This window comes from Pleurodeles waltl, chromosome 8 (genome assembly GCF_031143425.1).
Source record: "Pleurodeles waltl isolate 20211129_DDA chromosome 8, aPleWal1.hap1.20221129, whole genome shotgun sequence".
Taxonomy (NCBI): domain Eukaryota; kingdom Metazoa; phylum Chordata; class Amphibia; order Caudata; family Salamandridae; genus Pleurodeles; species Pleurodeles waltl.
The window spans coordinates 324514973-324659151 of NC_090447.1; positions in this window are offsets into that span (position 1 = coordinate 324514973).

The following is a 144179-nucleotide window of genomic DNA, read 5'->3' on the forward strand; positions in this document are numbered from 1 at the left end:
GAAAAAAGAGGATTCTATGACTTCAGTGAAGTCAGTGAGGTAGCTGCAACCTCATGATAAGCAGCACTTTGGAGAAATATTTTTAGTTTAACCCGATCAGCAAAAGATTTTTGCACTGCCCTGGTGAGTTATTTTGCATAAGCAAGGATGAAGAATCCCATATTCAAATGTCTCATGTGGATCTTCAAATCAAGGAAACCCTTTCATCTGGCATTGATTACATTAGAGATATCTTGAGATATAAACAAATGATATCCTGACCAGACAATTCTCCTTTTATCTTTAGCTGTTTTCACAATACTAGGGTCCGTGGATTCTAGAAACAGCATAATAATGCCCAGAGGTTTCGATGAGTGAGAATTTAGGCTCATATTTAGGAGGGCCTATCGCCATTCTAATGCCACATTAGTGTAAGTGTTTTTTACGCTAATGTGGTGTAAAAAGGCCAGAAACGCTGCACCATATTTACAAAGTGGCACAAGGCATTCATTGCGCCACTTTGTAACCCTTTGTGTTACATTATGCCTGCGCCAGACCAAATGTATGCAAAAGGGGACATTCTCTCGTTAGGGGGGGGCAAACAAATAGTGCAAAGAAATCTAGGAGATGCTCGGAGCAAGTGTTAAAAAGAGGCACACCATTGTTAACAATATGCCTCAATGAGCTTTGCAGGATTAGCACCAAACCTTTTGACGGTAATCCTGCAAAGCTCTGAAATAGCGCCAAAGATTTTGACCTAACTACTGCCATGGTGTGCGCATCTTAGATGCGCGCACTCATCTGTGCAGGATTATTTTTGACGCGCCCAAGGTACTTTCTCACGCTGACAGCATTAGTGTGTGTTTGAAACTACTTAAAGACTCTTTTTGCTTTTTTATTGATAAATTGACTTTTGTACTGTAGATTTTTGTTGTGTTGGTCTTGTTTTGTTTAGATAAATAATTCCTATTTTTCTAAACTGGTGTTGTGTCATTTTGTAGTGTTTCCATTAAGTTACTATGTGTGTTGGTAAAAATACTTTACACCTAGCACTCTGAAGCTAAGCCTACTGCTCTGCCAAGCTACCAAGGGGGTAAGCAGGGGTAAGCTGAGGGTGATTCTCTTTTACCCTGACTAGAGTGAGGGCCCTTGCTTGAACAGGGGGTAACCTGACTGTCAACCAAAGACCCCATTTCTAACACTCACATTCCATTACAGGCACCCTAAGCTAATCCTGATGGTTATGTCAATGACATAAAACATCCAGCAGCGGGGCGTGGCTAAGGCGTCAAGATGGTGGTCGCACTTTTGTAGTGCTCCGGACCCCTCCGTCATCCGCCTTCAGCCATGTTTGCAATACGTCTTCATCAGCGGCACCTTCCTGCTCTGGGGGCTCCACCGCTCCCCCTCTGACAAATTGTGTGCGGCGTTAAATGCGTGTGGCTGCCCGCACTTAAGATGGCGGACAGCGGGTGAGCGTCACAATACTGGCCGTGGCGAAGGCCCTAGGATGACACAGTGGCGGATTTCGTTTTAGTGCCGTGCTGCAGCCAGAACAGCACAGCGGAGAGTTGCGGGCTGCACCGCAGGTGAACTCGCCTGCAGCAGAGGCCAGCCGGGAGTTGGACCGAAATGCCAAACATCGGGAGCTGCGGCAGGACCGGGGCCCGGGACTCGGGTGAGCTGAGGGGGATAGGGCGGGGTAGTGAATAGGTGGGCTGCGTTGGCAACAAGGAGGAAGGCCCCCCTTTCTTCCCTCCCCCCTCATTTGGCTGGGACACCTGGTCCTCCCTGGAAGGCTGCGGAGGGAAAAGCGCAGCGGCGAGCGGCGGCGAGTTGAGGACAGCTTTCTGGGGTGCTTCTTTTGTCCCCCTGGGGGCCTCACCCCTGTCTCTCCCCTCTCCCTCCCGGGGTTGTGGAACCAGTGAGCAGGCGGCCTGATGAGTGCGAAGATTGGGGGGTCACAAATGCAGCAACATTGAAAAGACACGACCTGGACAGTATGTGGGGCCCTTGGATGATCTCTGAAGGTGGTCAGCTGCGTACAGCGAGGAGTATGGTCAGCGGGTGACTATAAACCCCTGGATTCTGGAGGCTAGCCTACTGCTCTGCGGAGTGCGGGAGCGCGCAGCAGTCCTGAGCCGTGGAGGAAGGCGTTGACGCCCCTGAACCCGCTTGTGGCAACTTAGCTGGACTTCACTAGTAGATTCTGCCATGGAGTCATATATTGTGCTAAAGCTGGGGAAGTAACAATGGGCAAGGACAAGTCGGCATGGCAGTCATCAGCGCAAACGCACACAGATCAATTCACCACAGGCACAGGTGGGACTCAGGCGGAGGATCGTGCCTCAGATGGAGGTGGAGATCCACCAGCGATATGCAGCGACCTGGCAAAGATCCTCCAAGCTATCCAAGCATCCCAAACAGCTGTGGAGTCTAAGATTGGGGAAGTTAGAGTGGATGTGGCCCTGGTCCGGCAAGACCTCAGCAACGCCACAGCTCGAATCTCGGAGGCGGAATCGAGGATATCCACAGTGGAAGATGACGTTACTGCTCTGAAGGCGCAAGTCTCCGCACTGACATCTCGCACGCCGGAGCTCTACTGGAGGGCCGAAGATGCGGAGAATAGGTCCAGGCGCAACAACCTTCATATGGTGGGCCTTCCAGAGACCACAGCAGCGCCATCTTTGGTCACATTCTTAGAGGAGTGGTTCCGCTCTTGGATGCCGGCGGACTGTCCTACTCCATGGTTCGTGATCGAGCAAGCTCACAGGGCTTTACAGTCGAAGCCCCCGCCAGGCTCCCTGCCCAGGCCAGTGATACTCTGTCTCTTCAACTTCAAAGACAGAGACGCTGTGCTGCAGGAAGCGCGCTCCAAAGGAGACCTCTTTTGCAATGGGGTGAAGGTCCTCCTTTTTCCTGACTACACTAAGGACGTGCAACAACAACGTCGCTCATTTATTGAAGTAAAGCAGAAACTGAGGGCAATGGACATCTCATATTATCTCCTGTTTCCAGCAAAACTCCGCGTAGTACATGGAAACAAAACTCACTTCTTTGAACAGCCGGCTGTGGCGTGGACGTGGCTGACGGAGGAGGTTCCACTTGGTCCACACAGCGAGCGACAAAGACTGACACGAGACGGAGCAATGCCAAACCGTCAGCAGAAGCGCCCGTCTGCCCAACGCCATTGCACGTGCTCGAGGAGGCGCAGGACACACCGCAGCTCCCGCTCGAATTACCCCCTGGAAGTCCCACGCAAGGATCCACAGGGACAGCGATCGCTGGTGGGTCTTGAGGGTGCCAAGAGAAGTCTAGATCCACAGGGATCGCCACGGGCCGGGTCGGGGTCACTGGACAACTCGGATCTATCCCGCAGTCTGGCACTGTAACTTTATAAGAGGATGTCTTAGTCTGGGGAAGGTGCTAATTGCTTTGATGAAGAACAGTGCTACTTACGACTAATCACAATTTACTGTGTTTCCTTTATTTGACCCAACGTCATGGAGGGTCCACCACTGCTCAATCAGTTAATGTTCTACCTCACTAGGTTTGAGAGTGAGATGATCTATAAGGGCGACAGATGCTTCTGGGGGGAAGTATGGGGTGGGATGGGAGTTGGGGGGCAGGGGAGTTCAGGCCTTGTTTTAAGGTATTTGTTATTGTTTCTTATCATGTCAATACGTTTGTGTTTGTTTGTCAGTGCACAAGATAGGAGGTTCAGTGAGCCAATTGGCAAAGTAATAGCACTCATTCCGCTGCAAAGGGGGCAAAATAAGGTGGGCACCCCAGGCCAAGAAATAGCACACTCCAGTAACAGCTCTTTAGCACCTAATAACAACCACTCCTGCAGTATTTACCTTCATATACCGATATTGACCTGATGTGCTCCTGCTGCAGGAGACACACCTCTCGGGCGATCACTGCCCCTTTTTAGCTTGTAGGGGTTTTGATAGAGTGTACCATGCAGGGTTTGCATGTGGATCGCGAGGGGTGGCGATACTACTGCACTTTTCATTTCCCATAATGACAATCCAGGTATGGAAAGTCCGGCAGGGACGCTACGTGGCCATTACTAGGAAGGTAGAGGGTGTCACAGTTAACGTGGTCAGTGTCTACGCCCACCCACGGTGGTGCGTGGGACCCTTAAGGACCTAACCAAATTGCTCCTAGACCTACCACCGGGACTCACTATGCTGGGAGGAGACTTTAACGCGGCCCCAGACCCTACCTTGGATGTGGCCGGTCCGCTCTCGACTTACAGGCATACATTGGCGGCAGGACTCATGGGGTGGCTCTCTGCTGCGGGACTCTGCGATGCTTGGTGGGTGTGGCATCCGAGAGGGCGGCAGTTTACCCATATCTCGGTGGCCCGCGGTTTGCAATCTAGAATTCACTTGGTGCTATTGCCAAGCACAGATTGCAATTGCCTCTCCCATATTTAAATTTTAGCTCGAGGAATTTCCGATCACGTGCCCCTTCGATTCACCGTGGGTCTCGCTCAATCACTGACTTGACCTCTGTGGCGACTGAATGCTTGGTATCTACAGGACAAGACTTATGTTGAGCAGCTGCGGCAGGCACAGTGTGAATACTTTATTCTTAATAAGGGGTCCGTGGCTTCTCTGGGAACCCTGTGGGCGGCAAGTAACGTAGTCCTGCGAGGTTTGGTTTGAGGCCATATACGAGATCAGGAGTGCTCGCGAACTCAAAGTATTGAGCAGCTGGAAATACAAGCGATGTATCTAGAGAACGAACAAGAAGCGAGACCCAGTGAAGGGGTGACACGACAGCCTCTATTAATCCGCCAGGAAATCAGAGATCATTCTCTAGAGGCTGCAAAGCACCTGTGGTGACTACTGCAAGGATTTACAGCTGGGGGTACAAAACTGGAAAGTTGCTGTGCTGGTTGGTGTCCCACCACCGGTCTTCTAGGATCATTCCTGAAATTTATGATGTGGAAGGGCTCTGCGTCGCAGGACACCAAGAAATAGCTGATGCTTATGCCCGGTACTACCAGACACTGTATTGGGTGTCGGCATTGATCGAACCAGACCATGCCCGCCAGCTGCTGGAGGATGTCCCCCTTCCGCGGTTGCCCATGACGGAGGTACAGATTCTAGACGACCCTCTCAATGCGGAGGAAGTCAGGGTGGCTATTTCTGCATTGGGAATGGGGAAAACTCCGGGTCCTGAAGGTTTCCCTTCAGAGTATTATAAAGCATTTAAGGAAGATTTAGTGGCGCACCTATTAACACTCTTTATGGAAGTGGAACAAAAAGGGTCCTTCCTGGGAGGCTAGGTGCCGCCACCATTGTGGTGCTTCCTAAAACCCAGCCCCCCTCGCTACAATGTGCAGAATATAGGTCAATATTGTTGATTAATAGTGAGGTTAAAATCTATGCCACTATCTTCGCTACTCATCTCAGGAGGGTTCTACCGCAGCTAATACACCCCGACCAGTGCGGGTTTATGGCAACTCATAGCAATCGACATTGCATCCACCAATTGCATGTGGCTCTGGCCGAATGCCGCCGACTGCCCTGAGACCTTGCTCTTCTATTTATAGACTTTGAAAAGGCCTTTGATTTGGTGGACTGGGGGTTTCTCTTTTTAGTGCTTCAGCAGGCAGTTTTTGGACCGAGGTTTCGCCGCCTGGTCCGAGCATTGTATTCCAACCCACAGCCAGCATGCAGGTCAGTGAGGCTCTGTCATCGGTTTTTGAAGTCCGTCGGGTCACACGGCAGGGATGCCCCTTGTCCACCTTCTATTTACCCTGGCTATTGAGCCACTAGCCCAGATGGTCAGGACAGACCCAATATATCGTGGCTGGAGACGGGGCGCTCTCTGGAAGACAGGATAGCTTTGTACGCTGATGACGTCCTGTTGTATATGGAAGAGCCCAGTATATCAGGCCCGCAAAGTCTCCACCTTTTACAATGCTATGAACAAGCGTCAGGACTTAAAATGAACCCTACCAAGTCGGTGTTGGTCCCCCTGGCAAGTTTGCGGGACTGTTTTGATTGGCAGGACATGATACCCTTACTGAGGGTCAGCTTTAAATATCTAGGTATTTGGGTGACCCTTCTGCCTGAGTTGACATGGGCCAGGAATCTGACCCCACTCTTGGCACACATCAAGACGGACTTGCAGAGGTGGCAAGCATTACCTTTAAATGTGATGGGCTGCGTGGCCCTGTACAAGATGATGGTCTTGCCAATGACTTTTATATGTTTTTCAGAACTTTCCCCTCCCGAACCCACACTCCTGGTTTAGAGCTTTAGAGAGTGCCACCACGTTGTTCCTTTGGAAGGGGGCCAGACATCGAGTGGCGGCACAACACTGCCAGAGAGTAATATATGACATGGGCTTGGGTGCCTCAGATCCTTATCTATATTACCTGGTGACCCAGCTACTGGTGATTCATGATTGGTTCACTGGGCAGTGGGCAGAGCCGGCCTATCAGGTGGAGTTGGAGATTCTGGGTTTCCGACGTATCCTCGATATGCTGTATGGCGCACCCCTCCCTCGGGACATGGAAGCGATAACAAAGGTGGTTTTCTTGGCATGGCGTGCTGCGTTAAGACATACCCGTTGGAATGCTATTGTCACTCATCAGACTCCACTGTGGAGGGGGAAGTGGTGGAGTGCTACGGCAGCATTGGAGGGGTTCGTGAAGTGGGACCTGTTGGGTATTTCATTGGTAGGGGATGTGTGGAAGGGTGATGTGTTGAAATCATTTCAGGAACTGCAGGCAGACTTTCAACTATCTCAGACACAGTTCTTTAGATACCTCCAGCTTCGGCACGCTCTGGGAGAGCATTTGCCGGCCGCAGGCCCTCTGCCGGAGTTCAGCCCACTCGAGGCCAAGCTACTCATGGGTAATCTGGGAGGAAAGGGTGTTTCCCAGGTCCATAAAATGTTAGTTAACAATGCTCTGGGAGATTTAGGCGGTCATTCTGACCGCGGCGGGCGGCGGGCGGCGGTCGCCGCCCGCCATGCGGTCACCACCGAATCACCACACTGCGGTCAAAAGACCGCGGCGACCATTCTGGCTTTCCCGCTGGGCCGGCGGGCGACCGCCAGAAGGCCGCCCGCTGGCCCAGCGGGAAACCCCCCTCAACAATGAAGCCGGCTCCGAATGGAGCCGGCGGAGTTGTAGGGGTGCGACGGGTGCAGTGGCACCCGTCGCGATTTTCAGTGTCTGCAAAGCAGACACTGAAAATCATTATGGGGCCCTGTTAGGGGGCCCCTGCATTGCCCATGCCAGTGGCATGGGCAGTGCAGGGGCCCCCAGGGGCCCCACGACACCCGTTCCCGCCATCCTGTTCCTGGCGGTAAAAACCGCCAGGAACAGGATGGCGGGAAGGGGGTCGGAATCCCCATGAGGATTCCCTGGGCCAGGGGTAAACTGGTGGGAAACCGCCGGTTGCCCTTTTCTGACCGCGGCTTTACCGCTGCGGTCAGAATGGCCCAGGAAGCACCGCCAGCCTGTTGGCGGTGCTTCCGCGGTCCCCGGCCCTGGCGGTCATGGACCGCCAGGGTCGGAATGACCCCCTTAGACTCAACTAGGACTAAGCGGGAATCATGGGTGGGGGCTTATGAAGAAGCAGAATGGATGGAGGCATTGATGGCTCCTAGGGTGCTGGCAGTGTCAGTGCAATATTACTATTTACACCGAGCATATCTAACACCTATCAGGCTACGCCGGGCTAGACTTTGCCCTACTGCTCAATGTCCATGATGTGCAAGGGAGCCTGCGGATTTGTTCCATATGGTGTGGTACTGTCCAGTATTACAGATATATTGGGGTAAAGTAGTTCGTGAACTGAGTATAGTGCTGGAGCAGGAGCAGCAAATGTCCGCAAAACAAGTCTTGTTGGGTGTGATGGAGGAAATGGGAGGATCGCGAGCGCCCCGTGCCCTTGCGGTTACGGCCCTGCTGGTCGCAAAGAGAGACATTGCTGCCGCCTGGAACTCTTCTGCAGGTCCGTCCTTCCAAAGGTGGAAAAGGGGGGGTAGGCTGGTGTACAAGCCAGGAAAAACTGGTGTACGAATTTAGGGGTTGCCCCCGGAAACATGAGAAGATATGGGGAAGGTAGCTGGGGTTACTGCTATAGGCCAGGCCTGGGTTATGACCCTCAGTATTGTGTCAAGAAATGAAGCAAAGTTTGTCCCCTGGAATGCCTTATTGTCAATTGTCAATTATGTTTTGGAGTTGGATCTCAATGTGCTATTTGTGCTAATTGGCTTCTACTTCTTCTTTAAAAACAATAATACATTTGGTTATAAAAAAAAACATCCAGCATCAATGTGTAGCTGATCTGCAGAGGTAATATGCTATTGACCAGTGCCAAATGATGGACACTAGGATTCTGCTCAAAAGCTACCTGCACATTTTCAAGACCTGTAGGTCAAGCACCTACCTAAATCTTACCCCACCATGACAGAATTCCATTATTCACCAATAACAACAACCTAACCCAAACCTGGTTCAACATTATGAACCCAGTCAAAAGTCACTCTGATTCACCCTGAACATCGACCTCACCCTCAAGGAGCACATGACCAAGGTAGTTCTCTCTACGGAAGGGAAACTATTCCCCCAGAAAACAACTTTAGAATTTCTCTTCAGGCCCTCGTAGTTTTGCATCAGAATGTAGCAACTCTATGCTTCACAGGTGGTATAATGATCCCTCTAAAGGACATCCTACATTCCACTGCATGCATCATCAAGAGCCTGAATAAATTGGCCACATCAGGCCACACTATCTTTCAAAGCAATTCTATCAACTACAAAGCACACCTCCAGCCAGCTGTTCTTGACACATCTGCAGCCAGGATACCTTTCAGACTTTTCGACGAAGAACTGCATAATAGGAAAAGACAAGACTAAAGGCCTTCTCCATTTTTTTGCACTCAGGTAATGGAAAGACATCTCTTCATTCACCAGGATTACTGAAACATTGCTCCAATTTAAGAAAGATCTGAAGAAACAACTCTTTAATTTACAGTACAGCACAACCAGTAACAATCCACTCCCACTTTCACAGCCTACCTTCTCCTTCAAGTACTCATTGACTGTTTCTTTGTCTTTGACCCTGTGCAGTGCTCTGCTCTCTTTAGCTACATTGTCCTAAACAATATCACACATACAGAAACATAAATTTAGATACCAAGGTCCCTATTATGAGTTTGGCGGATGGGAAAGCCCATCCGCCAAACTCCCGCCGGAGTTATTAAGAGGTTCCTGCTTGGTCGGCAGGCGGAATCTGGAGTTTCTGCCCGCTGGCCTAGCGGGAAACAGGCTGCAGCATTGTCTCCAGCTCGCAGAAAGCAGACAGTGAACAGTATGACGGTGCTGGCCAGGAGGGCCCCTGCACTGCCAATGCCGTTCTCTGCCAGCTTTTTCATGGCAGTGGTACGCCCTTGAAACCCCTGGTGGAGAAGGGGGTAGTAATCCCCAGGACAGCGCTGCTTACAGCACTACCCTGGTGGATTAGGACTGCCTATACTATACTGTTCCATGCCATTGAAACCTGTACTGCTCTGACCAATGTTTGTGTGGCTATGGACACATCATTTATATCCATTTATTGACAGTGATGTTTGATTAACTTTTGATATCTTTTGGTGCTAGTGCTGCAATAGGCAGGTGCTCTTTGATTGTTCCTGGGTTTACTGACCTCAGGTTAGTGGCTGGTTTCACTTAGAAGTGTTTCTTACAGAAAATGAGCTGTTCTTTTCTCTTTGCTTTTTCCATTTGTCCAGTGTAATGTCACTTGCTTAAGATGTGTGGGTGCCATAAATGTTTAACACACTTTGTAGTGATATTGAAACTTCTGATATGCCTGATATGTCAGCAAGTCAGTAAAACTTTAGTATTAAAAGTATCTTTTGTGTCAGCAATGAAATGCAGCGAGTTATTTTTTGTCTGCAATAAGGGTATGTGAATAGATTTTCAGCGCTGCAGAATTGAATCTTTATTTAGCACTTTTGAAAATACTATTGCTAGCTTACCCTTATGACTTCTAACCACTCTCCTTCCTTCTTTTATTTAGTGACTCTCCTTGCACAGCTGCTTCTCACTCCCTTATTTGCTAAACCAACACTTTATACCATACAACTACCCTTTTCGCTCTGCTTAGGACCTATTTCCAGTTTCTTTTCCTTTTCTTTCTTGCACAATAATTATCCCCTATTTCTTCCTCCTATTTTTTCCTCCTTCCTCTCCTTGTCATTCTATTATTCTACTCAGCTTCTCTTGCTATTCTTTTCTTCCATGTTATTCCTACATTTGATCCTCTTCCTATTTCCTACTTCTCTTCTTATGACCTCTGATTTTGAAAACGCTTTATAGTCTTAGGCCCTCATTACAACCCTGGTGGTCGGTGTTAAAGCGGCGGTAATACCACCAGCAGGCCAGCGGGAAAAAAATTGGATTTTTACCATGGCGGTTACCGCCATGCAAAACCACCACTTTCACACTCTGACCGCCAGGGTGGTCACAACCGCCTGGTGGCCGTCACTAGACCGCCGGCGGTATCAGGGCCCCGCATACCGCCATGGATTTTGTGGGGTTTTGTACCGCCACGAAATCCATGGCTGTAGGCACTATCAGTGTCATGGAATTCGTTCCCTGGCACTCATTGCGGTTTTTCCCCCACCACTCCCCCTCCCCTGAGTCCTCCCCCAACACCCACGACCCACCTACCGCCCCCCAAAGGTGGTAGGACCACCTCCCCACCCCCCCACACCCACAGAAACCCCCACACACACCCCACACCCCCTACATGCACGCTCACACCACTCACAAACATACATGCACACATACATGCACACATGCACACATATACATACACGCCACATTTCCCATACACACATTATACCCCCCACATGCATACACGCACTCACACAACCCCTATACACACTCACACGCATACCCCCATGCACGCACACACCACACAACACCCCCCACCCCCTCCCATAACGGACGATCACCTTACCTGTTCCAGTGAACCTCCGGGAGGGAACGGGATCCATGGGGGCTGCTCTGCCGCCCCTCGTCACTAGAACACCGCCACACCGAATACTGGGACGTAATTCAGTGGGCGGTGTTCTGATGATGTGGCGGTGACGGTGGAGCAGCCTCCACTTCACCGCCGACCGCCAGTATGGCTGCTGGTGGCTCTCCATCAGAAAAAGGGCAGAGGGCTGCCAGCAGTCATGATATGGTTGGTGGAAGACCGCCACCACTGGCGGTCTTCAGCCCGGCGGAACCTCAGCGGTCTTGGAAAAAGACCGCAGAGGTTGAAATGAGGGCCTTAGTTTCTTTAATTTTTCTCTCTCCTCTTTTCCTTTACTGCCGTTATTATCACAAATTCTTCTTATACACCCCTCTGCTTCTGCTAATCCTTCCAGATTCTCATCCCCTCTTCATTTTGCTTTTTCCCTAAATATTTTCCTTTCTTTTGTCTTGTGTAAATTATACCTCTTTACTTCACTCACCTTCATTACCGTTTTGCAATCTGCTTTTTCCTTAAGCTTTTCCTTACTTTATCCACTCATTAATGGATCCTGGTATTCTCTTCTTTTCTTCACAGAATGTTTCCTTGACCCAGAGCTGCTGCCAACTTTCTTAACTTTAGATGTGAGGCAATTGTTTTATTAGCTTTGTTGTTTCGTTTTTACCTTTGTGATTTTTTCTTACAGCCACAGAGAAAATTATGGCCCTCATTACCACCATGGCGGTGGGTGATAAAGTGGCAGTGATACCTCCCCTAGACAGCTAATGTACCACACCAACCGCCAGGGCAGAAACAAAAGCCACAACAGCGGTAGCCGCCAACAGCCAGGCGGGAGACAAAGTAATGCCCACTATATGAAGACACCTCTACCTTTTCTGGGGCGGTACCAACGCCAACAAAAGCCTGGCGGAAATAAAGCTCAGAAGTGAAAGGACTCACCATTGGAGACAAAGGGAAGAACCACACCGCCATGGAACCCAAACTGCATGTTTCCCGATGATCTTCTACGTTATGCTCCACCTGGAACACCAACACCGACGAAGATGATGACGTTAAGTACAGCCGCCTAGCACACAAGGGAGGGTGGAAGGAAAAGGATAATGGCACACACACATGCACAACACACACCCAACACACACACACACCATACAGACAACCAGCTGCACACAAAAAACAATTTGTCCCTGAAAAATGGCAGAATAATGCAAGGACAAAAGGAATTGACGAAAGTGATTGTAATCAGATCAACATCAAAATTAATAATTCAATTTGTCAATGAAACAGATATGTACACATGTGCACAAAGGGACACTGCCCAGTCCAATGTTAAAATTGCCCACATGGCCACAAGGCACAGTCTAAGGCCCAACTCGAGTCCTGACCACATCTGGATAGTACACTGCAGGGGCATCAGTTTACAAATAGGCAGGTACCTCAGGGGAAGAGGAGGGCACCTCAGCCGGATGTGGGAACAAACCCACTGGTTCTGGAGGGAGCAACATGCCCATTGTTTTGTCCTGGGGAGTGCAAGGCCACAGTCTCTCGAGTGGGTGTCTTTCCCACTGGTTCTGGAGGGGGCAACATGCACATTGCTTTGTCCTGGGGAGTGCAAGGCCACAGTCTCTCGAGTGGGTGCCTTTCACACTGGTTCTGGAAGGGACAACATGTCCATTGCTTTGTCCTCTGGAGTGCAAGGCCACAGTCTCTCAAATGGGTGTCTTTCTCACTGGTCCTGGAGGGGGGAACATGCCCATTGCTTTGTCCTGGGGAGTGCAAGGCTACAGTCTCTCCAGTGGGTGACTAGCCCACGTGTTCTGGAGGGCGCAGCCCACACAGCAGCCCATGGAAGGCGGCCTACATGATGTCCACCTTTCAGTGATGGCTGCACTGTGGTGGTGGTTGGAGGAGGCTCCTGGGCAGTCCCTGCACTCACTGATAGCTGCATGGTGGTGGTTGTTGGAGGAGGCACCTGGGCAGCCCCTGCACTTACTGATGGCTGCACATCCACAGCTGGCAGTGGGGGCCCTGTGACAGCTGGTGGTGGTGGGAGTGTTTGCCTGAAAGCTTCCACTGGTGCAGAGTACCCCGTCTCCTCTTATTCATGGGTCGGGAAATCCCTTACCCTTCCTGGCAGGGGTAGATGGGCTCTTCCCCTCTCTGCCTGGTGGTGCAGGTTCCTTCCCCTTCCTCACAGCTGGTGCAGGCTCCTTCCCCTTCCTCACAGCTGGTGCTGGCTCCTTCCCCTTCTTCACAGCTGGTGCAGGCCCCTTACCCTTCCTCACAGCTGGTGCAGGACTCTTCCCTTAATCGCTGGTGGTGCTGGCTCCTCCCCCCTTCAGTGTCGTAGGTCTGGTATCCTTACCAGCACAAGTAGGTGGACCTACCACTGTCCCCGTGGACTGTTTGGCTGAGGTGCTGGGCTGTGTCCTTGGAACGCTGCCCATACATACAGGACGGGGGAGGGAGGGGAAGGGAAGAGGTCAAGTTGGGCAAGGAAAAGTTTTTAAGGGACACTGGGGCGGAAGGAGGGAGGAGTAATGGGAGTGGAGGATGAGGGAGTGGTTGTTGGAGGTGTATGTCTGCTAGATTTGGGTGCAGGAGCATGGGCTGTATGCTGATGTGAGGTGGATGGCTGTTGGGTGTCTGAATGGGAGGGACAGACACGGTGGGACAGGACACAAGCGACGCGTGCATGGATGTTGTGGAGGTGTCTGCCAGCGTGGTGTGTGTTCTGTTTGGTGTGGTGATGCTTATAGTGAATGTAGATGTAGTGAATGCAGGTGTGAGTGTGTACGTAACTGGGAGGGAGGTGGAGGAGGAGGGGGTGACAGTGGAGGCTGTGGATGTTGTTGTGTCTACAACGGTATGTTGTTTGTGTGAGTGCCTGTGGGATGAATTGTGGTGCTTGTGTCTGCCTGTGCCACTCTTGGGTGTTGCCTTGTGTGCATGCTCATCTATCTGTGTGCTTGGGATGGGTTGGGATTGAGGAGAATGGGACTGGGAAGTGGAAGTTGGAGAGGGGTCGGTAGAAACAGAGACAATGGCTGCCATCAGAGAGGAGGCCAGAGCCTGAATCGATCTCTGTTGGGCTGCCAAACCACCATGAATTCCCTTCAGGAATGCATTGCATTGCTGCATCTGGGATGCCAGTCCCTGGATGGCATTCACAATGGTTGACTGCCCTACAGAGATGGATCTCAGGAGGTCAATAGCCTCCTCACTCAGGGCAGCAGGGCTCACTGGGGCAGGGCCTGAGGTGCCTGGGGCGAAGGAGTTGCCCACCCTCCTGGGTGAGAGGGCACGGGCACCTTGGTGAGGGGCTACTGGTAGGGTGGTGCTGGTACAGGGGTGGCAGCTGTACCTGCAGCTGGGGTGGTCACAGAAGTGTCAGCCACCACCAGGGAGCTCCCATCGGAGGAGGTATCAGATTCTGTTTTGTCCCCTCCAGTCTCTGCTGTGGAGCTCCCCTCGCCCTCCGTCCCACTTGTTCCCTCGGCGTCTGTGGACTCTGCCTCCAGTGTCCTGTGGGATGCAGCTCCCTCTGTCGCCGGTGCCTCTGCTCCTCCGTCAGATGATGCTAATGCACACAAGGACAGGATCACCAAACAAGAAAGGGGGGAGAGAGACAAAGGATACACTGGGTCAATGACTGTACCAACACCACCGTTGGCGTACACAGCACCCTCACACACAGGGAACAGGCCTACGCACTATGCATTGCGCTACCAGTGAAATGGCTAGTCACCAAGGCATGAGGAGGAGCACACACCGCCAACTGAAGCACACCTGGGACACACGCAGCCCTGCCTAGAAGCGAATACTAACAAGCTAGGTTACCTGGATTTGCCATGCAACCATTACCCTACTGAGGTCCTACGCTGCAATGTCTGGCCTAAGCTGTAATGATACCCACTGTACTCACCCCCTTGTGGCTGCTGTGATTTCCTCAAGCGTCCATCCAGCTCAGGGTACACCAACGCCAGTATGCGGGCCAACAGGGGGGCCAGGGTCGGACGGGCACCCCTTCCTTATTGGGAGGCCATCCACAGCTGGACCTCTGCAGTCTTCTGTGCCCAGCGTCTCAGGTCCTCCCACATTTTCTGACAGAGGGTGCTCTGCCTTCCATAGACCCCCAGGATCTGCACGTCATTGGCGATGGCACGCCATAATCCCTTCTTTGATGGGCGCTGACCTGCAGAGGTAATCCATACAGGCGAACTCCATTAAACAAACAGTCCAGCCTGTCACAAACATGGCCCACCATACCCAATCCATCACCACTGCAACACACATAGGCCATCTCACAACATGTACACCGCCAACAGACATTCCTCCACCCTCCCACCCTTACCCAAATCCTCCACACACATATCCATGCATTCATGCCACATGCACCGTGCCCACAGTGTACTCACATGTTGGTCTGGAGGCCCATATAGCAGTCCGTACTGGGGTAGGACGCCATCCACCAGTAGCTCCATCTCCCCTGAAGTGAAGGCTGGGGCCCTTACCCCGGTCACACAGGCCATGGTAGGTTCCAGACACAGGTCACAGCAGCACATGCAGTGTAGGTCTTCTCCTGTGGAAGGCCAGGAATCAAGTGAGACTTGAGATAGAAAATGGTGGTCACGTCCACGGCGGTGTACACCATCACCGCAGGCTTAGATCCCCATTGGCCACTGTACTCCATAGGGCCCAATATAATCCAATGAGTAATTGCACGGTAATTCACGACCGCCTACTGCCACGGAGCACAACGTCAGCGGAATGACCTCACTTCCACCTGTCCCTCCACACAGGACAGGTGGTCGCCATTTCAGGGGGGGTGAACAGACCTAGTGATAATTTCTGCATCACAGGATAAATAGGCTCATACTTTTACATTACACTGTCCCAAAACATGATTGCACGATGTGGACTGCTGTTGTGGTTTTGTTGTTCAAATTGTGACAGCCTACTCACTCTTGTGTTCCTGAGATTCTTACTGTTGTGAATGAACAGGAGATGGAGACAAACCCCCATGTACAGACTCCTGGTTGACTTAGATACACTGGAGGACAGGCACATTATACTCACCTATAGAATGGACAGGGCCACAATCACAGAGCTGTTAGCCCAGCTGGAGCCTGACCTCAGCTATTTGTCATCCCACTGGAATCCCCCCTCTTGTGCAGGTTCTATCAGTGCTCCATTTCCTGGCAACAGGTTCTTTCCAAGTGACAGTGGGCTTGGCAGCAGGAATGCCACAGCCAATGTTCTCAATCGTGCTGGCAAGAGTGTTGTCTGCCCTGGTTTAACACATGTGCAGCAACATTTCTCCCCCCCAGGTGGAAGATTTGGCCACTGTGAAGGCCGAATTTTGTGCAATGGGACTTAACCCAACATTATTGGGACGATTGACGTCCACATATTGCGTTTGTCCCCTCCCCGGCAGAATGAACAGGTGTACAGGAATCGTAAGAGTTTCTACTCCATGAATGTGCAGATGGTGTGCCTGGCGGACCAGTACATCTCCCACGTCAATGCCTATGCTCTTAGCGAAATAGGATAGCGTGTGGCTAAGTGTAGCCCCTCAATACTTGCAGGTGACTCTGGCTCTCCAAACCTATCATGGCTGTTGACACCTGTGTGGAATGCCAGGACAAGTGCTGAAGAACAGTATTAAGAGGCACATGGGTGAACCAGAAGGATAATTGAGAGGACCCTTGGCCTCCTGAAGGCCAGGTTCAGGTGCCTCCACCTGACAGGTGGATCCCTGTGCTACTCACCCGAGAAGGTCTGCCAGATAGTAGTGGCATGCTGCATGTTGCACAACCTGGCCCTCAGACGCCATGTACCTTTTCTGCAGGAGGAGAATGGAGATGCCCCTGTGGCAGCAGTGGACCCTGAGGACAGTGAGGATGAGAAGGCAGAAGATGAGGATGTGGACAACAGAACATTAGTGATCCGTAAGTACTTCCAATGACACACAGGTGAGACAGTGCAACTTCACATTTCTGGGACTATTGTATTCTGTGTGGCGTTGGCATGCTGGCAATACCCACTTGTTTCCTCTACTTACTGTCACCTATGGATTATCATTTTATAGATGATGATGATATTACAACAATGTTGTGATGTGATCGCAACAGCCAGCAACAGGTCATTCATTCTGTGCTCTCATTATGTACAGTTCATTTGCAATGGATGTAGCTGTTTCAATCAATACACATTTCCAATACATGAAATACTGGTAGTCAAGTTTTATCCAAGGGTTTAGGAAAGTACCATCTTCCTTGGCATGTTACCCCCATTTTTCACAGGTATGTCAGTATGTTTTTGCCTGTCTCGCTGGGATCCTGCTGGTCAGGACCCCAGTGCTCATAGTTTGTGGCCTAATGTGTATGCCTGTGTAGTGCCTAACTGCGTCACTGAGGCTCAGCTAATCAGAACCTCGGTGCTTGTGCTCTCTCTGCTTTTAAATTTGTCACTGTAGGCCAGTGACTTCATTTACCAATTTCAATTGGCATACTGGACCCCCTTTTAAGTCTCTAGTATTTGGTACCTAGGTACCCAGAGCATTGGGGTTCCAGGAGATCCATATGGGCTGCATCATTTCTTTTGCCACCTATAGGGAGCTCAGACAAACCCTTACACAGGACTGCCACTGCAGCCTGCGTGAAATAGTGCACACACTATTTCACAGCCATTTTCACTGCACTTAAGTAACTTATAAGTCACCTATGTGTCTAGCCTTCACTTGTTGAAGGTTAGGTGCAAAGTTACTAAATGTGAGGGCGGCCTTGCATTATCAAAGGTGTCCCCACATAGTTCAGGGCCATTTCCCCAGACTTTGTGAGTGCAGGGACACCGGCACACGCGTGCACTACATATAGGTCAATACCTATATGTAGCTTCACAATGGTAACTCCGAATATGGCCATGTAACATGTCTAAAATCATGGAATTGCCCCCCCATTCCAAATCTGGTATTGGGGAGCCAATTCCATGCATCCTGGGGGCTCCACCATGGACCTCCAGTACTGCCAAACCAGCTCTCTGAGGCTTGCACTGCAGCTACAGCTGCTGCCACCTTACAGACAGGGTTCTGCCCTCCTGGGGTCTGGGCAGCCCAGTCCCAGGAAGGCAGAACAAAGCATTTCCTCTGAGAGCAGGGTGTTACACCCTCTCCCTTTGGAAATAAATGTTACAGGCTGGGGAGGGATAGCCTCCCCCAGCCTCTGAAAATGCTTTGAAGGGCACAGATGGTGCCCTCCTTGCATAAACCAGTCTACACCGGTTCAGGGACCCCTTCTCCCCTGCTCTGGCAGAAAACTGGACAAAGGAAAGGGGAATGACCACCCCCCTGTCCATCACCACCCCAGGGGTGGTGCCCAGAGCTCCTCCAGTGTGTCCCAGACTTCAGCCATCTTGCTTTGCAAGGTGTGTGGGCATTCTGGAGGGATCTGAGTGGCCAGTGCCAGCAGGTGGTGTCAGAGACCCTTCCTGATAGGTCCATACCTGATAAGGTAGCCAATCCCCCGCTCAGGGCTATTTAGGGTCTCTCCTGCAGGTTCTCTTCAGATTCTGCTTGCAGGTTTCCTTCAGGAATCCTCTGCAACAACTTCAGCATCCTCTGACCTGCTCCAAGAAATGCTGTAACTGCTACAAAGTGTCTACAAGAGACACTTTTCTTCAGCAACCTCAGCTCCAAGTCAGCAACTGCAACAGTTTCCATGGTGTGCACGCTCTGGGGGATCCCTGTCTTCATCCTGCACCAGAAGAACCAAAGAAATCTCCAGTGGAGTGACGGAATCACTCCCCTGCTCCAAGCAGGCACCAACCAAGGTGACGACAGGTACCCTGGGACTCGCCTCACGGCAATGAGCGTGCTTCAACATAGACTGTCCTGAGATCCTGCTGATGCAATTTGTAGGAGGTAAGACCTTGCCTTCCCTGAGAACAATGGTACCCCTGTGATTTGTTTCTTTTTCATGTCCTGAGGCCTCTGTGCACTCTTTGCAAAATTCCTTTGTGCACAGCCTGGCCCAGGTCCCCAGCACTCCACCCTGTGACGCTCAACTCGCTAAGTTATTCTCCAGTGGTGTGGGACCTTCTTTTGTTGTGCTGCATCAACTGTGTTTTGCACCTCCTTTGAACCTGGATCCTGCAGCTTCTGGGGGTTCTGGCTGGCATCCTGAGGGCTCTATAAAGTGCTGAGAGCCCCCTCTTCCCCCTCACACAGAGCTGAGGCCCCCAGGTCCCTCAGGGGTCCATCCAGTGCCATTTTGACAAAAAATGCACTTTTGCCATAGCCAAGGCTTGTTGGTGCCATCCAACATGAAATCAAATCTGCAACAATCTTCATGCTGTGAGACATCTTTTGCATCATTCAGGAACTGGCTGGCATCTTCCTAGGGTGCATTTCCACAGTCTTCTACTAACCAGGGACTCTTCTTTTGCACCCTCTTCTGGGTTGGCAGGGGCTCCTGTCCTTCCTGGAACTTCTTTCGACTTCTGGACTTGGTCCCCTTCTTTTGCAGGTATTCAGGTCCAATAATCCAGCAGTTGTTCTTTGCAGATATGGTTAGCTGCTGCAATATCCCAAAAATGTTACAGGCTGGGGAGGGATAGCCTCCCCCAGCCTCTGAAAATGCTTTGAAGGGCACAGATGGTGCCCTCCTTGCATAAACCAGTCTACACCGGTTCAGGGACCCCTTCTCCCCTGCTCTGGCAGAAAACTGGACAAAGGAAAGGGGAATGACCACCCCCCTGTCCATCACCACCCCAGGGGTGGTGCCCAGAGCTCCTCCAGTGTGTCCCAGACTTCAGCCATCTTGCTTTGCAAGGTGTGTGGGCATTCTGGAGGGATCTGAGTGGCCAGTGCCAGCAGGTGGTGTCAGAGACCCTTCCTGATAGGTCCATACCTGATAAGGTAGCCAATCCCCCGCTCAGGGCTATTTAGGGTCTCTCCTGCAGGTTCTCTTCAGATTCTGCTTGCAGGTTTCCTTCAGGAATCCTCTGCAACAACTTCAGCATCCTCTGACCTGCTCCAAGAAATGCTGTAACTGCTACAAAGTGTCTACAAGAGACACTTTTCTTCAGCAACCTCAGCTCCAAGTCAGCAACTGCAACAGTTTCCATGGTGTGCACGCTCTGGGGGATCCCTGTCTTCATCCTGCACCAGAAGAACCAAAGAAATCTCCAGTGGAGTGACGGAATCACTCCCCTGCTCCAAGCAGGCACCAACCAAGGTGACGACAGGTACCCTGGGACTCGCCTCACGGCAATGAGCGTGCTTCAACATAGACTGTCCTGAGATCCTGCTGATGCAATTTGTAGGAGGTAAGACCTTGCCTTCCCTGAGAACAATGGTACCCCTGTGATTTGTTTCTTTTTCATGTCCTGAGGCCTCTGTGCACTCTTTGCAAAATTCCTTTGTGCACAGCCTGGCCCAGGTCCCCAGCACTCCACCCTGTGACGCTCAACTCGCTAAGTTATTCTCCAGTGGTGTGGGACCTTCTTTTGTTGTGCTGCATCAACTGTGTTTTGCACCTCCTTTGAACCTGGATCCTGCAGCTTCTGGGGGTTCTGGCTGGCATCCTGAGGGCTCTATAAAGTGCTGAGAGCCCCCTCTTCCCCCTCACACAGAGCTGAGGCCCCCAGGTCCCTCAGGGGTCCATCCAGTGCCATTTTGACAAAAAATGCACTTTTGCCATAGCCAAGGCTTGTTGGTGCCATCCAACATGAAATCAAATCTGCAACAATCTTCATGCTGTGAGACATCTTTTGCATCATTCAGGAACTGGCTGGCATCTTCCTAGGGTGCATTTCCACAGTCTTCTACTAACCAGGGACTCTTCTTTTGCACCCTCTTCTGGGTTGGCAGGGGCTCCTGTCCTTCCTGGAACTTCTTTCGACTTCTGGACTTGGTCCCCTTCTTTTGCAGGTATTCAGGTCCAATAATCCAGCAGTTGTTCTTTGCAGATATGGTTAGCTGCTGCAATATCCCAAAAACTAGGTGTAGTGTGTCCTAAGGAAACTTGCAGTACTTTAGTCCTGCTTTAATGGGCTCTGGAGTGGGGTAATTTACTTACCTTTACTGTATTCTTACTCTCCCAGCAATTCTGCACACACTACATTTGTCTAGGGGGGGATTCATGATTCACATTCCACTTTTTTAGTATATAGTTTGTGTTGTCCCTAGACCTATTTTCTCCCATTGCATTCAATGGGATATCCTACTGTTTGCATTGTTCTATGACTATTTACTTGTCTAATTTTGGTGTCTAGTGTATCTATTGTGTATAATACTTACCTCCAGAAGGAGTATTGTCTCTAAGATATTTTTAGTACTGTGTCACCCAAATAAATACCTTTATTTTTGGTAACACTGAGTATTGTCTTTACTTGTGTAAAAGTACTGTGTAACTATAAGTGGTATTGCATGAGCTTTGCATGTCTCCTAGTTCAGCCTAAGCTGCTCTGCTATAGCTACCTCTATCAGCATAAGCTGCTAGAACCCTACTACATTCACTAACAAGGGATAACTGGATCTGGTGTAAGGTATAAGTACCCAAGGTACCCACTACAAACCAGGCCAGCCTCCTACATTGGTGGTGCAGTGGTGGGATAAGTATTTGCAATTACTTTACCACTTTGTTACCTGTGCTTTTCACAAGAAAAGCTTGTTCCAATACTTAGAGCATATATAATATAGAAACAATTGTCTAACTTTCTTAAAAGTTCTGTTTAACTTTGCAAATGTTTTTCAAAGTTCTGAAAAGTTTTCTTCTTTTCTCTAAAAAGTTTGCTCTGTTATTCTACTAACTTTTTACTCACTTTCCCAAAACTTTTTTCTTTCAGTATGTCTTCTGTAGATGCTACCCCTAGAGTTGTGAAGTGTGTGTGTCATAACATGGTGAACGAATGTCTGCCACTGCGGCGGTAAGTTGGCGGGCGTCAGTGAGGTGGTAAGCGGGATTTGCTGCCAGTGTCATAATGAGGGCCTATTTGTTTTGTATGGCAATTATTTAGCAGACAACAAAATCTGAGTAAGTTTGACTTGACGTTACTTGACTTGGGAGAGTTTGCTTAATGTGTCCAGGGCATTAGATGGATATTCCATGGGTCTCATCATCTTCTCTGACCTGTTGAACGCCACTTTTCTTTACTCCTCGCACTTGCAAGAGTGTGCTCCCAGTTGGCAAACTGAAGGAAATCTTGGTCCCGTGGTCACTTGAGAAATGGTGCCAATCAAAGGAGACATAGACACCTCTTGTTCCCTTATTACAGTATTTCAGTGGCATAGCCAATTCCACAACAGGGTATGGTGAAGAAGACCAATGCACACAAAAGGTGTGGCGAGCTAGTTGATATGAGTACACTCAGGTGGGTCTTGACCCTAACACCATAAATAGTTCCATGGGAGAGCTGATGTGTTGGTATAACTACAGGGATTCCTCCTTTACAGAAGAGGTGGTCTCACACGCGTAAATGTGTCATGTTTCATCATAGACCACCTCTCCCCACCCTAGTAGGGCAATGCCACCCATGCGGCCTCAACCTCTTGGTTTGGACATGCCAGAGGGAGTTTTTAGATAAAGCTTACTAGATAATACTAGGATCCAGATCGGTAAAAATGCCTAATGAATTACTGGTAGTTTTTATCTTTAATAAAGGTATCCGTTAGTATGATTAAAACAAAGGACAACATTTGGCATGAGTATAATGGCTTGGCCCGTAATATCATCTGCTAACATTTTTCTGCCCTCACACTGAGCCTGTACAAGTCGGGCATTTATCAGGGCTTTGGATTCCTAGGTATAAGGAAAACTGGAACCTGTCTCTATTAGACGGTTGCAAAACCAGGATAGACACACTCAGATCCTACCTGAGTGGAAAGTCAACATTAAAAATACCTAATAGGGAAAAATTACATATTTAAACATGTGCAGACAGATTATGTCACCGTACACAATAAAACTATATGGTGAGCATGCAAGGTGGAACATTGCAAACTACTGCACACATTAGTGTGTTAATTAGTGTTTAAGACACTGCTAACCACTGCACACAATAGTACTTGTACTGGTGAAACACATTAACATGTGCTTCCCTATATTCCTTAGATTAGATGCTGTTCCTGACACTACTTGGTTCTTTCAGTGCTTCCTAATCTTGTACAGTATAACTTATGCAACTTTGTGCTAAAAACACATCCTGAAAAGTCCTTACCCTATAATGAGGTTGTAACAGCCACTGGTCTGGAAAGGGGACAAAGTCCCTTGTAGTCACACACTGTTAGGGAATCAATGTAAAAAAAACTACTATATTGAAGTGTAATGCATGTGCATCATGAGGTGGTAGGTGGAAGAACATATCTAGTCCCTCCCTAATTTGTTTGTGAAGGCACACATGGGGCCTCCGATATTTAGAAAGGTATAACTCGATATGTAATTAGTATGGGGAGATACCGTGAGGAATATAGAGGAGGCTTAACAAGTATTAATTCAAAAACTATTGAGACTCTCATTTTAAATTATATCAAATTGGAAAAAGAGTAGTAGTCTGTACCTGATAATTATTATGTGCTATTGTTTAAGTAAAACAGAATTCTTGTTCAATGTATAAGGCGCATAGCCAATGAAGGTCGAAGGGCCCAGTGGTGGGTGTTTTTGCAATATGCCAACAAACGGGCCCTTGTTTGCCTAGGCCTTCTCAATCCACCATGCATCTGAGCCAATCAGCTAGCGGGGTGGTAAAATATCCAAATGAAATGTTTTGCCCTTCTTGGTGGGGCCATCAATATGATGTGGTTGCGAAGTCATGCGGGCAGGGAAGAGATCTACCTGTTCCGCTGAGCCCCCCCAGTGTCTGTGCCCCCCAGGCATCCGTCACTGGGTCTCATAATGCTCACTCCATCAAAGGGAACCTCATGCGAGTGTATCTGATGACCGCCTCTCCCAGCGACGGCTGGCAGCTTGGTCGCTCCATGTTAAGGCCCTGAATGAGGGAACACGTCGAAACGGCGTTCAAGCATCACACCTCTGCTACATCAAAGGTAGCGACTCCCACTCCTTAAGTGGTGATGGGAATTGTAGGCGGACCAGAATCACCTCTGTGTTGCTAAATAATAGATCTTATGTTTTGCAAATAAGTGTTGTACCGCTTCTCCCAATCGATGGTGGGAGTCGTAGGCGGATAAGAATAGCCTTTTTTGTTTTGCTAGAAAAAAATCCTGTGTTTTGCCGAGTGTACGGGGCCCACCATTAGTATCATTGTGTGCCCATCAATGGTGGGTCATTCCTTGCCAATGTGCTCCTGAAAATCAGTGTTCCTAGAAAATAGGAGGATAATTTTTACTCAGTGGTTGAGGAAATGCTACAGCACAAAACATGTTTGTTTAAATACCGTACAGCCAATGTAAAGGATATTAGAGTATTAATGAAATATACCCTAAGCTCCCTTTGTCCCCAACAACCCCCACAATACTAAGACCTGGTATAGGAATATGAGAATACCTTGCTTCACATGTTAAAGGTCAAGATGTTTGCGCGCTGAATCATATTAGTACAATATCCAAATGGGGCAGTTATAACTTTCTCTGTAGTGAGGATGACAGAATCTCATCATTAAGTCCATCTTTGTTAGTATGCAGTCTCCATACCCATCTCTGTTTGTACCACAAAATAATTTATGTCATATCTGATCTTGTTTGTTTTAATTTCTCTATCACAAATCATTCCACATTGTCTGCATTATGTTTGTTTAAGATAAAGTGGTTAGTAAGTCTGGTGGAGTCACGTTTGCAACGGATCATGCTCCTATGTTCACATAGACTTGTACCTACTCTCCTAGTGGTCATCCCAATGTATTTCAAACCACAGGCACAAGTGATCAGATATACTACATTTCTGCTATTGTAGTTCGAACACATGTAGGTGAGGCGTGAGTTGTGGAGCATCTTGAATATGTGTATGAAGTGAATTTAAATTGAATGTGTTTGTGTATGGGAAGCCACTGCTGTTCCCTGAGGTATGGTGTGATGTAAATTCTGTGTGGGACATTGCGAATTAGTCTGGCTACCAAGTTCTGGATGTTTTGTAGTCTTCCAGTGAGTTGCTTGGAGATCCTGGCATAGAGAGTGTTCCTATCATTCACTTTTCTGGTGACTAAGGCATGAGTGACATTTTTTCCAGTGCTGCTTGGGAGCCATTTAAAAATCTACCTCAGCACATTCAGGGTTCGGAAGCAGGATTCAGTGACAGTGTTGACTTGTGCTGTCATGTTCAGTTTGCTATCTATGATTATTCGGAGGTTTCTGGCATAGGTACTATGTGAGGATCTTAGCTCAACTGGCCACCAATTGGAGTCCCCAAATAGGGTGGTTTTGCCAAGATCACTATTCCTGTCTTGTAGGTGTTGGGCTTAAGACAGATGGCTTTCATCTAGTTAGCAACTTTGGGCATGCAGGTGGTGAAATTGTTTCTTGTGTTGAGGGTCTTGTCCAAACTGGAGGGCATGAGCTGTTTGTCATCAGCACAGGTGAGGATGTTGCATGGATGACATTGTCCAGAGGGAAGATGTAATGTATGCGCTGAAGAAGGTTGGGCTGAGTGAAAGACCTTGAGGCACTCAGCACATGAGTTTGCAGGCTTCTGAGGAATAAAGTGCCAGGCTTATGTCTTGTGTTCTATCAATTAAGAAGAAGCAGATCCAGAGGGGAGAGAGTACTTGTATATTGATCTTGTGCAAGTGCCAGCTGAGGATGGAGAAATACCATGCCAAATGCTGCAGAGAGGTCCAGGAGAATGAGGGCTAAAGTGTCTCCTCTGTCATGGATCATGCGGTTGTCAGCTGTGGCAGCGATGAATGCTGTTTCTGTATTGTGTTTGGGCCTGCATCCAGATTACGTGCTGTCACATGCTGGTGGTTGCTTAGGTGGTTGATGAGTCATTGGTTGATTAGTTTCTCTAGGACCTCTGATTAGTATTTTAGGAGGGGAATGTGTCTGTATTTGGAAAGCATGGCTGGGACAAATGGTTTCTTGAGGAGGGGCAGGGTGGGTGCATGTTTCCAGGTGTCTGGGTATGTGGCTGAGTTGATGGAAGCATTGAGGATTGGTGTTAGTGGTTTGCTGATCAGTAGAAGTCCTTTGGTGAAGGTGTGTGGGGGCAAGGGTTAGATGGTGCCCCCAACTGGATGGTCTTCATGATGGCGACAGCAGGCCATGAGGTCAGGATTCATTCATCAACTATGTGGGGAAGTTGAATTGCGATGGTGATGTGGTCTGGTTGAGAGTCTGAGTTGCTGCATATGGAGGCGATTTTTTACAGAAGAATTCCAAGAGGTTGTTGCACAAATCTTGTGAGGTATTGATGTCGCAGGAGGAAGCACTGTGAAATCTTTGATGATGGCGAAGATTTTCTTGCTGTTGTTAGTTCTGGTGTTGATGCAATCTACAAATGCTGTGTACTTTGTATTCCATTTGTGCTGGTGGGAGCGTCCTAGGGCTGATTTGAAAATGTCTTTATCTGTGGTGTCGTCATTTTCTCTATTTGAGCCCCAGTTGCTTGTAGTGGGGTGTCATCAGCATGAGCTCCTCTGTGTCCCAGCTGGCCTCTGGTGGGCCTCTTGCCATTGGATTGTTCGTAACAGGAGCCAGGTTGTTGCCGCATGTGGTGATCCAACTGTTGCGGTTTTTGATGGCTTTCATCAAGTCGCTGGTGTGCTTGGGCTGGTGCTCATATAGGGTGGAGTCCCAGTACTCTTTTGAGATACTTTCCTACTGTGGCAGGCTCTTTGGTTGGTGGTAGACTGTGATTGCGCAGAATGGCTATTGTGAAAATGATTAAGGCGTGGTTTCTTGAGGTCATAGTTGCTGGCTTGTCGACTGTGATATTGCTCATTGAGTAGAAAATTGGGTCCAATCGGTGTCCAGCAGTGTGGGTGAGTTCAGTAACATGCTGAGCAAGGCTAAGGTTTCCAAACTTTTCTAGAAGGGCCAAAGAGTTGGGTCAGTGCAGTCTTCTAGGTGAATGTTAATGTGTCTGAGGAGACTGAAGGTGCTGGTGTTGATAATGAGGTGTGCAACAAAATCCATGATGTCTCAAGGAAAATTGGTGCAGTATCCAGGTGGTCTGAAACAAGGGTTCTGCCCGGGGAGAGGTTGACTGTGATGCATATCTTGAATGTGGGGTGTTCCATGTAGCTGGTGGGGATGTATGTGCAGGTGGACATGTGTGATAGTATCTTTGAATATGATGTCAACTCCAGACTTCGGCTGATGGTCTCACCTAATGATATTGTAGCAGACGGGGATGGTTGTAGCAATGTCCAGTGATAAGCTTCACTCTATCCATGTTTCCATGAGAAACAGCAGGTCTGGAGTGTCTTGGTGCAGTAGGTCAAATATCTTAGTGGCTTGTTTGGTGAGCGAGTGGTTGTTGAGGAGGGTGTATGCGAGCATGGTTTGTTGTTTGGGTGGTGTTTGGTCCGTATGAGTTCAAATGAGTGGCTGGTTTGTAAGAGTAAGAGCGAGTTGGGTGCTGGGCGTTGTTTGTGCTGTAGAGGTGAGGAGGCACTTATGAACACTCTTTCTGTGTTGTGTGGAGTAGACTGGCAGTGGTACAGTCTGTGGCAGCCGAGATTAGAAGCATGGAGGAGCACAGCAGGGTTATGAGTGAGTATGGGAGAAACCAGGGTTCTTGGTGTGGTCCAAGTGCAGAGAGACACATATGGAATTGCCTTTGGCACGCCAGCGGTGCACCAGCTACATGTGTCCACTGCACATTCATATTGCAGCTGCCATTAAATCGGTTCTGAAGAGCACAGGATACCATGATGTCACTTCCTGTGCAGAGGGATGATTGGAATTCCAGTGATGTCACTTCCTGTGCGGATGGGCAACAGTAAATGAAGTCCTCTTACTTGGCTTCTTCTTTTAAAGATGATTTTGGTGGGAAATACAGTGATGCCATTTCCTATGCAGAAGGATGATGGTGAATACAGTGATTTAACTTCCTTTGCAGATGGGTGTAAAGTTCAGTATCAGCTGAACTTTACAATATTTGAGGTTTTATGAATTCATGGGGATTCCTCCTTGATATAGTCCACTAACTGATGCAGAGTAAAACTACCAAAGGGTTAGAAATTGGGTGATTGGTTGAGGGGGTGGATGTCCCACTCAAGCAACAACCAGAGTCCTTGTCAGGGAGAACCACAAAAGTCACTAAATAAACCTGTGCTTAACCCTCTTGCGGCTTAGTACGAAAGGAGTAGACACACTGTGTAAAGTATTTATGTAACACATAAACAGTAATAAAGTGAAAACACAGCACAAGAAAATCCCACACCAATTTAGATAAATAGGGTAAAATGTAAGAAAACAAATTACACCAAATTGAACAAAATCCAATCAGTAGAACCAAAGGTGTGAATTTTGAAACTTTTTAGTGAAATCTAGTGCCTAAAAAATCAATGCACCAATTGCGGGTATCTGGGTCATGTAAAACTAGGGCAACGTCAAAAGTTAAGGCCAACCGTGATGGAGCTGGGTCGGATACACAACATGGTTTGGCCTGGTCTTTGCTTACCTTTGGACTTAAAAGAAATTTTGAAGAAAAGCCCAAGATAAGATAGAGTTCAGGTGGGCAAGGCAGCGTTCTGTGCCCTAGGAGGAATTGTCGTTGCCAGGGAATACTGGATGAGGTCTCAGTGAAGCTGTCGACAATGGCCATTAAAAATCTCCAAGCAGGACAAGCCTGATTTACAGACTGAGAGGTTGTAGTCATTGATGGAGAGTCTGTCGTCCTCAAGCCCATTGAAGAGTTTTACCTTCGGACCTAGACAACTTTTTGGAAACTGAAATCCTACAGCAGGACAAGCTGTAGTCAAAGAGGCTCTACGAGGCTGGATATCAGTGTTCGGAAGTCCCACTGAGCAGGATTTGCTGCTGCAGAGAAGAACATAGTGGGAGGTACCGAAAAATCAGCCCACTGGCGACGCATGTTGGGTTGATCGACTGACAGGTAGGTCCCAATCTTCTGTCGGTCCTGCTGGCATTTTTTGGGAAATTTTAGGTTTAGGCAGGAGAAGCACCTCTAAAGCCAACTTCCAAGGATCCAAGCCCTGGGGGCACCTCTTTGGTGGGTTAGGAGTCACTCCAGCAGAGGCCAGGTACAGGGTTCATGATTTCTGAAGCTTTTTATGTCTCTGTAGTGTTTGGACAAAATACTGAGTTCAAAATATCAGAACACATAAATATTGAGAAAACAATATTGTGATGCACAACGTTTGTGGTAGAGAATATATTTGTCAAGAACATTGGCTGCTTTTTGATAAGTAAAATCGTTTTTGAGAACATTATTGTTCTTAATATTGTTTTCAGTAATATGCTTGAAAAATATCATTTTTAATTATAGTAATGTGTTTTAGGTAATATATTAGTTTTAGGTGATAATATTGTTGGTATAATGGTCATTCGTTTTATAAAATGTCATTTTTTTTGTGATTTTGTTTTAATGTTATTAATTATTGAGAGTGTTGAAGAGAGTTGTTGTGTTTGTCAGGAGACTTTGTGTGAAGTTATTTAAATTAGAAATATGTTTCATTTATTATTAACTTTTTTGTTATTAAAAATTACTTTTTTATTGATTATTAATTATATACCGTTTTTTAAAGTGCTCTATTTTGAATTTTTTATTTTTTTATTTTTTTAGTGTTATTATTAGTAATAGTAAGTTATATTTTACTACCGAGTTATTGGTTGTGTAGGGGTATAGAGTGGGAACTGAAGTTATAAAAAACAAAAAGTATTGGTTTTTAATTTTGAATTGTTAATAAATTATTTAGTTGATTGGTAAGCAACTGAATACTTTATTACTAATATATTTAAATTATGAATGAATAGTGGATTTTTGGGTTTGAAGTTGTATAGGGTAGAAAGTTAATTAAGTTATAACATATTATAAAATACTGTTGTTTTTTTTAGTTCATTATTTAGTTGATTGTAAATTATTTATTTCTGATTTATTTAAGTTATATTTTAGTTGTAGATTGCTGAGTTTTAGAGGAAAAGGCTAGCAAGTTGAAAGAAATTCAATGTTTTTTAATGTAATACCGTTTTTGTTTTAAATGTATACTTGATTATTAATTATTTGTATTACTTAATTTATTAATTATTGTTTTATTGATTTAATTTTTCTATACTATAATACTATATTACAATCTTTACATGTTTATTAAAATATATATTGTTATACAGTTTTATGGTTTTAGATGAGTAGGTTGCTAATTAATAAAAGTGTATTATATTGTTTAAGTTAATTGATATGTATATGGTATGTATATGTAATTTATGAATTGGTAATTAATTATGCATGATGTTTTCATATTTATTTGTTTTTAATTTAATTTATTTAATGGTAAGTGTTTGTGAAATGTTGTTTCTGAGAGGATATTTGTTACTTAAATTTAATTTGTTTTTTTTATGTATTAACCAAAAGTAAATAAATAAATATTTTTTAATAATTGTGTTTTTTGTAGTTAGTGAAAATTTATTCAATATATGTAAAAAAATCTTTCTTCTCTTTTAACATATATTTTACAGTTTTTTATAATTATATATGTATTTCTATATTCCGTAACTTAATAACATTTCGTAGTAAGTGTTCATAAATGTTTATTAAATTAATAGGATTTGTATTCATGTATGTAATATTCTTAAAGTCAAACACTTTCTGTACTGTTGCTAAGACAGGAGTGAGAATAGTAAATGTATCCCCCCTGAATTCATACACTATCCCCTTTGTTGCATGCACAGAAGTAGGAATAGTAAATCTAACCCGTCCAAAGACCAACACCTTCCTTATTGTTGCTTAGAGTGGAGTGGGAGCAGTAAATCTTGAGTATCTAAAGTCCAACTCTTTCCCTACTGTTGCTTATACAGGAGTAGAAATACATAACCTCTCTGAAGTCCAACAGGTTCCCTACTGTTGAGCAGACTGGAGAAGGAATTGTAAAACTAACCTCTCGAAAGTCCAATGTTTTCCCTACTGTTGTTTAGACTGGGGTGAGAAAAGTAAGTCCAACTCTGTCAGAGTTCAACCCTTTCCCTACTGTGGTTTAGACTATAGTGGGTATAGTAGATTTAAAGCCTCCAGACTCCAAAACTTTCCCTATTGTTGTTTAGATTGGAGTGGGAATAATAAATATAACCCCTCACTTTCCCTCCGGTTCTATAAAATAGAGTGGGCACAACACTTCCTAATATTAGTTAAATAGATCTCAAAGATCCTATAGATATTATTTGTTCATTTGTTATACTTTATGGTATCTTATTTTAATATTTTTTAATATTCATAGAATGTTTAGTAAATGTGTTTTTGCTGGTTTATAATTTTTTTTATATTTTATATATTGGATAGATAATTAATATATATTTTGTTATTTAATTGTTTATAGTTTTCATTTCTTTCTTGTGTATGTATTTTGTTTATATATATAATCAATATAATATCAAATAAATACATTTGATAAATATATATATATGTATATATCCTGAATCGCGGATTTACACCAAATTTGGCAGAAAGCTCGAACTTGGTCCAGAAAGATCTCTGTGTAAACCCCTTTCAGTAGTTTTAGAGTTATTAATGAAAAAATATTTATACATATGTAAGGACGCAGAGGGCCTCATTATGACCCTGGCGGTACAGAACCGCCAGGGTCAACGGGGGCGGGAGCACCGCCGACAGGCCGGCGGTGCTCCCTTGGGCATTACCGCCGCGGTCGGACCGGGACAACTGGCGGTCTCCCGCCAGTTTCCCGCTGCCCAAATGAATCCTCCAAGGCGGCGCAGCATGCTGCGCCGCCTTGGGGATTCTGACACCCCCTACCGCCATCCTGTTCCTGGCGGTTCGCCCGCCAGGAACAGGATGGCGGTAGGGGGTGTCGCGGGGCCCCTGTGGGCCCCTGCAGTGCCCATGCCCATGGCATGGGCACTGCAGGGGCCCCCGTAAGAGGGCCCGCTAGTATTTCACTGTCTGCATAGCAGACAGTGAAATACGCGACGGGTGCAGTAGCACCCGTCGCACCTTCCCACTCCGCCGGCTCGATTACGAGCCGGCTTCATCGTGGGAAGGTTGTTTTCCCCTGGGCTGGCGGGCGGCCTTTTGGCGGCCGCCCGCCAGCCCAGGGGAAAACTTGGAATACCCTCCGCGGTCTCTGGACCGCGGAGCGGTATTTTGGAGGGGGGAAGTCTGACTTAGAATGAGGGCCAGAGTGTCCCAAAGATTTCAACCAATAAGTATTGGCAGCCATCTTGGGACATGGACTCAGCCGAGTCTCAAGAAATAACTAAAAAAAACAGAAGGGGGAAGGGTAGGAATACACTGACTCCGTAGACCTGGTGGTGGCCACAGGCGCCTCGCCAGGGGCCAAAAATGTGAATTCGCATAGGATCTACAAACCCACAGGAATTTTCTTTTTTGAAAAAGCAAGAGCTGTTAGCCATTCTCGCTTTGATTTTGCCTCCCGCGGGTGGACAGGTCCTGGGGGGAATATGCATTTTATAATGAAGGGAAGGAGGTACACAAGGCCCCCCAGGTCATGTACCACCCTGGGGATCACCCCCCGGCAGCGAACAATAACAGTCATAGACACAACCCTGTGGCCAGGCATTTTTAACAGTTTCATTACAGTGACTGCAACTTGTTGAGCTTTGTTGGCAACGAGAAAGTAGAATTTGACCCTAAAGGGGGTGACAGACTTGAAATTAAGGAAAAGGAAATTATGCCTCCTAATAAACCTGCATGCCAAATTTCACCATGGCCTTAATCCAGATGAATAATTATTGCTTGTTCATATAGTTTAAGATGTAGGTGAGACTTCAAGTGAGACTAAGGGCCTCATTATGAGTTGAGCGGTTGAACTGCCACAACTCCAAAACGGTGGGGGTGAGGCGGCCATCAAGCCAGTGGCCTCACCCCCATTGTATTACAATTACAATGTTTTCCCCAAGCTGTCCAGTGGAAATATCGTATGACAATGTTTCTATTGGTCACCCAGGTAGAAACAGTGCCGTCGCGCACAGCACCCTCAGAATGTGCACACTCTGCAATAGCAGACAGTGAACATTCGAAGGGTGCAGGCAGGGGCCCCCAATATTGACTTTCCACTATCCTTTTCATGGCAGGAACCCCGTCATGAAAAGGCTAAGGGGAAGCAAAGTCATGATCAGCATGGCGTTGCCCAACTCGGCACCGTCATGGATGACCACAACTTTGACCACTGCCAACCCATCAGGATCCATAATCCGGTGGTTGGACCACCAGGATTGCGGCAGTCCAACCGCCACTGCAGGTTTGGTGGTCCTGTGGACCGCCAAACTCATAATTAGGCCCTCAGAATACATAGGGAGGAGAGGAAGGGACTCTCCATACATTGGCTTGGTGTGGTGATGAGAGGCTGCCCCTGCTAGAGCAGCATACCCTACTCTTCTGACTATTAGTGCCAGGTGAATACAGGATGATGTGAGGTTTTCAAAACTTGTTTTTATTTATTTTTTCACTTATTTGCTTACCTCACTCACGGATTCTGCCACTTGGGCTATATATGGAGGCAATGTGATTTTATTTCATTTGGAGACAACAGCGTTGCTAAATGCACACTTGGGCTATATGGTGGGCATGAGTTTGCAGCATATGTCTAAATCTGTCATAGCATCTCATTATACATTAATTTATGCTATAACATTGTATTTACCCACTTGGGCTGTATTCTGGTGTCTATGGAGACACTGCAATTTTGCTCTGTACTGTAACAATAGTATTGTGTTATCCCTACTGCAGCTAGACTTTGTAATGCAGTGTGGGATACTGGCCCATAACAGATGAGAAACATTTAATATTTGCACTATATTTTGGGATTTTTTTGCATCTTGCTCTTAAAATCTGTGTGCATATATATTGTCTTGTAGTACTGAACAATGCATCATAGTGAAATATTGCTCATTCAAGATGATGCTTATACTGAAATGCTTTCTTCAGTCCTCTATCAAATGTAAGTGCCCACTTTTAAATGAGGTTTCCAGCTAAGAGAACATGTTTGCATGAGCAACGTTGCCAGGCCAAAAGGTGTTGCATGAACTGGTGTCACAGATTTAAATATACCAACTGTTAGACTTGTCTGCGTTGGGACTTTTTGCCTTTCCTCCTCTAGTTTGCTGGACACATTTTTGTAAGCCTTAGCACTCTGAGTATTTTACCACTGCTAACGAGTGCTACAGTCCATGTGGTCACTCCTTAAAGCATGGTCACATTGTCTTATCCACAACTGGCATTTTTATTTTTATTTTAACTCCCTAGTAAAGTGCACTCTATGCACCCACGGCCTGCAATTTAAATGCTATTAGTGGGCATGAAGCACTGATTATGCAACCCACTGAAGCAGCTCTTTAAACATGTTTCAGGCCTGCCATGGCAGAGCCTGTGTGCGCAGTTTAAACTGCCATGTCGATCTGGAAAATTAAACCTTTCATGCAAAGAGGATGTCCTGAGGGACTTCTGGAGTCTATGATACAATGAGTGAGCAAGATGGACCGTAAGAGTCTCTTGTACAAAAACACAGTGAAAAAACCTGAATGTCCAGCATTTGCGTCAAAAGAAGAATTATATTGAAGTGCTGGGAGGTGGTGGTCCCTGGAGCTGCACGGGGGGCAGGTGCCCCCCACCACATTACAATTAAAAATGTCCCGGGACTAGACCTACCCGGAGGCTTCAGTATTGTGTAGTGCGATTCATGTTTGAAACTTTTCACCTAATCCAGGGATCAGCCGTGACTCGCAGCAACTTCTTTAAAAAAAAAATGCTTTTTAGCCCTGTGGGATCCCTCTGGGACCCCAGCACCAGAGCAATGCGTTCAAGTGGTTCATACCGTGGCCCCATTTCTTATTTTATACATTTTGTTCAGGTACTCGGCTGAAGCCGAGTCCCAACATGGCTGCCAACACTTCCGTGTTGAACTGTTGGCAGCCAATCAGATCTCAGGACGAGATCGGGAGGGTTCGCGAATCCTTCAGGTCCCTATGTGTAAAAATATGGATTTTGTTTAATTTCTCAAAATCTACTGAACAGATTTACACCAAATAAACAAAAAAAGGCCTCTTTCTGGACCAAGAGTTGCCCTTCTGCCAAATTTGGTGTAATTCCTTCCAGTGGTTCAATCACTATCGCTGTTCAAAATCACTAAGGACAAATGAATGGAAAAAATGTGTTTTGGGATCCCCCCCTTTTTCTCAGCCCCCGCTTGACTGGTCACCCCCGAAACTTTCCAGACAGCAGCGTAAAAGTTTTTTGTAAAATTCTGTGAATATTCGTCAACCGGCTCCAAAGTTATTATCAAAACAGAAAATGAGTCCTTACTAGGCAAAATATATATAAATATGTAAATATATATTGACATATAGTTTTAAATATTTGTGGAATTTATTGAACTTACATTATTACGTTACAAGCAATATTTTTTACACAATATTTTGGGAAACAATATTGTTTGCCACTATTAATGTGTCACTGATCTGTAGCTCACACAGGAGGCCAGCCAACTAGCCCATGACATCGCTTTTGTAGTCCTGAGTACAAGCAGCAAGGTAGGCACTATGAACCAGGCCAGTCCTCTGAGGCAGCCCTCGGGCAACAGCACAGTCCTTTGGTAGCAGTAGTGCAGTCTTCTAGGGAGTAAGGCAGACCTTAAGTAGCAGGGCAGTCCTCTGGAATTCCAGACAGTTCTTGTGAAATCTTCCACAGGCCCAGGAGTGTACTGAAGAGGTGTTATGAGGGTCCAATATTTATATCTAGTGTCAGCCTTTGAAGTGGAGAATTTTCTAGACTACCCCCACATCTGGTCCTGGAAGGTCTTCTCTCACTGCAAATGCTCCAAGACGTCTGGGGTGCCAAAAGGCTATTATGAGGTTCCTTTGTGTGTGTGTGTGTGTGTGTGCACTAGAAGCAGCCCTTTACTGGAGCAGGGAACAGCTCCAACCCCAGCCATCCCAGCAGGATGGCCCATCCTGCCAACATCTAGTCCCTTTTGTCTGACTGTCTAGGAGGAACACACAAAGCACAACTGCTAAACCATTCACAGCAATGTGATCCAGGACACTAGTAGCAGGCATCAAATGGTTGGGAGACATAAATGCTAACTTTCTAAAAGTGGTGACTTTACCATTAAAGAGGATTTTAATTTCTAATAATTTGAATCCAAATGTGGTGCTCCTAACCAAAGGTTAGCACTTGATAAATGTAATAAGGTAACCCAATATTATCCCATGGGAGTGGTAGGCCTTACAGTAGTGAAAAGCAAATGTAGACTTTTTTCACCACCAGGCCATGTAATACTGAAAAACACATGCCCTACCTTTTTAAATACAGTGCACCCTGCCCTAAGACCTTATGGGTGACATATGTATTAAAAAGGAAGGTTTGGGCTAGGTAAAAGGTTTATTTTGACAATTCAAATTTACAGTGTAAAACTGCACTACAGCCTGCAATGGCAAGCCTGAGACATGTTTTAAAGTGGTCCTATAGTGGGTGGCACTAGTAGCAATTAGTTTAGATGCCTAGGGTACATGTACCGCCATATACTAGGGAATTATAAGTAAATAAACTTGACACTCAGGTGTATCATCACGTTTTAGGGAGCAACCACAAGCACTTTAGCAATGTATGTTCTTGCCATCCAGAAATTACCAAGAGCAGATCCTTTGAGTGTATCACTATGACGTCCCATTTCGATAAGACATGATCAATGTCAATGACTCAAAGGCAGCACTATTTTGTCAGAATTGTGTTTACTGTTCTGCATTTAACCAAGGAGACAAAAGTGTGTATTTAAAGAAAAACATATTTCCCCTCATAATCTTTATCATGGGAAGCCTTTACCACACAGACCTTACCAGGCATGATGTTTACCAAGCACGCATTTACCACGCATGTGCCTTTACCATGCATTCCATTACCATGCATTGCTTTACCATGCCTTATAGTGAACATTGATTTTAGTAACCTAAAAAAAATTAATTGGTTTTCATTTAAATATAGTTAATATTCAATCTGAGATAAATCAATTTTTTTAAAACAATATGAATAATATGATTAATGGATGAGATTCAAGGGATATAGGAGAACTGGGTGGGAAAGTGTATTAATACTGAGGTAGTAATACTTGGGAATTGATGTAAAATAACAATTATATATAAAAGTAATTATTATTAAATAAATTTTGAAATATGCATCATACGTTTTAAGGATGGGTTGTGAGGGATATAGGGGTACTGGGTGGGGAAGTATTTTAATAATCAGGCATTAACTATTAATAATTGAGTACCAATGTTTAAATAAAAAATATAAATAAAGTTAAGAATTTAATACATTTTCAAATACACATCATATGTTCTAGGGAGATGACGCAATTGATTTAGGGGTGCTCGGTGGGAAAGTTCAATAATACTCCTGCAATAACTATTCATTAATATTTGGTATTAAGTTTTAAATAAAAATTATAAATGAAAGTAATGATTAAGTGATTTTCAAAATATGCATACTATGGGTCTCATTATGAGTTTGGGGGTCGGACCACCAGACCACCACGTTGGCAGTCCTTAAAAGACGGCTATGTTGGTGGTCTGTCAGATGCACTATTATGAGTCATACAGGAAGGACTGCTGACCACCAAACAAAAAATGCAGACTGCCAGCAGCGCAATGGCCTGGAAATAGGCAGTCTGACTTCCAGAGCAGACGGCACAGCAACCAACAACTAACTGTATTACAAGAACACATGCGCCATGGCGGATCTTTATGGTGGTCAGCCAATGGTGGCCCGAACCACGGCGGTCTGCGGTCAGCAAAGTAATACACAACTGCACTTTGGATGAATTTGAAAACAACACAGCTGACATACATTGCCACACTGGACACACCTGCGAAGGACACTATAAAACACACCCCTTCACAAACCCCAATCCTTTGCATTTTCACTGCAAGACAAAGGAGCCTGAGCACCTTTTTTTCATAGAGTACGTAGATTATGCTATCCTATTGAATACCTTGCACACACTTTTGTCCATTCACACTCTATTGTACTTCTCCTGTTTAGTAAGTCACTGTTGCCCGTTTTTTTGTTCCACCATATCACATCCCAAAAATCCCCGTTTTTCTGAAGATGAGTCAAGAGTCGTGATAGATGAAAACATATGAGTAGAGCCACAATTGTTTGGAGCACAAGTCCAGCATACTCCTCCCAGCAGGAAAATGGAAATGTGGGACAGGATCGTTGACAGAGTGAATGCTGCTGGCACCACCGTACACACAAGGGAGGACATAGGGAAGAGGTGGAACGACCTCAGTGGCAAGATCCATTCCCTGGTCTCCAGGCAGCAGCTACAAGCCAAGGAGATTGATGGTAGCCCTCTCAGTGTCCCAGTTCATCTCTTTCCCTGGGAGGAGAAGGTCTCAGCTGTCCTACATCATGAAGGCTTGACAGGAATCCCTGTGGGAGTGGACTCTGGTAAGTTACAACACTAAAAATGTCATAATATTGCAATGTCTTGCATGCTCCTAGCTCACCTTTTGTCTAATTTACTGTTACTCCACTCACCAGCCCAGTGTTCACCTGTCCAAAGACCTCTATTGGGCAACTCACAATTGAAGTGTACTCACCTGGAGAGATGATATTTGTTCAGTGTATGTAGTACAGGGACTAACATGACTCCAGTTCCCAGTAGGCATTGTTTCTATAACTCCAACCATAAGACCAGTGTCCACTTGTCTAAAGATCCCTGTTTATATATCAATATAAGGGTACAGACCTAGGGAGATACCATTTGTCAAGTGTGTGTAGTACAGGGATTGGCATGGCTCCAACTCCCAGGAAGCACTGTTTCTGTAACTCCAAACACTAGACCAGTGTTCATTTGTCCAAAGACACCTATTTGTTATCTATCAAATTAAGGGTACACACTTGGGGAGATAACATTTGTTGTGTGTGTGTTTAGTACAGACACTGTAATGACTACAACTCCCAGCAGGCACTATTCCTGTAACCACAAAACCTAGTACAGTAGCCACATTCTACAGTACATCTGTTAGTGAACTCTCAGTTGCAGTGTACTCACCTGGGGGTGAACACTGGTCAAGTGTGTGTAATAAAGAGAGTGGCCTGACTTCAACTCACAGGAGGCACTGTTCCTCTAACACCAACTACCAGCACAGTGGTTACGTGCCTCAATACATCTGTTTCAGAATTATCAACTGCTGTGTACTCACCTGGGGAGATAACATTTGTATAGTGGGTGTAGTAGAGAAAGTAACATGACTTCAACTCCCAGGAGGCACTGTTTATAGAACCCCAACCACCAGCCCATTGTCCCCTTGTTCAAAGATCCCTGTTTGTCAACTCCCAAGTGAAGTTTGCTCACCTCGGGGGAAACCATTGGTCAAATGTGTATAGTAGAGAGAGTGACCTGACTGCAACTCCCAGCAGGCCCTGTTTCTCTAACTCTAAACACCAGACCAGTGGTCACTTGTCAAAATACCCTTACTTACTAACTCTCAAATTAAGTTTACTGACCTAGGAGTGACCAAGAGACAGATCATGCTCAACTCTGAGATGTGGCTGGCTACTTAGCTCCATCTTGACCTGCTAACCCAAGATGAACCTATTGGGGTCATGAAGGACAGCTTACCCAGTGTGCAAAACAATGATCCTAAAGGCCTAAAGGCCTTAATATGAATAACCAGAATGGTATTGGCAGCAGACACATTCACACTACACTGACCACATGATGACTCCAGTCAGATATTCAACAAACTCCAGGGTCTGCCTTCATCAAAATCAACTAGGCCTCAAAATGGCCAAGGACATATTTTGCCTAGCTACTCCTTTGCCTGAACTGGTGGCAAGGTGGCATTCTAATGCCATACTACCAAGGGCTAATATTCTTCACATTTCAGCAGCTGCTTCGGTCAAAAAGTTCTGGCATGCTCCACCAATGCCATGTCAATGCAACCAATAACATGAGTACTTGCCACAATAGGATTAAAAGCAACATAACTTTTAGCAAGGTCTCTGCTTAACGTAACAGTAAACTACTGGAGGTAGATGTCACAAAACAACCAGTAACATTGTATCTTTCACATCAACAGGTTGAGCTGCAACTGGGCACACAGAGGCCAAAGAAGAGACTGTCACTGCCCCTCTGGATGAAGCCCTCAGTGAAGAAGACACTGCTGGATGTCTGGACGTGGAGGATGGTTCTCCCCCATCTGGGCAAACTGGTCAGACACCAACAGTGAGTCTCACTGTGGCCACATCAACAACTCCCAGTCTGGTTGCCTCTACATCACAGGCAGTCATTCACCACCCCAACCTGTGTACCAAGCACAGTGTCTACCATCTTGAGCTCCCCAGTACTGGATCCTGAGTTGCAACGCAACACTTTGGACAATGAGATTCCAGGACCCAGTGGGCGAGGAAATCCTCTGGCAAGGGCACAGGGCTGTGGGGGTAGGGTGAATGGGAGGGGTGCTGTGAGCCAGCGAGGCAAGGCCACCATGGCTGCTCCTGGACAGGACACCGTCAGCCACGTCTTGAGGGTCTATCAGGAGTCCCAAGGTGTGATGGGCCAGGTCTTGACCGAACTCCGGGAAATCAGGCACATCAACATCAAAGACAGCCACTGGAAGGGAGGCCCTACCAGAGGAAGAACTTGCCATACACATCCCTGCCTCTGTAGCAGAAGATCCCCTCTCCCATGCAAGTCGGGACATCCAGCTAAGACTCTAGGTGGTGCAGATGGCAAGACACCCACCACTGCCAGCAAGTGACCTCTTTCTAAACTACCTCCTTTGTGTGCCACATATTCACTATGTTGACTGAGCCTAAACCACCTACCAGTTCCAGTTAGAGAAGTACTCTGGACTTTGGACTCCCAATTGTGTGGCATCTATTCCAATGATTTCATTCCCCATGATTGACACCTTCACTTCTGTTCAAATTTTATTTTCTGCATCAGCATTGTAATAAATTCACCCATGACAAACTAATTGTCTGCTTGCTTAATTTCCACATTTTGCTATGTAGAGATGTAAGACCATGTGAACCATATGATGAAGACACAAGCTACTTCTTCAAGGAGGGATATGTTACAGGTATACAGTGTCCTGCTTAGGACTACAACCTGTTAGAAATTAGGTCTTTGGTTGGCATTCAGTTTACCCCCTGTGCAAGCAAGGACCCTCACTCTAGTCAGGGTAAAGGAGAATCACCCGCAGCTAACCCCCGCTCATCCCCTAGGTAGCTTGGCACGAGCAGGCAGGCTCAGATTCAGAGTCTAGGTGTAAAGTATTTGTACCAACACACACAGTAACTTAGTGAAAACACTACAAAATGACACAACACAGGTTTAGAAAAATAGGAAATATTTATCTAAACAAAACAAGACCAAACGACAAAAATCCAACATACAGAAGTCAAGTTATTCATTTTAAAAGCAAAAGATTCTTAAATCCTTTTGTAAAAAGTAAAAATACTATAAGCCTTGAAAAGTACCTGGGTAACGTCAAAATAACACTCACGGGCGAGTGTGTGTCGAAAAAGGTTAGTGATGCGTCGATTTCTCACCCACAAGCAAGACCGTGGGTCGTTTCTCCTTCTCCAGTCGTGGCAGTGTGCATTGTTTTTCCTCTCTGCCGGAGAGCAATGTGTCGATCCGGGCAAGCACTTTGGTCCAGGCAGGCGTTGCGTCGTTTTTCCCCACCCAGCGAAAATCCTGCTGCACGTTATAAGCAAAACCACACTGTGTGGGTTGCGATGTTACCAGCCCCCATTAGCGGTGTGGCGTGTCGTTTCTGCAGCCCTGTGCGTCGATCTTCCAGCCGCGCTACAGGCAGCCGCATCTCGGAGGTTGCGTTGGAAATTTCCCCGCAAGGCGGTCTGTACATGGATTTTCAATCTTGGTCTGCCAGCTTCACCTGTCAAGGCCCCAGGAACTGGATAGGGCACCACTTGGCAAAGCAGGAGTCTCAGCAGAGAGTCCAGGTGCTGGCAGGGGAAGTCTTTGATGGCCCTGAGACTTCAACAACAGGAGGCAAGGTCAGGACAAGCCCTTGGAGATTTCTTCACAAGCAGGAATGCACAACAAAGTCCAGTCTTTGTCCCCTTTCACCAGGCAGAAGCAGCAACTGCAGGATAGCTCCACAAAGCACAGTCACAGGCAGGGCAGCACTTCTCATCAGCCCTTCAGCTCTTCTTCCAGGCAGAGGTACCTCTTGATTTCCAGAAGGGATCTCAAGTCTGTGGTTTTGGGTGCCCTTCTTATACCCATTTTGACCTTTGAAGTAGGCTTACTTAAAAAAAAAGTCTCTCTTGTTTGTGAAATCCTGCCTTGGCCAGGCCCCAAACACACACCAGGGGTTGGACACTGCATTGTGTGAGGGCAGGCACAGCCCTTTCATGTGTGAGTGACCACTCCTCCCCTCCCTCCTATGACAGATGGCTCATCAGGATATGCAGGCTATACCCCAGCTCCCTTTGTGTCACTGTCTAGAGAGAGGTACAAACAGCCCAACTGTCAAACTGACCCAGACAGGGAATCCACAAACAGGCAGAGTCACAGAATGGTTTAAGCAAGAAAATGCTCACTTTCCAAAAGTGGCATTTTCAAACACACAATCTCAAAATCAACGTTACTAAAAGATGTATTTTTCAATTGTGAGCTCAGAGACTCCAAACTCCACATGTCTATCCGCTCCGAAAGGGAATCTGCGCTTTAGTCATATTTAAAGGCAGCCCCCATGTTAACCTATGAGAGGGATAGGCGTTGCAACAGTGAAAACCACATTTGGCAGTATTTCACAGTTAGCACATATAAAACACATAAGTATGTGTCCTACCTTAAACATACACTGCACCCTGCCCATGGGGCTACCTAGGGCCTACCTTAGGGGTGTCTTACATGTAAGAGGAGGGAAGGTTTAGGCTTGGCAAGTGGGTACACTTGCCAAGTTGAATTGGAAGTTTATAACTGCACACACAGACACTGCAGTGGCAGGTCTGAGCCATGTTTACAGAGCTACTATGGTGGGTGGCACAACCAGTGCTGCAGGTCCACTAGTAGCATTTGATTTACAGGTCCTGGGCACCTCTAGTGCACTGTACTAGGGACTTCCCAGCAAATCAAATATGCCAATCATGGAAATCCAATTACATACACATTTTATATAGGAGCACTTGTACTTTAGCACAGCACACATCAACAACCTGGGAAACAGAGGCAAAAGGTTAGGTCACACCAACATTTTATTCCAGTGTACAGCACATAGTCTGTCTACATGTATGGATTTTCTGAAACAAGAATGTGTGATTCATACCGAGTCAAAGTACATATTCCAAGGTACAGCCCCCCAGATCAGGAAACAAGGGATTTGTCAGACATTGTCCTGCAGAATAGGCAAACATTGAAGTGGATGATGTCTCCAGCTTGAGCCTTATCACATACCACACCAAAGTAATCAAACATCACATAATCCAAGATACAGAAAGATGGTAGAACAGCAGTCCCTGATCACACGCCCATCATAATCCAATTTCCCATGCATCTGGTGGTATGAAAAAAATATATGTCAATGTTGTGGCACCAGCACTATGGCCTGCAATAATGGAACCCATTTCAGCTACTAACAGGTTATACAAGAATAGTGCATGTGCAGTGTGAAGGGAAAATGACTTGGTTGCAATATATGACTACATGTTTCATGCCCACATGACACCACACATGATTCAATCAGCCCACCATAGCATACAAAACAAGTCCGATGAGCATGTCTGACCTTCCACCCAAACACTGTGCAAGTTGTATTGACACAGGTCTCATACACCCAAAATCTGTGTCCTACATTACCTGGAACAATCCATTCCCATTTTGTATGTCAGAACTGCATCAGATACCTGCCAGTGTCACAACTCTGAAATGCTCACATGAGGATGTCATGGTGAAGGTACATGTACAAAGAGAGATGAAGTATAGGATTCAAAACATACCTACTACACAAATCACAAAGTAACCATCTGGAAATTAAATTACATTGAAAGGAAAATGACACAAACAAAGCAACATCATTAAGGTGGAGATATGTCAAAATCTAGCTTATCAAGCAGCCTTTGGCTGAATATTGCTTAATATTAGCTCCCTAGCTGTTACTAAAACATTAAACTCCACACATTCTCACAACTACAGTTCATTGTACAGTCACAGTCATTACAGCACATAATATGCACTTGTGAAAAGTAGCTCTTGATGAGATCTTCTTGCAAACCAGCTCCTTCAACTTCACCACTGTCATCCTCAGTTGGCATTTCAGGAGTCTCACCCGGTGGCACTGCAGGCTCCCGCTCCTCTGGGATGTATGGGATAGTCCTCCACAGGGCGATGTTGTGGAGCATGCAGCATGCCATAGTGATCTGACACACTTTTCCGGGTGAGGAAAGGAGGGCTCCACCATTCCTGTCCAGATGCCTAAATCTGGCCTTCTGGAGCCCAAAAGCCCAATCAGCAACCTGCTGTGTTCTTCCATGGGCCTCATTATAGTGGACTTCCCCTGGAGTAGATGAATTCCTTAGTGGCGTCAACCACCAAGGATGGTTCGTATATGCAGAGTCTTCTGTTAAGGAATGGACATATGTGCAACAATGAGTCACTCACTTCATGATTGCAGCACCAGACATTGCACACACACAATCAGGACAGATGTGACATGCCAACCAGCCAGGCCTTCTCTGGGTACAGTTGTGACATGAGCTGGAGTATGGTACTGTTTTGCATTATGAAGGAATCATGGACTGAACCCAGATAACAGGCACAGAAATGTGGAACTTAGAGATCTGCCAAACGGCCACCTTTTATGATGATGGAATGGAAGTTCTTTCTGTTACAATATACTTGTTCATTGGCCTGTGATGGCACCAAGCCAACATGTGTGCCATCAATGTCCCACACCACATATGGGAGGAATGTAAAACTATAAAAGTCAGCCTTCACATGGGCTAAATCATCATGTCGGGGAAACCAGAAACAGCCATCAAGGTGTTTCAACATTGCTGAGAGGACATCCTTCAACACCAGACTGAAAATAGGTTGGGACATGCCAGCAGATAGGGCCACTGTATGTTGGAAGGACCCTGTGGCGGTGGCTAGGAAGTGCAATATTGACATGACTTGTTCAATGGGTGGAATGCTGGTTTGATAACAAATAGCTGGCATCATATCTGGCTCCAACGGACAACATAAGTTTGCTATTGTTTGCCTAGCCAGGTGGTAGTACATGATAATGTGCCTTTGCTCTATATTCTGAAGTTCTGGTAGTGGATGGTAGAGAGGAGGTTCACGCATCCTCTCTCTCCCAAGGTTCCTATGTATGACAAGTCATGATTTCTTATGTGTGTCCACAGCAGCATATAAGATGCATCTCAATTATATCATGTGACAAAGCATTTCTGACTGTATAGACATGGCACCCAGTAAACATTACCGCTGCCAACTACACAAGGGTCACATGTGACCTCCATGGTTTTCAACATATGTGCCCACAACATGGATTTGGACTGTGCCCCGCTGTTACAGGCCATCTGTGCTCTGCAACATACTACAATATTGGTTGAATAGTAGCGCCTACATGACAAGACAAGAGAAGGATGTTTGTGAGGTAAAATAACATGAGGAGAAGATTTGTAATCTGATGTTTGCATGCATCATGAAGTGACTTGCAGTTATGTTGGAAACACATGTGTTTGGGTACAAGCATTCTTCCACAGACATTTGGATTTGCATGACTAAAATGGAGACAATGATGTAGCTTCCAATTGGGCAACATGTTGAGGGCATTCTACAACTACATGCACATCTCTGGGTCTCTCCAGCATTCAAGGGACTAATGGCATCTACTGATGCACTCAAAGTATGTAATTGAAAGGGGTGGCAGACATTAGTGGTGATTTCTCTGGGGCTTGCTGATTCATTGAATTGTGGATTTTAGAGACTTATCTCACTGACATTTTGCATATTTTGTGTACAGCGTACATTTTCATACCAAATGTGTGGACTATCTGAGCAACATTAGTACTACCTCCATGACTCCAATGGGACACATAACACTTAATGAAGTGTGCATTGTGGATCTGTTTTCAGTGTGACATGGGTATGTCCATGTTACCTCCTCCAGGCTAATGTACTGTTGTGAGCAACATGGCAGGTTCTGGGAGCATCATTTCGTATTGTAATGACATTGCGTGTGACAAATAGATGTAAGCATGACCTTGTGTGGGTTCTGTGGGAATGGAGTTGGAATTGGCCTATTATTGTAGGACAACAGGTAAGTGATGTATGCTCCATGAGGCAAAGCATTGAAGGTGATAAGGTCTCCTACTTGTGTAATGGTTATGGTGATTGCACAACTTCAGTCATGCAGTTATAGTTGTTTGAGATCCTGATTTTCTTGTGGGCAGCTGTTGACAGTTCAGAGGCATGCATGCATATGGTACAGTACATGTATGGGCCTCTTAGGAGGAGTTGTTGCTTGGGCCTACTTGACATCATGGCAATGTTTGCTTATCACACCTGTTGTTAAAGTGTGATCATGGGCATGTGGTGACCCTATTTCTGTTTGCATTTGCAGACTCAGCCCAGGGAAGCGAAGGAGACAGAGCACAGCTGAGTGGGAAAGCATCTGGCCACAGGACCTCGGGTCAAAATACCACCGGCCCAGTGGCCCAAAGGGTGAGGGGAGTGCTACAAAGTAGACCGGATCTACATCCTCATCATCATTGGATTCTTTCTTCAGGGGCCACTCCCTATTGGTGGCAGACCCATCAGGACATACCCTTGTACCATCTTTGTCCTCCACCACCAGTTCTATCACCACCCTTCATGTTGCTCCCCACCCAATTGGCTGTGCCCTCCCACCCAAAAGGGTGGACATCCCCTTTACCACAGGCACCTCTGCCCCAGCCTCTTTTACCCCTTCTGTCCTCAGTGATGAGGTTATTGACCTCCTGCGGAGTATCTCTGTGGGTCTGACAACCATTGTAAATGCCATCCAGGGTTTGCCCACTCAATTGCGGCAGACAAATGCATTCCTGGAAGGCATTCATAGTGCAATGTCTGGCCTACAGAGATCTTTTCAGGCACTGGGCTCCACACTGACAGCAGCCAGTCACCGCCACCTTCTTCCCCCATCTTCCTCTTCCCAATCCAAATCCCCCATACCCAACTTATCCCAAGCATACAGACCGATCCGCACATACCCAGCTCAACGCACAAGAGCAGCACACATAAACACAAACACCACAAACACATTGGCAAGCAAATACTCAACAGACACCCACACACATCAGCCACCACTTCCTCAGGCACCCCACCACCCCCACCGTACCACACACAACTTCAAGCATACCCACAGGCACCACCACAACAGTCAGTGATGCACCCACTATACCCACCATACCTGCAGCCACCACCTCAACAGACAGACAGACAGACATTCACTACATCCACCATACCCACAGACACCACCCCAACAGACCCAGAGACATGCACCACTAAAAGCATACTTGCAGACACCACCCCAACAGACACACATCTATCCACTACTCCATCACCTCCACCTCCCAGCCCCCTAAAACATGCAAACCCCCACACTCACACATGCAACAGACCCCACCAAACATAAGCATACCTCACACACACCGAGACATCCACACAGACACAACAGACAACTACTCCCTCAACCTCCAAATCCCCACTTTGTGCAAAGTTCTTTGCTACATGATTCTACATCAATGGCATGGAAATGCACATTGGGGGTAAAAACGCTAAGCCTAGCCGTCATGTCCCTCATTGGTGCTGCAGTTGTACATGGCAAACAACATGCTATGACCGGTGAGGGTATGTGTTAGCCAATAATCAATGGTGACACACTGCTGCCTGTGGCACAACATGAAATGTACCGCCATTGTAAATATCCTATTACACACACAGGTTGGCATCACATATATGTAAAGGAATACAGAAGTTACCCCCTCAACACAGGTAGACCATGCATGAAACAGCAGCTTACAAATGTTTTTCTAAAGAGAGAGGGACTCATGCTGACATTTAGGCACAAGGAATGTTGACAACAGTGATAGCACATAAATCATGTTAATAGACATTCCTCACTTACCAAGGGAAAATATTGATCTGTATCTGTACCCTAAAAAAATGTATGCACTGTCACATGTATGACGGCCATCTTGACATTAAAGACAGTAGTGAGATACCAGACGCTGAAGACGAGTAGCCTCTGGGTCACACAGGCCAATATTCTCCTTCCACCAGACACATGGCTGAGGACAGTAAGCCATCACTACCTTTCTTTTGGCCTTCAACACTGGGGAGTAGTGCTCTGTTGCACAGAAATTACACCCACTACAACAACAAACAATACTTGATTGATCACTGTACACAGCCATATGCTGTCCCTGGAAAGCAAATTGCTTTTGAATTGTACACAGTTATGTCCTAGGTCCCTGGGTCCTTGGTACGTCTACACAATCACTCATGTACTGTCTTATATATGGCTTATCCCTAATCATCAGGGGGAGCTGTCAGAACCTAACATATTCACTTGGCAATGTGACAGGCAGGAACATGCCCTACACTCACTTCCTTGTGGCTGCTGTGCTGTCCTCAAACGCCCATGAAGGTCTGGGTAGGCCACTGCCAGAATGTCGGCCATTAGGGGGTCATGGTCTGACGAGCACCCCACCCACATTGGGAGGACATCCCCAGCTGGACCTTAGTGAACTTCTGGGCCAAGTATCTCAGGTCCTCCCAACTCTTCGGACAATGAGCGTTCCGTCAGCTGTTGTCCCCCAGAGCTCCCATCTTCTTTGCGATGGCTCTACACAGCTCCTTTTTTGATGGGCATTGACCTGCATAGATGCAAAAGACAAATCAGGAGATCACATTCACAAGTTTAGTCACGAATGGTTGAGTCACATACATGTCAGAAACACCAAGATAGAACTTTTCAATTTGTTAACAATCCACATGTGTGAAACACACAAACCCACACTTACAGGGACATGACTACAGACATATGTATTTGCATCTGCAGATTAACCCACTACCCTGCTCACGACCTACAATGACTCAGCAAGCTTACTGACATCAAGTAGCCCCTGCTCCAGCAACCTGTACTCTGATGTGAGCCACAATGAAACATTACACACCCATGTGGCTTCTGAAGGGTATGCTCCTTAGGCCTGACCAACACATTTACACTCTGTGAGATTGACTCACTACATACAGTCCCCACAGGCAACTGCCATGGTACAAACTTTACCATTACCCTTGAGTAACAATCAAGGGACTGGCATGGTGGGTACAGGAACTGTCTTTCCTGTCCATGTGTGGACATGTGATATAACAAATGCAGGCCCATGCCACTTCAGGGGGTCGGTTATGTGGTGTGTACATGTACCACATAACAGTCCTTTGGACAAATGTATCTATCCTACAGAGATGGCATCCAACGTACAAAGGCTACATATCATGGCCTCTCAGGAATCAACACACTGTCTGCACTGTGGAACTGTTATTTATGCAATAAGCCTGCACATGACACATATGACCTGTGTGAAGGTGACAACTGAGCTGTGGGAGTAGGAGACCTGTCATGAGCCTACGACACACATGGACTATGATGCAAAATGCACATATGGACTAGTTTAATGATTTACCTTTGTACCCATTCCTAATCTAATCAAAGGAATAAGGCATTCAGGGCAGATTCTGCTACTAGACCATCATATTGGCCATGTGCCAGGATCTGTTGGGGTACAGGAAGTGGGCACAGTACCATATTTGCATAACAATAGTGACTCTCCTACAGCCTGGACTAGGTCCCATAATGAGAGATAGATTTGTTGGTCTCTCAAAGCTAAGGAGACAGAATCTACATGACACTCCATTCAAATCACTTCCATGCATGACACACATTATGTGGCCATCAGCAATTTTGCATGTGGTGTGTATGGCAACCTGAAGGGCACAGTGAGTCATGATATGCCTTCCACACAACAGTTTACCAAGTCTAAATGTGGTTTGAAAGATCTGTGGCACTATACACATTGCTCACATGATTCTCAATTGACTCATATAAGATGCATACACAGCTCATGATGTCATGCACATACACGTTGTCCAACATTTACAACAATTATGAGGAAAGAAATGTCAGTGAATGGCAATAATGCCTCCTTACCTAGTTATGTGTAACCAACACAAGGATGATCTAAGACACGAAAAGCCTCACAACACTCAATGTGACTGAACTTAACATTTGTACTGGCCACCAATACCTGCACATTCTACATCCCATTGATGCCACACTGACTGCAACAACAGGCACACAAAATGTCCAACTGGCACACAGGGGCACATTGTACCCTGTGAGGAAGGTAAGGATGGTGAAGTAAATATACAAATGGTCACGAGGTGCTTACCTGTTCCTCTGGTGAGCCACAGAGCTGTTCATACAGGGATAGGACTCTTTTCTGCTGACCGTCCCCGTGTTCCTAAGACATATTTTTTGTTTACACCTGCCCTTTCCTCTGTTCCCTCCACCCACCATCCCAAACCCAAGAGGCCTCCACCCACCTTCCAACCTAACCCTTCCAACTCTAAGTCCTTCCCTGCCACACCTGCCCTGCCTGCAAGCACCCCTCCCCCTCCCCCAAGAAGAAGCTAACCCCTCTTAAGAAGCAGTCCAACCCTCCCAAATCCACTCATTCTAAGTTGGACCCCCCAAGGGTGATCCCTGAGGTGCCTGCTTGCTGAATTGATGCCTCTTCCTGTGGAGGTTCCCTGGCAGTAAAGGAGTCAAGTTAGAGCATAATGATGTGCATGGACAATTCCATCCGGACTGGCCGGTGGCCTTGGACAATTTACATTTGATTATGAATAACCCCAAACAGTTGTTATTTTGAGGAAATATTTGTCCTGCAATTCTTTTTCTACCTTTATGTTGTTCCTGAGTAACTTGTGTTGTCTGCCTACAGTTGTGTGTGTTTGAGCTTGCTTGCTGAACCATTTGCTGTTGTTTGCAGTATCTGACTTTGTGGTCAGTGCTAGTATCACCTAAGACAAAGGTAGATGTTGACTGTATGGATATGTAGGTGTTAATGCAATTGTGGTATCATAGCATTGGATTCTGTTTGGTATGGTAGGTATTTCATCTTGTGCTGTGCAATGTCAGCATGTGTGGTGTTAGACTTGTCCCCCTGATATAGATGATAGATTAATCTAATGTGTGGCAGCTTGAGTTTTGTTTGTGCAGACATGAAGTGTGTTCAATTGTGCTACCTGGGTTTGCATTTGACTGTGCATGTGTCCATTTAGCTGTTTGTACCTTGCAGCTACTTCATGTAGATGTATGTCCCATGCAGTTGGAGATCGATCTGCTTAGTTGACTTGCACTTCTACATTGTGCAGATTGGCAGATACCTGAAGGGCCAGTTCCTGTGCAAATGTTGTTTGAAGGGCATGTGCAAAGTGACATGTATCTCAGTTCGACCTACTTCCCTGAGTGCTTCTGATGTCCCCATCCCTATTGTGCAGGTATTGTTTGCACGGAGAGCATTGTATAATTGTCTCTCTGTCTATTGTGTATCCCATTGTCCTTCCATTGTGTTGCAGTGTGGGTGATGTGTGTGTCTATTGCAGAGCTGTTTCAAGGGAGTGGTGTTTGTGTTCCATACCACATCCATACATATGTGTGTTGAATGGGATGACAGTCCATGGCATGTGTGCAATCTGAGTGTGTGAGTTGCATTTTTAGATGTGATGTTGCAATGTTATTGGTGTTGGGTGGCACAATGTTGTGTACACTTCAGTGTCGCTGTGAATGAGATGAGCAGACATGTTTTTGTGTAGTGTTGCAGTGCAGTGTGAGTGACCTGCCCAAAGGTTTTTTTTTTCTGACTGTGAATGTGTTCTTTTTAGTGTATGATTATGACCCGGAATACAATGACACGTGTACTTGGTGACTATAGAGTGAGCCCTATATAGTGTGGCTGACGGCATGATGATCTGCTGTTGAGCGTAATGACACAAGTAGGTGTGTGTACTTACGGTTGGACCGCCAACGCCGCCATGGCGGTCCACGGACTGCCAAACTCATATTGAGGCCCTATGTTTCAGGGATGGGATGCAAGAGGCACAGGTATTGAGTGGGGAAGGATATTAATACACCAATGTTAACAATTAACACTTTGGTATTGATTTTTAAATGAAAACATATGAATAAAAGTAATGATTACATTAATTTTTAAATACACATCATATGTTTTAGGGGTCCAGTGCAAGGTATATATATGGGTATTGGTTGAGGAGGTGCATTAATACTCAAGCATCAACTTTTAATACTTGGCTATTAATGTTAGTCATATAGTAATATTTAAATATATATCTTAATTTAATAAAGACATATTTTTGAAATTCTTAAAATAATGAAAACATGAACAAATTACAGTAAACAATGTTATTAATAATAAAAATTTTAGATAATTTCTAAACTGGAATAAATACACAAAACAATATTTAGCAAAGTAAAATAATTTTAATAAATGTGGAATTATAACAATTACAATTTTCCTAATTCACAAAAATATATCTTTATTTAATATAAAAAAGTAAAACATTTGAACATATAGTAGAGCATTTAAAAAAGAGGTAGTCATTTTTTTTTCCTCAAGCTTTCCTATTGATTACAATGGGAGAATATGTCCCTTTTGGATTTTACTTTTCAGGCTTGTGCATCTGTTTATACAGTCAGTGGAATACCACAGTCAAAATCAGAAGCACAGAGGAGCTGCAGTCAGGTAAGGTTGACATTTAAAAAAAATACATATGGGGGTGAGGCAATTTATTTTAAGGAGAGACAGAGGGAGATAGGTTGTTAGTAAATGTTGTTTGTGTTTTTGTAATGTTACTTTTACCCGGTTTTACATATCTTTACAGGTTGTGATAAATTGTGTACAACGGGTTGGTTGCTTTTTTTATATTTTAGGTTAAAAAAGAATAGTTATTTATTTAGAAATATTTCTTTTTAAACCTAAAAGAAAAAAATAACAATGGAATTTCTGATGTTTTATTTTTGTATTAGTGTTTAATTTTCAATGAGGAACACAACAATCAAGAGAAAAGGAGTCTGTAACTTTTGAGAGATTGGATTTTTGTTTTGGGTTTATGGAAGTGATTTTTTTAAAGTTTAAAGAAAAAAAAATCTTTTAGGGTTTTCATGGTTTTTGACTGTGTTTTTTTTTGTTCCAAGAAAAATTACTTTGTAAAAGTAGTTGCTGATTTTTCAAATTTGATTTTTTTTCGAGGTTTTGGTTTGATTTTGTGGAAACAATAAACCTCCAATGCAGATTCAGGAAAAGTCATCAACGTTTTTTTTATATACTGGATGTAAGAAACGTCAGATTCATAGTCAGAGCCAGAGAATAACTGCCAAACAGCAGGTTCTCTGCTGACTCCCTCTGATTCTAATTTCCATACAGGTTCTATACTCTACATTCTACGTCCATAGAACAACCCATTGAAAATACTACATATTTACATAAGATGGACTATTGGATTACTCAAGACTGCTGGTGAGTGGATTGTTAAAAATATCACCAGGAGTTGAAAAATGAATAATTTCATAGGTAGGACATTTAAAAAAAACATAATTTTATTTTTGAACAATTTAAAAAAATCGCAATTTAAAAAAAATATTGTGTAAAAACAGGAGAGTAATGCAGTTTAAACATTAGTAAGATCAATAGTGTGGGGCATAAGCAACAGCGGCTCCTTCTCATGGCTTCAGTGCACAGTCTCCCTGCCTCCTGTGAGGCCCATGAGCATTTTGCAATTGAGTAGTGTTCATGAAAATAGGAGTTTAGTGTTTTAATGAACACTGCCAGTTTAGAGGTCAGCCCTCACTGCCTCATCTTCAAGCTCCAGAGAAGGGGGCAGAGGCATGATTCAGTTACACAGTTTCAAAATGAAACACCCCAACGGTAAATGTGTGGATTGTGCATGTCTGAGATGCTTAATTCTATTATGATCCCCGCAGACAGACACAATCTATTTAATTTAGCAGACATACAGCTCCTCCACAGCACAGTATATCTGCTGAAATGCAGCTGTCAGGGCTCACTTCAGTGCATCCCTGAAGCCAATAAAAAGCTATACAGAACAGCAAGGGCAAGATCCCCAGCACTGTCATAACTTCTTATTGAGCTGTGCTTCCGGTCCTATCAAGAGGCTGGGAGAGAGCTTGAGGTGGGTCTTCCTTTGAAACCTAGCCCTGCTGCTTTGTCTGGCTCCTCATTAGGAATCATGGTTTGCTGGTTATAAAGCCCAGCACCAGACTTCTGGTCTTCTGTTGTTGGGAGCCTCTGAGTTGCCAGCTAAGTAAGCACAGTAAGTAAACAAATGGTTATGACTCTGTCATTCCACCACTGGGGGACACTGTACACGAATCATCTGCAGTTCTGGAATCATCATTGCAACTCATCCAGAGTCCCTTTCTGACTCCTACTTGCTTCTTATTTCGATATTGTTTGCTTCTGAAAACCTACATTTGTTTCCATGGACTTCAAGACCCATAATGCATTGCCTAGTAATCAGTAAGACCTGGAGTATGCTGTCCATTGCTTCCTATTGGACTAGTCCTGCTGTTTCTCTGTACTGGATTCTCTCATCCAGGACATGTGAGAGACTGGAATCGCACACACCTGTGATCAGTCTTGTGCAGCCCAGCCATGTTACTCCGCACTGGGCGTGCTGCTGACAGGAACTGCTTATAAACTGCCATTTCCTGAAGCTCCCTGTTCAGGAATTGAAGTTTGTTCCTCTGTGTATTGGACCTCTTGTCAGCTTGTTTTCCAGTCCATTTCCTGCTTTGCTTTGGGCAGGGCCTGGTCTCTGTTTCCTGTGCCCTGTTCCGGTGCAGCCTGCTCCAGATTTTCCCAGCCCTGTTTGCTGTGCCCTGTTCCTGTGCAGCCTGCTACAGATTTCCCCTGCCCTTCTTGCTTTTGCTTTTTTTAGAGTCTGGCGTTTTGTACTCTTGGTGCAGCCATTGAGCTGCTCCCTTGCTACCTGTTCCAAGTTTGTTCCTTCTGTTCCTGCTTTCATTTTCCAATTACTTATTCCTTGGCTTCTACCCTAACTCCTGTAATTTCTCTTTTGTGTCTTAGATATTTTCCCTGGTTTATGTTCCATTTTTCAGTGATCCTTATGCAGTCTTTAGTTCTCCTGAAGTTCAGGTCTCTTGCTTGCTATAGTTCCTAGAATCCTTGTGTATGACCCACATGTTCTCCAGTTTTTTCCTTGCATTAATTCTCTTAAGGTTCAAGTCTTGTGCTTGTTACAGTTTCCCAGAATCATTCAATGCCTTGCGTTAGTTCTCTTGATGTTCCAGTCTTGTGCCTGTTACAGTTTCCTAGAATTATTGTATGACTTGCCTGTTCCCAAGTTTTGTTCCTTGGACAACTTGTTCCTGAAATATTACCTACAGTCCTTAGGCTCCTTTCTAGCACTTGCTCTGTATTTTCCTCTTGGGCTATTGTGTCTGGTAAGTGTACTACTGGTCCTCACCTGTGTATAAGTGTTTTCTTTTGTACAGGCACTGGCTCCTGGTTTCCAGGAGGCAATTCCGGCCCCATACTTTGTCCTGTGCTGTATGCAGTCTTTATCTGTGACAGTATGCCATTGCTGTTTACCAGGAATTGCCACTGTGTCTCCAGCTGGGCCCACAAGGGCTTGTCTCGTGTATGTAAGTACAATCCTTGTTTGTGCCCTAAGGGTTCAGAGATAGAATCGCTTCTGCTGCTTCTTTTCTACGTGGCTTGCGGGGTGATTATCTATAAGAGTAATCTGCATAGAGGCATTGACATTCCCTGTTACTGTGGGAAGTTCTGAGCCTTACTTGTGTAGAACCTTAGTGGTAACCAGTGTGTTGTCCATTATTGGTTTGTTTTCTGTTTGTTCATGCTAAGGTTGCTCTGCCTTCACTATCCTGTTCCTGTGTTCAATCTATAACTGTTCTTTCCTGGTGTATGCCTTTCTCTGCTCCTCTGCTTCAGTACACTACATCCATAGGGATATTCCCTGACCTTGAAGGGTTGTCCTGACAAAAGTATATATTTTCTATACACGTGTGTATGTGTTTGTGAGTATGTGTGTGAGTGATTCAGCATGAATGGGATTGAGTAAAAGTGTATGTGTGTTTGTGTTTGGGAGTGTGTTTGAGAGTGTCAATGAGAGTGAAAGTGAGTGAGAATCTGAGTGTATTTAAAGAATCAAATTGAGTACAAGGGAGAGCATGAAGGAGTTTGAGTGTGTTAAAATGTGTGTTTGATTGGAGGTTGTAAGGGGAATTTGAAGTGAGTGAAGGGTGTAGCTATCAATTGTCCAGCAGGTGCAGTTACACCAGAGCCCAGAGTCAGTGACTGTGTGTAAGTGAGTTAGAAAGTGAGAATGAGAATCAGTGAGTATGTTTATATGTGAGTAACTGAGTGGGAGTGAGTATGAGGGAAAATGAGTAAATGAGAGAATGCGAGTTAGAATGAGAGGATAAAAGAGAAAATGTGTGAGAGAGAGAGTATGAGTGAGACAAATTTTGCAAAAAAACAGGGTGAACTCCTGGGGAGTATTAAGCTGCACCACGTTCAAGGATAACCAGCCACCACTGGATTTAAGCAATGTTTTCTAGGCAGTCTGAACTCTCCAACTAAGAAAACTTGTATTTTGGCCAATAGTCATTCAGACATTTCTTCACTTTTTTAGATGCTTGAGTATTCAGACTACCTGCTGAAGATTGCACCTGTTTTCTGAAAACATTGTTCCTTTCTTAAAATTCACAAGAAATGATGTAGGTTGGGGTGTATTGTTAAAGGAGTTCTGCCAACCCTTGATGGCATTGTTGTTTTTGTACCTCTCTCTAACAGGTTGAGTAGCAGTTCCACCATTCAACTGGAAAGCAAGGTTCTCTCCTGTGACCCAACCTGCTTAGATGGCCAATCTGCCTATCTTTAAAATATTTTGAAAGGGGGTTGCCATTTTCCCACATTCTGTTTAAAAATATCTGATTGTATAATTGATGTGCAGAAGTCATCCACACAGTCAGGAGGCACAAAGCACAAACCAGTTCACTATCCTAGTTTGAATTGTAATTTACTGTTTGACATGTATACTCAACTAAAGAGGGTGTTTCCATTGTTTTTCCAAATATGCCTGGGAAAACTGAAATAAATCCTTGAATTTGGTAATTTGGGTGAAGTTTAACAGTGGCGGTAATCATTTGTAATTCAAAATCAATTATTATTTTCCTAAGAGCTTTGTTTATTTGTTTGATTTGGGACTGCTAAAAATTCAGTATAGTTAGAGGTTGCTTGTCAGGGAGTATACCATAAATTAGTGGGAGACTACTGTGATTTAAGTTAGCATGCATTTTATAACTTTAGGTGAATTGATGGAGTATGGATTTAAAAGTGCCATGCATCGTCCAATTTTCACTGTTCTCTATAGTATAGTATAGTATAATATAGTGTGTTATGAAGTGTTGCAAAGATTAGAATTTGTTTTAGAAGGTGTTAGTTTAAAGTCTCTGGTAGTGTTGGGGAATAATGAGTTGGGGATTACTCACTTGTTGCTGTGCCATTCTTAAGTTTGTAATTGTGGACATACTACCAGCAATATGCATGGGCATATTCTGGGCTATGTCCCTCACAATTGAGCCACAGGGTTAATTGCAGGTGGCAATAAGTGCTTTAATGTCCTGTACATTTCTAAGTACTTCTAACTCTGTTGCTTAGGCAGAATGGGTGTGCTTGGTTTTTCTTTCTACTATGTCACCAAGTGTAACAGCTCTGCCTTTGCCACAGGTTGAGAAGAAATTCACTCACCTCCAATTACTCCTAGTCTCAGTAAGACTCTCCTCACAACAAAGCTACCCACCATATTTGAGAAGTTTATTGGCCTTTTTCAGAGGGAATGTATTTAGCTTGTCTTGCATTTTTCATCGTTTTTTTTATTTATTTATGTTGACAATATGTTGAGAACATATTTATAATGCAGTGCTTTATCCTGTAAAAGGGACCTAAAATGATTATTGCTGATCATGTTGTGCTGTTGAAAGAAAAATTGCTGGTTCCTGGAATTCTGTATTAGGATAGATTTGAAAGACACCTATTTGTCCTGTAGAAAGGGAAAAACATGGTTATTTTTTCAAAGGTTGTCCTAATGAAATAAAAATTGTTAGTTGTTTGAGTTCTGTTGGAGGACATTTTTAAAAGAAAGCTATTTTCTTGATCATTGAGGAAAAAAAAAAGTGTTTTTGCATGAAATGTGTTCTTGCGAACACTTCTAAAGAAGTTGGTGTTTGGAGTTTTTTGTTTTTAAGGAGGTAGCTGTTCTGCAATAATTTAAAAATTAATGTTAGAACATGTTTCAAAAATGTTATTTAATTCTGTGAAATTAAATAATGTTATTCATTTGACTCATAGGACTAGATTTACTTAGGGCTTGTGTTGCTGTTGTGTCATGTGAGGCGATGCAGAGCAACACAAGCCCTTAAGTCATATTTACTAATCCACGCAAAGCTACTTTGAGAGTTTCTGCGTGGCTTGGTAAATCTGAATTAACACAAGGCAGAGCAAGTTGCTGCCTTGCGTTACTATGCATTGTGGAAGGTGATCCTTGGGCGTAGCATGTGTGTTTCCATGCAGCCACCCATTGTTTTGGGCACATTCACATATTTACAAAGACTGGTAAACCTGGGAATGTGTCAAAATGATAAGCCATCCCAATCAAGGCATACTAAGAAGAAATATCTTCATTTCTCCTTGTTACTTCCTCTTCCTATGTGTGCTCCATTCTGAAGCACACATAGAAAGAAGAAAAAGCCTCTGAGGATTGTTTTTGTGTTTCCTGAAAAAACAATCCTGTCTGTAATGTTGGCACCCTTGCATCATGGTACAAGGTTGCTTGCATTGGCGCTACGCAGCACATAGTGGGCCAGTGCAGAGAAAGAGCAGAAATGTACATATAATATTAAATATGGGCATCTCCTGCTCTCTCCATTTGATGCAGCGCAGTAAGCTGTCTTGATGGGTTGCACCAAATCTTAGTAATTCTGGGCCATGATTTGCAAAAAAAGGTTAGTTTACATTTGTTTTTTATTCTGACGCTAATTCGTAGTGTTTATTACCCTGTAGTGATTTGGAATAAATGTTTACTTAACTTTCTGGAACTTTTAGAGTAGTTATTTACTTGCTGCTTTGGCAATGTGATGTGTAAGTTGCTTTATTTTCAATGCTTGAGTAGTATGTTTTTGTGGATGGGTTGATGTAGATCTGGAATTTGAAAAGAAAGAAAATTATATATTTTTCAAATTAAATGACTTAATATGTTTATGTATTCCAGTGTCTAGGATCTTTCCTGAGGTGGCTCAGGGTGGAGATGGGAATAGTAAATGTGTCCACCAACCAGTATCCAGCACCTTCCCTGAGTTGGCATAGGGCGGAGTATAGAAGAGTAAGCTTGCTCCCCGGCCAGTATCCAGCACGTTCCCTGAGTTTTAATGTTTTAATCATGACCTTCTCTTGGTTAGTGGTCCTCCATCTTGATTGGGGCATTTATACATTATGTTAATGCTATTTTAGAGTAATTTATGGAATAATTTACAGTTTGTGCCAAAATAAAATGGTTTAATTTGAAAAATACTGTTTAAATATTTATTTTTAGTATAAAAAATGTTTGTAATGGCATGCATGGCAATAGTACGCTTTGTAAAGTTATGTACGGTGAAGGTAGATTTGATTTAAATGAATACAATGAGTTGTAAAGACATAGGGGGTTATTCTAACTTTGGAGGAGTGTTAATCTGTCCCAAAAGTGACGGTAAAGTGACAGATATACCACCAGCCGTATTACGAGTTCCATAGGATATAATGGACTCGTAATACGGCTGGTGGTAAATCCGTCACTTTTCCGTCACTTTTGGGACGGATTAACACCTCCTCCAAAGTTAGAATAACCCCCATAGATGTTAAAGCCATACATTGTAAAGGCTGTGTGGTAAAGGCATGCGTAGTAAAGGTAAGGTGAAACGATCATTTAAGCATAGAAAACATTTCAGCGCATTCTGATATGATACACAGGCCCATATTTGTACTTTTTTAGCGCAAAATTTGTGCCGCTTTTTGACAATTGGGGCCCATATTTATACTTTTTTAGCGCCGCATTTGCGTCATTTTGGGACGCAAAAGCAGCGCAAACTTACAAAATACAATTGTATTTTGTTGGTTTGGGCCGATTTTGTGTAAAAAAACTACGCAAATGTGGCGCTAAAAAAGTATAAATATGTGCCTGTATTTTGTAAGTTTGCCCGGTTTTTGTGTCAAAAAGTGGTGAAAATGCGGCACTAAAAAAGTATAAATATGGGCCACAGTGTCATTGAATTCGTGCAGTCCCGCTCAACCTGCGTTTTATTGCATTAATCATGAGAGCGACCTTAGTTGACTCCACAGTGCCTATCCCGTTATCTCTCTTACTGCAAAAGAAAAAAAGGAACGTTTCATAATAGAACCACTTTCTTAGAATTTGAACTTTATTGCGGTGTGGATCACAGCAGTAGGAGTGTACGATCTGCACGCTTTTAAGACATGTTCATTCTCGCAAGCTTGCAGAACATTCACAGTGTTAATTATCTTGCAATGACAGAAGGTGATCAAACAAAGTGCGTCTTAAACTCCAACTACAGCAGCGTGAGGTCACCTGAGGCCACAACCCTGATCATGGAAGTAGCGTAGCTTTTACATGCTTCTGAGAGTTTTTACTTAGGGAAGGCGCGGCCGTTCAACACCACCACGGGGTTGTGTATGTCGAGAAATCAGTATATTTGATGATTTCACTACAAAATGATTCATAAAAGAGGGGCTTTTTGTGCACATTCTCAATTTGTGACTCATTCTTTCAGTATGTCTAATAAAAATAGGCAATTTCTGTCTACACACCACACACGCTCCTTATAAAGGGTTTTCACCCCACAAATGTGGCTCAATCAGAAGATGTGACTAAATAGATTCGCACTGGAAAACGCCCGATGTGTCGCTTCAAAAACTTCAAGCAAACACAGTCTGACTAGGGGCATTTAAAGCAGTGGCGAGTTAAACTAGACTTTCCAGCCAAAAAACAAAACTCCACTATATTTGCTGAGAAACATAGAAATGCTTTCATGTTTCTGCTTCACATTTGAGGAACCAAAACAAAGCATGGACTCCTTATTTAGCACGCAATTCATTGTCAGAAACAGCTGTTCCGGATCTGAACGCCTTGTCCCTTCCTTTTAATTCGAGGGGAGCCTCTGTCGTTCAGGTGACCTTATTATATGTCCCTATTAACTTGCTATATGTTGGTCACCATTGAGGCTTGTCTTCCATGGACACATTAGAAAAATTCTAAAGTTGAGCTTTGCTGCTACTAGTGACCATACTGTGAACATGAGAGAACTGGTGATTTTTAGGTGAAACATACTGCCCATTACTGCCCATATGAAGAGGCCAATTTAACTTGCATCTATTTGCCCTAATGAAGTGGCCTATGAAGCTGTGAAACACGTATTGGTTGACTGTACTCTATAGCGAAATTTCACTTATAAGAATTTGGTAAATTTCCTTTCCTATTGGTGCCCTATATATGCAATATTTTTATAATACACTATAGAGCATATTTACATGCCCCTAGTGCCACCTTGAGATGCCATAACGCCATTTTTTTAATGCTAAGGCGGCGCCAAGGTGGCTTTTCCCCTGAGCTGTATTTACAAAGCGGCGCAATGCTTGCATTGCACAGCTTTGTAAACCCTTGCGCCACACTATGCGTGCGCCAGACATAGGGGGTGATTCTGACCGTGGCGGACGGCGGTCGCCGCCCGGCAAGCGGTTCCCGCCGAAAGACCGCTCTGCGTTCAAAAGACCGCGGCGGTCATTCTGGCTTTCCCACTGGGCCGGCGGGCGACCGCCGAAAGTCCGCCCGCCAGCCCAGCGGGAAACACCCTTCCCACGAGGACGCCGGCTCAGAATGGAGCCGGCGGAGTGGGAAGGTGCGACGGGTGCAGTTGCACCCGTCGCGAATTTCAGTGCCTGCAAAGCAGACACTGAAATTCTTCGTGGGGCCCTCTTACGGGGGCCCCTGCAGTGCCCATGCCATTGGCATGGGCACTGCAGGGGCCCCCAGGGGCCCCGCGGCACCCCCTACCGCCATCCTGTTCCTGGCGGGAGAACCGCCAGGAACCGGATGGCGGTAGGGGGTGTCAGGATTCTCAAGGGCAGCGGGAAGTCGGCGGTACACCGGCGACTTTCCGTTTCTGGCCGCGGCTGAACCGCCGCGGTCAGAATGCCCAGCGGTGCACCGCCAGCCTGTTGGCGGTGCTACCGCCGACCTCCGCCATGGCGGTAATTACCGCCAGGGTCAGAATGACCCCCATAATGTATGCAAGGGGGCATTCCAACACAGGGAGGTCCGCAAAAATGCTGCAGTGAAATTTATTTCAGTGCCTCATTTTTTCCATCATTTTTCATGCCTGCTCAGAGCAGCTGTTGAAATGACACACCCATTTTAATCAATGGGCCTCCCTGTGCTTTGTTGCGCAAAAGTTTTGACGTTAGTGCAGCAAAGTGCCACAATAACGTCAAAAATATTGACAGTATTGTCCTAACGACTGCCATTGTGCGCCGTATTGTAAATGGGGCAGGGGCAACACAAGAAAAGTGGCCTATCTGGACCAGTGCGCCACTTTATTGTAAATATGCCCATAAGGGGCATATTTACAAGCCCTTAGAACAATTTTTCGCCACCCTAGCGTCATGTTGTTTTTTAAAAAACTAAGGTGGCACTCAGGAGGCCTTTCTCCCATGCCATATTTACAAAGTAGCGCAATGGTTGCATCGTGCTACTTCGTAAACCCACGCGCCACATTATGCCACATTATGCCTACCCCAGGAATAATGTATGCAAGGGGGGGCGTTCCGACGCCAGGAGGCCAGAAAAAAATGGTTCAGTGAAATTTACAACATTTTTCTGTGCCATTCTTTTCATCATTTTTAATGCCTGCTCAGGGCAGGTGTTGAAAATGACACACCCCTGAGTGCGTCACAAGCGCCTTTCAAGATGGCCACCGGACGCAAATCCTCCTGGTCGACCTCTGCATCCATTTTTAAAACGTACTGGTATTTCCACACTTTGGGATGATTTAAATGTGGAATTGAGTGTTGGAAGATAACGACCTTTACATGGCATATTTCAATTACTTTTTGGAAGCTGCGTTTGCTTAATATCGATTCAAGAATGTGACAAGCTTACAACTACCTGCCATTTGCTATAAGAAATCCTGGGGAGAAACACAGTCTGTCTACAGGTCTTCACATTTATATCTATGAAGTGTACAAGTAAGATAATCCAACTGCTTTTTATTATTATTGTCATGTATTTACAATAACTCCAATAGTTTTCATAACAACTTAAAGACAAAATTATACTTTGGCTCCCTTAGACATATTTTTATACATGAGCAAACCACCAAAGCAAAATGATAAAGAGTCTTCTTTTTCCTTCTCGTCTAAGAGCATTGCTTGTTCCAGGGTTCAAAAGTTAAATTTAGTTCCTAAGTCTTTGTCAATTTTAATGGAAGGAGCAGTGGATACTGGAACGGATTGCTTGTCCTCATCTTCTGGTGCAACTACCAAGAAGCTTTCTACCACAGTTAAACGGCATAAAAAAAGACACAGAATCACCTCCAAAGTCTCCATCACCTTTCACTTTGGATGATGTTATGGAGGAACTCAGAACCATAAAGCCCTTTGTGATAGAAACTAACGCCTCGCTTCTAAGAATTTAAGATAAATTATCTTCTAACGACCAACGTATTACTGCAGCAGAACAAAGGATTACAGACCTTGAGGAATCCATTCCAAATGTGAACATATTTACTCAGGAAATCGTGCCTCCCAAGCGGGCAAATGAAGATTTAGAAAACAGGAAAAGGAGGATTAACCTTTGATTATATGGTATCCTGGAGAACTTAGAAGGACCAACTATGATATCTTTGTTTACAATGGATAATACCTTCTATTGTTCAGTTACAAAATCATAGCCGTTCAATATCTAAAGAGCACACCGTCTGGGTCCAAAGCCATCTGCAAACGAAAAAAATATTAAACCAAGGTGCATCATTATTCTATTTCTTCAGCATACAGAGTTAATGTGGATTCTTATAGCTAGTAAAAACATTAAACTTCTACAATGGTCTGGTCATAAGGTCTCCTTCTCTCAAGATGGTTCTAATTCAACAGCTGCCAGGTGAAAACTAGGGTGACCACCTGGCATTGAGGCAAATTCTGGACAGGAATGTAAAAAATTCGGGACAAAGCGTAAAAATTCAGGACAAAACTTCAGGACAAAGGGTCAAAATTCAGGACAAAAATTCAAGAACAAACATCAGTTCTACAGAGACACGCAAGAGAGGCCATGCCTCACTATGTTGTCAGTGCATTTATTTACTCTTTTTTAACATAGCACTATTTATTCATTGTGGTCTTTTTGTGATTGCCTCCTGGTATGCTACATTCAGCTGTCACATTACGCCCTTGTTCAGTTGTAAATTAATGCCCTTCAGCGCTGCGACAAGGCCATCACCCCTACCCAAGTCTACCCAATCTTTCTTGAAGAGAAAGTAACAGAAACATTTTGATTATGTTTCTGAACATTTTAAAACACCTGGCAAACAGTTTGGGAAACCTTAAGGTAATTAACCTTATACTAGTTTAAATAAATTGAACAAAAACATCTGGCTTACCCCAATCGCCCATGGACCTTCATTCTAAAAAACAATTAAAGAGGCAGGGCAGATGGTGAGGTACCGACAGCTTGTCTGTAGTCCCACAGCACTAGAGTGTATGTCTGGGACTCTACATTTATCCCAGAAATGGGAGCCTGGACTACCAATCAAAGATAATAAAAGAGGAGGATGAAATTGAGATCAAATGGGAGATCCACGGCAAGTGATTCAAAGGGTTGTTGCTAAGAACTGGATAAATAAGGAAGAGAAGAACAAAGTGGGACAATTCCTAAAATCAGACAAGATGGGTCCACCAAGACTAACGGAAGGTATTGGGTACCTGGGGAGTTGTCTCTGCACACAGGAGAGAAACAGAAGAGGCACTGTCAAGTGGTTGAACAAGCTACACCCATCCACCTTTTCAAACTCTTCTGGTGCAATGGTCCGCTGTTCGTGCTTGTGAAGGGTGAGCAGGGCCAGACGCCTTGCAAGGTTGTGGAAGGCAATTGTCCACTTTGTCCATGTCTTTAAATGGTTTTGAAACTGAGCAAAAGCCAAACTAGTGATCTGGGTTATCCCTAAGTGTCAAGTACACATAGAATCTTCGAATTATTTGGGATGTAAATTGCACGTACAAAATGTAAGAATTTAAAAATGTAATTAGTGTTTCAATACCATATGGCACTGTTTTCCCTATTATATACAATTAGATCTCAGATTGAACTGGGAACTAGTTACCTTTTAATAACTAGTGATTAATATCTACCATTCTCCCACTGATTTTCAGGATGGAAATCTCGGCAGAGCGTCACTGTCCCTCCAAGCCCAGTTTTCTTTCTGGTCTTCTCTTCTGCTTTCTGTAGTGGGCCACATGACACTAGTGAAGATGGTGTTCTAACCCAATGATAGTATTATTTTGCAAACCATCCCCTGCTCATCCTTCATTCCTTCTTCAGACATGCCACACATCTGATTTGGTTGCTGCGGCGCCATCATGTAGCTCTTTCCACTCTAAAGCTATCCATGATTGCGGGTGGATTAGGTCTTCTGGACTTAAAATGCTATTATTCAGCTGCACAGGTCCAATGGGTGGCTAGCTGGCTTTCTGCCCACCTCCCTGCATGAGAATGGGTTTACTAGTAAAGACTTTTAAGGAAGGCTTAATGCACTGCTCATTGTTTCCTATTGACCATTCTACGGATCACCATCTGGGGTTATCATGTACAGCTTTCTCTTGCCAGAACCTGTAAACTCACTGACATGAAGAAACCCTATCCTCCTGCACTACCTTTGCTAAGCCTTCCCACTCGCACAAGACTCCCACCAGAACACAGCCGCACGCCTCGTCCTTGACCTCCCTCGCCACGAACGAATCTCACCACACCTCAAAACCCTTCACTGGCTCCCCATGGTCAAGAGAAACACATTCAAGATCCTCATCCACGCACACAAATCCCTCCACAACACCGGTCCAACCTACCTCAACGAAAGAGTCAACTTCCACACTCCCACACGCAACCTCCGATCAGCCGACCTCGCCCTAGCCACAGTCCCCCGCATCCAACGCACCACCACAGGAGGCAGGTCTTTCTCCTACCTCACCCCCAAAACCTGGAACTCCCTCCCCACCGACCTTCGCAAAACCAAAGACCTCCTGGTCTTCAGAAATAACCTCAAGACATGGTTGTTCGATCAGTGACCCTCCCTGCCCCCCCCCATCTTCCATTGCCCCCCCCCCAGCGCCTTGAGACCCTCACGGGTGAGTAGCACGCTCTACACATTTTTTTGATTGATTGAGGATGGCTGTGCTCAGAGCAACTCCATCAGGGGCATGCTGCAGGTATCTTAAGATTGGGGGATTTGTTTCTGGACAGCGAGCTACTAAATTTCCAAACCGTTGTGGCAGACTACCATCATGGCCTGTCAATCTTGTTCTTATCTCATCACATTGGCTGTGCATTAAAAGAACAAAGTCAAACGTCAGGCTTTGTCTTTGGTGGGAACTTAGGCCCATATTTATACTTTTTGCCGAAAACCAGCGCCAGCGCTGGTTTGCGTCAAAATTTTTACCGCCGGTTAACACCATTCCTACGCGCCATGCGGGTGCCTAATTTAAGGATTGAGGTTACCCGTAGGGGAAAATGGGGGTTGTGTGTCAAAAAATGGTGCAAGTCAGGTTTGAGGCAAAAATCAAGCCTCAAACCGGACTTGCGCAATTTTTTGACACACAACCCCCATTGAAATGACTCCTGTCTTAGCAAAGACAGGAGTCATTCCCCCTTGCCCAATGGCCATGCCCAGGGGAGTTATTTCCAAATTAGGCCCCCCTATGCCACTTTAAAAAACAAATACTTACCTCAACTTACCTGTACTTACCTGGGATGGGTCCCCCATCCATGGGTGTCCTCCAAGGGTGGGCGAGGGTGGCAGGGGGTGTCCCTGGGGGCAGGGAAGGGCACCTCTCGACTCCTTCCATGGTCTGAGACCATGGAAGTGAGCCCATAGGTCCCTTAACGCCTGCCCTGACATCAGGCTGTGCGCCATTTTTTAAGGCCCGCCCTCTCCTGTGGGTCAAAATGATGCAGGAGTATAAATAAGGCGTACAGGCCTTAAAGTCATTTTTGGGTGGGAACGCCTACCTTGCTTGTCATTAACGCAAGGCAGTTTCCTGCATTCAAAAAATGACTCACACGGAGGAATTTTGACGTCTGCGGGCTCGGGCGTCAAAGTTTAAATATGGTGCATTGTTTGCGCCGAACGTGCATCAAAATTTTTGACGCACATTCAACGCAAAAAGGGAATAAATATGCCCCTTAGTGTTTACTTTTCTTTCTCTGACTTCAAAGTGAGAGGATTTATGGGACAATCTTGCTGGATACTGGGGTTAGAAAAGACTTTTTTCTATCACATAACAACATTTAAATAAACTTCAGAATATATCAGAATTAGGAGTACAAACAAAGCACATTTTTGTTAATTCTGAAATGTGCTGGAAACAAATACCTTTATATGATTAAAACAAACCATTGCATTAGGTAATGCAATTTTAACACGTCATCGTCTGTGCACAGTATAGTTTGATTTGCAAAACTGTATATCTGTGCAAATCTAATGGTCATTTCAATAAAAAATGTGTTGTCTGTAATGGCAGTGTGTTACCACACCATGCATACTCAACTCAACTCTGCTCTGGACCACTCCACACTACTGCACCCTACTCTGTATCACTCCACTTTACACCACTCCATGCCCCTGCACTGCACTCTTCTCCATTCTGAACCACTCCACATTATGCCAATGGACTCTATGCTACTTCGCGCTATGCCTCTCTACTGTACTCTGTACCACTCTACTCTATGCCAATGCACTTTACACCTCTTTACACCTCTGCGCTCTGCTCACTACACTGCTCCAGTCTAAGCAACACCAATCTAGTCCGCACAAGTCCACTCTATGCCACTCTGCAACACTGCAGTGTACGCCACTGCACTCTAAGCTAATACACTTTATGCTGGTGCACTTTACTCAGTAACACTCACCTCTATGCCCCTGCACTCTACATCAATACACTGTACATCACTCAAATCTACTCTGCACCTCTGCATGCTATGCCACGGCACTCTACACCACTTTACTCTATGCCATCACACTCTATGCCACTCTATGCAACTCCACTCTACCCTGCACCTCTCCATTCTAAGCCACTTCACTCTACTGTGAAACAATCTACTTTATGCCACTGCACTCTGTGCCACGGCATTCTATGCCACTGCACTCTACCCTGCACCTCTCCTCTTTATGCAACTGCACTCTACTCTGAAACAATTTGTTCTACGCCACTGAACTCTATGCCACTCTGACCACTGCACTCTAGTTCAATGCACTCTACACCACTGCACGCTGACACTCTACTTTGCAACACTGCACTGGCCGCCACTATACGCTACACCACTCTACTCTGTACTACTACATTCTGCACCAGTACACTCTATTCCACTGCACTCCATGCCACTCTACTCTGCCCCATGCCACTCTATGCCACTGCACTCTACACCAGTGCACTCTAAACAACTGCACTGTATGCCACTGCCCTTTACTCTGCACCACTGTACTCTATGCCACGGTTCTCTGTACCACTCTACACCACTGCACTGACACTCTACTCTGCAACGCTGCACTCTACACCACTCTACTTTGTACTACTGCATTCTATGCCACTGCACTGTGCATCACTGCACTCTACGCCACTGCACTCTAGGCAAAATTCTCTACTCTGCACTGCACCACTCTACAATACTCCGCTCTGCACCACTCTACGCCACTGCACTCTATGCCACATGAGTCTACTCTGCACTCTATGACACTGCACCACTCTGCATTACTGCACTCTCTGCCATTCTATTGTATGTCACTCTACTCCACTGCACTCTATGCTACTCTACCCCATTTCATCTATGCCACGGCACTCTGCACCAATGCACTCTAAACAACTCCACTGTATGCCACTGCCCTCTACTCTTCACCACTGTACTCTACGCCACTGCTCTCTGTGCCACTCTACTCCACTCTACATCACTGCACTGACACTCTACTCTGCAACATTGCACTCTCTGCCACTGTACTGTACACCAATCTACTCTGTACTACTGCATTCTATGCCACTGCACTCTATGCCACTCTACTCTGCATCAATCCACTCTACGCGACTGCACTCTACAGCACTATACTCTATTCTGCACTGCACCACTCTACACTACGCCACTGCACTTTCTGCCAAGCGAGTTTACTCTGCACTGTATACCACTGCACCACTCTACACTACTGCACTCTCTTCCACTCTATTGTATACCTCTTTACTCCACTGCACTCTATGCCACTCTACTCTGTTCCATGCCACTCCATGCCACTGCACTCTAAACCACTGCACTCTAAACAACTGCGCTGTATCCCACTGCACTGTACTTTGCACCACTGGGCTCTACGTCACTGCTCCCATGCCACTCTACTACACTCCACACCACTATGCCACTAACTTTTAGCCATGCTGAACAGCAGCCACTCTGGTGTGTAACATGGCTAAAACACATTGGCAAAGCCAATAACTCTTGCGTAGACGAGACCTAATGGTTTTGCCAATGTTTGTTAGTACTATGAGGTACTGAGGTCCCTGAAAGAACTGTGAATATGTAAGTCCTTATTTTAAACATGCATTGAACGCCTTGTCAGGGGTAGTAAGCGCGATATAAAAACAAGGCTGCTACAAAATGTGCAAATACATTTTGGTTAAATAAAAAAAGTGCTTATCAAATAATTTGAATAATATACAGTTTATACCTAGTACTAACAATTTTTATAACACTCCATTAAAACCACACACTCCACAGCTCACCTTGGAACACCATTACAGTATCTCTCTAAAAGAAAATATCTTTGCCATCAGAAAGCTTCAAGTGACTCTTTTGGTTAAAGTCAATGCAGGTTTTCGAGCCCCTTTGCATTTGCAGATTTACTAGTTGCCCACATTTGCATTTCTTTAGGGAAGGAGACACCCTGGCAAGAAGGCTGCCTGCCCCTCCCTACCTCAGAGCACAGGAGACTCCCTGCCTTTGAAACCAGCTGGGGAACCAGCTGGGAAAACTCACAATCAGTGCAGATATTTAAAGTGAACTAAATGGAGCCTATCATTTGGGGGAGAGGGCCAGGGCCTGGCAACAACAGTAGCGCTATTCTTCCTCACCGATGGGGATTGCTAAATCATCCGCCCAAGCAGCCTGCGTAGTAGGCATGTGGAGCGTAGGGTGGCCACCCGTCCATAAATTTCACGGACTGCCATTAATTTCACCCTGCCGTCCGTTGTCCTTCTGGTGAAAGGCTAAAATAACGGACAAATGCTGTCCTTTAAGCCTTTCATCACGGACAACGGACGGCAGGGCGAAATTACCGGAAGTCCGTGAAATTTACGGATGGGTGGTCACCCTAATGAAAACGTTTTTGGGAATTTCAACCACAACTTAAATCTCTGAATATAAGATACAGCCTACTTCATCCTTGTATCTTTTAGATAACATTTAAAGAAACATCTTCTTCATTTGAAGATCCTGCTAAACATCGAGATTTCCTTCGCCAGCATTGCCATGAGGACATGGAACTTGGAGCTACGGCTGAATGATGATCCATATTTTTGCATTTATTATACTGGTTTTACTTCTTACTTTCTGCATGATCCTTTTTACTTGATGTTGCATATTGTTTCATTTATTTAAATAATGTGTTTTTTTATTTTTATTTTTCAGTGTCAACATTTCCAGAATTTTTTATCTCCTGTGCCAATCATGTGTTGTGGTCATTTGTTGATTATCACATATCCCCACTTCTGTTATTTTGGGTAAGTTTTTTAGTATTTTATTTCCCTCATGTTCCTGTATTTATTCATCTATGTTCTATGTGTCTTAATCCCCTGTTTTTTATTGCTTCATTTATGACGTAGGCTCTTTTTAATTATCATTAATACCACTAAGATCTACTTCGCCGGGGTTGAGTTCGGTCACATCCTTTTTGGCTGTCCACACTCTCTGTATCCTTTGGGATATACCTCTATCACCTTAAGGTTCTTTCTGCAACTAAGGTTTCTTCTCACTGAATTGCCTAATTTCCTAATATGCTTTTCAAGGAATTTTTACCCTTTCTCTTTCCTTCTCTCTATTGCTATTCCTTGTTCGGGACCTTTTTATCATTTTTTAAACTTCTTATGTTTGTCTTAAAGGATTTAAGAAATATCCCTAATGTATATAGATGTCATGCATGACATATCGCTGAGAATTACTTCTTGGAATGTTAAAAGATTGAAGAACCCAGTTAAATGCAGAGTGCTCTCTCATCTCTCTCGCTTAAATTGCCATCTAGCACTTCTTAAAGAAACTCACAAAACAAACACAGACTTACATAAGCTCAAGAAGCAATGGGTGGGGGACATTTATCTTTCTCCATCATTTCAACGCAAAAATGGGGTAGCAATCCATTTCCATAAAAGATTAAATATTAATTTGGTAAAGCAAGAGCTTGACAACGATGGACGGTGGGTCATTATAGAATTTAAAATGCGTGACTTTCTATTTACTGTTATGAACGAGTATGGACCCACAAATCCAGACCCTAGTTTTTGGAAAATCCCAAAAGATTGTAGAACATCATACAGATAACTTTATTTTAGGGGGGTACTTTGATTCTTTTCTAGATCAAAAATCTGCGGCCAAATTTATTCCGAACAAATCACTTAAAGCCTTCATTCACTCAATTAACCACAACGCCCTTTTTCTAATTCTTGAAGATTAGCCCATCCTTTTCTTCAAGAATACACTTTCTATTCTAATCCCCATAGATCCCAAACTAGAATGGATTATATTTCTGTTAGTAACCACCTTACATAATACATTTGGCATCCAGTAATTTGATCCATCTTAATTTCAGACAATGCTCTGGCCTCTACAGGTATAGACATTTCCCAGAATTCTTCCCCCAAATCTAGATGGAGGTTTAAAAATTCCTTGCTTTCAGATATGTATTTCACATCTGCTTTTAAGTAATTTATCCCTGAATACTTTGATAATAATGACACAGCTAAAACTTAATCTCAAATTGTTTGGGACGCTTTTAAGGCTGCACCCCGAGGTTTCATTATCAATTATGTCTCCAATAAACAGAAAACAATGGAGAAAGAATCCTCCTCTATTTTAAGTAATATTAAAGCACTGAAACACAAATTCTACACTTCTAAATAAAATAACATTGACCTCCAAGAGCTAGTTGCTGCTAAGATTCAATTCAATAATGTTACAACAGAAAAGGCAAGCACGACTCTTTGAACAATTAACGCACGTTACTATGGAGGTAAGAATAAATCTGGTGCTCTTTTAGCTAATTATCTTAGAGGTAGAAAAGTAAGGAGTTATGTTAAATATATCATCAATTCATCAAGAGATACCCTTTTTCATGATACAGATATTGTGAAAACTTTTGCTGAATTTTGTAAAATCCTCTACACCCCAGAATCCATTCCTTCTGATGATCTAGTAAGTAATTATTTATCTCATTCTTCAATGTGCAAACACTCTCAAATCGATCTATCCCCTTTAGATGCTCCACTATAATTTGATGCATTACTTACAGCAGCCAAAAGTCTCCCATCTGGTAAAGCACCAGGCCCTGATAGATTTACTGTAGAATTCTACCTCGAATTTTCAAACATTAATTTTTCCTTAACTCTTTAAACTAATTAACTATTTTATCTCAAATAACAATTCATCTGGTACCTTCACAGAAGCAATGATTTGTGTCATCCCTAAAAAAGAAAGCGATCTCTCTCAATGTAAACATTATTGCCCTATTCCTCTCATAAATACAGATTGTAAAATCTTTGCAAATGCACTTGCCATTAGATTAAATATGTTTATACCTGACTTAATTGAGGTCAAACAGTCTGGTTTTGTCAAAGGCAGAAATATAGTAGATTACTCACACGTCTCCCTATATATTCTCAGCAAGGACCCCAAACTTAAACATTCTTTACCTGCAATTGCTTTAGATGTCGAAAAAGCATTTGGCAGAGTCAACTGGATATTTATGATTCAGGCTCTACACTGGCATGGCTTGGTGCAGGATTTGTTAAACTAATATCACTATTATGCTCTTCTCTACTCTCTTCTGTATTAGTTAATGGAATCCAATCATCCTATTTCTCCTTAAATAGGAGTACAAGACAGGGGTGCCTATTATCCCCGTTACTTTTCTTATTAGCATTGGAACCTTCTTTACATAGACTTAAACACTCTGACAATTTTTCTGGTTTTCCTTATAGAGTTGTCCATGTTAAATTTACCACATATGCCGACGATATTTTACTATTCGTTTCCAAACCAGAATCTTCCCTCTCTTATTTTTTTGATCAATTGCATCAATATTCAACTGTCTCAGGATATAAACTTAACATAGATAAATCCAAAATAATGCCTTTAAATAAATATTGTCTTAGAACCGAATTTGCGGATATAGGTCCGGCGTAGCAACCTGATAAAATTAAATGTTTCTGAATTTTATATTGTACAACCTTAGAGACACTATTGAAATTAATATAGACATTATGGGGGTGATTCTGACTATGGCGGACGGCGGAGGCCGTCCGCCATAGTACCGCCGCCAAATGACCGCACCGCGGTCAAAAGACCGCGGCGGCCATTCAGACATTTCCTCTGGGCCGGCGGGCGCTCTCCAAAAGAGCGCCCGCCGGCCCAGAGGAAATGCCCCTGCAACGAGGACGCCGGCTCAGAATTGAGCCGGCGTAGTTGCAGGGGTGCGACGGGTGCAGTTGCACCCGTCGCGTATTTCAGTGTCTGCAAAGCAGACACTGAAATACTTTGCGGGGCCCTCTTACGGGGGCCCCGCGGCACCCCCTACCGCCATCCTGTTCATGGCGGGTTTCCCGCCATGAACAGGATGGCGGTAGGGGCTGTCAGAATCCTCATGGCGGCGGAGCGCGCTCCGCCGCCATGAAGGATTCCCCCGAGCAGCGGTAAGTCGGCGGGAGCCCGCCGACTTGCCGCTTCTGACCGCGGCTGAACCGCCGCGGTCAGAATGCTCGTGGGAGCACCGCCAGCCTGTTGGCGGTGCTCCCGTGGTCTCCGCCAGGGTCAGAATGACCCCCTATGTTTCCTAAAATCTCTCAGTTGTCCCAAAATTGGTCTCCTCTTTTTTTATCTTGGTGGGGAAGGCTTGATTCTATTAAAATTATGTCTCTCCCAATTTTTTTTTTTTTTAATGACGTTGCCTCTCAAAATGCTTGGGAAATATTTCAAGCCAATTTATAACATTTTAACATGATTCTTATGGAATGGTAAAACACCTTGGCCCACATTTATACTTTTTTGCACCGCATTTGCGTCCTTTTGTGACGCCGCAAATGCGGCGCTAAAAAAGTATAAATATGGGTCTTTGTATCTCTGTAAATCATTTACAGTTACCTAAAAACTCTGGTGGGGTTACATTTCCCAACTTTTGCCTATATCATAAAACACTTATTATTAAGCAATGTCAAGGGTGTTTTCTAAATGATGTGCAGACTGAAATTAAGTTATGGTTTCAATTAGAACAACTTTTAATTTCTCCACTCCTTCATGAACAAGTCCTAAATATGTTGCAGTGTCCTAAATATTGGGTACCATCATAGCATTAATTTTCATGCTCCTTTTTTCAACCTTATGTCATTACTAACTCTTCTCCTAGAGAAAACTTCTTACATAGTCCTATTAGGTATAATAAACATCTTTTGCATAACGGCAAACCACTTTTCTGGTGTACTTGGTTACAAAAAGATATGTTTACTCTCTCAACTCCTTCTACCTAATTTGGTCATTATTCCCTTTAGTTCCCTTTCCTCCACTTATAATCTACCTCCCAATTGTATTAAGCAATATCAGATTCTGAAACTCCTTCTTTCACACACATTAGCAACCTTTGCTTCTTCCTCTTTATGCCAAATCAATTCACAGTCATCCACAGACCCTATCATAACCTACTCCAATACAACACTCATATATAAAACCCAGTAGCTAGGCCTAAATCTAAAACAGAAAAGTTATGGGAACAGGACTTACTTTCTGACTGGCTTATCTCTTTATGGCAGCAATTATGGGATAAAATACACTCCACTGCAGGCCTACCAAATCTTACCCAAACTTTATATTATTTTTACAATAGACTGTTTTATACACCTGCCCGCCTTTTTAAACTCAAACTGTTGAAAACTGACACTTGTTGGCTTTGTAAGTCTAGTTCTGGAACTTCTATTCATATGTTTTTTTCATGCTCCAAGGTTACCCAGTTTTGGGACAACGTTTGGTATGCTATTGAGAAAATCATTGGTTTTCATGTTCCCTTTGTCATCAATGCACTTTTTTTAGGAAGTTTGAGTGATCTCTGACCTCATAACAAAAGGAGTCATAAATTAATAGATCTAATTGTAGCAATTGCTTACCAGGTGATTACCTCCAACTGGAAGTCTACCGAAAATGTTACTTATCTGCAGTGGTGGAATGTGGTGTGTCACAATCATCATTTGGATCGTTATAATTTACCATCAACTTTATTAACGACCAAGAGTGATACATTTTGGGAACCATTAACGTTATATTTATCATCGCCTACTAAGAACCTTCAATAGGATTTCTTTAGTTTCAGCAGATTATGTTACTTTAAGGTTGTATTAACCATACTGCTAAATATTCCTTTTTGTATACAAAAAGCTCTTTTCTTATTGCTTTTATAGTTTCATTACTGACAGTATGTTCTTATTGTATAATTTTTGAAGTTTCGGTATATTCTTTTTATATAATTAATATTGTATGAATTTTGATTCATATTTTATCCAGGTATTACTTCTTCTTCTTTTCTTTCTTTCATTCTTTTCTTTATTACTCTTTTCTCCTTTCTTTTAAAAATTATTTTTATTTTTACATTGCAACAATTTGTTTTGCATACAGTTGTATATATTATTAAGTACATTATATTTGTATATAATGTATTTGAACTGTCATGTACAATTCTGTTGCTATCACTTAATTTACTAAACAAATTGTTATTCCTGAATTTAATTATTTACTAATCTTTATCTTAATAAAAAATGACTCACCAATTTTTATCCATGGGCCTTCCTGTGCTTTGCTGCACTAGTGTCAGAAATTGTTGATGATAGTGCAGCAAAGTGCAACAATTTTGACGCTGGTTTCCCAATGACTGCCATGGTGCACCGTATTGTAAATCATGCACAACCATGTCATTAGGTGGGGCAGTGGTGATGCAAGAAAGGTGATGCATCAGGAGCGGTGCACCACTTTCTTGTAAATATGCCCCAATATGTGTTTATTTTTGTATGTTTGATGTTGATTAAATGAGATTCACTTCTAGAGGCCCATGCAAAAGAAACAAATGAACTGTACATATTAGGTGATTCCAAAAATAGTTTGCTTGGATCATTATTCAGCATCACACCCTTCCTACCACTCAGTATATTGTTGGAGTTTTAAAATCTCTATGGCATTGATTGTGAGTTCTACACTACATTGTGGCACCTGGGAAAACCTCTTTGCATGGGAGTCAGAATTACCAGTTTGGGTCAACGTTTTTTACATCCCTCAGAGTTTTCCTCAGATAAATATAGCCAAGTCAATCTAGTAAATATTTACCATTTGAAAAGGTCTGTTCATAATGGGGCATGTGGTTTTGGTTCATAGACCACCATACATATTGTACTTTCCATTGGAATGGGGGCAACCCATAACGGAAGGTATTGATTGCATCCATTAAATTCCAGGGTATAGATATTTATCATGTGTTATAACTAGCATCTGTCCCTCTAGATAACTTCTAACTGACACCTTGAGTTTTAAGACATTTTGGTGGTCATTCCGACCTAGGCGGGCGGCGGTTGCCGCCCGCCCGTCGGAAGCCGCCTGAATACCGCCCGCGGTCAATAGACCGCAAGGGGTATTCTGACTTTCCCGCTGGGCCGGCGGGCGATCTGATTCAGATCGCCCGCCGGCCCAGCGGGAAAGCGCCTTCCACAAGGAAGCCGGCTCGGAATCGAGCCGGCGGAGTGGAAGGCGTGCGACGGGTGCAGCAGCACCCGTCGCGCTTTTCAGTGTCTGCATCGCAGACACTGAAAAGCCTAGTTGGGCCCTGTTAGGGGGCCCCTGCCGTGCCGATGCCATGGGCATGGGCACGGCAGGGGCCCCGCGACCCCCCCTACCGCCATCCTGTTCATGGCGGCTTTCCCGCCATGAACAGGATGGCGGTAGGGGGGGTCAGAATCCCCTCGGCGGCGCAGCGAGCTGGGCCGCCTTGGAGGATTCTAAGGGTCAGTGGAAAACCGGCGGGAGACCGCCGGTTTTCCCGTTCTGACCGCGGCCAAAGCGCCGCGGTCAGAATGACCAAGGGAGCACCGCCGGCCTGTCGGCAGTGCTCCCGCCCCCGTTGGCCCTGGCGGTAGAGAACCGCCAGGGTCAGAATGAGGGCCTTTGTGCTTAGTCTACAGAGACAATTGAATATACACCCAATGCATGACATTCAACTAAACGGATACAACATTAACTTTTGGCACAATTCGGTGATGGCTAAATGGAAAATTATACATTCTTCAGCAAATGAGTGATCTTCCAGAAACAGCATCATGTGACATTTATGTAAACTTTTCAGCGATATACTTTTTTTGTGTTGTATTTTTTATTGAAATTCAGGTTCCAATGCGATACAAGGTACAAAATACAGAACCATAAACGGGAAAAGGGGGAAGGGGGAATAGGGAAAGCATGGGAGTGCGGCAGGATAGCTATGGAAAGTAAATTATGCACCCACACTACGGAATGACAGCAGAAGTGCATTTGACATGTAGTAACTGCTCTGTTTTTCAGTGCTGTGCTGTTTGTAGTGCTAACTCACAGTGTTAAGGCTTAGTGCATGTGCTGTCCATGGAACGATGCCTACAAGAAACCACTTCACACCTCTCTTCTGTGCCTATGGACACACAATCCTGATACAGCCATGTGTTCCTCCACTTCTATCCCTGGTGCAAAACTATTTCTGTGATTTAGTTTGGAGCAAAATCTGTTTCTTCCATCACGCGAGCAGCTAAAATGGTGTAAAATAATTTGTCTTTATTTTTTGCCCCAAGGAAAAATTATTTGATGTAGTCCCAGAAGTGTGGATGCATAAATACCATATTTTAATGCCACTCCAGCTCACACGTGTCTAAAACGTCGTTTTATTTAATTCAAGAGGTTTCATGTGGTGGGCCTAGCCATAGATAGCAAAAGAGGGCTGTCTATAGAACAGGGAACAGGGAATATACATCAAACGTGAGGCAAGAATATATGGCACGACTCAATTGAGTAAGAATGCACAGACTGGGGAAATACATCACAAGAGAGGGTTTTTGAGACCATGTACTGCATGAAGACAGATTGGGAGGCTAAGGAACAATGAGCCAGATGTAGCAAACTTTTGCGAGTCGCAAATGGCCCGAATCGCAATTTGCAACCCCGCAAAATCGGAAATGGGATGCAAAAATCCCATTTCCGACTCGCAAAATGCGACGCGAGCCATTACCGACTCGCAAAATTTGCGACCCCATTTTGCGACCCGCAAATAGCAATTTGCGAGTCGCAAACCATATGCAGTAGCAACTCGCAAATTGCGACTAGTCGCAAAAAGCCCATTTTGCACTTCCAATTTACCACTAACTCAGAGCAGGTGGTAACCATTACCAAAGTATAAAAGGAGACCCAGAAGGCATCTGGGTTACTCAAGATGGCGGAGATATACCTGATAGCAGTGAGGAGGAGAGCCCACGCCGCCCAGCAGAGGAGGAGGAGGAGCCAGAGACAGGAGAAGATATATAGAACAAGGCAGACACTCTTCCAGCAAACTGAGGAGGAAATATATGATAAATATAGACTTAGCAGCGCAGCTATACTAGATTTAATAGAATTACTCAAACCACAGCTAGAACGCCAGACTGTGCGCGGCTGCGCCATCCCTACGCATGTGCAAGTGCTATGCTCACTGCACCTCTTGGCCTCGGGTGGCTATCAGGGGGTCATTGCTGTGGCAGGTGGGGTATCCCAAAGTGCACTCTCACGGTTCTTTAGGGCATTCCTAGATGCCTTACTCACACACATGTCCTGATACATATACCTACCCAGGAATGAGGAAGAAATCAACAGCACCAAGTTGGAATTTTACAGGATTGCCAACTTCCTCCATGTCATAGGGTGTGTACACGGGATACATATACAAATATGCCCTCCTGCAAACCTGGAATATCTGTTCCGCAATACGAAGTGTACCCACTCACTCAATATTCAGGTGGTATGTGACGCCCATTATGTCATCATTGACATGGTAGCTAAATTTCCAGGCAGTACTCATGACTCCTACATTTTTAGGCACAGTGGGATACACCAACGCCTGGAACGTGGGGAGTTTGGAGACGGATACCTCCTAGGTAGAGCTGAATACACCTTGCAGACATACACACAGGTCAATGTGCAAACCACCCATGCCTTGCTAACATTGTACTTTTTGTGCCAAACAGGTGACAGTGCATATGCACTATGACCATGGATACTAACTCCGTACCTAACACCCAGCAATGATTGCGAGAGGCGATACAACAGTGCACATAAGAGGACCAGGAACATCATCGAACGTACCTTTGGACTGCTGAAAGCAAGGTTCAAATGCCTCCACCGAAGTGGAGGTGCCCTCCAGTATACCCCAATAACAGCTTTCAAAATAGTTGTTGCATGCGTTATACTGCACAACTTTGCCACCAGACGTGGGCTACCTCTCACCCCTGAAGACCCAGATTCTGAGGATGAAGAGCAAGAGCTACCACATCGCCATCATGGGGATAGGAGCATCGCAAATCAAGGCAGACTGAGACAGGAACACATTGCAAACCAATACTTTGGAAGGTACGTGCTCACTTTTACCATACTCACCAATGTAACACACAAAGAGTCCATGTGTTAAGTGGAAAGAACAAGTGATTTAATAAGTGCAAACAAAAAAACTATGTACAATAGGAACAGTTCAGGGGCTTCAATAGTCCACCTGGCATGGTACACATTGACGTCATGTGCCCCAACCCCAGGACTGTGTGGAGCTCAGACCCTACGGTGGGCTCGGCCAGCATGGCTGGTACTAGGGGGGTCAGCAGTGCCCTGCCTTGTGCTTCCACTGCGAAGCACCCTGGTGTCACCGGCAGAGACACTGCTGACAGTGGAGCCCTCCTCACTGTCCTGTGGCGTGTCGCCTGTGCCCCTGGCCACCTGCCGTGCCTCCATGAGGTCTATAGCATGGCTGAGACGGCCCAGTCCCCGTGCCACGTCACTAGCAAAGTGGCCCATGTCCACCTGGAGGCTGACTGTGCGCCTAGACAGACCTGTTGTATTCACAGCCAGCCTTACTATTGAGGAGGACATCCTGTCCAGGCGGTTCAGCAGCTGGCGGTCCCTGCGCCGTGCACTCTCAGTCTGCGTTAGCAGTCCTGCCACTAGTTGGCGCATGGAGAGTGCAAGGTCACCCATGTTGGAACTGATCACCTGCAACTCTGAATGTACCAGCTGCATACTGTTGCCATGATTGCGCTCCATGCGCCGCAATGCCCCACTAATCCTCCTTAATTCCTGTGTTTGCAGGCGCTGACCCCGTAGGAGTGCGGCCTCGGTTTGTGATGTGGAGGCATCCCCTGACTCTGCCTGCCGCTCTGAGGATGGTGTTCCATGTTGCCTGCGACGCGGTGGAGGCCCTGTGATGTCTCCCGTGGCACTCTGGCTCGTACCTGGTGCAGGCTCACACACCACTACTGCAACAGGTGTTTCCTGAGGGGACATGGTGTCAGTGGTGCAGGTCGCAGTGGTGGCTGGTCCTGTTCCCTCATGTGCCTGCTGGCTGACCAGTGGCCCCTGGCTGCTTGGGCTGGTGGGGGTGTCTTGTGGGAGACCTGTGGGACATAGGGAACACACTGTCAGTATATACTATCTGTTATCAACTTCCTAATAAACTATTGCCTATGAACTGCCTACTTGACTACATTGCCCATAATGCATCATTCTGGTGTTTGCTACTCTGAAATGGAGCTATTTTGGTTGTGCATGCTCCTGTGTACAAGGTGGGTGGGGGTATGGCATTAATGAGGGTACATGCATGTCACATGTTACTCACCGGTTGATGGTCCTGCCTCAGAGGTGTCCAGATCTCCCATCCCCCTTACAGCCTCAGGCTCTAGGGTCTCTTCTACCCTTTCCTCCAGGGGTGTGGGTGGTGGTACTGTCGATGGTCCCCCTCCTGTGCCTCTCATCTCCCAGAGCCGCTCTGCCACCCTCTCCTTGGTCCGGTAGCGCAGGTCGTACCACCTTTTTTAAAATTCTTCCACACTCCGGTGGCTGACCCCCAGGGAGTTGACTTTGTCCTGAATCTCCTGCCAGAGTCTTCTCTTCTCTGTCTCTGCCACGGTGAGGGCTGCCCTGCCAAACAACTGGTCATGGTGCTGCCAGCACTCCTCAGTCAGCACCTCCAACTCTTTTTCAGCAAACTTAAGTTTCCTCTTCCTTTGGTTTTCAGCCATGGTTGCAGGAGCTCTGTTTGTTTGCTGTGCTGAAGTTGAAATGGGTGTGGTCCTCCCTCCTCCCAGGTGTATTTGTAAACTTCCTGGCTGTGATGTCATCATCATGTGCCAGGAAGTATTTTCCAGAGTGTTCTGCAGCACCTGCATTCAATTTTCTGCACAGTCGCAATTTGCGACACCCACTCGCAAATTGCGTGTCCGTTTTTTGCGCGGTCGCAAAAAGCGACCTCGCAAACAGCGGACTCGCTATCTGCGGTGCAACTCCGTGTGCGAGTCGCAAACTGTCCTCGCATTTTTTTTACCTGCATTGCAGTTAGCGAGTTGAAATTGCGAGTCGCAAAGAATCGCAATTTGCGAGTCGCTAATTTTTCCCTACCTACATCTGGCCCTATGTGCATAAAGCTACATCCCCCTGCAAAGTAAAGTGAAGGAAACCCTTCACCTAGTCCACTAACAGCCTAATTCTAGGATACTGACCACACTGTTAACACTAAACTAATTACTCTGTAAATTTACAATGTAGCAAATACCAGGTCCATTGAGAAGATCAGATGTGTGTTATCAGTATATGATACAACCTTAACTCTTGGTGATTCAGTTCATCATCAGAAGAACTTTATTTGGTCTAACTAGACCATAAATGTATACATAATAAAAGTACAGTATATATGGCACTTAGTCAATGAATCGTGTTGACCTTAAAACAGCTAATACAGATAAAATCAGCAAAATCATGCATAATAAAAATCACAAACAGATAAAAACATATACATTTACATAACTAAAGTAGACCTCTGTTTGACAGCACATTGTATATAAGTGGCCTCTAAAAAGCAAATTTTAAGAGAGGGCAATGTTTGCAGAAGGGCCAACGCAGACCTACAGGATTGTATATTTATCTGCTTTAGAAAAGGTAGAATATGGCGCTTCCTTAAAGCACACTAGAACCTGCAGAAGAACATAAAGTGCAATGTGCAGAATGATCATCACAGGGGCATATTGGGAAGGTTGGAAAGTAGGGACCCTGCAGGGGGAAGGCAGCCAGAAAAATAATTGTGCTTAACCTAATTCCAATGAGCAAAAATGTATGGCATTCAGTAATTGCCCATGCTAATTACAGTGCAATATCAGTACAGCCAGAAATACCTGTATAGTCCTGGACAGTTGCCTTATGCACCTCCCTCGTCACTCTAAATTCCAGATAATTGTCCAGAAATCATTTTTTAAAGAACTTAGAGAACTTGCCTTTAAGCTACTCAGTGAGCAAAAAGGATCTTCACGGCCTAGACTAAGACAAGTGTTGTGAATATATTTGATCCATGGAATACTTAGGGATCTGTCTAGTTTTAAACAATCATTGAGAACAGCCCGATTAAATAAGAATTGACTCCTTGTCCAAATCCTTAGCCACAGGAGAAGAGGTTTGTGACAGGGGTGCGATCTCCCTGTCTCCCGGAGGTCCTACGGGGCCATCAGGTTCATACCCAGGGGTACCTCGGAGGGGGCCAAGAATGGGAATGTCAAACTGGATATCCGATTGATGACAAGCCAAAAGGAGACTGCAAGATGCAAGGAGAGGAGAGCAGAAAAAACAACAACGGAGACAAGCGGCGTGAGGAGTGAGAATGAGGGACAACACAGAGCGCTTCCAGAGGAGTCGGAGTTGCCGGCGGAGAAGAGCGACAATGAGAGCAAAGTGTTGACGGTGCGTCTGAGGACAGAGGAGAGTGAAGATTCAGCATCTTCCATCGGAGACGCAGGAAATCCCAGCCGCGTCCCTGGAGGGACGTGGCTATTTCAGGTGCGTGCGCATATCCCCGGCACTCAGGGGTATTGGTGGATGTGGGTAGGTGGGAGAAAGGACGAGGAATACTAGAGGACTAAAAAGAAGACGGCACACTCTGGAGTGTTGTGGGGTGTTGTGCACGGACACTTGCTTATTTTCACGGGGCATTTTGTTTATCCTTTTTCCTGTTCACTACCCTTCACACTCCTTGGACCACCCTCCCTTCCTCCCTAGACACTAAGGTCCATATTTCAACTTTTTGACACAAACCAGCGGCAACGCTGGTTTGTGTCAAAAAAGTGACCGCCGGCTAACGCCATTCCAACGCTCCAGACGGGTGCCTTAATTATGGATCGACGTTAGCCGGCGCTCCGGGCTGGTTAGAGTAAAAAAAAAATGAATCTAACCGGGCAGTGCAGGCGTAGGGAAGAATAGGGGTTGTGCGTCAAAATATGGTGCAAGTCAGGCTAGAGTAAAAAACCATTGCTTTAACCGGGCTTGCGCCATTTTTTGATGCACGACCCCCATTGAAATAACTCCTGTCTTAGGAAAGACAGGAATCATGCCCCCTGCCCAATGGCCATGCCCAGGGGATGTCTGTCCCCTGGGCATGGCCATTGGGCACAGTGGCATGTAGGGGGGCCCAAGGTAGATGCCACCTAAAAAAAAAATATTCACTTCTACTTACCTGTACATACCTGGGATGGGTCCCCCCATCCCAGGGTGTCTTCCAGGGGTGGGCGAGGGTAGCAGGGGGTGTCCCTGGGGGCAGGGAAGAGCACCTGTGGACTGCTTCCATGGTCAGAGACCATGGAAATGAGCCCACAGGTCCCTTAACCCCTGCCCTCACCTAGGCGTTAAAACTGGTGCAAATCAGGTGGTGCGCCATTTTTTAAAGCCCGCCCCCTCCTGTGCGTCAAAATGACATGGAAGTATAAATAAGGCCCACATACCTTAAAGTCATTTTTTGGACGGGAACGCCTACCTTGCATGTCAACAATGCAAGGGGGTTTCACACATCCAGAAAATGACACACACAGCTGAATTTTGACGTTCACGGGGTCGGGAGTCAAAGTATAAATATGGTGTTAGGTTTGCGCCAAATTTGCATCAAAAATGTTGCCGCAAATTCGGCGCAAACACAGTATAAATATGTCCCTAAGTACATAAGACCACAGGTGTAAATAAAAATGCACTTACCTTGTTTTCCAGGTTTTTTCTCTCCCCACATGGTGCCATAACAACGCGGAATGAAATCCTAAAGAATCTATACCTATAAAAATAAAAAAAGGAAAGAAGATGCAACTAAAGGGAGATGAATTAAGAAACATTGTTAACAAAGAAGAGGAACAGTGAATAAGATGAACGCTAAGAAAAGAAGGGAACGGTGAATACAAATACGAGTGGACGAGAATAACAGAGAAGAACTAAAGAAAAGGAACAAACAATAGAAAAGATGAAGGACAATAAAAATAAGAATATAGTCTAGTTCACCAATAGAAAAATCAAACAAAAGAAGAATAAAGAACTCTGAGAACAAGCTTGGTGTCTTCCATTTGAGTAAACGTCTCCTTTCTTCCCCAGGGAACCCACGACAATGGTGTCAGAGTGGGATTCTGACTATTTAGAAGGGAGAAGAGGGAACATAAACCCGACAATAATGGAAGACAAACCCACATTGGAAGATATGATACACCAATTGGCAGAGGGACAACGATATCTACAATTGGTGTGGGAGGAGCAGCAGAAAGAGGCACATATTGACCGTGAAACACTTCAAAATGCACTTAAAAGCCAAGCCAAAATCATCGCCAACAACCAGTTGGTTCACGAAACAGCCTTACGCAAACTAACTGATACCATAGCTTCCAGTCGAGTCCATCCTTATGTCCCTAGCTCCATCCTGCAGAAGTTTCAAGAGGGAGAGACATGTTCTTTACTAATTTTGAACACGTTGCCACATCTGCTACTTTACCGGAGGATAGGTGGGGACAGTATATTGCCCCACTTTTAACGGGAATACTACAAGCCGCCTATCAGGGTCTCAACCCAGGGGGTAATACCCCGTATCCCGACATAAAGAAAGCTATATTGGAACGAGTGGGACATGATACGGAATTTTACCGTATCAAGTTTTGGAAAACAAAATGGACCCCGATGGAGAACCCTCTGGCTTTTTACTATAGAATTCAGGATTTAGGTCTTAAATGGCTGGCTCCTATAAGCACCGATAGGGATGATGTAATTAGAATCATACTGCTGGAACAGTTCCTTGAGGCCTTACCCCCACAAACCAGAAATTGGATAAAGCAACACCCCAAGGTACCATGGCCATAGAACTGGCTTACGCATTCCACCGGGCTCCTGAATTTTGGTCAGGAAAAGGACCTTTTGTAGGCAGTCGTCCACCCAAACCCTTATATCGGGGAAAGGCTGAAAAGGGACCCGAGGAATCTATCTTAACCAAAGCTATCGACAGACCACCGAATCAGTTGCCCCAGCGTTCCCACTGTGCAGAATGGGGCCACATAGCCCGAAACTTCCCCCACAAGATGGATAAGACTGAACCCATAGAAATAGGGGCTACTAGAGGGAGGGTCCTTTTTATGGGTAAAGATGTGCCTCAGTATACCAAAGAACTCCTGATAAATGGATGGGTGACAAGGACCCTCATTGACTCTGGGTGTAGTCAGTCTGTCATCCAGGCAAGTTTAGTACTGACATCTTTATATACTACCCATGAGATGGTTTCGATTTGTTGCATTCACAGAGACATGAGACAATATCCACTGATAACTATAACAATTGACTGGAAAGGACAAACAGAAAGATTTAAAATGGGAGTTCTTCCTCATCTAGTGTAAGAAGCAATTATAGGTACTGACTATGGCAATTTCCACCTGTTATTGGATAGTCTACAGGAGAAAAACAGAGTAGAAGAATAGTGGTCCAAAGCTCCTTTTTCCCAGATTCCCATCACTCCTGAAAAAGAATGGGTCAAACAAAGCAAAAGACAGAAAAGAGAGGGGAAGAGAACCCTTTAAAAGGGGATGTCATGTGATAAGACACTCACAGACCATAAACCAGTGTTAGCATCCCTACCACCGCTTAAGAACAGTCACAGGGAAGACCCTACCTTACGACATGCATGGAGGCAACCATGAATGAAAATAACGGACAGGTGGGTCCCCACTTTTTGGTTTATAATTGACTATTAGACAGGGTCATACGGAATAAAGAACAGGAAAGACGACAGCTACTAGTTCCTCAACCATGTCATATTCAGGCGCTACACTTGGCCCACGGTCTCGTAGGGGAGGTAATTTCGGTCAGGAGAAGATGGAAGAGTACCTGTTGCGAAGATTTTATTGGTCCGGTGGTGTTTCCGATATACGATGGCTTTGTCAACAATGTCCCAAAAGTCATCTCATTAACCCTGGAGCAAATAGAAAAGCACCTCTCTTTCCTTTACCTTTTATTGACGTTCCCTTTTCCTGGGTAGGGATGGATCTAGTAGTACCCCTGAAAAGGTAACATGTATATTCTTGTTCTTGTTGACTATGCTACTAGGTATCCTGAAGCCATTCCCTTAAGTAGCATGACCACTAAGAATGTAGCACAGGCTATGATTCGTTTCTTTTCAAGAGTGAGATTCCCTAAAGAGTTACTTACGGATCAGGAAACTCAGTTTATGTCCCGACTGATGTCGGAGATCTGTCATTTACTTGGAGTAACCCACATCCGTACCTCGGTCTATCACCCCCAAACAGATGGCCTAGTAGAGAGGTATAACCGTACCCTGAAAACTCTCTTACGGAAAATCATAGCGGATTCAGGTAAAGACTGGGATAAGGAACTACCCTTGGTACTGTATGCCATAAGAACGTATGGCCAGTCATCTACGGGCCATAGTCTGTTCAGGTTATTTTTTGAGCGAAAACCCCGGACTTTATTGGACATGGCTGTGGAGAAATGGGAGGAATCTGGAAAGGAGGAGAAGAACATTTTAGACTACACTCAATGTTTAAAGGAACAAATCCACAATGGATGGGATGACATTAGGACACACCTAGAAGAGACACAAACAAGACAAAAGAGATATTATGATAGGAACTCCACTCTTAGAACATTTCACCCAGGGGACCAAGTGCTCGTATTACTTCCCTGCTCCGAGAATAAATTATTGGCAAAATGGCAGGGTCCCTACAAAGTACGAAATGTACTAAGTCCTGTCACATATGAGATAGAACTATCCAATAGCCCCCACCGTACTCAAATCTATCCCGTAAACCTACTAAAAAAAATGGGAGGATACAGACCAGTTAACAGGGCCTATACAAACAAGTTTTTTTGAAAAAAGGGCCAAACCTCTTGAAATTAATCTTTCCCCACAAACCAAGCAAAATACTGTGGGACTTCCTACATCCCCCTCCACACTATCGAAAGAGCAACAGGACCAAATGAGAGCTGTCCTTCTTAGTTATCAGATCCTTTTTTCCCTTATCCCAGGTAGAACCTCCCTCATTCATCATACCATCAAAACCCAAGCAGGTTAAACTGTCCGGCTCCTTCCATATCGAATACTGGAAACACGGAGACACATATTGGAGCAAGAAGTCCAAAATATGTTACAGTCAGGCATCATTGAGCCATCAATAAGTCCCTGGTGCTCACCCGTGGCACTAGTTCCAAAACCCAATGGTTCTATCCATTTCTGTATAGATTTCAGACAGCTAAACAGTATTTCACAATTTGATACCTACGCTATACCCAGGGTTGATGAGCTACTGGAACAATTGGGCAAAGTACAATATTTGTCTACACTAGACTTAACTAAGGGGTAGTGGCAGATTCCCTTTCTTTGTCGGGGGATTTTCTTTCCCCCGACATAGAAAAGACAGCATTCTCTACTCCTTCAGGCCTATATCAGTTTACTGATCGCCCTTTCTGACTGCATGGGGCCCCTGCCACCTTTCAAAGGTTAATGGACAGACTCTTAAGGGGACACAAGGGATATGCAGCAGCATTTCTTGATGATATCATTTTCTACAGCGAAAATTGGAGGGACCATTTGCAACATCTAAAAACAGTGTTCCAAACATTACTCGAGGCAGGGTTAACTGTTAACCCCGAGAAATGTAACCTAGCGAGAGATACCATTGCCTATTTAGGGTATAACATTGGAAACTGACAAATATGACCCCAAGTTGATGAAGTTCAAGCAATTCTAGATATACTGCAACCTACCTCCAAACGAGAAATGCGTTCCTTCCTAGGAATGGTGGGTTATTACCGTTGACTCATACCCAGATACTCTACTATTGCTGCACCTCTGACTGATCAGTTTAAAAAAGGGTAACCCAAGCAGAATTACAGCATTAACTACCCACCAGCTTCATAGTTCTGAGACCCTGAAAAAGAGCTTGACAATGGAACCAGTTCTGCAATGCCCTGGCTTTACACAACCATTTTTTTTACAAACTGACGCCTCTGACGTTGGTATTGGAGGGGTTCTATCTCAAAAACCCGATGGGGATGCCCTTCTTCCCATGGTCTATATCAGTAGGAAGTTGGTGCCCAGAGAGCAGAATTACCCATTTACCCTCTACACCGATCATGCCCCTCTAACGTGGCTGGACAGGCATAAAGACACTAATCCAAGGATATTGTGGTGGTTTATGGAGTTTCAACCGTTTGTTTTCCAGGTTCAACACCTTCCTGATTCGCAGATGACAACAGCAGACTATTCCTCTAGACATCCTATGGGTCAAGGTCTCCATCTGCCCTTCTCATGGGGGAGGATGTGTGACAGGGTTGCAATATCCCTGTCTCCCGGAGGTTCTATGTGACCATCGGGTTCATACCCCGGGGGTACCTTGGAGGGGATCAATGATGGGAACGTCAAACCGGATATCCAATTGACGACAAGCCAAAAGGAGACCAGAAGACGCAAGGAGAGGAGAGCAGAAGAAACAACAACGGAGACGAGCGGCATGAGGAGGGAGCATGAGAGACAACAAAGAGTGCTTCCAGAGGAGTCAGAGTTGCCGGCAGAGAAGAGCGACAAGGAGAGCGAAGTGTTGACAGTGCGTCTGAGGAAAGAGGAGTGCCAAGATTCAGCATCTTCCATCAGAGATGCTGGAAATCCCAGCCACGTACCTGGAGGGACGTGGCTATTTCAGGTGCATGCACATATCCCCGGCACTCAGGGATATTTGTGAACGTGGGGAGGTGGGAGGAATGACAAGGGATACTAGAGGGCTAAAAAGAAGTCGGGACACTTGTGAGTGTTGTGCACGGACCCCTGCTTATTTTCACGGGACGTTTTGTTTATCCTTTTTCCTGTTCACTATCCTTCACACTCCTTGGACCACCATCCCTTCCTCCCTAGACACTAAGTACATAAGACCACAGGTGTAAATAAAAATCCACTTACCTTGTTTCCCCGGTTCTTTCTCTCCCCACATGGCGCCATAACAACACAGAATGAAATCCTGAGGAATCTATACCTGTGAAAATAAAAAAAGGAAAGAAGACGCAAATAAAGGGAGATGAATTAAGAAACATTGTTAACAAACAAGAGGAACAGTGAATGAGATGAATGCTAAGAAAAGAAGGGAACAGTGAGTAACAGAGAAGAACTAAGGAAAAGGAATGAACAATAGAAAAGACGAAGGATAATAAAAATAAGACTACAGTCTAGTTAACCAATAGAGAAATCAAACAAAAGAAGAATAAATAACTCTGAGAGTTTATTCTGAACATAGCAGGCTTGGTGTCTTCCATTTCAGTAAACTTCTCCTTTCTTCCTCAGGGGACCCACAACAATGCTGTAATTTAATAAAGTCATTAATATACCCTAATCCTGTAGGAAGCAATAGTACAGCACTTAGCTCTATGTATGGCCACAAGATCCCTGACAGGCTTTCAGCCTAATCTTCTGGTAAACCTAAAGACTGCCTCCATGCCCTTAGAGAAGGCAGCATCTCTGCAGGTTTTCAAGGGGCCACATTTGAGGCATTTATCAAAAAGAATACCCAAAAAAGCAAACATCGGGACAGAACTTACTTTGCTACCATTAACTGTGAAAACTGTGTTATTATGACTCTGTGTGGTGAAAATCATGACATCTGTTTTAACCTGATTCACCTTCAAGTCCAGACCTCCATGAACTTGCAAAAATGGTCCAGCAGACGATGTAGCCCAGTAGCAGTCTTAGCTATGAGGACACTATTGTCAGCATAGACTGGAGTTGGTACATTGCAATCCCCAACATGGAGACAATCTGCCCTGACCTCCAAAAGGTTTGCCTCCAAACCATTTATAGATAATGAGAAAATAAATGGTGCCAGGACGCAGGCCCCGATAGCCCCTCAAGCCAGATTGAAAGCAGTTGTAGTTTCCACCCAGGACCATACCTCAGTTGGCGGTGACTTCATTGTGAAGTTCCCCAAGGAAGTTGATGACATAGTGATCCACCCCCATGTCTGACAAGATGTTCCACAACTTGGCCCTTCTGAGTCAAAAGCAGAACTCCAGTCCTTAAAGGCCAACTAGAGCTTGCCTTTCTTGGCTACAGTATATTTGCTGTTTAAAAGATACAAACTAAGTGACTGTTCCACTGTACCAAGACCAGGTCAGAACCCAAACTGTCCTTTTAAAAGAACATTGTGAAAAATTAGCCCAGGACTGCAAAATCTTCAGCAAGATACTCCCATAATTTTAGCTGTTGGAATAATTAAGGAGATGGGATGGTAGCAATGGGGATCACCCTTAGAATCCTTCTTAAACATAAATCATGACTTGTGACCAGCTCTTCGGGGGACCACTGGTAAGGATGACATTGAGAACATTTGTTAAAAGAGGAGCCCACAGTCTCATATTTGACTTAAACAGGTCCGAAGGAATCTCATCTGGTCCCGGAGCTCATCCTGTCAGACAACTAGCTGCTACTCGCAAAACCACACTCAGGTCAACCTCTGGAACTGAATGAGCAGAAGCCAAAGGCCTGGGGTGGAAGAAGAAACCATCCCCTGGGGAACAGTGACCACATCATCAGGGATAGCATAGAGTTTCTAAAAATGAGAGACCTACATTTCAAGAGAGATCACAGTATCAAGGCCTGAGTCCTTGGGGTCCTCAAAGTAGTCATGATTTACTATCTGCCAAAACACTCTGTTATCCTTCAGTTCACTAACCTGTAATAAAGAGCAATACGCTTCTTCCCGAATAGCTACCTTTGGGACTCTTAGGGCCTTCTTATATAGTGCTCTATGGATGCACACCAGCTCCTCGTCCCCTGGGGATTGCTTGAGGATCCCCCTGAGCTGATTGTGGGCCTTAGTACAATTGCTATAAAACCACTTGGCAGAGTTCCTGCCCTCTGCTTTAATGGGGAGCAGTAGCAAATTATGAACCAAGCTACAAAACCTAATAAATCCATCCTCCCCCTGCTTAGTATCATCAACAAGGCACCTCCGAAAGTCAGGGAGAAAAGCGGCCACCAGATTTTTTAAAAAGCAATTGGCATCAACCCTGGACCATTTTCTAATCACCCCTCTGTTCTTGGAAAATGATGCGTGGTCGGTTTTGCTCTTAGTAAGCCTCTTTAAAAAGAAGAGGGAAGCATTAAGCGAGAGAGCCAGCAACCTGTGGTTACTGAGGGGTGAATCATCAAGATAATAGTCCAACGCCCAGTCCCTCAGAGCTTGCATAAAATAAGTTGCTATGGCTCGGAGTGTCTCTTCCAACAAAAGTGGGTTTATCGACTGAAACTGAGCTTAAGCAATCATGAGAAAAAATTAAGTTATATTTGCCCAACAAAGTGTAAAACTCATCTCCAAGAGGACTATGTGAAAAATGGGAAATGTGGTCCCCTGAGGAATCCATCAGCCTACAGGGTGCTGACAGAAGCTCAGATTAAAGTCCCCCAAAAGTATCAGCACATAACTCACCTGGATGTTACTAACACAGTCACCAATGTCTGTAAGCAGCTCGCTTGCCAACTCCACCTGGGAAATGTCAAACTCATTATTATAGACATTCATAAGTAACAGTGAAGTATTTGTACATTGCAACACAATGAGCTGGTAAAACACAGAGGTACACCTTGACCACAGTGCTTTGGCAGGGAGTATTAAAGACACACAATTATTAAACCAGCCCTTGGCACTGCACACAGAACTTAGGGTGTCTAGAGTAAAAACAAAGTAGCAAAACCATCCATAAAAACAGAATCAGTCACCCATGTCTCTTGTAGGCAGATAATCACATAGCGGTCAACCTACTTGTGCGACCCAGGACTCCCCAATTCCCATGCCATGCCAGCCACATTCCATGAAGCAAGCCACAGTGCGAGGAAATCACATCTATCCATGGCCAGGTTGAGGGAGGGGCAAGTGCTAGGGGCTATATTAGTACAAGAAACCAAGTCAGAACTAATAGGCATCGTCTGCCCCAACAAAGTGTCACAACGAGTGGAATTAGCGACCTCCAAAGTTGTAGTACTATTAAAACTCAGGTCAAACCTTGCAGGCCCCTTCAGCCCATCTGAACTTCACATGCAGCCATGGGTGAATCAATTAATGTCGCTAAATGAAACATGTGCACATTGAATAAGAGAGGGCTCAGTGGCAACCACTGAGGAACACAGTTTAAGCCTTTCCTTTCCTGAAGAGTGTGTCCAGCATGACTGATTGATGTCAGTCCTACAAGGACTGAAGCCATCAAAGTGCCAATCCACAAATGCCCATTTCTGACAGGTTTTGGACAAGTATGAATGTGAAAAGGTGTCAACGGCTGCTGAGAATTCAAGAAGAATGAAGGTGACCTTCACAGCCTTGTCCAAGGCAATTTTTTATATGGTCAGAGACTTCAACCGGGGCGACTCTGTACTACACGGTGGCCTAAAGACAGACAGTGATGGATGTCATAGATCTGCCTTTTCCAAGTAGTCCAAGAGTTGGTTGCTAACCAATTTGTCTAACATCTCAGAGAGAGCTGTATGCAGGGAGATTGGGCAATAGTTCTTTAGAAGCTGAGGTTTTTAGGGTTTTTTAAGCTAAGGCGGTAATTTAGCCTGTTTCCAGATAAGTGTAGCAGAATCTGAGTACAGTGAAGTATTAAACACAGTATTTATCACAGGACTATCACCATTAATTACTTGTACCAGCTCTCTTGGAGGGCAGGAGACTATAGGAAAGTCTGATCTATTGCTGGTGATAGCCAGTTCAGATCATTACAGCTGGTGATAGCCAGTTCAGACTGTACAAGGGTAATTTGTTCAGATTTATAAAGTGATAAATTGAAGGTGGACACAGTAGTCCAAGGAAGGATCCTTGGGGGGGCAACCCATTAGCACTGAAAGTATGATACACTTCCCAAACAGTGATGGCAACAGGCATGGAATTGGCAGAAGAACATCAGTTCTCTGTTTTCATTTACTTAGTCAGTGATGGCAGGGATTCTCAGTGCTCCTTTTTTTGGGCGATGTGGAACAGAGAGGAAAGATAACTGCAGCCTTCCTTATATTTGTACACAATTAATGAGCGTTCTAGGGCAGAGCCCACATTACTGTATGTTACTCTATATACGTCCGCACTCGGGTGGAGATTCTACTCCAGGTGCCGAGTGTACTCTCTGTGTTCACGGTGGAGATACGCCCCAAGTGCAGAGAATACACTCCAGATGCGTAGAGTACATTCTGGGTGCGGAGAGAACACTCCAGGTGCGGGGAGTACATTCCACACCCTGAGTAGAATCTCCACCCGAGTGTGGACATAAATATACTACTCGTAAATGTCCTTTGTAATTACCAAAAGTCAACAGATGGTAGCAGAGGATGGTTTGGGTATAGAAGTAAGGAGAGCTAGAACCCTCTATTCTAGAATAGTTAGTCTCTAGAGCCCAGTCCCTAGTACCTATGACTAGAATTTGGGAGAGTGGTGGAGTTCAAGAGATTTGGGAGAGAGTTGTGTATGTGGGGGAATGAGTATCAATAGGGTCTTGGGTGGGTTGGTGTGGTTCAAGTTTAGATTGCGGTGTGGTGTTTTGTGGAGATGTGATGAATGCCATGTGAGTGTGGTGTTTAGTATAAGAAATTGAAATTGTTATCGGGTCTGCCATGACATGAGATGACATGTGATATTAAAAAGTGTTGAAGACACTATATTGTGACTGTCTGCTAAGTTTGGTGGTGCTTGTTGTGAAACGTTGTCAATGGCACAATTGAGATAGGGACATTTATTGTTGCATGAATGTGAGGTCTGGTTGATATACTGGATCTCAATGCGCAGGGTGAATCTGTACCAATCTAATGATACCCTGCAGGTCGAGGTTGTGCTTGAAGTGCTTGATTACTTTGACTCTTGTGTGACTGAATACTATCAATTCTCTAGTGGAGTAGACAAGCATTATTTGTATTGTATTTTGTTATATGTGTTTAATGCTGAGAAGAGTGTGTGTGTGCAGCATGTAAAGGAGGGTGAACCGCTGCAAGGTGCTAGACTGATGTCACAGTGTGCCATGCTGGTATTGGTTGTCTATGTCACAAGGGGTTGTGCTGTAATTGAGTGTTGTTGAATGAGAACTATGGATAGAGAGATATTTCATGGTATGGAACAAACTTTTATCCATAATTATTGAAATGAAATGTTTTAATGCTATGCCAGACTTGTTTAAAGGAGATGTGCATGTACCTAGTAGAGAGGGAGAAGAGGTACATTCCGAAGATACCCCAGGTCATTATATGGCAACAAATGTAGGGCTCCACATGTGTATTTGGCTTGGGCAATGACACATGATCACAGAAAAAGAATTGAGGTTTCCATGTTCCGGCACATTTAATCTGAGAATTATTGAAAACTTGTGGAGGGTACATATATGATATGAAACCACCTCCTACACCTGCACAGTATATGAGGCACAGAACACTTGGGAACATGCTGCTCATGCTAGAAAGAAAGAGAAATATCAGGGAAGAGCTTGAAAAGTAGTGCATACTTGTGCAAATACTAGATGGGATGCTGAACAAATATGATGGAGAACTGACATGATGGAGGGAGTTAGATTGTGCCTTGCCTTAATGAGTGAAGCATTCAAGAGAGAGAAGGAAAGGTACAAGGAAAAGAAGATAAAGGATGGAATGCAAACAGAGGCAGATGATATGAGTGAGATCAGTGACAGTGTTTCTGGTTGTAGCCTTCTAGATTTATTATTGTCAGGTCAGCCAACTCCATACAATGAGACTCAAGTGGAGGGTGGATATAGCACGAATGGTGGCTGGAGTCTTGGATTGGCTACTGCCCCAATAATTGTGAATTCTGGCTCAGTGGGGGTTACTCTGGTGAATGTGCTTCTTGAACCAATATAGGGAAAGGTTGAGGAATTTGTGTTTCTGCTAACCGTACTATCCCAACCACTGCTGATGCTCTTATTGTTACAGTTACTATTTGTCCTGTGGTCCCCACGTATAAGCCTGATTTCCCAGGAAAGACAACTTATAATTTGGCTATCCACTGCACAGCAGATTGCTTCAGATAATGTTGCAGCAAGTCTCAATACGAGGGGATTTGTTCCTCTAGTCCTGTTACACCAAGCTCTCCATGTGTGGTGAGTGCTGATTCGAATTTGAGTCTTACACAGTGCAGTCCCATAGGTACATATCAGAGAATGCCAACTTCTGGTACACCTGTATGGGAGCTGCCTTTGAATTCCAGTAGAAGTACTCATGGAGATGAGAATATGTCTAAAGTCCCTGAAGTGTCACAGAGTCTCAGTGCTAAGGAAATAGATAAGTGGGTGAAAGCTTTAAATACCAATATTCCTTCGAGTGATAGCGGGAGTTCCGAGTTGAGTCAGGGAACGATTCAGTCACCTGTTAGAGAGGTCTTGATGGATGTGGCTAAACTGACATTAGAATTGGACAAGATGATTAGCGGAAATCTTGAAATGACACATTTGGACTCCTACCAAGAAAATTAGCTTCTATTCATGTGTAAGGATGTTACCAGACATGCAGGAAAAGTCTATAACAAAGTATCTCAGTTGGCTCAAAAATATGAGATAGACTTGATGAAGACCAAAGCTTTGCAGAGGAGTTACAGTGTATTCTTTAACCCCTTTGCTGCCATGCCTTTTCTCCTTCAGGTGCCAGGCCTTTTTTTGGCTATTTGGGGCAGTTTGCGCTAATGCCCTCATAACTTTTTGTCCACAGAGGCTATCCACGCCAAATTCGCGTCCTTTTTTTCCACCATCCTAGAGATTCTAGAGGTACCCAGAGTTTGTGGGTTCCCCTGAAGGAGACCAACAAATTAGCCAAAATACAGTTAAAATTTCATTTTTTACAAAAAAAGGGAAGAAAGGGCTACAGAAGAAGTCTTGTGTTTTTTTCCCGAGAATGGCATCAACAAAGGGTTTGTGGTGCTAAAATCACCATCTTCCCAGCTTTCAGAAACAGGCAGACTTGAATCAGAAAACCACATTTTTCAACACAATTTTGGCATTTTACTGGGACATGCACAATTTTTACTACTTTTTGTGCTTTCAGCCCCCTTCCAGTTAGTGACAGAAATGGGTATGAAACCAATGCTGGATCCCGGACAGCTAAACATTTCTAAACAATAGACACAATTCTGAATTAAGCAAGGGGTCATATGTGTAGATCCTACAAGGTTTTCCTACAGAAAATACAGCTGAAATAAAAAAATATAGAAATTTAGGTGAAAAAACAGCCATTTTCTCCACATTTTACTCTGTAACTTGTTCTTGCGGTGTCAGATTTTTCAAAGCAATATACCGTTACATCTGCTGGACTCTTCTGGTTGCCCCTGGGGGGCAAAATTATCTTTAGGCTATTTCTGCCCTGGGGGCAGATCGGCCTAATTAGAATAAGCCGATCTGGCCCCAAGGGGGGCAGAAATGGCCTAAAACAAATTTGCCCCCCCCAAGGGGAGTGACCGTTGCCTAAGGGGTCGCTCCCCTCATGTGAAACTGACAAAAATATATCCCTCGTGTCTAGTGGCATTTCTGCTGCCCGATCGCGTCGCGATCGGGCAACAGAAATGCTGAGAGAGACATGAAAGAAGACAAAAGGTCTTTCCTCTCCTTTCATGCCTCTCTCGCCTCTCCACGTGATCAGAGGAGAAATGCTTTTGCATTTCGCCTCCAATCGCGCTGGAAGCTCTGCTTCCAGCGCAAAGTGGTAGGCCTCTGATGAGGTCAGTGTGTGATCGTGAGCTGACGTAATCAGACACCACTGGGGAGGGTCTGGGAGGTGGGGTAGAAGGGGAAGGGGTGGTGGGTGCTTGGCCCTTGGGGGGAGAACTAGCGCTCCCACTGAGGACCCATAGCAGGATGCGCTGGTCTCATCCTCAGCACCGGGCAACTGTTGCCAAAGGCAGGACCAGCTCGTCCTGGGCACCGTACAGGTTAAAGAAGGACAAATGGCCTGCATGAGAACTTCAGGAATGAAAATACAAATTAAAGAGCTAACTCAGAACATTTGGAAAAGGAATGAGTTAGACAAATGGGGAAGTCAATGGTCGAGAAAGAAAAAAACAAAGAAAGAGATGAGGGACCATCTCCTTCTGTAGTAGGAGAAGTGAACACATCAAATTTTCCATGGAGAGAAATGCCAGGCAGAGGTTATGATCATGTGCCTTAGAGTAGAGGCGATCTTGCATCATTCACTAACAACTTTCTGAAGCTGAGGGAAAGGCCAGTAGAGTGTTGCAAGCAGGTTGGAAAATTTGTGAAGATTTCACAAGGGCTGTGGGTTGATTTGAATACTCCGTTCAACATTGTGGTTCTGAGTGACTTGTGGACAGAATGTAAGATAGCAGTTGAATGGCCTGAGTCAAAACCGCCAGGGAGCCTAGTGACAAATCGCCCTCACCTTGATGATGAAAAGTATCAGCAGGTGATGACATTTTGAAAGTCAAAAGTTTCACCCAAAGATATTGTTTGGATCAAAATTGACAGAATGACTCAAAATCCTAAAGAGTCGATTCATGCTAGTTAAAGAGATTGTTGCAGGTTTTCAAGTAGTATAGTGGAATGGACGTGCTCCAACTTAAGGATTTGGGACATTTTATATTGCGGTTTGTGTCAGGATTGAGATCTGAAACTAGCATGATGAACATTGGATTTGTTGGCAGAATAAATCAGTTGATTAAATTTTGAAATATGCAAAGTACTACAGTGGTGAAATAGAGATGAATCAGAAGAAATTGAAGGAGAAGTTAATGGTTGTTTAGATGAAGGTTGCTAAGAGAAGTAGTCAGATCTAGGCTTTTGTATGGATTGTGGGGGATCCATGCAATTCACACATTATGGGCTTATGGAAGCCAGGTGGTAAAAAGTGCATTATTTCAGAGACAAGGAAAGTGAACAACATTATTGTTCCTTATTGTCCCATGGTACCAAATCCAGCTGTGAGTATGTTTCAGAATCCATGTGAGGTTGAGTGGTTCAACGTTATCAATTTATGCCAGGCTTTCTTTTCTATACCCTTTCGACCACTGACTCCACGCTGCACTTAGCCTAGCACTACAACGTCACATTAGTGACCACCAGCTTCATTTTGCCTATTGACTTTATTTTAGCATTAGCCACTGCCACGTGAAAAGCTTCAAGTAATTTTCCACGTTGTACTGTGCTCATGTTTTTATTCTTCGTGTTTTTTCCCACCAAGGGCTTAGGATGATAAGAATGTAATGACGTCAGGGAACTGACTTGTTTTGAATTGGCACCTTGGGACTGTGGCCAAGTCCCGACGTGTTATTTTCAAAGCAAGCCTAAAGCAATCAGCATTTGTTGAATAAATAAACTTCTGCTGGGAGAGGGAGGTTCTAGACTTTTTCTCCCTTGTTTGTTCATAGTATAAGAGGCCAGAAAGACCGGGACAGAGAGTACTTGCAGATCTCAGGCACATCCAGGACGCTGGAGTGTGCCATCCTTCTCATGAGGATAATTGATCTCTCTCTCCTCGATCGATTCTGGGATCTGGCGATTTGATGCTGAATAGTAGGGAGATGAAACAGTGATGCCCATTTTTCATGGTGATGCATATTTTTTAATTCATTATTTGCTTTGCCTTATAATATAGATACATATATTTGCTGTGTATATTGTAGTGGAGAACCATTTGTACATTCTTTCATTTAATTGCTGTGACCATTTTTGAACGTGTGCTTTCAGAATGCTAATCTCCTTTTAGGAACCTTGCGTAGTGAAATAATAAATGTCTTCTTTGGACTAAGAAGCACATTCCAGAGATTTTTGTCATTGCATGATTGTTTCAGCTCGGTCATTAGTAAAGCAAAACAGCATGGTGCCAAGTCCAACAAGGGTATACCGAGAGTCCCTTCCTCTTCACCCAAATTCTTAAGAAGAATCTGTGTCCTTTATCATGCCTTGTAACTCAGTCCTGGTACAATATATCGACGACCTGCTGGTGGTGTTTAATACTAAAGAAGTCTGTAAGCAAGATACTATTTCATTGCTGAACCACCTGGCTGTGAATGGACATAAAGTGTCCCCAAATAATTTACAATACTGTTAGAAAGAGGGCCAAAATCTTGGACATCATATTGAGAAAGGAGCAAGGAAAATGTCACAAGAGAGGATTCAGCAATTCTGAAAATGAGTCAGCCAACTACCCAACTACCCAGTGACAAGTCAGGATGTTTTGGGGAATTGTGGGCTACTTTCCCCTGTCGATACCCAACTTTTCCCTAGTGGCCAAGCCTTTGCAGAGACTGATACACAAGGATGTGTCTGATCCGCTACCCTGGGATAATGATTGCTTGATTGCCTTCCTATAGCTGAAGGCCTTTGTCGTGGCCCAGCATTGGGAATGCCTGATTACAATAAGCCATTTGCACTTTACCGCAGGTAAAGGGAGGGCTGTGCTTTCTCAATACTTACACAGTTACACAGGAATGCCAGAAGGCCTGTGGCCTATTTCTCTCTTACTCTTGATCCTGTAGCTTCTGCACTGCTAGGTTGCCTCAAAGCATGGTGGCTGTCAGTGTTAGCAGACAAAGGTGTAAAAACATAGTCTTGGGTCACTCACTAACCATTTATATTCCTCATTCTGTGGAGTTACTGTTGACAAGGACTAGAACCCAGTATTTGACAAGTAGCCCCCTTACTTAATATCAACAAACCATGCTTGGGGCCAAAAGTGTGATTGTCAATAGCTGTGCTGTTCTAAATCCTGCTACACTGTTGCCTGTACCAGACAATGAAAATGATTATTGTGAAGTGGAGCATGGGTGTCTTGATATTACAAAAAGTGCACCAAATCGAGACCAGATATTTTAGATAAACCACTACCTGAGTCAGATTTTGTACTATATGTGGATGGCTCAGATTTCTGAGACAATGGAGGATGTTTCAGAGCTGCCTATGCATTCTGCACAATTTCAGGAGTTGCTGAAGCTTCCTGGCTTCAAGGAATATTTTCTGCCCAAGTGGCTGAATTGGTAGCTCCTACTAGAGCCTGCTGTGTTTCAGACCAGCTGAAAGTGCTAGTCAGTATGGCTTTGGTGTCATGCATGACTTTAGACAGTTATGGTCCTAGAGGGGCTTTATGACCCCTTCCAAAATCGCCCATCCAGAATGATGAACAAGTGAGGAATCTTTTGGAGGCGTTACAGTTGTCTGAACAGGTTGCAGTGGTCAAGTGCCCTGCACACCATAGTGGAAATGATCATGTAACATTGGGCAATAAATGTGCTGATGAGTTTGCATAGCACTGTGCTCATAATGTCTGCACCTTAATGGAGAATATATCAATGAGGGAATTGGTGAGAATAAATTCACACCTTTTGTTAACCACTGTAGACACATGGGAAGAAGTATAGAGGTTTCGGGAAGAGGTGTCAGAATTAGAACAGCAGAGTTGGGTCAGAGCAGGTTGTGTCAAGAAAGGGGATAATGACATTTGGGTTTAAATGGATGGGAGACCTGTGTGGCCAAATAGTTTGCTGCCCCCAAGGGTTAGGCAGTTCCATGGTCCAGTTATGTTGGGAGAGATGCCATGGTTTAGGCAAACATGGTTTAATCCCTAGTTCAGATTGACGGCTGAAGTGTTGTGTCACAGATGTGTTGTGTGCCAGCAGAACAATATTGGAAAGAGAATTGCAGTAACACTTTGTCACATAGGAAGATCAGGAGGCCATTTAACATGATGCAGTTGGACTTTATCCTGATGCCTATGTGCAATGGGTTGAGATAAGTCTTTGTGGTCTTATGCACCTTCTGGCATTGGGTTGAAGCTTTCCCGACCAGAAGATACAACAGTCTCACTGTTAAGAAAACTGATTCTGAGGTTCAGGTCTCTGACTTCTCTCTAGTCATACCGAGGGACTCATTTCAATAATGAGGTCCTGAGATTGTTGTGCACAGCATTGCAAGAGGAAGAGAGACTACATTGAAGCTATAGACCTGAGGCTTCGGTTCTTGTCTAACAGGTTAATGTAACACTGAAGTTAAGATTGGCAAAAGTGTGTGCTTCAACATCTTTGAAATGGCCTGATGCTTTGCCCTTTATGTTGATGAGTCTTCGCAGTGTACCTGATCAGAAGATGGGACTGTCTCCCTATGAGATATTAATGGGCAGAGCTATGAGATTGCCAGTTATTCCTGCAAATGTACTTTTGAACATTATAGATGATACAATCTTTGATTACTGCAAAGGGCCAGCTGATGTGGTCTCTTCTATGTCTTATTAGGTCAGAGCAACCACAGTCACTCCGAATCAGGAGCAGTGCCGTTGCCTCAATCCTGGCGACTGGGTCTTGGTGAAGACACACGTAATTATGACGTGTTTGGAGCCTCTTTGGCGTGGGCCATTTCAAATCAACTTGGGGACAATAATAGCTGTTAAATATGGAGGCCTCCCTACCTGATACAAGCTTCCCATACTCGGAGAGTTGAGTGTCCTCTTGATGTAATAGCACCTGTCCCAGAACCAGTGGTAATAGAGAGACAATTGTAGCAAGTTAGTCAAGCTGTCAGGGATCACAGAGAGCAAAGGGCCTTAAATGGCACCTGTTCGGACTGAGGGGGGTCTGGAGAGATCCACAGTTGAAGCGGAAATGGAAGAGTCTCGTCCTGCAGTGAAGAATGAGTCGACTTCAAATTCAGACCCTGACGAAGGACCTAGTGCTGTGAGAAAGTAACTGGAAGCTGGAGATCCATGGCCCAGAAGGCAAGAAAGAGGGAAACTGAATTTATCCAAGGAGTGTGTGCTTCAAACAATTCCAGAGGACACTGAGAATTCTGATCTTAGTGAAAGTGAAAATGAAGAATTGGCACTGAGGAGATCTAAAAGAACTAGTTTGCCCTGACGAAGTTTCTCTTTACCTGAATGGACATACTTTACTGCAAGTGACAGAGAAAGAAAGTTTTGGGAGTTTTGGGCTAAGTCTGCAGATTCAGCTGAACCTTCTTGAACTGAACATTGTGTTTGAATCTTTCTTTGAGTTTTCTGTGTTGTTGGATAGATTGAGACATTTCACTCTAGATGTGATTATTAGTGAATTTAAACTGTCTTTTGTAGAGAATTTGCATTTACTTTGTTTGGAAATTAAGAAGAGTACAGAGTCCCAAGTCAGAAGAAAAAGAAGGTTGTCCTTTAGAAGAACACAGAGTAGGGCTAGGGAAGACTCGTGAAGACCTTGGCAAATAAATCTGTTGCAGTTTATCACATGGACTTTGTTTTGCCGCTTTGCAAAAGTGAAAATTAAGCAAAACATCATTGTTGCTGCTGCATTTTATTAAAACAGTTCTGAATTCAGAGAAATCATGGAACCTAGTGACAATAAAACTAGTAGATGTAAGTACATATTTACAGGAGTGTTAGTTGTAACATTTATAGTAATAATCGCTTTGTTTACAGGGTTGAGATTACCTATACAGTCTAGTACAGAGGACATTGGTTCTACAAGTGTCCATAAGATTCCATTTCCTACTGATGATAGACTACACTCACTAAATGAGAAGGATATGTACGTAGACACTTCCAGAGGATATCTTTCATCCAATATTTATCATAAGTTGCTTTATGAGTATATTGACACTATGGATGCAAGGCATTGCTACATTTGTACGCAATTACCTACTTCGGTCGGTTTCACACAGAATCACATACCATCACATTCCTATGACATATGGGGTTTCCTCTAGTCTTTTATTGAGTACTTTTTATAGACAAGGTAGTTTTCAATATTATTTTTTCAAATTATGATTTCATTTTTACAGAAATTCCTTTGTTTAAACACCTGAATAAAAATACTAATTTCAAAGGTGCAGAAATATCAGGAACATTTTTTGTATCTGTCACAACAATAGACACTGCATATGCACACAGACCTAATTTGACTTGCAACATGGCATAAGTAGAGAAGAGGTTTTTGAATCTATTTGAAGACAGAAGACGGGGTCTAGAGTCTAAGGGCCTGATTTAGATCTTGGCAAAGGGGAATACTACACCACATCCATTTGGCTCTGAATTTGTAATAAACATTTTTAAACTTTATCCTCCGCCTCCTTGATTTAATGTGTGACCAAATAGGTTACACTGTCAATCAAATCGAAACGTTGACTGTAACTTTCCTTTACTTCTCTAACATCCTAAAAAGGTCAGTTGGAAGAAGAAAAATAAGAATGTGGGCCCTGTGCATCATCAAGCTCTTCAAGTCTGGATTAAGATCTTGTTCTTGCTTCTGCATATTCCAGAGCATCTTACATTTTGGAAGTAAATTAATACATTTTTTATTAATGAATACTATCCATAACCACCAGTACTAGCCCCTTAAGTTTATGCCCTTCCTCCAACAAATCACTGGACAGAAGTGCATTATTTAAATAAAATAAAGAAATTACAATTCTACTTCAATTGTTCATTCCCCTGCCAGCTGCAGAACCATCAGGACTTTCTTTGTTCTCACACTATGGAAACATTTTGCCAATACATTAATAGGCACACATTTCCAAATGACAAAGTTCCATTGCCCGGAAAAGCACTGGGTAATTTTGATGCCTCCAGAACTGGTGTTAGACCAGCCACCCAATGTAGGCTGCTGGTCTGCTGCTATTGTCTGCAGCAACAGGTACTTCGAAGACTGCCTTATAAACAGTGGTAGCATTATACAAAATACAATATAATGGTTTCCTAACATACTGGAGACAATGCTTATGTGAGTTCTGCAAATGTACACCCAGACTGCCTTAAACTTACAAAAGCTGCCGTCACATAAGTGATCCAGGGAGTTCTATTCCCTTGACCAAGGGACGCGCAGTCAGAAAGAACCTGTCTGTTCAACTTGAGACCCTTCCTGATCACAATTTTAATTCAGACAACAAGGATTTGAGGGCAACTTAATAGCTAAATATTTAAATCCAAGCTACTCATGAACAGAGAAGGCCGGGATACTTTTAGAGATCTGCACCAGTCGCCCCAAAAATTGGTATTCAACAGACTGAATTTTATTAGTCTTCGCATACCCCCCTCCTCACTGCGATATAAAACCTTTGAGACACATTTGGCCTGATAGATCTTAAGTAAGATCTTTGGTAACCAAGAACCCAACCAAATGCACAAAGTTGACCACTACCTCCATAGCCTTTACAAGCTCACACTCCCCCCTCACCTAAAGGCTTCCAACTTTTGTTCACATCAATCATCACCTCTAAATAGGGAAAAGCTGAGACTTTTGCCAGGGTATGGTTAACCACCAGAAATGTCTTAGGGCTGGTAGACCAAGGGCCGACTACCATGAAATACAATTTTGTAAAGTTTACTGCCAAGTCCAGATCATCCATAAAGGCAACAAATGTGTCTAATAGTAGCTGCAGCCCCACGGCCATTCTGACCATGAGAACCACGTTGGTATATATTAAAACCGGAAGCGATCTTGTTCCCACCCTTGGGCAATCTATCTGTACAGAGCGAAGAGTCTGTTCCAGCCCATTAATGTAGAGGTTTAACAAGAATGAGGCAAGGATACACCCCTGGTGAAGTCTCCTACTTGTAGGGAAGGGCTTGGTACAAGCTACTCATTGGGAATACCACACCGAAGCTGAGGTGTCAGCAGGCAGGGGTGATAAAAGGGCCACACTGTTCAGGTCCACCCTCATCATGAGAAGCAAATCCCACAGCTTTTCATGATTAACCCTATCAAAGACAAAACTAAGGTTCATAAATGCCAGATGAAGGGCTCCTGGCTGGGCAACATCACACTTATTAATAATTAAAAATAAATTCAAGCATTGATCGGATGTCAACCTGTCTGGCCTGAAGCCATGTTGAACCTCTGTGATTATGTCCTTAGCATTGGCCCACACCATCAACCTGTTTAAGATTACCGTCCCCATGACCTTAACTACAGCATCAATCAAGGAAGTAGGCCAATAAAACTGAGGCTTATCCTTGTCCCCCTTTTTGAAAACTGGCACAATAACAGCAGTAGACCATGAGGGCAATTCACCCAACCTTTCAGCTGCATTCAATACCAAAGTCAGAGCTGAACCATAGATCTCAATATGATCCAAAAACAAAATCGGAGGAAACCTATTAGGTCCAGGTGCTTCATTGAGAGATAGCACACAGATAACCTGAAAGACTTCATCTAGTGTGAAGACAACGCTAGCACTGCCCTTCAAAACTTCTGCCCTGGCCACTCCACCTCCATCAGTTCCAAAGTAATAAATCCTTTCAGAGTGGTCAATCGTTGCTCTGAGATGTGAGGGCATATGACCAGGCCAGTTCCTTCTACAAAACAATGCCTGTTTATCACCCTCCAAAAAAGAGAGCTATCTCTAAGCTCACAAGCCTGATCTAGCTCCTCCTAAGCAATTTCCCAGTAGGATGAATTTGCAATTAGCTAAGGCCTTTTTATACGCCACGACAAAGGGCAACAAGATCCCTGTCTCTGGAAACCTGCTTTAGGGCCACCTTCAAACAATGAAGGCTCCTGGGACAATCATGGTAAAACCATTTAGGGACCTGAGGGCCAGCATTTGTCACAAGGGTGGATAAAAATGCTTGTGCTTTCCAGCTCCAATCAGGGTGCATGGGTCCAGACAAGTGGTTAACTCCTGCTCATAACTAGGAAAAAGAGACGCTTTAAATTGCAGTGGCTCCACCTGAGACAATTTGCTTCCCCTACCTTGATAAGCAAGAGAAAGCACCTTTTGTCCCAACCCCTGGGGCCCAACAGCAATTGCTTTACCAATGACTAGGGACACGGGGTTATGATCACTTAAAGGGCTGTGGATTATATCAAAAGTGGAAATAAGCCAAAACAAGGGAGCTGATACAAAAATAAAATCTGTAATAGAGATGAAACCCCTCCCTCTGAATGTTGGATGGATGTGTGCGTTGGGAGAGTTAACTAACTTCTCCAGGGCAAAAATGAAATTATGAGTACACAGAATTGTATTAAGCATGAGCCCTCCTTAGTGTGAATCATTTGCAGCCCCTCATCCAGTGTACATTTGGACTTAATTGAAGCTGGCCATAAAGGGCAATCACATGGGTGACAGGTGAAGTCCCCCACTGGGATGAGCATGTCCCTTCTGGGGCCATGCTCTGATACGGAGTCAGTAGCAGATCATAAACACTAGAGGCTCCACCTAAATCAGCATTTGCATTATAAAAGTTAGCCAATACTAGTGGGGAAACATGGACAAATAGTTTTAGCCCCTGCAGCAAAGGCAAGTCACATTCCAAATCCTTTACATACCCACATAACTCCCCTGCAACAAAGGTAATCAAACACCTACTATCACTTCCCACCACAAAGGGAACTGCGGGGGAGAAATACATTTTGTATCCTTCTAAGAAGAAGGTAATCTGATAAGGCCTGACAAACTGAACCCGATTACAGTCAATTAACTTGGCTGACAAACCCTCTATATTCCATGATAATAGTTTCAAGTCATTCGTATAGCTTTCCAAAGTACCAAAATAACCTCAGAATGAGAAGTGGGCCTGGAGGTTGCGTGGGGGATAAATTAGGGATAATCAGTCAATCACAAGACTCATGGTTGTTTGTGGGGGGCAAATCTATTTGTTAAACTCAAAGCTAGGGACACCAACTGGGCTGATATAAAGATGCCCCTGGGGGCCTGCCCCTGCCACACCTGGCTCCTCTGGGAATGACAGACCATTTCAGGCTCGTAGAAAAAACTGAGAGGGAGTGCTTGAATAGTAGTTAGTCTAAAAGACAGAAGTGAGCTCAGGGTGGCCAGGACATGTGCAACAATAGCAGGTTCATTAAAATGTACCACCACACAATCCCCTGGCCATCTTTTGCTATCCAAAATCAACCAGCTAACCCTCAGGACAATATTGATAGAATCATAAATCTCCATGCCTATATTATAAGGCATGTTAAGCCAGTTTCAGGTGCAGCATTGTTCCATGGGGTATGTTCCATAAAACTACCTCATCTTTGGTGTTGCTGCTGGGGGCAGATTAACTGCTACTCCTGCTTTGAAAAGTGGAGGACAAGTTGTGACAAAGGGACAAGACAGGTTCCTGGGAACTGGAACAGAGAAAACAGAAGGAGCACCTGTTGAACTCCTAATTGGCTTTCGGGCTTCCAGTGGCAAAGCTAATTCATTAGGAAGCACACTAGAACTTTGTGATGAGAATGAACCAGAGGAATTGGTCAGAACGAGTGGAAGGTTGTGCCCCAACTGGGGTGCTGCTCCTTTTTTGATGCGATCCAAAAGTAACAAACCTTGGGATTCAATCTGTGTTAACCTAAACCAAATGAGGTCTAATTTAGCATTTTAAATGGCCTTAAACTCAGACAAAAAATAAACATGAAAAGAGTCTAGTCCCTGAAACCATCAAGACGATGGTTCTGTTTGAGCCCCCCGCGTTAGTCTAAATGTCCTTCTCTCTAGAGGCTGCCACCCCTCTTCTGCACTTACACCTGGGGCTTAAAGTTGGGCATAAAAGTTCCTGGATTTGTCCTTTAGACCCCCTGCCCCACTCTCGAAGGTGAGGCTGTGACCACCGTTGTGCCAACCGGGTCGCCCTCCAGCGTTCTGGTGTCAGTTGTACCGCTTAACTCCACTTGACTAATTGGAGCATCAGAACAGCTAATGGAACAAGGATTTCAGGAGCAGCCTTCTTTCAGCTAACTCATTCTTCTGTGAAACCACCCCAACTACTTGAGTCAGGAAGCCCTCCATAGTGGACATGCATGGGGCAACATGCGGGTACAAAGACTTAACAATTGGCGCTTTTCCTTTCCCCATGATCCCAGTCATTCAGCCTGAACAGTGGCGTGGGGTGGGAGGGGAAGAAACCAATGCAATAGACAGAAAAGCTCTGCCCTAACAGGCAGCAAGTACAAATAGTGCAAGGCACATTCCGCCTCCTGATCAGACCATACAACAAATAATGACTGTTATCCTATTAAAACCTAAGCATTTCCCAAAACGTTTGCAAGCTCTGACATAAATGATGCTAATTTTCAAAGTTGAACAGCACTTGATATTTTCTTCTTTAAAAGAGGTCCCCAAAATGTGTGGCAGCTCCTACTGCTACTATTTTGGCTGGAATAGGAAACAAGGTTTTTGGTATAAGCCAACAACTAGCCAACATTTGAAGTTGCACTCATCCTAGATTCATGTAAGCAAATTAGTGAGATTTACTGTGGTGCTTCCTTTGTAATACATCTATTTTTCCTCTCAAGTTGCAATTTAGAAACTTTCATAGTCAATAGTCTTGTACAGGAAACCTTGACAAAAAACACAAAAGCTAGCCTTTTATTTCAGTAATGCGGAATCACTTTGCCGTCTGTTAATGAAGAGGCTTTGTGATTACTGGAACAGTGGGATGATAACCGCACATAAGATTTTCCCTTTCTCTTCAAAGGTGCCGCCTACATACTAAGGTCCATTGTACATCATTGTAAACTACAGAGCCTGACTAAAAAATCAACAGCCATTGTTCAAAAACAGCTTGAACGAAATGGAGGGATTTTTACCTTCCTGAGAGGAAAACCACATTATGGAGGTAGCATTGTTTTGCAGAACAGGGATTTATTTTACTTTGTTATTTGACGCTAATTTTCAAAATAAAGTTAAAGCTACATAATGCGAAGTTACATGTACATTGCCGAAGGTAAACGTGTAACTTAAAATCATTGACACTGTTTTTCTTAATGCGCAATGAATGGGCAACCCCCTAAAAAGAAATTAACCACCCACGATATTTTCCGCGTGTTCCAGTAGTATCCCAGTCCTTCATTCCTTTCTACGGTACATCACTGGAGAGGTAGAGAGCAGTTCACCGTGGAGTTCTTTGCCATTCAATTTGTTTGTTTATCCTCTATGTCTCCCCTACGCCACGTTTGGGTTTGAAGTGAAACGGTGATGATACTCGAGTTGAGGTTTCATGCTCACATAAGGTTGCCTCGACCCAGGAGCACCTTTGATTGCGCATGTCAGTTGTCGATAGGTGCTAATTGTCTAAAGCTCAATGGAGATAAAACCGAAGTGCTCCTCTTTTTGGCGGCCAGGTTTCGGCATCTTATAGTGCCGATAGCCTCTGAGTTGGCCTTCGTTCCTTCAGCACAGGCCAAAAATTGAGGCATTATTTTTGACCATGAGTTTCTTTCTCCTCTCAGATAAATCGCACAGATGTCAGATCCCATGTGCATGGTCAGAGGGAAGACCAGGGCTACTGGGCCTCATCCATGGCGGTGAGGTCATGTTTAACTGGTGTCCAGGGGTCCATCCTACTACGGTTTTGCATACTGTGCTAAGCACAACCCTTTCCACACTTGGTAGTGGTGGGACAAGTGCACATAACCTAAAAGTCAGCAACCGGGCACAATACCATATTGCACAGGACATTGCTTATCTTTTAGGAAAACTAAAGTACTTTCGTTTCGCGGCTGAACTAAATTCTACACAGTTTGATGGGAGCACAATCCAAGGTTGTAAGCACTACACTTCCCTCTTCTGGTGTCCTCTCTGTCTGCTAGGGGCGGAATACAATGATTACTGATTGCAGTTACCAGCACATTACGGGTTTATTCATCGCCGAAACACAAGTGCAGAGAGCATGAAATACTCTTACTTGTTAAATGTGCAACTCAGTTCAATGTAATTTATCCCTCAGGCAAAAGTGTCAAGCATGCACTAGTCTCGTGTCCTAGGTGAAGGCTAGCACTGCATTTAACTGCTAGCTATCACTGCAGTTGAAGCAGTGTGTCAGATGCTGTCACAGTCCACCCTCATAGTGGTGGTCACTATGGGGGCCGTACCACCAGCTTCACCTCGGAGCAGTGGTTGCAGGATGACATTGATGAGGTAGATCTGCATTTATCAAACTGCTCTTAGAGAAGAGAGTGTGAAAAATTAATACAGTACTTATGGAGCCAGATGTAGGAAGATTCCAATTTGCGACTCGCAAATTGCAAGTCAGAGCGACTCGCAATTTGCAAGTCACAAATTGGAATGTACGATAGTGTCCCTGACACCATCTGCGACTCGCAAGGGGGTCGCAAAGGCCCACCTCATTAATATTAATGAGGTGGGTCGCAATTTGCGACCCCCTTGAGACTCGCGGCACTCACAGCGATGGTGGCCTGCTGGAGACAGCAGACCACCATGTCTGTGACTGCTTTTAAATGAAGCAGTTTTTTTTTTGTAATGCAGCCCGTTTTCCTTAAAGGAAAATGAGATGCATTACAAAACTAAAAAATGAAACGTTTTTGTTTCATTTTTTCAGAGCAGGCAGAGGTTCATAGGACCACTGCCTGCTCTGGAAAAATGTTTTAATGCCATTCACAAAGGGGAAGGGGTCCCATGGGGATCCCTTCCCTTTTGCGAATAGGTTAGCACCCATTTGAAATGGGTGCTAACTGCGATTGCTTTGTGACCGCGTTCGCGGTCACAAAGCAATCTGGCATTGCACTGCGACTCGCAATGAGGAAGGGGACTCCCCTTCCTAATTGCGACTCGCAAACCCGTTTGGCGATTCGGTAACCAGGTTACCGAATCGCAAAAGGCGTTTTGTGCATTGCCAAGTGCAGTTTGAACGTCGCAAACAGCGACGTGCAAACTGTTACCTACATCTGGCCTTTGCTTCATTATAATACCGAAACAACAAGCATTAACTGGTATTAACCACATACAGATTAAAGGTTTTCTTATGATAATATTAACGTTTACTTATGTGTTTAATTGCGTGTGCTCGGCTGGGGCATGCTAAATGATAAATCCATGGATTGCATTAAAGCGCATTTAATACAAATTAGTGTGAAAGGAGCTATTACACTAGGATCATACTGTGTATCGTCCACTGCCCTCTCATTTCTGTACTCTTTCTAAAATGTGGTATCTCATCCTGGCTTATTAAAGGTGGGTGATTTGCAAAGTATTTCCTGACTACTTCTATAGCACATACACTCCCGAGAAGATAGATTCTGTTAGGCATTATTATTTTAACAACTCTCATGCATAGTATGGCAAAATATATAAACCTGCTAACAGTTGGTGTTCCAAAAAGATCACAGGAGTATTTCAATGCAATTTAAATTTTATTTGGGATTTGGAACTCTACTGAGGTCTACATAACATACACCATACAATATAACTATAGTCATTATTACTATTTTCATCTAAAAACAAATTAAAAACGGGGAAAAAATGTATACAGTAAAAAATTGTATCATGATGTTACATGATGTCTTCCAACCTTGTAATTACATGCTACCTTAATAAAATAATAACAGAGAGAGAGAAGAAAATGTGGATACTCACATCAGTAAAATTAAAAATTCCGATATAAGTCATAAAAAAAAAAGAAAAGAAAAAAATATATTTGAGGCTTCAAGAGCAATACCCGCTATAAATAACTGTATGGTGTAGAGTGCTAAAGTATAAGTAAAACACAATATATAGAACAGGGGAATACCAAAGATACCCATGCCGACTAACTTCGAACAGAGTCTGTCTAACCATAATATTACAGATGTATACATGTACGGGGAACAAAGATTTTCAAGGACTCAAAACAACTTTTTGCGTTTTATCATGAGGTACCTAGATTTCTCTTCTCCATAATGATAGTGTTATTATAGGCAAGTTAAGGCAATAAACATATTATTAGACCTTACCACACCACTTGCCATACAACGAGTGCTCTTAAAATAAATTAAAAAAACATTTAACCCCTTCTGTGCCCAGGACATAATGGTTACGTCCTGAGGCACAGTGCTCGTGTGTCCAGGACGTAACCATTAAGTCCTGGGCACAGAGCCCAGAGGGAGCGCTAGCGGTCCCTCTGTGGGGTTCCCCCTCGCCCCCCCAAGGCAGGGATGGAAGGGGAAGACCTTCCCCTTCCACCCCTGATCCCCCCACCCCTCCCCTGTGACGTCAGCACACAATCGCGCGCTGATTGTCACAGAGTGCCTGAGCTTCCAGGGCAATCAGAAGAGAAATGCAAAGCGTTTCTCTTCCGATCATGTGCAGGAGGCAAGAGAGGCTTCAAAGGGAAGGAAAGGAATTTCCTTCCCTTTGAAGTCTCTCTCAGCGTTTCAAAAGCCGGATTGTAAAGCAATCCGGCTTTTGAAATGCCCACTAGACACCAGGGATTTCTTTTTGTAAAGGAAACTGGCATCAGGGAGCGACCCCTTGGGCAAGGGTCGCTCCCAGGGGGGGCATTTTTTTTTAAGGCCTTTTCTGCCTATTATTAGGCCGATCTGCCCCCAGGGGGGGCAGAAACCTCTAGGCACCAGGGATATATTTTTTTTGTTTGTTTGGTTTTGTTTTGTTTTTCATTTTAGAGGTGGGAAGCGACCCCTTAGGCAAGGGTCGCTCCCATAGGGGGCAAAATATATTTAGGCCATTTCTGCCCCCCTTGGGGGCAGATTGGCCTATTTTTATGAGGCCAATCTGCCCCCAAGGGGGACAGAAACCACTAGACACCAGGGAGTTTTTTATTTTTTTTCGTGAATTTCACGCAAGGGGGGCGACCCCTTAGGCAAGGGTCGTTCCCCTGAGGGGCAGATCAGCCTATTTTAATTAGGCCGATCTGCCCCCAAGGGGGGCAGAAACCACTGGGCACCGGGGATTTTTTTTTTGTTTTACAGATGGGAAAAAAAAATATTTTAGGCCATTTCCCCCTTGGGGGCAGATTGGCGGATTTTAGGTCAATCTGCCCCCAAAGGGGGGTAGAAACAACTAGGCACCGGGGATTTTTTTTTTGCGTTAATGTAACGCAAGGGTCGCTCCCCGGGGTGGGTTGGGGGGGCACATTTATTTTAGGCCATTTCTGCGCCCCTGGGGCCGGCTGATCTAGAGGCCAAAATCCACAGGTAGGCACTTTGCAAAAAACACCTCTGTTTTCTGTGTAAAAATTTGATGTATCCACATTGTGTTCTGGGCCATTTCCTTTCGTGGGCGCTAGGCCTACCCACACAAGTGAGGTACCATTTTGATCGGGAGACATGGGGGAAAGCTGTGTTGAAGGACATTTGTGGCTCCTCTCAGATTCCAGAACTTTCTGTCACCGAAATGAGAGGAAAAATTGTTTTTTTGGTCAAATTTTGAGGTTTGCAAAGGATTCTGGGTAACAGAACCTGGTCAGAGCCCCACAAGTCACCCCATCTTGGATTCCCCTAGGTGTCTAGTTTTAAAAAATGCACTGGTTTGCTAGCTTTCCCCAGGTGCCTGCTGAGCTAGAGGCCAAAATCCACAAGTAGGCACTTTGTAAAAAACACCTCTGTTTTCTGTGAAAAAATGTGATGTGTCCACGTTGTGTTTTGGGCCATTTCCTTTCGTGGGCGCTAGGCCTACCCACACAAGTGAGGTACCATTTTTATCGGGAGACTTGGGGGAACGCTGGGTGGAAGGAAATTTGTGGCTCCTCTCAGATTCCAGAACTTTCTGTCACCGAAATGAGAGGAAAAAGTGTTTTTTTGGTCACATTTTGAGGTTTGCAAAGGATTCTGGGTAACAGAATCTGGTCAGATCCCCACAAATCACCCCATCTTGGATTCCCCTAGGTGTCTAGTTTTAAAAAATGCACTGGTTTGCTAGGTTTCCCCAGGTGCCGGCTGAGCTAGAGGACAAAATCCACAGGTAGGCCCTTTGTAAAAAACACCTCTGTTTTCTGTGAAAAAATGTGATGTGTCCACGTTGTGTTTTGGGCCATTTCCTTTCGTGGGCGCTAGGCCTACCCACACAAGTGAGGTACCATTTTTATCGGGAGACTTGGGGGAACGCTGGGTGGAAGGAAATTTGTGGCTCCTCTCAGATTCCAGAACTTTCTGTCACCGAAATGAGAGGAAAAAGTGTTTTTTTGGTCACATTTTGAGGTTTGCAAAGGATTCTGGGTAACAGAATCTGGTCAGATCCCCACAAATCACCCCATCTTGGATTCCCCTAGGTGTCTAGTTTTAAAAAATGCACTGGTTTGCTAGGTTTCCCCAGGTGCCGGCTGAGCTAGAGGACAAAATCCACAGGTAGGCCCTTTGTAAAAAACACCTCTGTTTTCTGTGAAAAAATATGATGTGTCCACGTTGTGTTTTGGGCCATTTCCTTTTGTGGGCGCTAGGCCTACCCACACAAGTGAGGTACCATTTGTATCGGGAGACTTGGGGGAACGCTGGGTGGAAGGGAATTTGTGGCTCCTCTCAGATTCCAGAACTTTCTGTCACCAAAATGAGAGGAAAAAGTGTTTTTTGGGTCAAATATTGAGGTTTGCAAAGGATTCTGGGTAACAGAACCTGGTCAGATCCCCACAAGTCACCCCATCTTGGATTCCCCTAGGTGTCTAGTTTTCAAAAATGCGCTGGTTTGCTAGGTTTTCCAGGTGCCGACTGAGCTAGAGGCCAAAATCCACAGGTAGGCACTTTGCAAAAAACACCTCTGTTTTTTGGGAAAAAATGTGATGTGTCCAAGTTGTGTTTTGAGCCATTTCCTTTCGTGGGCGCTAGGCCTACCCACACATTTGTATCGGGAGATTTGGGGGAACACAGAATAGCAAAACAAGTGTTATTGCCCCCTGTCTTTCTCTACATTTTTTCCTTCCAAATGTAAGGCAGTGTGTAAAAAAGACGTCTATTTGAGAAATGCCCTGTAATTCACATGCTAGTATGGGCACCCCGGAATTCAGAAATGTGCAAATAACCACTGCTTCTCAACACCTTATCTTGTGGCCATTTTGGAAATACAAAGGTTTTCTTGATACCTATTTTTCACTTTTTATATTTCAGCAAATGAATTGCTGTATACCTGGTATAGAATAAAAACCCATTGCAAGGTGCAGCTCATTTATTGGCTCTTGGTACCTAGAGTTCTTGATGAACCTACAAGCCCTATATATCCCCACAACCAGAAGAGTCCAACTGACGTAATGGTATATTGCTTTCAAAAATATGACATCGCAGGAAAAAGTTACAAAGTAAAACGTGGAGAAAAATGGCTGTTTTTTTCACCTCAATTTCACTATTTGTTTATTTCAGCTGTTATTTTCTGTAGGAAACACTTGTAGGATCTACACAAATGACCCCTTGCTGAATTCAGAATGTTATCTACTTTTCAGAAATGTTTAGCTTTCTGGGATCCAGCATTGGTTTCTTACCCATTTTGGTCACTAACTGGAAGGAGGCTGAAAGCATAAATATTTTTAAAAATGGGGTATGTCCCAGTAAAATTTCAAAATTGTATTGAAAAATTGGGTTTTCCAATTCAAGTCTGCCTGTTCCTGAAAGCTGGGAAGATGGTGATCTTGCCACCACAAACCCTTTGTTGGTGCCATTTTCAGGCAAAAAACCACGAGCGGTCTTCTGCAGCCCTTTTTTCCCATTTTTTGAAAAAAAATGAATTTTCACTGTATTTTGGCCAATTTCTTGGTCTCCTTCAGGGGAACCCACAAAGTCTGGGTACCTCTAGAATTCCTAGGACGTTGGAAAAAAAAGGACGCAAATTTGGCGTGGGTAGCTTATGTGAACAAAAAGTTATGAGGGCCTAAGCGTGAACTGCCCCAAATAGCTAAAAAAAGGCTCGGCACAGGAGGGGGAAAAGGCCTGGCAGTGAAGGGGTTAAAAAAATTAAATATTTTGAAACAGAATCGTTAGGAGGGTCAAACAGGGCCCGAAGGAACTCAGGCACCGACAACGAGAGCTGAAGACAGATTGGTTTTAGCCATTTACGCCGGAGTGAGACAAGGGATGGACAACAAATAATGGGGGTTATTCTAACTTTGGAGGAGTGTTAATCCGTCCCAAAAGTGACGGTAAAGTGACGGATATACCACCAGCCGTATTACGCGTTCCATAGGATATAATGGAGTCGTAATACGGCTGGTGGTAAATCCGTCACTTTTCCGTCACTTTTGGGACGGATTAACACCTCCTCCAAAGTTAGAATAACCCCCAATGTGTGGATTAGGTCTTGAGATTCCGCCAAACAGAAGTTACACTCTTTTGATGTTCCGTGCCATTTCGCCAATAGTATATTCAGGGGGAGCAATCCCTGGCAAAGCAGCATCCAGAAGCGCCTGAAAGCATGAGGAATGTTCCATATGAAGTAAGGTTGTGATTTTGTTATTACTAGTGAATTGACTATATTCCCAAAATAACTTTTTGTTTTACAGCTCTCAAGATCTAAACAGTAGCTCAAAGCCCATGTGGCTTTCTTCAAGATAACTTTCAAATGCCAAGAAGAGAGTTCCAGGACCTGGCTACACTCCAGGTCCAGCCTTTCAAGGGCATTGGAAAAGTTCTTACAAAAGGCATATTTGACCTTACCATTGTCTAAAAGGAGTTCTTTCTTTAATATTGATCTTATGGAGTTTTCCTTGCTCTTTAGAATTGAGGTGGCCAACCGGATGATCCCGCTAATCCTTGGACATATCCACTTCTAAGCCCCATTTCCAACCTTAAAGCTGCCACAGAAACCGCTGCATTAACAGACAATAATTTTCTAAGAATTTTGCCTTCTGACTAATTCAAGAACCCCCATTTGGAGATATCTCTGAATTCCACCCCATAGAGCAGGGATGCAGGAATTTTGACTCGATATGCAGATAAAAGATAAGAAAAATGCTTCCTCCCTGTGGCTGTATAAAGGGCCCCCAAACCTCTTGCCTGACTTTCGGCCTTTGATTTATTTGAAGCAATATGGGTAACATCACTCAGGTTCCCATTGACTATTTTCCCTAAGAAGGGATAAGATTTCACTATTTCTAAGTTTTGCTCACCCAATGTCCAATGGTAATCGGGAAAAGTCATCTTTTTTTTCCCCAGACAACAGAGAACCTTACTTTTAGTAACGTTGATCTTCAAATGATGTGAGTCTGAATATGTTGATAGTAACTGCAAGCGGTTCTGTAGGCCTTTGGGGGTTAAATCAAGAATTATAATGTCTTCAGCATGTAGTAGACAGCAAATTGGGCACCCACCCAATAGTGGAGGAAAACCCTCGCCCTTGGACAAAACGGAGGGGAGATCTGATATATAAAGGGAAAAAAGCAAAGGAGCCAATAGGCAATCCTGTTTTAACCCATTGGACGTAGATATCTTATGGGATAGAACTCTATCACCTCCCTAGAGGATTCTACACCACGTATTGGAGTGGAGAGCTATTATTAACTCAAGGAGGGATATAGGTAACCCCAGACTACATAGCTTAGCCCATAATAAATCTCTATCTACTTTATCAAAAGCAGTGGAAAAATCTATGAAGGCAGCATACACCACCCCGCCTCTCAGTTTTACGTATTTTTCTGAGATAATTTGTAGTACAGCGATTTTATCCAGGGTACTATGTTTGCGCCTAAATCCAGATTGTTCCAAGGGGATGATATTATTCTAGTATTCTCCTCTGCCCAAGACTTTAGTCTAGAGAGCAGACATTTGGTGAAATTGTTTCCCACCGCATCAAGGAGGGCAATCTGACGATAATTGTTAGGACAGGATCGGTCATCCTTTTTAAATAAGGGTACAATGATACTACCAACCCATGAAAGAGGAATACATCTAGAAAGGTAGCATCTACTAAACACCACATACAAGATCTTACACCAAGAACTCCTGTCCTGTTTTATGACTGGTATAGGAAGTTCATCAGGGCCCATTGCAGCGGAAGAGCGCATATCACGGATAGCACAGTCGATCTCTTTTATTGACGGAGGAGAAGGAGTATATGCACCTGAATATTCAGGGGGCCGAAATGGAACAACACCATTTGAAGCGTATAGGGAGGCGATAAATTTAGACCAGCGGGCTTCGGTGATCACGACGGGGAGGGGCCGAATTCTCGACCCACAGCCTTCACCCACGAAAGCCCAAAAGCGCCTTGCTTGGACCTTTGTAGCAGCTTCCCGGAGCTGAATCCAAAGCCTATCCCCAGATTCTTTTGCAAGGTGGACCTTCAACCGCTTCTTTCTCCTTTTCAAGAGGACGACCGAAGCATTCCTTTCCTCAGAGAAAATTAAATACTGGGCCCTAACCAGGTCATTTATTTCTCCATTTAAATCAAGCAGTGCATGGGGGATGTTTTTCCGAACTACTTTTTGCCCTCCAGACGAGGTGTTAGCCACCAACTGCTTCAAGAGAATAGAGAAATATTGCAATTCCATCCCCTCCCAACTAATCAAATCAGTGACCACGGGTGCTAATATTGCCAAAACACCTGCCACCCTCTTAGAGTTCCACTGGGACCTCCCTGTCTTATTAGTAAAACTCTGAGTAAACCCACCAGACTTCCAGGAGTCTAGTGACAATATGGATGTTTCAAGAGTGATAAAAAGCAAATTGTGGTCACTATAGGGGGTGCTTATAATCCTAAGATCTTCTAATAAACAAAATGACGAATATCCAAAAACGAAATAATCTAAAATGGCCACTCCTCCCAGGGATATATGTGTAAAAGAAGCTGGAGAGTCCGAGGGGGGCCTGTCATTGGCGATAGTACAGTTGTTTTTTTAAGAAGACTGAGGAGCAGTTTACCTCTTTTGTTGGTTTTAATTAAAGGGGGGAAGACACAAGCTGGAATACGAAGTGCTATTTCTCTTTCAACTTCACACAATTGACCTAAAGCAAAGTTGGACATTTTACAGTTTAGGTCTCCCATTAGTACAATCAATGGAGGGAGCTGAGTATCTACGGCGTCCTCAATAAAGGCAAAAAACCCATGTAACAATGAATCGTAAACTGCCTCTGGGGGCACATAGACATTAATTAGTAACAGTTTAGTGGGGCCTCGCGCAGTATTCTGCAATTGAATGGATAGGGCCACACAGAGGTTAATGGGGTCTTTGTAGCAGGAACAATCCTATTTAAGTGTGTTAGCCAGTAGGCAAGCTACCCGCCTTTAGCATGACCCCTTCGTGACGAAGTGGCCTTTCATCAATGACAAAATAATTGTCCCACAATAAGTCCTTGTCTGACCAAGTCTCCTGTAAGCAAATTAGGTCCGGTTTAAGGGTGTTAAGATAAGATAACTTTTCCCTGCTAAATTTTACCCCAGCTGCATTCCAGGAAATGATTTTTAGTCCTCTGTTAGGAAGTTGAATAGGGCAGGTCCCTGGGACCCTGCTCTTCAGCAAGGGCACCCGGAAGCCAACCCCAATCTTCCTTGGAATAAGTGGCTGGATAATTAGATACAGGACGTAACTCCTGCAGTAGCACCTGTCTATCCTCCCCTGTGAGGGAGACTTTAAGCACCTGTAAATCTAATCTAGGTCTGTACATAGTAAAATCAGATTCTTCAAAGTGATCAGGGGATAAGGGCCTCTTAGGGCCTTTAGTCACAACCTTGTCCCCGCCAAAACCAGTATGGGACAAGAGCGGGATCACGTCAATCCCCTGACACTGTAGAAAATCAGCGTGGGAGAGGACAAGGTTTGCCACGTGCAAAGAGCGGAAGGCGACCCTAGTCCTGAAACCACCATTAATCATCAATAAAGAAACAAGATCAATATCATAGCTAGTAATGTGTTTCAAAGAACTGGATTCTGAAGGGCATTTAACAAAGTGGACCTATTTAGGATTAAATCAGCATCAAAGATAGGAAAAAAGTCTACTATCTGAGAGTCCATATGATAACCTGTTAAAGGTACCCCTTCCCTAAGCAAAGGGAAGGAGGCGACATTAGAAACGGCCTCCCGTCTGGAATGCAAGAATGGAGAGGCAGTTGGGTTCAAGGCTGGCGTGATAGAAAGGTCAGTTTTAGGCTCACTTTCAGGCCCCCTTTTAGACATATTGGGCCAGCGTGGAGAGGGCAAACAGGATTGCTTCATATGTTGATCTGCATGAGCTCGGGGGGAAATAGTCCCATCAGTTATCACATCGGTGAAAAGTACTTTCCTTCTTTTTTTTCTACTAATCCGTCGATTTAGTTTCTTCGATCTCTTAGGTTTTTTACTGCCTTTAGCAATATTTCCCATCTTAGGTTCATCTCCCAAGAGTAACATGGTGGGGAGATTATAGGCTCACTCTTTTGATTAACAGCTCTTTCAAAGATGGGGACTACCTTCAGCGTAGAAGGATCGAAGTTAAATCGAATAAAGTCCACTAGGCTACCCGGCAGTGACTTTGCCTCACTACAGTGGTTGCATTGGGCGCTTCCAGCTTGAGTACAAACGTCCTTGCATGTGTGTTCCCTTTGGGGTGCCCTAGGGGGCACCCAGGAAGGCCTCTGATCTTTGAAAAGTTATGAAGGAGGAGTGTTGGGCTGAATAGGATCTAAGTCGGCCACTTTTTTATCTTTAGTCAGCTCTGCTAAAATTGCTGTTACGGAGTCAAGAATACAGTCTGAACCCCCTAAAAATTTCTCCAGGAGCTTTAAGATTGAGGCAAGAAGGTTTTCCAAGTTAAACAGAGAGGCTGAAAGCCCAGCCTCCAATTCAGGGGGTTGGATAGGCTGAATTCCACTTACTTATAAAGCTGGCTTTGCAGACAAGTGAGAATGGATGTATAGTGAGTCTTGTAACAAGGGAGTACTATTAAACAGCTCCAGGCCAGTTGAAGTCGTCAAGCACTTGGACCTGGACACCACAGATGCAGGCGAGAGATCCTTAGCCTGGGGGCCGTATATCTCAAATAGATCTGGATCCAGATCCGGCAGCATGAAGTCACAGGGACCAATCGCACCCGACGCTGTTGATGAAAGGGCGCCACTTTCCTGAGGACTTTTTGGAGCCAGAGCGGCTGGAGTAAAAGAACTAACTTGCCAGGCAGATGTGGAGGTGGGACAATGCAGCAGCCCCGTCACACTCCAGGCGGACCGAACAGTCTCCGCAAGGGACGATAAAAGGTCCTGTTCCAAGGTCTTAGCTCCTCTTATCTGGCTGGCTTCTGCTGGATAAGATTCCCTTGAAAGCTCGCCTGGGGGCTCCCTTGGAGGCCCTCCAGGGGGCTTAATATCCGGGATTGCGCTGGGGAGGACTTCGTCTTTTGTTTCCCGTATTATGATGTTCTCTTTTCCCCAAAAGAAAAATAGTTGCTTCTGCGACTGACCCTTCAGCGAAAGGGCAGGATTAGCTCTATTCCATAAGGGGTTGGATTTGTTTTTTAAGCAGGATCTACCTGGTAGCAGACGGCCTGAGCTTATTCAGAGTCATCTTAAAGACTACCCCCGCCACGGGCAAAAGAAGGCTACTACAGGAGATTTGCGGCTCGAGCGGGGGAAACAAGGTCAATCTCAAACAGTTGTCACCCTCTTTACCAGTTTCAATGACTTCTTCACCAGCTGACCCAGCCTAGCCCAACTTAATGGGCATCCAGCGATGACCAACAACAGCCTCCAGCTCCCTGATGTTCTTCTGGGCTCTGTGCACTCAATTCCCCGCTACGACCGCTGTGTCCCCCAATCTTACCCTCCTCGCAGTGTCGTAGGTATGAACAGGATCTCTGTGTGGAGAGGCTGGATCTTGAGAGCGAATGCAAGCGGATGGGCTACATTGCCGGTAGAGTACGCAGCTTGAAGGCAAATGCCTTCTCACACGGCAATCAGAAGGGTTGAGTTGTGAGAGGAATGTGCCACTTGCTGAAGTAAAGATTCCCAGACGTGTGGACCCCCAGGCCCCGGTTGAGCAGACGAGCCCCAGGAGCACTGTGCCGGTATGGCACAAGTCCTCTTCTCAATATTGTCAATATTGTGGGCGAGGCAAGCTCGCCATGAGGGGAGGCGAGATCCAGGAGAAAATGGCTTTTAGACCAACAATCAGAGGGGGTGGGCCACCCCTTGCAAGCCACACCCAGATGGGCCGCTTCAGCAGAGGTCCGTGAGGGAAGTGAGGGAAGCCGCGGGATGAGCCGCTCAACCCGGGACCCCCAGGCGGGAGGAGTACGCTGCCCGCTGTGGCCACAATGAGGCTCCCAGACACACAAACTCAGAGGCTCCGGTGGGTCCACGGGGGAGAGCACTAGGGCTTCAGCCGGAAGCAGCCACGTGCCGTGCACCACTAGGCTCACTCCGTCTCTCCAGACTCTCCTGGCATCCAAGCTGCAGCCACAATCAGGCTCCCAGGCTCCCAGACACACGGACTCTGAGGCTCTGGCGGGTCCACGGGGAGAGCACTAGGGCTCCAGCGGGAAGCAGCCGCGCATCGCAGTTATATGTCGGAACAACGAGTGTTCAAACCACCTATGCCTGAACAACGACCTCGTTGTCACCACTAATGCCTTTACCACGAATGCCTTAACAACAATTTTCCGTTGTAAAGGCATTCCTGGTAAAGGCATTAGTGAACGGCATGCATGGTTCCAGCATGCGTCCCCCCTGGCCCCCCACCCCTGAAAAGTACCGCGACCCACACACCCCCAACAACCACCCCAACCCCTACCCCCAAAATTACTGCAACCCTAACCCCCCTCCCCTAAAACCTAAAGCACCCCAACCCCCACCCCTAAATCCTAAACTCTGACCTCCCTCCCCTGCCCCTAAACATTAATCACCCCAAGCCCCCACCACACCCCACCCCCAAAAACTAAAAATACCCCGACTCCCACCCCTGCCCCTAAAACCTAAAGCACCCCAACCCCCACCCCACCCCTAAAACCTAAACCCTGACCCCCTCCCCGCCCCTAAACCTTAATCACCCCGAGCCCCCCACCCCAACCCCACCCCACCCAGGCTCCTAACACTAAAAATACCCCAACTCCCCTGCCCTTAAAACAGCCCCAGTCCCAGCCCAACTTACCTCCTCCTTGATTGCGTTGTCCTCCTCAGCCGACTCCCTTCTTCTGTGCCTTAACCTCGCATGTACGTGGTTCAGCACATGCATGGTTAAGACCCTGAACAAGGAAGTCGTGGAAAACGAAAGTGTTGTTCCACTTTCGTTTTCCACTACTTCGTTGTTCAGGACTCGTTGTTTGGGATACTTCCCGTGCGCCGTGTGCCACTAGGCTCTCCCCGCCTCTCCGGACTCTCCTGGCATCCGAGCTGCATACATTTCCGTGCGTACGTTTCCGGTTCCAGGCTCCGGGTGTCTCGCGTCTCGCATCACTCCAATCCTGAAAAAAATTAGCACAGTTACAGTGCGTTTTTTTGTAATGGCAAGGGCCGCCACCAACCTCGCCACAAACAGTCGGTAAAAGAGTGTGGAAGAGTTAGGAACCAAAGATGACAGGAGTAATTAGTCAATACTAGACATTACAGTAGCATAACAAGGCCCAAGTTGACACAAACGTGGCTCCTTGAGAAATTATATAAAAACACTGGTTTGAAATCTTTAGATGCCTTTCTCCTCCATGTCCTAGCCGAATATAACACATTATCAGCCCATATTTACGTTTTACATTGCATGTACAAGAAGACAAAGGCATTCCTCATGTTTGGGACACAATGCCTAATCCGTAGTCCATGCCCCCTAGCTAGGAATGAGGCACCTCAATGCAATTTGACTTTTTAGCAATATAAAGCCTAGCAATAAACCTGATTTGGTTAGGATGGAGGTAAGCATAGTTCACCATTTCTTTTTTTTGTTTGGCTCTTGCTGCACAGGGCAGTGGACCTGCACTGCTGAATGAGTGTTTCGGCAAAATATCGAGTTTCAAATATCATGAGACATAAGTATCGGAAATGAAACTCTGTAACACACAAATATCGTGATGCACAAATATAATTGACAAGAATATCATTTTTAGAGGTAACTAATAGCATTTTAAAGAATATGGATGTTTTTGATATTTTTTCAGTAATGTAGTTGTTAATTTTTTAATATTTCAATGTATTTTAGTTTATTGTTTATATATTAGTTGTATGCGTTACTATTGTTTATATAAATGTTAATTTTTGAAAATATAGTTTATAATTTTATTGATTTAGAATTTTTTATTAAATTATTAGCAGCAATTTATTGTGTTATAGTGGGTTGTTGGATTTGTAGGGGGATAGGTTGGGGAAGTAATTAGGTAATAATTAATTATGAATTATTTAATACATTTTATTTAATTATATGATTAATATTTATTATGTAAATTATGCAATACTGACTTATTTTCATTTTATACTATTTGTGGGCTGCTAGGATTGTAAGGGTATAGTCTGGGATGTTAATTATTACATAATTTTTAATTAATTGTTAAATTGATTTTTAATTATGTATTTTTTGGAATGCTTATTTGTTTTACTTATATTTTAGTTGCATGCTGCTATGTTTGTAGGAGTCTAGGGTGAGAATTTAAGTAATAATTAACAATGTAATATTAAATAATATTTAATTATGTAAAACATGAAATACTGATTTATTTCACTTATATTTTAGATGAAGGATTCTAGTGGTCTAGGATGAGAAAATTAATTAACAGTTTATTATTATTTATTAAATATTATTCAATAGATTTTACGTATGTATGTTATGGAATGCCTGCTTTCTTAGTTGTAGTTTAGATGCAGGCTGCTAGGTTTTTAGAGCTAAATGGTAGAAAGTTAGTTAATTAATAACCGAATAACAACCATTTATTAATTGATAATTAATTATTTTATTAAATATTAGTTATGTAAATGTATGAATTATTTTTAGTTTTTTATTACATATATTTCTATGTTAATTGATCATTATATATTGAGTTAATATTTTTCTACATTCATGGGCTTACTTATACATGTAATGTAGTTGTATAAAGTAAATTCCCTACTCTTGCTTAGACTGAAATAGGAACAGTGAAATTAGCCTCTTTCAGTTCAGCTCCTTCCCTACTGTTGCTCCGTTTTGGAGTGAGAATAGTGAATTTCATCCTTCTGAAATCTAATGCTTTCCCTACTGTTGCACAGACTGGAGTGGGAATACTAGATTTTGCCCCTCTGAAACCCAACTCTTTCCCTATTGTTGCACAGATTGGAGTGGAAATTGTAAATTTCACCTCTCTGAAGCCAAGCACTTTCCCTACTATTGCTTTGATTGCATTCAGAATAGTACATACTCCTCCGAAGTCTAACACTTTCCCTACTGTTGTGCAGACTGGAATGGCAGTACTAAATTTTACCCTTCCAAAGTCCAACACTTCCTATACTGTTGCGCTGTTTGAAATGAGAATAGTAAATTTAACCCCTCTGAAATCCAGCGTCTTCCCTTCTTTTGCACAGACTGGAATGGGAATAGTAAATGGTACCCTCCTCTGAAGTCCAACACTTTCCCTATAGTTGTGCTGTTTGGAAAGTGAATGGTAAGTTTAACCCCTCAGAAACCAATGCTTTCCCTGCTGTTGCACAGACTGGAGTCAGAATAGTACATTTTACCCCTCCGAAGACCAACACTTTCAGTGCTGTTGCCCTGTTTGGAGTAGGAATAGTAAATTTTACCCCACCAAAAGCCAACGCTTTTCCTGCTGTTGCACTGTTTGGAGTGGGAATAGTAAATCTAGTCCCTCTGAAGTCCAACGCTTTTTTTTTACTCTTTCAATGACTGGAGTAGGAATGGTAAATCTAACCATTCCCAAATCCAACAATTTCCCTACTATTTCGGTGACTGAAGTAGAAATAGTAAGTCTAACTCCTCTGAAGACCGTTTCCCTGCTGTTGCATAAACTAGAGTGTGAATAGTATATTTAAAATTCTTAGACTTCAATAGTTTTCATATCGGAAAACTCGATCTTATAGCATTAATAGTTTCTTTAAATATTTATACAGTGAATTTTTATTTTTAAATTTATTGAAATTTATTGTTTATTATATTTCTTTTTGGTCATTTAAAATGTAATAGTTTCTGCATTGCTTAAATTAATTCACATATTGTTTGTTATTGAATAGCTTTGATTTGTTGTGGTTTTATTGTTTATGTAATATATATATACATATATATATATATATATATATATATATATATATATATCTACATATATATATAAAAAACATAGTGAAACAATTCAAATATTAAAAAATAGTCTAATGTAAACTATTTACACTATATATATATATATGTACACACACACATATATAGATATGTGTGTTTATATAAGTATGTCTTTATATGTAGTATTAAATATTAGCAGAGTTCACTTGTTACATTATATGAAATGCATATATTTAAATATTTAATATTTACTACTTTAAAATATATATTTAAAAAGTCTCTATTTTTGTATATTTGTGACCAATATTAGAGTCAACTACATTTTTTTCCAATATTTTGATACTTACCATTATAAGTATAAAAGCACAATATTGTGGTAAAGGATATTTTTGACACAATATTTTTGTCAATTATATTATTTACTACAATATTGTGTCAGTAATCCACTGAATTAGCTGTCCAGATGCAGAAAGATCTATTATAACTTTTAATGCTGTCCCCCCTCTTGTTTCAAATTTCACCAGCCCCACAATGAACACATATTCATTTAAAAATTATTCTATAGAATTGGCAGGAGCTCTAAACATAATATTTAATAGTTGAAACATTGCAGTTATCCACTACTATCACTTTTAAAAATGCAATTAAATACATGATTACCACATGTTTTGGGCAGCTGGTCTCTGTAAAGTGTAGAAGTATCAACTTATCATAAATTGGCAGTAGGGACTTTGATGGTCATTTAGAGCTCTCTGACCCCCCCCCACCTTGAATCCTGCTCCCAGCCGGGACATGAGTGACAAACTATGTTAAGATGTCCCACTACAGAGTAACTCACTGACACTCTGTTTTTCACTATAAATACAGCACTGTTTCCAGTGTTTTTGGCCAGTGCCCCCTATGATCTATTCAGGACCTTCCTGATTTGAAGACCTGTGCTTTACAGATAGTGTGGAAATAGCTCACAGTTACAGTGATTGTCGTTGTGGTCTTTAATTTTAACTGGTGTATTGTTTTGTAAAGATGTAATAAACTGGAGTTAGTCCAATAAGTCTAATAAGTCATTTATGAGGCTCCAGGGGTTGTAAAAGATGACACAACATGATTATGGGTGGGTGGAATGTTTCACGTCACCCTTGGATTTGGCGGAATTTGGTGACTTTGTATTCCTCTTGTAATGTGGAGTTCCAGCCAAATTCTGCAAATCGTGGCATGGCAGAATTTTTTCAAGTGAGGCTCCAGATATTAGAGTGATATGTGGCATCCCATAGCAGGATTTTCTAATTCTGGTGGTCACGGTTGGTCATGAGCGATTGTGGCCATAGGTTTGCTCTCGGGTAGATTTGCTGCTGCTTTAGTAGCAAAATTAACTTCAAAAGCTGGCCCTCATGTCCACCACATGGTGCTGTTTGTACATGTTTTTCAGTGCTACTTGTGCTATTGGTGCTAAATTGCAACATGAGCAGTGCATCATGCCCATTCTCTGCCCAGTGGTGAAATTCCATGGAATTTCTCAGAGTTTTCTGTAACTCAGCAGAATTTGGCAAAGTGAAACTTTGCAAGTCCCACCCACCCCTAAGCATGATGGAATTTGCTTTGCTTTCAGAGTGTATTTCTTACAAAATCTTTTTTCCTGGCTCTCATCGCCCAGGGCTGTGGCCCTGCAGTGCTGAATCACGTTGGAAAAAATCTGTGAATCTTTACGGTAACCATACAGGGAGGGCAGTTTCAGCCTCTTTATCTCCTCTACCACTCAGGGCCAAAATGACGGGAGCACCGCCAACAGGCTTGCGGTGCCTCTCGGCGTATTTGGACTGCGGCGGTCGCGCAGCGGTCACACCGCCGGGGCTGGCGGTATACCGCCATTTTAGCCCCGGCGGTGATAATCCGCCAGGGCAGCGCTGCAAGCAGCGCTGCCCTGGGGATTATGACTCCCCTACCGCCAGCCTGTTTCTGGCGGTTTGCACCGCCAGGAAGAGGCTGGCGGTACGGGGAGTCGTGGGGCCCCTGGGGGCAGTGCAGGGGGCCCCTGACAGGGCCCCATGCGGCTTTTCACTGTCTGCACAGCAGACAGTGAAAAGCGCGACGGGTGCAACTGCACCCGTCGCACGGCCGCAACACCGCCGGCTCCATTTGGAGCCGGCTCCCATGTTGCGGCCCACATCGCCGCTGGGCCGGCGGGCGGAAACTTGGTTTCCGCCTGCCGTCCCAGCGGGGATGTCCAAATGGGCACAGCGGGAGTGCGGCCGCATTGGCGGCCGCCCAGCGGTTACAGCTACCGCCGCCCGCCAATGTTGTAATGAGGCCCTATGTTTGTTAAGGTTTATGTTAGAGTACTTACTTTACTTTATCCTTTTTTCTTTTCCATGATCTCACTGCACAGATGTGTGAGCAGAAGATGGGAATTTTGTGCAGAATCAATACCAGTGAAATGAACAACTAACAGATTTAGGCCCATATTTATACTTTTTTAGCGCCGCGTTTGCGGCACTTTTTGACGCAAAAACGGCGCAAACTTAGAAAATACAATTGTATTTTGCAAGTTTGCACTGCTTTTGCGTCAAAAAATGACGCAAATGCAGTGCTAAAAAAGTATAAATATGGGCCTTAACCCCCTTCCACTTGGCAGCAGTGAACAACCACTAAGGTGGGTGGACTTTAAATTATTCTTTTTCTTGTTCCCCTGACTAAGCTGTGCAGAGCCACATTTTTGTTAATTTCAATGTAATTTCACTGGTAGACAGTTTAGTTGTCAAATGAATTCTGAGACGAAATTTTTAAGATTGGATCTAGTAAATGCATTTTAGATTTTTGTGAATAACCTAAAGAGTTTTGAGGAATACCTAGATAGGTGGATTTTCATATTGTAGTCGTGATTACGCAAATGCATTTGTAACCATTACTTTGTGAATGTAAAAGAGTAATGTCGTAATGCTTTGCAAGGGTCAGTGTGGGAAGAAGAGTATTTAGTTGCATTTGTGATTTATTTTTCTAAACTCAGTACAGAATCTAATAAGACACAAAGGTTTCATACTGCGGAAGGTTGGTTAGGGCAGTTTCCCACTTGTGAGGGCCATAAGGAAGTTTCCCAAAGATTTCTTAACTGAAAACAGGCAGATTTTCAGTTTTAGTAGGATTAAGTGTAAGTACGTTTTGAATAATACAAAATGCGGTTGTGTTGAAGGTGGGTGACAGTTCTGTTGTGGAGTTTGTAGGATTGTCTTTTAGATTGACGATGAGCTGTCTGTAATTGGAATAAAAATAGATTTTAATGTTAAACTGCTTGGGCCCGATTCACAAAGGTAAACTTACACTTTTGCTCTAAGTTTAGACCAAAAGTGTGAGTTTACAAATGTTTGGAATTCACAAAGGTAAATTACGAGGAGTATCTTAAGGTCCACACTCAGGGCGGATGATCCGTACTTGGGGCAAAGCCCTTGGACGGATGATCCACACTCGGGTGGAATATCCTCACTCCGGGCAGAGCATCTGGAGTCGGCCCGGAACCCAATATTGGCAATAGAAAATGAAACAAAGGAAATGCAAGACAGGAAGTTCATGACAGGAAGTTGCAGGCAGCTATGTTATTGTCATTCTGAGTCATTCTTTCCTACAGACAGGATCCTCTGCCATCCTGCTGCTCTGTACACCCTAACTGCCCCCAACATCGCTGAGCGAGTAGATGAGAAAGCAGCCCCCTTCAGTGACCAAGAATTGGACAGCTTAGCTGAGGGGGTGCAGTGACCCTTGACCCTTGGGTAGGTCGCTCCCCCGCCGCTGCAGCTCCACCTGCCCTGACCCCTGCCACCTGTGTGTAGGTCCTCTCTGCGCCTGCTTTTAGTCTGCTGTTCTCTCTCCTGTCGCTGCTCTCCATCTAGCTGCCTTTCTCATCCTGTTGCCTTTCTCTCCTGACTCCTCTTCACCTTGTTGCCTTTACCCTCGTGATTCCTCCTTCCATATCGCTTTTCTTTCTCTCCTGACTCCTCTTCACCTTGTTGCCTTTACCCTTGTGATTCCTCCTTTCATATCGCTTTTCTTTCTCTCCTGACTCCTCTTCACCTTGTTGCCTTTACCCTTGTGATTCCTCCTTCCATATCGCTTTTCTTTCTCTCCTGACTCCTCTTCACCTTGTTGCCTTTACCCTCGTGATTCCTCCTTCCATATCCCTTTTCTTTCTCTCCTGACTCCTCTTCACCTTGTTGCCTTTCTCTCTTGACTCCTCTCCATCTTTTTCACCCCTCTTGCCTTTCCTTCTTAATTTCTTTTCTTGAAGCCGTTTTTCCCTCTAGTTGCCGCTCTCCCGCCTCCCGCTCTCCCACTTTCCCGCCGCTGCCCCCGTGCCGCCCCGCCCCCCCTGCGCCCATTCGTTGCCCCCCCTCCTGCCTCCCGCCCCTCAGCTGACCCCTCCTCCCCCCCTTCCCTCTTATGGTGGCTGCTGCGTGGCCGCGCCGCTGGCGTGCCAAAAGCAAGCCCCTCTGTGCCCGTCCGCGCCTGGACCGCGCCCAGCGCCAGAACCCCTGGCCCCCACCGCTCCCAAACCCCCCATCTCCGATACGACGCCACCTCCCTCTACGCACTCAACCCCGGACAAACCGCCAACTGCTACCAGGCCAGCCCCAAACGCACGCATGGACCTTTCGCCTGTCAAGCCTGCAAGTATACCTTCCACCGAGCCTGCAATCCCTCCACCGGCCCGCGCAACAACAACCACCTCAAATGCATCCTTCTCAACACACGCTCCATCCACAGGCACGCCATCGAGCTATGGGACCTCCTGGACACTATGGCTCCTGCCGTTGCCTTCGTCACAGAAACCTGGATGAACGCCTCCTCAGCTCCCGACATCGCCATTGCCATCCCCGACGGCTACAAGATCGCCCGGAAAGACCGGACAACCAAATCAGGGGAGGAATCGCCATCATCTACAAAAACTACATCAACATCACGACCACCACCGAAGACACCCCCCTCGCCGCCGAACACATGCACTTCCAGATCCACACTGACCCCAGGACCACCCTCAGAGGTACTCTCGTCTACAGGCCCCCTGGCCCACGCACCCATTTCAACGAATCCATCACCGACTTCATCACCCCGCACGCCCTAGCCTCACCAGACTACATCCTCCTCGGGGACCTAAACTTCCACCTGGAGAAGAACAACGACACCAACACCGCCACCCTGCTCGACAACCTCGGCATCATCGGACTCAAGCAACTGGTGAACACCCCCACCCACTCCACTGGCCACACGCACGACCCCATCTTCTCCGCCAGCAACCACATATCCTTCAGCTACTCCTCTGAGCTACTCTGGACCAACCACAGATGCGTCCACTTCACCTTCAAACGTGAGACCCACCACCTCCGCACACAACAAATCCCCCGCAGACCCTGGAACAAAATTTCCACAGAAAAGCTACTCGCTACTCTTAACCACAACCAACCAGCCATCACCACCGATGCCAACAACGCAGCCCTCAGCCTCACACAGTGGATCACCAACTGTGCCGACGACCTCGCCCCTCTCAGGAGCCACCCAAGAGAGACCAACATCAGGAAACCCCCGTGGTTCACTGAAGCCCTCAAAGAATCCAAAAAATCCTGCCGTACCCTCGAAAAAACCTGGCGCAAAGAACACACCGCAGAAAACATGTCAGCCCTCAAGGCCGCCACCCGCGAACACCACCAGCTGATTCGCTCCACCAAAAGGGCATCTTTCAAAGAGAGACTTGACAACAACACCAACAACAGCAAGGAACTCTTCAACATTGTCAAAGAGCTCTCCAACCCCAACGCCAGCTCCAACACCATCACGCCCTCATAAGAACTCTGCAACTCCCTCGCGAATTTCTTCCATCTAAAGATCACCGACCTACACGACAGCTTCAGACCCCAAACCCCACAACCCACCATAGAACCTACTGCTCCAGCCACTACCCTCAACGCCTAGATCCATGTCAGCACCGAAGAGACCAGAACCACCATGAACACTATCCACTCCAGCTCCCCATTGGACCCATGCCCCCATCACATCTTCAACAAAGCCGACGCCATCATCGCCCCCTATCTCCAAAGCATCATCAACAACTTGTTCGCATCTGCCACCTTCCCCGAAAGCTGGAAACATGCGGAAGTCAACGCTCTCCTGAAAAAACCCACGGCTGACCCCAACGACCTGAAGAACTTCCGCCCCATCTCTCTTCTCCCCTTCCCGGCCAAGGTCATCGAGAAGGCTGTCAACAAGCAACTGACCAACTTCCTCAAAGACAACAACCTACTCGACCCCTCCCAATCGGGTTTTCGCACCAACCACAGCACGGAAACCGCCCTCATTGCAGTCACCGACGATATCAGAACCCTGATGGACAACGGAGAAACTACCGCCCTCATCCTCCTGGACCTCTCGGCTGCATTCGACACCGAATGCCATCGCACCCTAATAACCCGCCTCCGCTCCACTGGAATCCAAGGCCAGGCCCTAGACTGGATCATCTTGTTCCTCTCTTACCGAACCCAAAGAATCTACCTCCCGCCCTTCCGCTCAGAACCCTCCGAGATCATCTGCGGCGTTCCACAAGGCTCTTCGCTCAGTCCTACACTCTTCAATATCTACATGAGCCCCCTCGCGAACATCGCTCGCAAATATAACATCAACATCATCTCCTACGCCGACGACACACAGCTGATACTCTCCCTCGCCAAAGACCCAGCCACCGCTAAAGCCAACCTTCATGATGGAATGAAAGACGTTGCAGAATGGATGAAGCTCAGCCGCCTGAAGCTGAACTCTGACAAGACGGAGGTCCTCATCCTCGGGCACTCCCCGTCCACCTGGAACGACTCATGGTGGCCCACGGCTCTGGGCACCGCACCTACCCCCTCTGACCACGCTCGCAACCTCGGATTCATCCTGGACCCCCTCCTCACAATGACCAAGCAAGTCAACGCCGTCTCGTCCGCCTGCTTCTACACCCTCCGCATGCTCCAAAAGATCTTCTGCTGGATCCCCACTGATACTAGGAAAACTGTTACCCACGCCCTCGTCACAAGCCGACTGGATTACGGAAACACCCTATACGCAGGAACCACCACCAAGCTACAGAATCGGCTCCAGCGAATACAGAACGCCTCTGCACGCCTCATCCTTGACATACCGCGCCACAGCCACATATCCGCCCACCTGAAGCACCTACACTGGCTGCCCATCAACAAGAGGATCACCTTCAGGCTCCTCACCCACGCATACAAAGCCCTCCACAATAAGGGCCCCGAATACCTCAACAGACGCCTCTCGTTCTACACGCCCACCCGCCAGCTCCGCTCCGCCAGCCTCGCTCTCGCCACCGTCCCTCGCATCTGCAGAACCACCGCTGGAGGCTAATCCTTCTCCTACCTGGCGGGCAAGACATGGAACTCCCTCCCCGTTCACCTTAGAACTACCCAGGACCACCTCGCCTTCAGGAGATGCCTCAAGACTTGGCTCTTTGAGCTGCAGTAATACCCCCCCCTAGCGCCTTGAGACCCCCACGGGTGAGTAGCGCACTCTATAAATGCCTTAATTGATTGATTGATTGATTGACCATTACCCTCAGCTTTATGGGTGCCTGGAGGACCAGCTGAGGAATGCAGCATGCGCCCAGCTCTGGGAGCAGATAGCGCAGCGCTGCAGTGCAGTGGCCGTTTACCTCCTGCGGGCTAGGACCTGCCTCAAGCGCTGGGAGGATCTGAAATGTTGGGGCCGACTGAGGGCCCAAGAACTGTTAGGTCAGTTCTCCCAGCCCCCGTGCACCAGCCCCACCTCACACCGTTGTACAGGAGAGTCATGAGAACAGCCTGGCTGACCCTCCAGGCACAAATGAAGGAGTTTGATCATCAGGGACCTGGTCAGTGCATGGGCTCAATACTCTGTGTGGTAGCATGGTGTGAGTGGTGACTGAGCTGTACCATCATGTATCACATGTCACCATGTACATATTCTGAACAATCTCGGCAGCAGTCATGAGGCCAATGTCCCATTGGAGCACATTGAAAGCACTGAGCAGAGTGCATACTGGGACTTGTAGTGTTCAAAACACTACACAGGAAATAGTCATACCTCTTGCATGCATATGAAGGTATGCAATGCCAACACCATGAGTGGTGAAGCGAGGGCCTCATCACTGCTGAGTGCAAGGGCAAAAGGATGGTCCAGTCAGTGTCCAGTGTGGGTCCAAAGGTCACATTTTCTATCACATGCCATTACTTGCATGCCTTTGATTTATTTCTCTCATGTCTTGTTAGACATTATCCCAGCAATCGCTGTAGCAGTCATGAGGCCAATGCCCCATTTGAGCACATTGGAATCACTGAGCAGAGTGCATCCTGGGACTTGTAGTGTTCAAAACACCACAGGGGAAATAGCCATACCTCTAGCATGCATATGAAGGTATGCAATGCCAACACCATGACTGGTGAAGCAAGGGCTTCATCACTGCTGAATGCAAGGGCAAAGGGACGGTCCAGTCGCTGTCCAGTGTGGGGTCAAGAGGCCACATTTTGTACTGCATGCTGTTACTTGCATGACTCTGTTTTGTCTTTCATCAGTGTGAAGTTTAATGTAATTTATCTTGGAATAATGGCTGACTTTGGAATACTTGTCTCATACAAAATAATCCTAGCATTTCCAAGGGTGTAGAAATTCACATGTCTTCACAACAGTGGCTTGTACGTCACATGTAACATTTAGCTATCTGATCTATTTTGTCACACATGCCAACTGATGTAGAGCAACACCAAGCATTCTTGATCTATCAAATGTAGAACATTCCATTTAGATTGACTGATATTTTCAGGGCTACACCAATACATGTACCCATAGCTTAACAATGGTCTGTACCAAGGCTTGTTTTTTTACGTGTACGTCCATGCAAGCATTTATGTGGATTAAGACCATACGACACTCCAGATACCACGCAATAGTTTGATACTACCAATTCTGCACTTGATAGGGTTGTCATACTCATACTTCGGGGTGGACGGCCCCATCCAGACTGTATTCCATCTCCACTTGCAGACATACTTGTGAAAATGATTCGGTAGTGAGGACTGGGAACCCTTGAACTGATGTAGCAAAGGACATATGAACTTCTGTCCATTCTTTAACATGTATAGCTTTTATGACAACAGAGGATCTGGCCTAGATATTGCAATTTAAGGATTGGCTTTTTCAATACAGAAGGGCATACCACCCACAATTGTGACAGACATCGATATGTGAGTAACGTCTGGTCATCTCATTGATTGTACACATACATTTGGGAATCTAAGTCACCTGATATTGGTCAGCGTGATAATCGAGTCCAGAGTCAATGCTTGCATTTGATACTCATGTACCCTGCCTACATTTGTACACCTACTACATAATGTTTTCAATTCTATTTCAGTGGACCCAGCTGGCCAAGAACACCAAGAAGAGGAGCAGGGACAGAGACGAGTTTCCTGGGAACGTTGACAGGCATGGCCTTTGTCTTCAACAGAAGAGGTGGAAGAAGAGGAGGGACCAACTGTTGTCTACCTGCACAGGGGGCTCTACGTACACAGGGGGTGGGTCTACATGCACTGGGGGTGGATCTACGTGCACAGGGGCACCATGCCAACCACAACAGAAGTTGATTTAGTAAGTAAGGTGCATGGGCTAACATGTGTGATCAGGGGATTGGCTTCCACATCACTTGCAGTCAGGCTCTGATCTTCTGCCGCCTCTACTTCCTCCTCCTCCTCCTCCTCCTGTGCTGTGCTGGTAGCTGACAAGACAGCTTGGAAGAGGAGTGGGTTCTGCCTTCGGATTGCCTGGCACCCATCATTGGTTTATGGTGCTCCCTCCCAAGTCAAGTCATTCTCCTCACCACATATGAGACAGAGGTTGCAACAGGCTAAGTAATTGGCTTACAGCATGACGTGCAACACAGGGATTGAATCAATTAATCTTCACATCAACAGATGTACCACATGTGACCTAGTTTGTGTACCATTAGACTTGATTGCTCACACTGTGACACTGAGGTGTATACTACAGATGTACGATGCAAATGCAAACTCACCAGTTCTCAGCACAGGTCTGTGTGGTGTTGAAATCTCCCTAGATGTCAGCTGCTGGACCAGGCCCCTTGGATTTGTTGAAGAAGAACTAGTCAGTGATCCAGTAGCTTCAGAAAGAAGTGACAACATAGTTACTGTTTAGCATGTATGATGTGTGATAATGCACATCTGCAACACACATCATTGAACTTGTTGGGTATCCTTTACACACCAACTATAGGAGACTGCTAAAATGGCAATATCTGCTCATCCCCTTCAACAAGATTTTGGTTCTTATTGACTGGTAGGGTATCAATGGATGACACTATATGGCTGACTTATCTGATGGACGGATGGCAGTGGGTTTGACTGCTGCAGCCAGGATGTCTCCCAAACCGCTGGATGGTGTAATCTAAATCACTGAAGTAGTCCTAGCAGCATCTGTAATGTAACATAGATATCCATTACTGAGTGAAAAAGATGGTGGTGATGAATCTACATGTACATGTCAGAGGTATGGACCAATGATCTGCAAGTTACAGACGGCCTTCAAATCACTCAGGTATCACAATTAGAGGCAAACAATCAATTGGCGGTTACTGAGAGCTAAGGGACAGCTTGGTTATCCTTCACTGGCTACCTTTGGATACACCTACATTTTCAGTAGCATCATGCATTTTATGTATGATGTGGTATCTGCTGATTTGTATACGAGTCTTCCAGAACATGCAGGGCTGTCTGATCTTTGCACATCAGATTTAGTCAGTACATTGACAAGTACATGTATGATATATATCAGTGGTTCCCAACCTGTGGTCCGGGGACCCCTGGGGGTCCGCGAAGCCTCCGCAGGGGGTCCGCGACTGCTTAGATAATTAAAAAATATTAAAAGATTAGGTCCCCAGCTTTCAGTAATGACTTAGTGGGGGGTCCCCGGACTCCAAGAACGAGTCAGTGGGGGTCCCCGGGTTCCAGTAATCATAAAGTAGGGGTCCACAGAAGTCAAAAGGTTGGGAACCACTGATATATACAATTGTCTAACAAGGTGTACGTTTAATTTATTTTGATACACCCCCTCCAACAGTGCTACGTTTGTACTGTAAGGTCTGCCATTTCTGCTGTGCACTTCTCATTTGGCCTGGGTTCCCAATGTATATGTACAACATCATGGTCTGTTTTACATGACAATGTATATGTTCGTGTACAGTAAACAAGCTGTAGTCCTCTATTCAGGAGTTCACCCATTTGTGATCCCCAGATATACTGTTTTCACATTGTGCAGTTCAGCCACTAGATGTGTAGGCTTCCACCCCTCTACACCCAAATTTCCAGCTACTAAAACACCCCCAAACTGCAAGCCTGTTGGTATCAGTACAGCACTCACCAAATTGTTACATTAGCTGTTGTGTCCCGGGATTTAGTATCCATGCCATGGGGACAGAAACAGGCTATGCCTCCACCTTTACATGCTGTACCTGGGAAAAAAGTTATGAGCCCCACAAGGCACCGGCGGATCACTCTTTGTGCAACTCCAGCTACAGACACCAGTAAATCATGTCTACAAGGCCTGGCCTCTCTGAGTGTGTCAAGACTGAACAAGTCACTATGTTGCCTTACTCTGCACTTGAGTCACATTCGATGAACAATGGCGATACTTGTGACACTTCCCCAGATTCATAAAACCATTTATACCTGTGAGAGCAGAAACACCTTACACATTTTGAGGAGAGGCATACAGTTTTGTTACATATTGACTTGCTTCACTACCCTATCAATATCTACATACATGAGGTGCAATATGTACCCTGAGGTAAGTAATGTATACATGCATTATTGGTAGACCTATCATTGGCCAACACGTCAGGTTGTGGTACACTGTTGTGATCTATGTAGGAGCATATGTGCATGAGTGACAACCGTGACATTAGACACAGTTCACATACTGCTTACATTTACGCCACAGTTTAGGAGCATTAGTATTTGGGAAAGTCATGTTTATATTTCCTTAGCGATGTCTGAGACCTGCCCAGTGTGTGGTGCCTGACCAGATGTCACACCCATACATGTTGCAGAGGTCACTGTAGGCTGTTCTTCTCTGGACAATGTCATGGGGGCCTACAATTATATGTGTGCGTTAAGTTAACATACTAGTTGGCACATGTGATACACAACATAACCTAGTTAATTTCATAGGTTTACCACAGTTCATGAATATTGTGTACTGTAACTATGACTTAACTGTTAACAATATAGGAGATGATGCCCTCCCCTGGCCATATTTATGTACCAGTGTGTGATGATGGTATGGGTCCTTGTGCTCCATGACATTGCCTCCCTGATGGTGCAATGACCTGTGCTCCAGTGTGTGACTGTCCTCTGGCTGTATGTTGCAACAAAAGGGAAAGGTCATCAAACACAACCAAGATATTTGCTAATGTGAAACCTGTCAGAGTACTATACATGTGCATCTACATGCCAACAGCAGTTGTAAATGATTGAGGGACATTATCTATTACCATGCACCAATGTTAAGTAGATGAGGCAGCAGTGATGGGCCACTGTTTGGGACTCAGGTATTGTAATTTGCAAGTGCCATTTCAAAGGATTCTGGTACTTGTAGTGTTTTGGACTTTCTGAGACACATGAGGGCGAGAGACACCATACAGATTGTACTTACTTGGGACAACATTCATTGTCACATGTTTAGAGTATCACAAACATTAGACATTTGGTGTTAATGTTACTATCATTCCATTTTACCTGGCACAATATTGCGGGCGTCACTCACAGACAGCCCATGGAGCAGGTCAGGGTCTGTGGTGTAGAGGGCATCTCTCGCAAGTGGGGTGAGTCAGAGGTGACCTCCAATTTGTACACCAGGGAGAGCTCTGGCCACCTCTATTCTGGTGTATTTTCTTTCACCCTCCTCTTCTTCTCCTGCCACTTCTTCTTGATGTCATTTACAGCCCAGATGTCCTCTCCCAATGCAGTGAGTGCTATGGCCAAGTACTGCCATAAGACTGCCTTCTCTGAGGAACTGCTGCTGTAGGATGGGAAACCATGCAGTCTCTAGTTGTTCCTCACAACAAATGTCAGTATCATGGTGGTCTCCTCCTCTGTGTAATTCATTTTCCTCCAGGTGGGCAGCATGGTGTCAGGATTTGTAGCAAAGGCACAGTGTCATTATGGTGAAACAAGTGCCTTGCTTGTGTGCTGTTTTTCTGGCTTCTGGGTTGCAGGTGGGATTAATGATGTGCAGGTGCATGCGGTTACCATAATTCTGCCCCTGGGTCATATGCTCCGTCCGAGTGCGGATGCTCCTCCCCGGGTGCAGACATAGAGATAAACCTCGTAACTTACCTATGTGAACACCAAACAATTCTAAGCTTACACTTTTGGTCTCAACCTTTGTGAATCGGGCCCCTTGAATAGAATGGGAAGAGAAGATACATATATGTATTACCTGCTGGCAGTCACCTGTAGGTAGGTATAATTAGGACCTAGATTCCATAGGAAAAGCACTTTTTGTTTTGCCAATAACTTTGGCGCTGTTTGACAAATCTTCATGAAATATTCAAAATTAATATGACAGTCAGTTCAGCTCCTGTGTTGAAAGTTTTGGGGTGATTCATCATGCGGGGGACATGAAAAAGGGGGTGGGGTTCCAAAACACTTTTTTCCGTGCAATTTCAATAGGGATTTTTAGGCACGACTACACCCCGAACTGCTGGACGGAATTGCACCAAAATTGGCAGAAAGATAACCCTTGGTCCAGAAATAGCCCTTTTTGTAATTTGGTGTAAATAGTTTCAGTAGTTTTAGAGTAATTAAAGGAAACCTAAATTTGTATGTCTAGGGATGCAGAGTCTCAATGGATCCCAGAGATCTCATGCTGAGATCTGATTGGCTGCCAATACTTCAACCAGGAAATGTTGGCAGCCATTTTGGGACTCGGACTAAACTGAGTCTCGAAAAAGGGGGCAGGGTAGGAACACCCTGATGCCTAGTACTGGTGCTGCGGTCCCCCCGGGACCTTGCCAGGGCAAAAAAGTATTTGTATTTTTTGTGAATTCAGCAAACTTTTTTTAAAAGAAAGCGTGGTTTCCCACACTTGTCTTTTTTTAAGACCCTAGGTGGGCCAGGGACATGCATATTTGTATTTCAAATGGAGGGGATGCATGTGACCCCCTCCATGCACTTCACAGTGCCCCGGGTACATCACACCTGACATCTTCTATGACATCATGGATAATATCACTGTAACATTTAAAGTAAAATTATTGATGAGAAAACTGTGCATGGTGAGGGTGCAAGTTATAGTTACTTTAGTGCACGATTTATAGTTACTTGAAATAACTTTAACTATAACAGCTAAATTTCTGTGGTTTTATGCTTGTAAATTCAGATCCCAACTATAGCAGTAAAATTATTGATGAGAAAGCTGTGCATGGTGAGGACGCAAGTTATAGTTACAGTTATAGCTTTTGGGTTCCGCACTCGTATTGAGTGCAAAAAAGCCACTCCAGCCGGAATATTTCTGTGTTAAGTTCATTCAACAATCCGCATTACATTACGTATTTCAACCACATCGGGTCTTGATCAGATGACCCATAGTGTAGTGCAATTCATTATAAACGTAACAACATAACAGACAAGGAAAATAGACTTCCAACAGTCTGTTTGTTTCTTGGGGGCAGGACCTCGCGCAGGCGCTTCAAAGCGTGACGTGCAGCCCTGCTGCTGCCGCTTCACATCCCCGGTGCCTCTTCACTCCTGGTGGGACTCATGGTCCCAGGAGTCTGTTTGCTGCTTGGGGGCAGGACCTCGCGCGGGCACTTCAAAGCGCGACACGCGCGGGCCTCGCAAAGCCCGGGCCAAGGGCAGGCCCGTCCACGCCCATCAAAGACCATTGGAGGCCAGGCCGGGCAACCCCTCTGCGACCTAAGGTAGGATTGTTGAAGTTTAATTCGTTGTTTTCTGATCAGTGACATTCTACCTGCTGTCTAGCCATCACAAGTACTTAATGGGGAAACGAAAGGCCAAAGGAAGTCCTGTTATGGGCTCTACCCAATCTAAAATACCCAAGCTTCGCCAACCCTTGCACCCTCTCTCCAACTGTGTAGTCAATGAAATTGATTCATTGATTGAAGAGGTTGAATCCATCTTAAATAAAAAGGAGAAAATTCCTCGGAACTGTCTAAAGAATGGTCCTCTTACACCGTTTCTGACTGCTAGATCTTTTTGCAAAGGCAGCACTCAATCTAATAAAGTTCTCCAACAGGGGGTAGCATTCCGTGATGGCAGTACGAATGTTAGTTCGCCAGCATCTCCCCTGCCTTATCATAATTTAGAAGTTCCATTTGAAATGGCAGTTATGAATGAAATTCCATGCTCCAACCGTTTTTCTTCCTTGGAACATCAGGACCATATGCAAGCTCAAGAAGTCTAAGCCCAAGAAGGTCCTACCCCATCTTCACGAGACGCTGGCCAACACATGACTGAACCCCCTGGAGTGTAATCCCTTTGGTGACTGGTTGAAGAAAGGAAGTTGGAGAACTGAAAGTATCAATGGCAGAAATACTTAACACCCATAGATCCATTAGTCTAACGAGAGTTTATCCCCGTACCTCAGAGGGTGAGGTAGTCCCCACACATATTCAACAATCTCCAACCTCTGGAACTGTGTTGAATTCAAGAGATCTTTGTTGACCAAAAATGCAAGCTTACACTCTTGGAGCCTCCTCAGCTAAACCTGATAATGTTCTATGCTCCAAGGGGAAAGGTATGGTATCATCAGGGATTAACACACGTGTGAAATTGGAGTGGGATTCAACAATTGACCATGGCCATCGCACACATCTTAATAATGGCCACTTTATTTACATGTGCAATGTTCCCACTCTACCCCCAACACATGGGAATACAAAGCTTCACTTATAAACAAGGTTTCGCACTGGTTACACCATACTAGACAATGTGGCTCTATCATCCACTCGTAAATATTATCGGCTGATCAACTTATTAGCAACTCTGCCTGCAGGGATGCTATAAAACTTAAACTTGCCAGTCCCTACTTGATAAAGGGATTGCTCTCCATGGAGGCATGTAATTACCCACAGAGGGGTACTGCCATTTTTCTTGTGATAGCTGGCCCAATACCAGTATTTTGGGACCAAACTCCCTATCTGCTTTGAATTCCACAATGCCGAGTAAGGGCTCTGGGCGTCCAGTTCCTAATGTAGAAACGTCTCGTGCGGCCTTGATGGAGGAAATTGTATCTGCTCCCGAGGAATATAATCCATGTGATCCTGATTGCTTGGCGTGCACATCGGATATCGATTGACTGTATCCTCCTGTATTTCACAAGGGTGATCATAGTCTTTTTTCAACCATTTCACCTTTCTCTAATGTCCCTCAAACTTCTGAAGCTGTGGTCCTAAGGAGGAGGGCTTTGTCTCCCAATGTAACAACAGCAATTGCCAATTCAGGAGAGCACCTTGTCGAGCCCACTTCCTCTGCTAATTTTTATGTAGGCACTTGCTTTACTGAACCTTCAGCTATGAAGTTCTTGTCCTGGAACGTGGCTGGAATTCGTAGTAAATTTATTGATGCTGACTGGGGAGCGTGCATAGACATTTTCAATATCTGTATGTTTCAGGAAACTTGGGCCACTCACAGTGTGTATAGACATGGGTTTTCCTCCTTTTTTAAAGAAGCAAAACAGTCTCCTGCTGTCAGAGCAGCAGGTGGACTCGTTACCTGGATAAGAATGGCAGAGGTGGGTGGTGCAAGGGAAATATACGTGGACTCCCCTGATATTTTGGCTATAGTTATAGAGTCTAACCAAGGCCCTCCTGTTTTGTGCATTAACATTTATAATAGACATGATCCTCCTAACCAGTTGTC